Source organism: Chenopodium album, chromosome 13 (assembly GCF_948465745.1).
Source record: "Chenopodium album chromosome 13, dcCheAlbu1.1, whole genome shotgun sequence".
NCBI lineage: Eukaryota > Viridiplantae > Streptophyta > Magnoliopsida > Caryophyllales > Amaranthaceae > Chenopodium > Chenopodium album.
Genome location: NC_137846.1, coordinates 1,022,687 through 1,166,865, shown reverse-complemented (window position 1 = coordinate 1,166,865; position 144,179 = coordinate 1,022,687). Strand labels below are relative to the sequence as shown.

General features: G+C 33.2%; 10 protein-coding genes and 1 pseudogene across 11 annotated transcripts in view; 5 read left to right on the top strand and 6 right to left on the bottom strand.

The window, feature by feature from the left end:
* The first annotated feature begins 11,913 nt into the window (after positions 1 to 11,913).
* On the top strand, positions 11,914 to 13,142 carry LOC145574169 (uncharacterized). Its single transcript, XM_081631908.1, has one exon. The coding sequence runs from the start codon at positions 12,194 to 12,196 to the stop codon at positions 12,713 to 12,715; it is 522 nt and encodes a 173-aa protein (XP_081488034.1). The 5' UTR covers positions 11,914 to 12,193; the 3' UTR covers positions 12,716 to 13,142.
* Positions 13,143 to 39,494: 26,352 nt separating this feature from the next.
* LOC145575863 (serine/threonine-protein kinase UCNL pseudogene) lies at positions 39,495 to 41,037 on the top strand (annotated as a pseudogene).
* Positions 41,038 to 50,913: 9,876 nt separating this feature from the next.
* LOC145575862 (uncharacterized) lies at positions 50,914 to 53,484 on the bottom strand. The gene is made up of 2 exons (XM_081633653.1): positions 53,347 to 53,484; positions 50,914 to 52,046 (listed from the first exon to the last, which is right to left on the bottom strand). The coding sequence occupies exon 2, from the start codon at positions 52,033 to 52,035 to the stop codon at positions 51,208 to 51,210; it is 828 nt and encodes a 275-aa protein (XP_081489779.1). The 5' UTR covers positions 52,036 to 52,046; positions 53,347 to 53,484; the 3' UTR covers positions 50,914 to 51,207.
* A 1,340-nt stretch (positions 53,485 to 54,824) lies between these two features.
* LOC145574168 (oxygen-evolving enhancer protein 1, chloroplastic-like) lies at positions 54,825 to 57,042 on the bottom strand. Its single transcript, XM_081631907.1, has 2 exons — positions 56,726 to 57,042; positions 54,825 to 55,690 (listed from the first exon to the last, which is right to left on the bottom strand). Exons 1-2 carry the CDS (start codon positions 56,963 to 56,965, stop codon positions 54,935 to 54,937), a joined length of 996 nt encoding a protein of 331 aa, XP_081488033.1. The 5' UTR covers positions 56,966 to 57,042; the 3' UTR covers positions 54,825 to 54,934.
* Positions 57,043 to 62,868: 5,826 nt separating this feature from the next.
* Positions 62,869 to 68,673, top strand: LOC145575861 (uncharacterized). Its single transcript, XM_081633652.1, has 12 exons — positions 62,869 to 63,695; positions 64,872 to 65,074; positions 65,169 to 65,366; positions 65,739 to 65,810; positions 65,907 to 66,002; positions 66,086 to 66,165; positions 66,252 to 66,327; positions 66,445 to 66,655; positions 66,743 to 66,939; positions 67,043 to 67,145; positions 67,257 to 67,346; positions 67,628 to 68,673. Exons 1-12 carry the CDS (start codon positions 63,149 to 63,151, stop codon positions 68,374 to 68,376), a joined length of 2,622 nt encoding a protein of 873 aa, XP_081489778.1. The 5' UTR covers positions 62,869 to 63,148; the 3' UTR covers positions 68,377 to 68,673.
* A 3,702-nt stretch (positions 68,674 to 72,375) lies between these two features.
* Positions 72,376 to 73,780, bottom strand: LOC145575860 (uncharacterized). The gene has a single exon (XM_081633651.1). The coding sequence runs from the start codon at positions 73,687 to 73,689 to the stop codon at positions 72,595 to 72,597; it is 1,095 nt and encodes a 364-aa protein (XP_081489777.1). The 5' UTR covers positions 73,690 to 73,780; the 3' UTR covers positions 72,376 to 72,594.
* A 14,466-nt stretch (positions 73,781 to 88,246) lies between these two features.
* On the top strand, positions 88,247 to 93,940 carry LOC145574167 (transcription factor bHLH130-like). The gene is made up of 6 exons (XM_081631906.1): positions 88,247 to 89,398; positions 89,547 to 89,860; positions 89,946 to 90,116; positions 90,237 to 90,302; positions 90,413 to 90,481; positions 93,377 to 93,940. Exons 1-6 carry the CDS (start codon positions 88,732 to 88,734, stop codon positions 93,416 to 93,418), a joined length of 1,329 nt encoding a protein of 442 aa, XP_081488032.1. The 5' UTR covers positions 88,247 to 88,731; the 3' UTR covers positions 93,419 to 93,940.
* A 5,886-nt stretch (positions 93,941 to 99,826) lies between these two features.
* LOC145574165 (uncharacterized) lies at positions 99,827 to 107,172 on the bottom strand. The gene is made up of 18 exons (XM_081631904.1): positions 106,808 to 107,172; positions 106,491 to 106,587; positions 106,328 to 106,381; positions 106,187 to 106,239; positions 105,646 to 105,679; positions 104,856 to 104,946; positions 104,541 to 104,632; positions 103,959 to 104,033; positions 103,632 to 103,720; positions 103,005 to 103,134; positions 102,133 to 102,222; positions 101,748 to 101,813; positions 101,479 to 101,570; positions 101,166 to 101,231; positions 101,019 to 101,082; positions 100,799 to 100,887; positions 100,608 to 100,716; positions 99,827 to 100,292 (listed from the first exon to the last, which is right to left on the bottom strand). Exons 1-18 carry the CDS (start codon positions 106,864 to 106,866, stop codon positions 100,230 to 100,232), a joined length of 1,413 nt encoding a protein of 470 aa, XP_081488030.1. The 5' UTR covers positions 106,867 to 107,172; the 3' UTR covers positions 99,827 to 100,229.
* A 69-nt stretch (positions 107,173 to 107,241) lies between these two features.
* LOC145574166 (histone H3.2) lies at positions 107,242 to 107,925 on the bottom strand. Its single transcript, XM_081631905.1, has one exon. It carries the CDS (start codon positions 107,857 to 107,859, stop codon positions 107,449 to 107,451), a length of 411 nt encoding a protein of 136 aa, XP_081488031.1. The 5' UTR covers positions 107,860 to 107,925; the 3' UTR covers positions 107,242 to 107,448.
* Positions 107,926 to 110,737: 2,812 nt separating this feature from the next.
* LOC145575859 (uncharacterized) lies at positions 110,738 to 113,884 on the bottom strand. Its single transcript, XM_081633650.1, has 4 exons — positions 113,406 to 113,884; positions 112,208 to 112,491; positions 111,656 to 111,880; positions 110,738 to 111,562 (listed from the first exon to the last, which is right to left on the bottom strand). Exons 1-4 carry the CDS (start codon positions 113,836 to 113,838, stop codon positions 111,053 to 111,055), a joined length of 1,452 nt encoding a protein of 483 aa, XP_081489776.1. The 5' UTR covers positions 113,839 to 113,884; the 3' UTR covers positions 110,738 to 111,052.
* A 27,012-nt stretch (positions 113,885 to 140,896) lies between these two features.
* Positions 140,897 to 144,179, top strand: part of LOC145574164 (IRK-interacting protein-like) — a 3,615-nt gene continuing 332 nt past the window's right edge. The window contains exons 1-3 of one of the 2 annotated variants that reach the window (XM_081631903.1): positions 140,897 to 141,549; positions 142,839 to 143,133; positions 143,215 to 144,179. The exon at positions 143,215 to 144,179 is cut by the window's right edge and continues 332 nt beyond it. In XM_081631903.1, coding sequence (XP_081488029.1) covers positions 141,316 to 141,549; positions 142,839 to 143,133; positions 143,215 to 144,179 — 1,494 coding nt within the window. In that variant the 5' untranslated portion in view covers positions 140,897 to 141,315. Of the gene's footprint in view, positions 141,550 to 142,838 lie in introns of both variants that reach the window. The other variant, XM_081631901.1, reaches the window with a different exon arrangement.

Genomic DNA, 144,179 nt, shown 5'->3' with positions numbered 1-144,179 from the left:
AGATGGCCCTGCATAGTAATCAAATTCAACAAGATCAGAAGTTGAATTTATAGTATTCTTCTACATAGAAGTGTTTGCAAGTAACGAATCAGTTAAAAAAACGATATTATTTTTTAAAAAAGAAAATAAAAAATTGAAGTAAAATTAGTAAAGGAAAATGAAAAAAAATAATTTGATTACAAACCTAGAAAACGATTGAAGAACGCTCATAAACCCTTAAAATCAAAAAGGAATTAGAGAAAAAGAAGACAGAGAAAACTTGAGCAAAGGAGAGAGAAAACTTTCTGAAAATTAAGAAGAAAGGAAATAAGAAAATAAATAATTTCAATTATGGACGATTTATTTTTAATAATATCAATTAAGATATAACCGCTAAAGAAACCGCTGAAATGAAGGTAATCGCTCAAGGAGAAGCTCCTTAGGCAGAGGAAGAGAAGATAACAACTTCGACGATTTACTCGAAGAGTTCCTCCCGGATTCAACTGCGGAATCGGACGAGGAAGAAATGAGTGCTATTTATAATTCCTAACGTCTATTAACTATTAGTAAAACGGAAGCTGTTGACATTACCATTGTCCACGTGTCGCTTTCTTAATAAAAAAAAATTCCGCCTAAATGCAATAATGATGTCATCTTTCCTTTTTTTTTTTTTTTTGAAAAGCTATTATATTTAACATTTTTGAAATTTGCAATTTAAATATTGGAAGCTTCACATTACAACTAAAATCTATCAATTTATCGTAGGAAATTGAAACAATTTTAAATAGCACACTAATAAATTACCTCCTAGTTCCTACATTGAATTATGAATTAGGCAACGTTGAACAGATTAATATCATAATTTTGATTAAAATAAAAAAATTTAAAATTACAAAATATACGTAATTCTTATTTATATTCATGTATAATAGCGATTTATTTTTAAATTGTACCGATTAAAAATAGGTTTTATATAAACCGTACATTGCACGGGTCTAACCTAGTAATTATTTATAATTCCTAACATAATTTAATTTTGTATATCTTACATTGGAAATGCTAATCTAAATGAGAATGAGGATTGTGCTGTTGACTTATTTGGGAAATTTGGTGGGGGTTGTATTTTAATAGCATATAAAGATGCTATTGAAGATAAAGAATTAAAAAAGTCCTTTCATGGTTTTTCATGGATTTTAACCATGTTATGGGCACATTTTTACAAAGATGGTGATTTGTAATTCGTGATTGAAATTCTGAGAAATCACATTATTGATCTTAATTAGTGCATTGACAGTAATATGTAAAGATAGACTTAGTCAAGGTTTAACATGGTGATCCACAATAATAAGATACCGAAATTGTGCAGCATTTGGTGTTAACTCGGACTAAAGATAATATTTTGAAATAGAATAAATAAATGATAATCAGATGAATTCGTGAAAAAATTTGCTCATGTAATATTTTCATGTAATTTGTTAATTTATAAATGATAATAATATAATTTATTTCATATAACATAATTTTTTTTAAAAAAATAGTTATTGTTTTGCTCTAAAATTAGAGTAATCAAATAGCATAATATTTTGGGTTTTGTATGATATTTTGTAAACTTACCATCTTAATATTAGTATAATATTTGTTTAATTTTCTCTTATTGGATTATTGTTTTAAAATAAATACACAATTAAAAAAAAAAAAAAAAAAACTAGATAAAGTTTATGCGATACATGGTTTATTTGTATTTTTTAACCAAATATTTTATGTATTTATGAGATAAAGTTTATTATTTTACTAGGTTAAGTCCCGTGCAATACACGGTAATTTTTATAAATTAATATCAAATTTTTAATATAATTGGTTACTTTTTTTTTAAGGTTATTTTATAACAATACAACAATAAAAAAAAAAAACTAAAAACATTGTGGACCATCTTTGATCAAAATAAATGAAAGATATGTGAATATATATAATAAGTATAAATTGAATAATTTGATATTCTAAAATACTCTGCAATAAAATCGTCTAATAAATAATGAAAATTTTGATAAGTAGATATTGTATTCAAATATATAATTATATATAGTATCAATATGTTTGAGTGAGGGCAATAACTAATTTTTTGCGTTTATATTAATATAGTTTTGTGCCCGTGTGATTTTCAGGTTGTTTATTGAATTTTAAGATAAATTTTTATTTTATGTGTCAAATTTTAAAATATATATATATTGATACAAAACTAGTTAGGAATTGATATGCTTTTGTGAAGATTTGCTATCTAGTAGGCATGTAATGACTAATAATAATGTTGGTGGAAATGTTCGATTTAATTTAATTAATACATTAAAAAAAATAAAAAATTAGAAAAAAAAAATTAAATAAAAAAAAATGTTCAAAGCCCATTGGGTTGATCCGAACCCAAATTTAAGTCAATGGTTGAACATTTCTTGACTCGTAACCTGAAATGACCCAATCCGAGATGACTTATGACCCGACACTAATTAACAGGTCTACATAACAATAAAATTCTATTAGATTGTGAAGTATATTATTTTAACTGATTAATATATATTATAAATAGATGTTTTACGCTTAGAAAAATATTATGATATAAAAAATAAATTTTTATGATAATTTTTTATAGTTATAATCTAATATATTTTTTTTGAATAAAATTATAATTTAATTTGTACATCTGAAATATTTGTATTTTATCGAAAATAAAACTCTAAACTAACAACTTTATCCTAAATTCTATCCAAATAGAATTTTATACTAACTTTTTTTTTTTATCTTATGAAGTCTATTTAAATCTATCCAATGTGGCGCGACACTTGGCAAAAAGTTGGAACGCCAAATAGCGTTGTTTCGTGACCTAGCTAAAAGCTTAGCTTTATATATTAGTTACTAGTTTTGTGCCCGTGCAATGCCCGGGTTGTTTATTGAATTTTAAGATAAATTTTTAATCTATATATCAAATTTTAAAATATATTATTGATGCAAAATTAGTTAGAAATTGATGTGCTTTTGTGACGATTTGCTATCTAGTAGGCATGTAATGACTAATAATAATGTTGGTGGAAATGTTCGATTTAATACATTAAAAAAATAAAAAAATAAATTAAATAAAATAATGTTCAAAGGCCGTTGAGTTTATCCGAACCCAAAACTTTGGACAAGAGTTGAACATTTCTTGACTTGTAACCTGAAGTGAGCCAATCCGAGATGACTCATGACCTGACCCTAATTGACAGGTCTACATAGTAATAAAATTCTATTAGATTGTGAAGTATATTATTTTAACCGATTAATATATATTATAAATGGATGTTTTACGCTTTGAACTACTTCTTTCACTCCAAAAAATATCATGATATTAAAAATAAATTTATATGATAATTTTTTAGAATTATAATCTAATAATTTTTTGAATAAAATTATAATTCAATTTGTACATCTGAAATATAGGTATTTTATCAAAAATAAAATTCTAAACTAACAATTTTATCCTAAGTTTCTATCCAATTAGAATTATAAATTAACTTTTTATCTATGAATTTTATTCAAATCAATCCTACGTGGCGCAACCCTTGGTGAAAAGTTAGAATGCTAAGTGTCGCTGTCTCGTGACCTGGCTAAAATTTTAACTTTATATATTAGTTATTATATGATATGATTCGTTAAATGTAGAATATCATTTAATATTTTTATTTTAAAATAAATTATAAATTTCTTAATGTCAATAGATAATATTTTATATTTAATTTGTTCAAATGCTAAAATCTCATTCGCTAATTATTTTTACGTGTTAAAAGAAATCACAAATCTTTTATTTAATTTTATAATCAAAATTTATAATAATCGTTAAAATATTAGAATCTTACTTAGCGTATATTCTTTAGGGTCAAATGAAAAAGAGCTTATAATAAGAAAACTAATGTGTGGCCCGGGCGATGCCCCGGGTTGCTAGTTTGTATTTGTTTAATTTCCTAATCAAATTTGACTGTTTAGATAATTAGACGACTTGGTTTCGAGTTTAAGTCTTGATATAAACAATTTTTAGTTGTCAAACTCAATCATTACATAATGGAAACAAATAGTATAATAAGACACAAATTAACTTATCTAAGTTAACTATAATTTTATTAGATAAAAAATTACAATTAATAAGTGGCTAAGATGGTGAGACTCTTAACTTAAGACTTGTTGGTTTTGAGTTCAAGTCTTGGAACATATTCTGTTTTAGGGACGCTTTTTAATATATAAATATAGATTGAGAAGTAATTTTATACGTTCAAATAAAGTAATTTAATTTGCCTCCTTACATGTTTTATTAATGACAAAATTGTAAATATTGTAAAAAAATAAAAAAATAAAAAAATAAAAAAAAATCCTATGTCTTTCTTTCCTCCCGTGTTCCTGTTCATCACTTTTCTCCTTGCTCATCTACTTCTCATTTCTCTCTCTACTTCTCATTCCTCTTCCTCTCCTCCTCCATATTCATCTTTTGTCTCATTTCTCTCTCTCTCCTCCTGTGTTATTCTTCCTCTCTTTAAATTAAATCTGCATTATTCTCGTAAAAAATGTGCATTATTCTTGTAAAAAAATGTACAAATTTTAATTTTAAAAATGTTATGTGCACAATTAATAAAAGAAATGTGCAAATCTTTAGTACATCTTTTGTACTAAAAATGCATATTCTCTTAACTAAATGTGCATAATATTGTATATTGATAAGGAAGTTATGTCTATTTTTCTCTGTTTAAAAGATTGAGCGATGATTTTCTCCATCCATTTTTTACAAGTTGTAGGCAAAATTGGTATAAACCACCTTTTTTGAAAAATCAGTTTTTCTTTTTTTTTTTCTTTTTTTTTTAACTAAACCACCTTTTAAGTATCTAAGTTTTATTGTAACACCCGTATTTCAAATTTTGACGAAAAATTTAACTGAGACGTCAAAGGAATCCACAACTTGTGCTTTTCCCTCCTAAATTATTTATTTTTTCACTCTCAAAAACATTCTACCCTTCCCTCTATATAAATGCATGACTAAATTGAGTAAAACTCAAAAAAACCAAACCTAATTTTGCGCAAAAATTAAATTATAGTCTTTATTTATCTCAAACCCTAAGGTGAGGTAATTGGAGTGGATGGTTGAGATAGAAGGGAAGGTTTTGCTATGGTTGATGATTTGGAAGTGGATGGTTGAGATGCAATTCGTTAGATTTAAAATAGGGGTGGTGCAATAAAAAACTTAGGTACTTAAAAGGTGGTTTAGTAAAAAAAAAAAAAAGAAAAAAAAAGGTGATTTTTTCAAAAAAGTTGGACAAAAAAGGTGATTTTTGCTACTTCCCAACAACAACAACAAGAGCTTATTTCAAAGCAATTTGAGTTACAAGCAAAGCAGAATGAATATTTTGAAAACTCAATCCAACTGCTCGTTGCTCAAAATAAGAGGATAGAAAACTTAGGTACTTAAAAGGTGCAATAAAAAACTTAGGTACTTAAAAGGTGGTTTAGTAAAAAAAAAAAAAAAAAAGAAAAAAAAAGGTGAATTTTTTTTTTTTTTCCCTTCAAAATCACAACCATGGCCGGTGGTGAGACACCACCTTCGTCCCCTTTACCTATAATTGTGGGTAATGCAAAAATTCATGAAAATCATCTATATCGTCAATTTGATGATACTTGTTGGATTATAGATACCGGAGCTACTCATCATGTTACCGGCAATAAATCTTGGTTATTTGACACTCGTTATATTGAATGTCCTGTTGGATTGCCGAATGGTGAAAGTGTTTTTGCTACTTTGGAAGGATCGGTCAAATTATCCGATCAAATAACTATCTCTGGAGTCCTTTTTGTGCCACATCTTAATTGCAATTTACTTTCCGTTACACAACTCAGTGATCAATTAAATGTTGTTGTTCAATTTAACTCATATATGTGTGCCATACAGGACCGACTGAAGCAGCTGATTGGAACGGGAATTAGGCGAGATGGACTATATTATTTCCTTGGCAAGTCGAATATGGTGCAATGGGTGTCTGTGGTTGAAGCAATGTCAGATTTGGAGCTTTGGCATAGAAGAATGGGGCATCCTTCGGAGAAAATAGTTAAGTTACTTCCGCACATTAGCAATAAAAGTAGTTTAAATAAAGGTTGTGAAGTATGTTTTCGTGCTAAGCATCCTGAGACAAATTTCCCTTGAGTGAAAATAAAACATCTAGAATTTTTGAGAAAGTCCATTGTGATTTATGGGGTCCATATCGACATGTTTCTTCGTGTGGGGCTCGTTATTTTTTAACTATTGTTGATGATTATTCAAGAGCTGTGTGGATTTATTTGTTGATTGATAAAGCAGAAGTTTTTCAGATGTTTATGGCGTTTGTTGCTATGGTTGAAAGGCAATTTAATCAGACAATTAAAATTGTTCAGAGTAATAATGGAACCGAATTTAATTGCTTGATTGATTTTTTTATTGCTACTGGAATTATTTTCCAAACTTCTTGTGTGGGAACCCCTCAACAGAATGGGAGAGTTGAACGAAAACATAAACACATTCTTAATGTTGGGAGAGCCTTGAGATTTCAAGCAAAATTGCCTATTTATTTTTGGGGTGAATGTGTTTTGGCCGCCGCTCACTTAATTAACCGAACTCCAACCCCTATTCTTCAAAACAAAACTCCATTCGAAATTCTCTTTAATAAAACCCCTTCCTTTGATGCTATTCGTACCTTTGGATGCTTGTGTTTTTCTCATAATCAAAAGACTAAGGGGGATAAGTTTGCTAGTCGGAGTCGAAAGTGTGTATTTTTGGGGTATCCGTTTGGGAAGAAGGGATGGAGGTTATATGATCTTGAAACTAAAGAGTTCTTTGTGTCTCGTGATGTCAAATTTGTGGAAGAAATTTTTCCGTTTGGTTTTCCGAATGACATTAATATTGATGTGAGTATGCATGATATGTCGGTTGATGTTCATAGCGATTTTTCGGAAATTTTTGAGGATGTCGAAGCCTATGAATACAATGAGGCAGCCCACTCCGCAACCCCCTTGCGGAAAAATGTTGCTGGCCACAGGGGGGCCGCGGAGTCCACTGCCCAGCACAATGAACAGCAGCAGCAAGCCACTGCCGAGGCTGCTCAACAGCAGCAGCAAGCTGCCACTACCGAGGCTGCAGCACAACAGCAAGCTGCCACTGCCGAGGCTGTTGCCCAGCAGCAGCACCATGCTGCGTCACAGCAGCAGCAGCTTGCTGGGGCACCGCAGCACACTCCAGCCACACAGCAGCCTGATATGGGTCGCGGTTTTCGAGAAAAATACCGGTCAGTTAAGCTTCGTGATTTTGTCACTCACTCGGTCTTTGCCAATAGTCCATCTCCGTCTTCCAATCAGTCTTCAGGTACTCCTTATCCTTTAGCACACTATATACATTGTGACAAATTTTCTGTGAATTATCGGAAGTTTATTTCAGCCGTTGTTCAAACTAAAGATCCGACAACTTTCAAAGAAGCTATGCAATATGAAGGATGGCGTAAGTCAATGAATGAAGAAATTCGAGCTTTAGAGAACAATGGTACTTGGACTTTGGAGCCTCTTCCCCCGGGTAAAAAGGCTCTAGGAAGTCAATGGGTCTATAAAACCAAGTTTCTTGCTAATGGTGAAGTTGAGCGTCTAAAATCTCGTTTGGTGGTATATGGGAACCATCAGAAAGAAGGTGTAGATTATCATGAGACATTTGCTCCGGTTGCTAAGATGACCACGGTTTGTACTGTTCTTGCTATTGTGGCCGCCAAGAATTGGGAAATTCACCAAATGGACGTTCATAATGCGTTTCTTCATGGTGACTTGGATGAAGAAGTTTACATGAAATTACCACCCGGTTTTCAGAGTTCGGATCCTTCTTTGGTTTGCAGATTGAAAAAGTCTCTCTATGGTTTGAAGCAAGCACCTCTATGTTGGTTTGCTAAACTCACCAAAGCCTTAAAACAGTATGGTTTCAAACAATCTTACTCTGATTATTCTTTATTCACTCATACTACTCGTGATACTCAGATTACAGTTTTAGTGTATGTTGATGATTTGATTATTTCTGGGAACGATTCCGCTGCATTGACTGTTTTTAAGGCCTACTTATGTGACTGTTTCAAGATGAAGGATCTAGGTCCTTTGAAATATTTTTTGGGGATTGAAGTGGCTCGTAGCTCTGCAGGTTTATTCTTGTGTCAGCGAAAATATACTCTGGATATTATTTCTGAGACAGGCTTGTTAGGAGCAAAGCCTAGTGGTTTTCCCATGGAGCAAAATCACAAATTGGGATTGGCCACCGGCGAATTTCTTTCTGATCCAGAGTCCTATAGACGGCTTGTTGGTCGATTGATTTATCTTACTGTCACACGCTCTGACTTGGCGTATTCAGTTCATATTTTGACTCAGTTTATGCAGCAACCTCGTAGTGAACACTGGGATGCTGCAATGAGGGTAGTTCGATACTTGAAAGGGACTCATGGACAGGGTATTTTATTAAGCTCTGATTGTGATTTAACTCTGCAGGGTTGGTGTGATTCAGATTGGGCTGCTTGTCCTCTTACTCGACGTTCTTTATCTGGTTGGCTAGTTTTTCTTGGAAAATCTCCTATTTCATGGAAAACTAAGAAGCAACCAACAGTTTCTTTCTCTTCTTCGGAGGCCGAGTATAGGTCCATGTCTTCGTGCTCTAAAGAGCTAAAATGGGTGAAGGCTTTGTTATTGAGTCTTGGCGTGCAACATCCAAAGGCAATTAAGTTATTTTGTGATAATGAGGCAGCTCTGCACATTGCAAAGAATCCGGTTTTTCATGAACGTACAAAGTACATTGAGATCGATTGTCACTTTGTTCGTGATGCTATTACTGAGGGATGGCTATCTACTTCTCATGTCTCGACATCTTCACAGCTTGCTGACATTTTTACAAAGGCACTTGGGAAAGCACAATTTGATTATCTTCTCTCCAAGTTGGGCATTTTTGATCCCCATGCTCCAACTTAAGGGGGGTATTGGGATATTATCGTATATTAGGAGATTTGATAGAATATTTCCTTATATTTATCTTTTATATTTTAGTTAATTCCTGATATCTTTGTAACTCTATATATTTCCAATTATTTTCAATGAGAAGGCAAGCAATTCTATTCCAATTATTTTCTATTCCTCTCTAATTTATCATTTATACCAATTTTACCTAAGTTGTAGGATAACTCCTTCCTACGTTAAGACATTGTTTTACGTTGTGAATGGTACTCCTAGAATGTCTGCCACTACAATGAGTAGTTCGAGATTGCAATTCAACCGATGAACTCATCTAGTTCACGATAATCCCTGAAAATACTTAATTATTGAGTTTGCAAGTTGCTCATGACCATTATTGCTTTCTCATCTTTGAATTTAAAAGCTAGAATTTTAAATAAGTTTGATGGGGGAGAGAAAAAGAGAAATTAACGTTGTGAAGAGAGAGAAATTGACGTTGTGAAGAGAGATATCAAAAGTAAAAGTTTACGTACCTAAAATTTGAATTAAATGTGCATAACTTTTGATTTGCATAATTTTTTATACTGAATGCACATTTTGCGCATGTAGAATGTGAATTGTCATTTAAGATTTCTTCTAGTAGTAAGAGTCTGAATATGGTTTGACTGTTTGAGCATAGTCATTTAATTCTTTACATTGTGGGCAATTTTGTAATTTCAATGTTTTTTTCCGTTTAAAAATTAACCCGGGTTTGGAGTAGGAGTGGTGTCGTCATAGTTGAACTCATTGTATGAATGAAATTATATTGTATCAACTATTAATTAAGCAAAAAAAGTATGACTATAAATAATAATAAAGGTATAAGGTATAACTAAAACCAGCGGCAGTAATACTGAGCAAGCCCATCATGTTATTTCATGATTTTCTCAAGGGTCAAAAAACAAGCACGAAACTTCAAAATCATCACTCTTATTTTCGTTAAAAATAAATTAAATAAACATCTTTTCATCAGCATATGGACAACTCTATGACATAATATGGCATGTTTAAAATGTTACTAATTCATGTAAAATTTGGCCATGTAATAAAAATCGTACTCCCTACTAGGTACATAACCAAATTTAGTACAATAAAAAAAATAAGAACAACTATTTACAACTTGCATCACCCAAAAAGAAAAATATCTATCAAATTGAACGTATCAACTTGGTAAATTTAGTGGGTGTCAGTTCTCCTAATCTCATATATTATGAACTGCTCTAGAAAGGTCCTAGCAATTAGCAAAAAATCTTTAAATTAATTGAATTTAATCACAACCAATTGCAAATGAATTTCATGCATGTTGTCCAACAACATAACTAGGCCCACTAGTGCTAGACGTAAATAAGTTGTGTAATATGGTTGTACTCATTTTTTTACGTGGATCATCCATCTACACTCATATTACAGCTAAATATCCTCCCAAGTAAACATCATTTAACCCTAAGAGTGGTCATTTTCTTTTTGTCTAAAATAAAGTGTTTTGGTTTGATTTTTTTTTTTGGTGGCATGGTTTAGTCTGATTTTGTCTTCAGCCCTTTGGGTAAAATATTCAAGCGTGAAATATTCTCTATTTTAGTTGAGGCGTGCATTACCAATTGTATATGTTAATAATTCTTCATCGATTCATGTTCGAAACATGTAACTAATCATTTACGTTAGCCGAGCATGACATAAGTTACACAATGTAGCACATGTGGAGCACTTATCTCAACATACTCAAATACGTGTTATAATTTTTCTTAAATTAGCAACGAGCATGACATATGAATAATTACATACAACTTTGACTCTAAAAACTGTATTGTTTTGAAATATTGGTTAATATGGTAATAATATATGGCTTCTCTTACTTTTAATTATGTTTTTATAAATATCTTTTTTTCCTTAAATTTACATGAAGTCGAAATAAAAAAGCAAAGTAGAATAAACATTAGGGTTGTATGTACAAGTAGTGTTATGATTCCATATGAGGAATAAATAAATAACAAAGATCAATATGAAATGTAACATATAAAAAGATTATTTCCATATTATATTATTCTTTAGCTTTAAGGTGAAGATAACATTTACTTAGAGGTAAAAGGTAATACACTCAATAATGGAAACATAAAAATTATTTTAATGTATTGGGATGTAAAATGGGATCAAATACTCTATGTATGTTGACAAGTTGAAGGTGACTTCATTTCTGTATTTTGGTCGATCATGAAGTGTAACATCGTCATATATATGGATAATTACCAACAAAAAATTAAAAATATCAAATGGATGGGAAATAATCCATATGTCAAATTGCCACCCAATTTATTGTGTTGGATATTGGATTCCAGAGTGCACAACCCACGCCAAAGGAGCTTTTTTTTTTTTTTTGGTATTTTTTATAAAGAAAGAAAATATTGGTAGTAATGTAATTTTTTTATAAAATAAATAATTATAAAATAAGTTCCTCTATTGTGGTCCTCATCTTTTTAGCTATGTTGCCATCCATCCTTTTCATAAAAAGAAACCATAATTCTACTACTATTACTCTTCTTCCCTACTCAACAATAAATATTATCTTAATATTATTTTATACATCAAATTAAAATGTAGTATTATTATTAATAATTTTTATTATTAATAGGAGGCCAATCAAGTAGGTACAATGTGTTGGAAAATCATAACAATTCCAAATACAAATTTCCAAAAATACCCTTAACATAAGATACCTATTACTAAAAAGGGAAACCCCCACATGAAGGAAAAGCTTAATTATAATGAAGTCATATGATTATAATCGTCTATATAATGGCATAAAATGTGGTGCTCCGCTTTCCAATGAGCAAAATTATTAACATCAACTAATAATTTTATTTTATATTTTCCTTTTTCCATTATATTATTAATATTGATTAATAAATTTATTTTATATTTTCCTTTTTCTTTTCATTTCCTTTCCCATTTGCCGACCTTTTGATTATTTTACCCCTGACCCTTAACTCCACCCACAACATCATCCTTTAGAAATTCCATCCTCCATTTCTTCTTCTCTCTATCTTCTTTACCAAAAAAAAACTCAAAAAAAAAAAAAAAAAAAAAAAACACCCACCATTTCTCAATCTTCTCTCTCCAAAACCCAGAATTTTTTTTCTGCAAATAAATCATTCAATAAAAAATAAAACCCAGAAAAATTATGGCGCAGAAGAGAGAGAAAGATGAGACTTTGGAGCTGAAAGTACCAGCTGAAACACCCCTTTCTCTCTCTTGCCCAGATAATTGCAAAAAACTCACATCTACACCTTCATCTTCATCTTCAAACAATACCCGGCCCGATATGACCCGTGTAGATCCGGATCCAGCCCGACCCAGATCCAAACGAGGAGCAGAAAACGAAGAAGAAAACCATCAACCTCTGGTTGAAACGACGTCGTTTAAGGAAGATCGTCGAGTATCGACCACCACAACGACGACCACAACAACGACGACGACCGTGGAGGTGTCGGTAACGACGGTGAAAAAGGCGGTGAATCGGTGTTTGGGTTGCGGGAAACGGGTCGGGTTAACCGGGTTTCGATGTAGATGTGGAGATCTGTTTTGTGCAGAACACAGGTATTCAGATCGACATGATTGCAGTTATGATTATAAAACTGCAGGAAGAGAAGCGATTGCACGGGAAAATCCTGTTGTTAGAGCTGCTAAGATCTTAAAAGTTTAGTGGTCAAACTTTGAGTCAAAGGAGAGAGAAAATGGAAAAAAATGAAAATTTTTAGATGGGAGGCTTTGGTTGATTGATGATGGTGGATAAGTGGTGGGTGAGTGGGGTGGTTGGGGATGAGGGGTATTATTGTCATTATTGCAAGATGCGTTGTGACTTTTTTTTTTTTTTTTTTTTTTGTATTTTTATTATTTGTTTGTTTCTCTTTTTTACGGAGAAAAAAAAAAAAGAAAAAAAATAATTTAAAATTTAAGTAATTCTTCTATAGTGGTTATAATATACCCTTTAAGAGATTTAACCATGAACTAAAATGGGTTGAGTAGTACTACTTGTATTATTATTTGTTGTTACGAGTATGTTGTAATTTAAAAGAAAATTGTTGAGTGGCTAACTTGGTTATTATTATTCAATTATTCATCATTCTTTATTTGATTTGATTATTTACAAGTTTAATTATTCGATTTCGTAATTATTTATTTATTTACTCAATATCAACTTAAGCCTTACAAATTGATTGTAATTTTCCATTTCTTGTCCATATACTACGTACTCTTTTGGAAATGTTATTGAATGGTTTTGTGTGGATGAAATTGAAAATAGATTGATCGTGTATTCGTGTTGTATGGTAATAGGTTATCTCAAGATCGCCAATCGTCTCGAGATAACCTAAATTTTAATTTAAATTCGAAATTGCGACTGGATTCAATCATGGTAGGCTGGAGAATTATGTCAATGTGAATTTTCAATTGAATGTACATAACTTTTGCGTGTTTGATGTGTTGGTATTGCACGAGTTTGAGAGAGAGAGAAGACATTGACATTTTCATTTTGAATACTATTGTGGCGACCGTGTAATGAGGTCAATGAAGGGTATGAAGTAGATTCTCGAGCTAACAATTATTTTTGCCAACGACATTAGCAACACCGCGACACGAATCAAACTCGTCTTACCACTAGAATTTGGTATTAGAGGATTTATAGATTGGATGAACAAAAGACGAGATTGTGGAGTATGCACCATGAGTCCATGACTCCATTAGGTAGAAGGTTGAGATTCGAAGTATGTTGTGAGTATAAACACGAGTAGATGAACCAAACAAAGCCATTGAGATGTAGCTCGCAAGGGCACATAAAGAGAAACACCTACTTGATAGCAAATTATTGAATTTGCTAAATTTGATGAGTTAGATTGATCACAATTCACAAGTGCTAAATTCAAAGGTATGAGGATTTGTAAAATGGCACCTTAAATGTGCCTTGGTCGGATGGAAAGTTTATGGGTAGACATATCGAATTTAGCCCGTAAGTAGGATCTCCTCAACATACTTGACTAAAGATGCAAAAACTAACCATTTTGCAAGTAGTGAAAACACCATAATTGTAAGGAAGTTGTTGAGCTTTGACATAGTATCAATCTCAAAAGCAAGATTAAAAGATGATATGATGTGGTAAGGAGCAAAGGTTTCCATACTTTTCAAAAACATGACGTCGATTTAGTAATAAAAATGACACAATCAACATCTATCACATAGATTATTAATAGACTAACAAAAAGAGATGAACCGATGAAGTTCATATCGTTTGCTATACATGGAGTACGAAGTATAAAGTAACAAAGCGTCAATGCATTGCAAAGAACAATAAATCCATAAGCTATGTTAATTTGACATTATTCAAGTTATTATTACTCCGTCCATTGTTAATTTTTTTAAAAAGAATTATAGTAGATCAAAATCTAACACTTAAATCACAACAGATCAAATGAACAATTCTGATTGTATTACGTTCTTATTTTATGAGATGAAAATAAAACTCGATTCATTAGTTTATTTAAGGGTGTCTAACTCATAATAGGTATATATACATACTGTATTACACTAGTTGTATCCTTAATCATAAAATGAAATCTTCTTTAACACAAGACTACCGAGTTTTGAAGGAAAAAATGAAACCCAACAAAAGATTATTGAACGAGTTTTATGGAAGAATATGTAACGCAACATAATAGTGGGGTAGTTGGATGTCGAAAGGAACCAAAAAGATGAAGAATAAAAGGAATAAAAAATAAAATAAAAAATAAAGAAAAAAAAGCCAAAAAAATAGAAAAAAGAGGAAAAAGAAAACTGGATACTGCTCATCTAATACTATCACAATGAAGCAAAGGCAAAACCTTCATGCTAACTGTCGCAAAAGGCTCCATTTCCTCTCAAAATGGTCTGTTTAAAGCACTTATTTATTCATTTTTTGGGTGTCTCGTATCTTTATCGTATCTTATGTTTCCACAATTTTTTTTTAAAGTAATTATTTATATGTTATATATTTTTTTTTTGGTTAGTCTGTTTACTTTTTAACTATGACATTTAATATTAAACAATTTTTTTTTTTAAAATTCGCCGAACAAATATATTAATCATGGGACAAATAATTCGAGAGTACATGTGGGAAAACCTCCCTAGAACAATTATCCACCTAAACTTGTTCGACACTACTAGAAACGATGTTAACAAGATGATGGACAACATTATTCCCATCTCTTTTTACATGAGACCACATAAAAGAAATAAAGTTACAGCTTATAGAAAGAAGATCTTCAAGCACTGTGTCTAAGTCGGAGAAATAGATAGCCGCCTTGATATGCTTGTTAATCAAAACTTGGCAGTCCGATTCAAGAATGACATTGTCATAGCCAAACCTTCGAGCAAGGTGCACAGCAAAGAGGAGAGCTCTTCCTTCAGCTATTTTTGCTACCCATTGTGCCTTGACTCTCCTAGAAGCCGCAAGAAGCACAGTCCCATTATGCTCTCACGATTGCCAATTAAACAACCTTGTTATAATATCACACTTACACCTTGTTATATTAATGTCAACTAGCCTTTTGGCCCGTTCAACAAACGGGTTGTAGCTCATTTTATTTTTCTTGAAATGTGTTGCTTATTTGTGTTATATTTGTCGGTGATTTTTTATAATAATTTGCTTAATTTTCTTACTTATAATTTGCAAGTTAGGAATAAATAAAGATTTTAACATTAAATAATTTGTTATTTTAACTTTTACATTAAAAGGGGTATAGAGAGGAGTACAACTTTTTTTTATAGTGAAAATGGAACACTCCATTTTCTTTCTCAAATTTACAAGTTAGGAATGCATAAAAACTTTAGCATTCAATAACATTTTATTTTATCTTTTACTTTAAAAGAGAGTATAAAGAGGAAATATTAATGGATGTGTTATGTGGCATATGGGTGAATTATAATGACATGTGTCATGTAGGTGATTGTGGTTTGCCTTTTTAAATACTAAGTATAGATATAGATATAGATATAGATTTGATTAAACAACTTATAAATATGTCTAGTCAACATATAACACTTATTAAAAAAAAAAAAAAAAAAAGGAAAGATTACGTGTTGTGTCAACCGATTAATGTTAATTTTGGGTGCAGAAAATGTAACTCATCTTTATAATATTCCTTTGTTTACTATAAATATGAATGGTTGAATCATGAAGTGGTTTTCTTTACAAGTTATTTTAATAATCGAAAGAAACTCATCTACTTCACCATTCAAGAGATGATCTTCATTATATTTGCTAGCTCTATCATAATTATATACGGAGTATATTGTAGATTGTATGAGATTTATTTTTTTTTTTTTTTTTTTTTTTTTTTGAGAAATATGAGATTTAGTACTTTGTCAAGGCAATAGTGGCGTATTCAGAATTTCTGATGTGTGGATTCAAAATAGTGAAAAAAAAAAAAATTCTTCATTTTTTATTTATTTTTTTATTTTTAAGAAAAAAAGCCAAAATTTTATTAATTTAATACATAAGTTCAAAATCCGGAGTACAATGGGTCACTCAAAATTTAACACAATGAACGACTATCAGAAAAACGAAAAAATAAAAATAAAAAAAATCCACTATCTACACTAAGCAAAATTCTTATGTTATAATTATTATTTTTGTGATGTAAATTTAACTCTACAATTAATAATTGATACAGTTGTGTAAAACAATTTAAATTTAGTTTATTAGAACATTGACTAATTCAGACCCCTTAAAGTTACTCTAAAGTTGTTGCTAAACACGATATAATTATATACAGCATAAACTATATTGACTTCCTACCCTGTACATTCAAAATATAGACATCTTACAAGGTGCAATAACCCCTCAATACCTGCCTTGCAAGATCATTTGCTCCACTCCTTTTTTAGATCAAATGCAAATTGTATGCTGCTTCCCTATGGAGATTACAGTGACACGATCGGCGTCGGCGTCGGCGCGCTGACTCAGTGACGGACCTCCGGCCATACTGCCTGCTCTGATACCAAGTTGTCAAAGACCGATTTTCACACGATTGTATTATATTAATTAAACACGAATTAGGGGTAAGCTTGAGTAGTTTGATTGATGATTAAAAGTCAAAGGATTACAAGATAACAATAGCTTGAGGCTATTACTCTCTAAGTAGCTTTAGGCCACAACTCTCATGAGAATTCTACACAATTTCTGGATAAAACGGCTACTACTAACTAGTTTATCATTTATACTCAAGCACTAACATACCCTAAAACTAATACTAGTTGACTTACAAGGCTTAGGGAACATCACCCTTTTTGCCATGGTTACAAAAGTGGTGTCTCATCCTTTTCAAGCTTGTCTCTTTCCCAATTTGGCTTCCTTGACAATTGCTACTGCATCTCTTGCTCCTCTATTTCTGTTGCTTGCTCCTGCTGGTTACCGTTGAATTTGATTTGCTTGTGCTCTTGACCCAACTCACGAGTTTGACCCTTCTTGGACCTTCGGTGATAAACCTTAATGGGCTGGCCCAACTTTGGGTCTATCACATTACCCGCCGCCTCGAGATTCACCTTGTCCTCAAGGTGGAAAGTCGGAAAACGCTCAGCAATGGTGGTGCCGTCCTCCCAAGTAGCCTCAAAGTGCGGTAACCCCTGCCACTTAATTAAAACCTCAATCTTGCCTTCCAAACTGTCAGCAGATTTCCGAACATCCAAAACCTCTTCAGGGACCACCACTAACTCCATATCCTCTGTCAATTGCTCCGGGATGGTTGGGTGGACTGGAGTAGACCCGACCGCCCTCTTGAGTTGGGAGATGTGGAAGACGGGGTGGATTTTACAATTGGAAGGGAGGTCCAATCGATAAGCCACCTTGCCCACCTTACCAATGACCTTAAACGGCCCATAGAAGCGAGCTCCGAGCTTCTCATTAGGACGTCTGGCGAGAGATTTCTGGCGATACGGTTGTAATTTCAAAAACACCTCATCCCCTGTTTTGAATTCCTCATCACGCCTCTTTCTATCCGCATAATCTTTCATAGTCTGTTGAGCTTTCAGCAAGTTTACCCGCATATCATCGAGCATCCTGTCCCTCTCTTGTATCCACTCTTCCAATTGATCGACCGGAGTCTGACCATTTCCCACGCGCCACAACTTTGGCGGATCCCTCCCATACACCACCTTAAATGGCGTCATTTTGGTGGAAGTATGCGGAGAAGTATTGTATGCGAATTCCGCCCAATGAAGCCACTTCGCCCACTGCCGTGGCTGACCGACGATAAAGCACCGGAGATATGTCTCTAGCCCCTTGTTTACTATCTCCGTTTGGCCATCGAATTGTGGGGATACGCCGTACTCCGCCTCAATTGAGTTCCTTGGAGACGAAATAGCTCCCTCCAAAATATGCTCATAAACACCCTATCACGATCTGATACAATCGTCGCCGGAAACCCGTGCAATCGCACCACCTCACGCACAAAATGATCAGCCACCCTAAGTGCGTTGAACGGATGTTTTAAGCCAATAAAATGGCTGTATTTGGACAGTCTGTCCACAACCACCAACACCGCGTCAATCCCCTTTGACACCGGCAAACCCTCTACGAAATCGCCACCGGAATCGGCAGCGGCTGCAGTAAACCAAGGGGAGTGCGCTGCACCGCCTTATTCCTCTGACAAACATCGCACCGCCGCACATACTCCGCCACCACGCGGCGCATTCCCACCCAGAACCAGTCCGCGGCAAGGCGGAGGTACGTCTTGACCTCCCCTTCATGGCCGCCTGAAGCAGTATCGTGATACTCATGGAGGAGCAACGGAATGAATTTGGAGGATTTGGGTAAAACGATCCTCCCTTTGTACAGAACCTTCTGACCTTCTAAATAAAAACCAACTGGGCTATTCTCCCCTTTCTCAAGGCCCAAACGCAACTGGGCTAGCCAAGAGTCCAACTTCATCTCTTCTTCTAACTCCTTCCAGTTTACAGTTTGTGAATGTATCAATGTGCAAAACTGAATTTTTCCTTGATCCCTCCTCGAAAGTGCATCGGCCACTCGATTTGAAGCCCCGGGTCGATATTGTATTTCAAAATCAAATCCTACCAACTTCCGCATCCACTTTTGATACTCACCACCCACCTCTCGTTGTTGTGTGAGGTAACGGAGACTTTGTTGGTCGGTTCTCACCACAAAGTGTCTCCCTAGAAGATAATGCTTCCACCTTATAATAGCCAAACATATGGCCATAAGCTCTTTCTCATAGATGGATTTCTCCCTAGCTCTCACCCCAAGCAACTTGCTAAAGTAGGCTATGGGTTTCCCCTCTTGCATCATCACGGCTCCTACTCCAAACCCGGAAGCATCGGTTTCTACTACAAACTCCCTAGTAAAGTCGGGCATTGCTAGCACCGGAGCCTTGATCATGGCACTCTTAAGTGCCTCAAAGGCACGAGTAGCCTCCATATTCCACCCAAAACAATCCTTCTTGAGTTGTGATGTAAGAGGGCTCGCAATTTGTGCATAATTCGCCACAAATTTGCGATAATACCCCGTCAACCCAAGGAATCCCCTTAGCTCTCTCAAATTCTTGGGAGTTTCCCACTTCAATATAGCATTCACCTTCTCTCCATCCATTGCCACGCCCCTAGCCGAGATCACATGGCCAAGATAGGCCACCTCCTTTATCCCAAATTCACATTTTTTAAGGTTAGCATACAACTTATTTTCGGCTAGCCTCCCCAAACCACCTTCACATGCTCTTCATGCTCCTTCTCACTCTTACTATAAATCAAGATATCATCAAAAACCACCAACACAAACTTTCTCAAGAATGGCCGAAAGACATCATTCATTAAAGATTGAAAAGTAGCCGGAGCATTAGTTAAGCCAAAAGGCATAACCAAAAACTCATAGTGCCCTTCGTGAGTTCTAAAGGCGGTCTTATGAGTGTCTTCGGGTTTCACCCGAATTTGATGATAGCCGGATTTTAAATCCAACTTGGAGAAGATACTAGCACCATGTAGCTCATCAAGGAGCTCATCAATGACGGGGATCGGATATTTATCCGGCACCGTCTCCTTGTTCAAGGCGCGGTAATCCACACAAAACCGCCAAGAGCCATCCTTTTTCTTCACAAGTAGCACCGGGCTACTAAAAGGGCTCGTCGATGGCCTAATTATGCCGGCATCCATCATTTCTCTAATAAGCTTTTCAATTTCATCTTTTTGCACTTGAGGATATCTATAGGGCCTTACACTCACGGGGTTACTCCCTTTCTTCAATGTGATAGCATGTTCATGTCCTCGGTCGGGTGGAAGGCCGGAGGGCATCTCGAACACCCCCTTATACTCGCTCACCACCTCCCTCAAAAATGATGGGATTGCCTTCTCCTCATTCGGCCCCTCCTCCTTCTCAACTTGGCTTATCTCCACTAGTAACCCACCCTTGTTCTTGCAAATGGACCGAAACATAGCCTTGAGTGACACCCTTGTCTTCTCTAAAGTCGGATCACCAATCAATGTCACCGGAACACCGCCCACACTAAACTTCATGATGTGTGTTTTCCAATTGGTCGTCACCGTCCCCAACTTCTCAAGCCATTGCACCCCTAATATCACATCCGAATTGCCCAAGCCGAGGGGTAAAAATTCTTCCACTAAAATTATGCCTCCACTCAAAATAATTTTCACTCCCTTACACACTCCACTACCTCTCACTGTTTCCCCATTCCCTAATGACACATCAAATTCCCCTCCCTTCTCTAATGGTAATCCTAACTCCTCCACCAAACTAAGTGACACGAAATTGTGTGTAGCCCCGGGGTCAATCATGACAATCACCTCTCTTCCTTGTATTATCCCTCTAAGTTTCATGGTTTTGGGGTTAGTGAGTCCCACAACCGAACACAATGTCACTCCTACACTCTCCTCCGCCACTTCCTCTTCCTCGGTGTCCTCCTCTTCCAACAACGGCGAATCGGAAACCATCAACACACTCAGCTCCTTCCGCTTACACCTATGCCCAATTCCCCAACGCTCATCACAACGGAAGCACAACCCTTTTGCTCTTCGTTCTTGCAATTCACTCTCGGTTAGCCTTCGTGGTTCATTGCTCACTCTCGACACCCCACTACTGCTGGGTCGTGTAAAATTAACAGACCCTTGTGATTCACTTGGTCTGGGCCAAGATTTTGCTGCCAGCATTTGTTGGAAGCCCATAAGTAGAAATCAATCCTCCTCCCCCTCTACTGATCGTACCCCCTGAACTTGGGCCAGATGAGCTCGGCCCAGTTCTCCACGACCCAACTCCTCCTTTCCCCTTGCTGACCCGATTCCTTTCTTCTACCTTGCCCGCCAGATCCATGGCCCGTTCGAGTGTATCCGGATCCAGCAACCGGAGCTCCGCCTTAATTTCCTCTTTAAGGCCATTTATAAACTGACCCCTCATTATCTTTTCAGGGATATCCTCCAAAGGGAAAGCAAGCTTGATAAACTTCCTCCTATATTCTTCCACGGTGGTCGTCTGTTCGACCGCCAACCACAAAATAACAACACATGCTCAGGAAACTACAGGAAAGAAACAGCAACACACATAAATTAATAAATTATAGGAACCAGAAATACAAGAACAAGACATGTCGGAATATTGGAAAATGTTAATGATAACCGAATCAACCTGTAATTGGCGAACTGATTAGTTAAAGGATAATGCCAAATATATACAAAATAGACAAGATACGAACAAAATAAGCTAAATAAAAGGATGAGGGGACATTCTTCACAAGGGATATGTGAAATTTCTCACCAGGATACATTCCGCACCTCACCAAGAAAATAATGGAAAAACTTCTCTTCACATAAATTACTACCCACCAGGTTCCGCCTTTTGCATCAGCACAAAAGATTTCTCAACTTCCTACCACTGACTCACTGAACTTCCCAATTCTTTCTGAGGATACCGAACTCCAAAACCATATAAAAAAAAGGATTAGATATTGAACCATCTCCAGTGAAGGTGCCTCATGTGCAGGCGTGCAGCTTTCTCAATGGTACTACCACACTACAGTCAAAGGGAACCCATCTAATTCTTTTTTCAAGAGTAAAGCCAGAAGTCAAGAACCAAAGGGAGCTTATCCTGGTTACTCCATATAGGTAATAATCAACTAATCAAGGGCAGTGTTCCTCCAACAACACAGTGAAAAGTACAGGCTCCACAATAAACAAGAGATGCTCCACAGTTTGTCACTGTTGGCAAATCAATCATTGTGCGCAACACTATTAACCACAGGCTATGCCGTCAACCTCCTCCCAACCCCCACCCCCACGCACACATACACAAATCCCAGACAATATTTGTTATAGAGTTTGAGCAAATTTCAAGCCTACCTTCTCTGTTCTTAAGGGGACCACTTTTCTTGGTCCAACAGCTTATCCTCTATGCTAGCTGAGGACTTTGGGGTACACGTTATCCTTAAGTGGTTTTGTAGCACGAGTGTATGACAGCTGGTATGGGTTAAAACCTGCTCGGTGGCTTGGTGGTACAACATAGACCACGGCAGTATGGCACAACTGCACAAGTGTAGAACACCCTACACACATTATCTATTATTTATTTATTTTTCAGTATTGTAACCATGATGAATTAAAGCGGACAAGGCACAAACACATATACTACTCCCGGAAAAAAGAAAATTTCTTTCTTTAGCAGTAGCTAGCATAAAACCAAGCAAAACATACATCCTGAGATATAAACCTCCCTGTCACATTCAAAACACTTTACAAGAACTCCCATGAGATTGGAGGCAATCCAAGGAAGCAGCAGTAGTGAAATATTGAAACTTTTAGAGCACCGCATATTGGAAGTCATGTGCTTTCTCTAACACTTCAGTATTCATTAGCAAGTATATTCAGGGTAGCAATTATATGCTATCAGTCAAAAAGGCATCACATTGCACAAATAACAAAAAGTGTTTGCCATTGTCATTCTAGAACAAACTAAGCAAAAATCTGGCCATTATTATTAGATTACCCCTAAAAACACCAACTTAAATGTCAAGTAATTAACTTGAAATATAACCCAATAAAGTTCCCTATACTCATTTGTAAACATTGCCAACAAAAAGAACACACATACGCACACGCACACACCCATTCCCGGGCTTCTTATCAGACACTTCCCTGCAAGAAAACATGTATCTTTGGGGCCATAACAAGTAAAGTCAAAGATAACACATTTAGGGCTTCTTTATTGAATGCTAATGCTTTGCATATGTTGTGTATAAAAAGGAAAATAACTAGTGTGAAAAACCAACACAAACAAGTAGAATAATCGTTAAACTAGTATAAAGAGACTTAATTCATAATTATTCCCATATATTCCTCCAATTTTATGATGGTTGAACAACTAACCAATCTCCAAAGTCAATACATCACAACTACACCGAAATGTCGAAAATACCTGTGATTTTCACCTCTAACACCATTTCTACACAATCCGAAGTATTCTTGCTTGCTTCAAAACTTACAAAGCAATCCTCTACTTCTTCCCCCTCTTCCATTTCATCATCTCCATCCGTCGAGCCTTCTTCCTCAATTCCGCCATCATCTACGAGCATTTCATCGTCCAGTAAATTGAGAATAAATTAAGCCCTCAGACTGATTAAAATTAGTATCTGATGATCAATTCATTCAATACATTATTGAATCCCATAATTATGCTTCTCAATTTAGCAACCAAATATCAAAGTAGACTAGTATTTAAACAATAATTCAAAATTCCGAACCCTAAATTGAGTATACTGACAATGAACGAAACCCTAGATTGTGAAATTGATATTCAATTACTAAAATTTAAAATTAATTAAAAAGTAGCTAACCTCAGAAGCTGCTGCAATGGAGGAGAGAAAATCCGCCTAATATATATACTTTCCGGGTTTTTTTTTTATTAAAAGAAAAAAAATTTATGTACTCTCTCTATCCCCAAAACTTCGATCCTTTTGAGGTGATTTTGCGGTTATTAAGAAATTTAAATAAAAAGAAATAAAATTTACATGGGGTTGGTAAAAAAGTAGAGAGATAAAGTATTAAAAATATATGGAAAAAACAAAATTTTATATGAGAAAGCTAATTTTGCACAAATATTGGTGTATATTTTAATGCAAATGCGTCGATTATTTTGGAACTAAAATTAAGCCAAGAAGGATCGAAGTTTTGGGGACTGGGGGAGTAGCATTTTGGAGGATGATAGTGTATCTTTTAAATTGAACCTCGTATTGAAATTCACGAAATCAAGTTTGGTTCTCATGATATGGCTCATTAAAGGTTGCAACAACCTCAAGTCATCTAGAACACGAGCCCATGCCAGGCTTTGATTTGATCAAAGTCTACACTCTTATAGTTCATCTCTACATGTATAAATAATTTTTTAAAAAATTATATTCGATCATTCGATGACATGTTTATAAAGACTTAACATCAAATCTTGTAAACGGGGACTTTAAGAAGACGAGGATAACATTATGTTGTTTTTCTTGAGTCACCAATTCCTTCATTAGGACACACTCCTTGATTTGGCGCCTTTCTACATAGTAACAATTTAAGAGTATGAGGCTTTGACGTTTTGTCATCTTCCTCTGGTCATTTCAATTGCACAATTCTATTAATAAAATGGTTGTATATTGCTTTTTTTTTTTTTTGGTGCAAAAGAGGGGAAACCTCGTACAAAGGAAAAACAATTAAACAACTAAACGTGGTAAAGCCACTCCAATGATATCCTCACGGAGTAAGGAGATAATCTCCGATGGATATTGTTAATTCGCTGCAAAGTTGTCTTAGAACATGTGTTTGTAATTTGCATTTTGGATAGGAGTCAAAAGTTGGATAGGCCTGTTGGGCTGATAGTTGGGCCTACTGGGGATATGGTGGGAAAGAAGCAAGCTCAACTTCATATGGGCTGGTCCATACAAAATTTTGTTATCTAGATTTTTTTTTTGAGGAACTTTTTTTTTGTGAAGACAATATTGAGGAATATTACTACTCTATCCGTCCCTTTATTACATGTCTGTATTCCTTTTTTGGGTCATTAAAATTAAGGGCCTGCTCTCTTACGTTGAAATTCAGTTCAGTTCAGTTCAGCTCAATTCAGTTCAGTTCAGTTCACTAGTTCAGCTCCTAATTTCCTTCTCTTATAAAATATTCATTTCAGTTCATTTCAGTTCAGTTCAGTTCAGCTAAGTTCAGTTTAGTTCAGTTCAGCTGAGTTCAGTCAATGAGAACAGGCCCTAAGTGCCTGATTCTATTCATAGGTTGTACTTTTTTACAATATTATTCTCTTTTTGACGATTTGTCACCTTTTTTTTTTTTTTTTTTGTACCTTAACATCAATTCCCAATACTTTCTCTCTCCTAATTCCCAACCACTTTTTCTTTCTCTCTATCTCTCTCTAACCCCACATGCATATTTATACTCCCAATTATTAGTTTTAAGGAATCTTTAACTTTCTTAATTCCCGTGCAAAATGAGAAGTAGACATGTAATAAAGGGACGAAGGGAGTACTATATATTTTTCGAGGTTTTATAATATCCCAACAAGGCCTACAACTATTGAAAATAAATCAATATATATTTTTTTTAAGTTGACACGTTTTGACTTTTACACTATTCATAAATTATATTTTCATTAGATTTTATGATTAATAAGATTATCCGGGCACCAAAAAAGTACTCCGTATATATTTTTGACTTTCTGCAATTATATTATGATAAATGTAGACAAATGAATTTGTTAGGAAAACATGCATGATATATCTCATGAAATACGTATAACCAAGATATATTTTCGGCTTTTTACCACATATATTAGGTAACTGTGTTGATGAATTTGTTAGAAAAAAACAAGCATGATATATATATCTCATGAAATGCATTACTACATAGCGTAATTGCATTGTTCATAACAAATGCTACATTTAGAGTATTAGATTGTTATACTACAATGATTAAGACATCCTTAGCTTGCCTATGTTTAGAAACTGATTACATGCAATATAATTTACAACTCAAATAAAAATAATTGCAATGTCAATATCATACGTGTACTTGGAATAATATATATGACAATTATATTGCTTTTAAGGATAATGGGAAATATCCTTTGCATGTTTGCAATGATACTCATACTTGAATTCACAAATTGAAATGAGTACTTGAAGCCACTTTGTTTATCTGTAATTATTATCAAAACCTACAAATAAATTGGAAGGGGAAAATAAATAAAAAGAGCACTGAAAAAGTATAAAGCAATTGTGACCCACATACACTATACGGAGTAGTTCGTCTTTCAATCAACATTATCGATAAATTATTACCATTTAAAGCTTGGTCTAGTAATAAGATTTGCACCTCATAATCTTGTACTGTTAAAGGACAATATAATTTGGGATAAAATATATATAGATTGTAGTGCACCATCTTAACTTTGTGCTATTTTTGTACGATTGCATCCAACTAATACGAGTAGTTGATTTCTGTGCACTATAGAATTATTTTTGCATAAAAATCCACTATAAGAATGGTGTAACTAAAAGTGGTATGTTTTGAAGCATGATGCTATGCTATAGTTTAATAAGAATTGGATTCCCCAAATTGGAATGCCACGAAATGGATTATGGTCACTTCATATAGATACCAACTTTATTTACGTTCTTCCTTTCAAAGATACTATCATAAGTGTGCAATATTATAATTACAATTACGAGGTTTAATTTACAGGAAATTATCATTACACACGAAGAAAAGACCTTTCTTTAAAAAAAAAACTATCATTTGGAAAATTTTGTGAGTAATAAATGAAGTATGTAAAACCAACAATTTTGTAAAACAGATGGTATAGTCTTAATTCTTAAACATTTGAGCTAAATAAAGAAATAATCACACTATTTAGCTGAGCATGTTGTCTTATACGTACTCCTTATAAGTTATAACCATTTTTACAAAAAATTAATTCCAAACCCCAAAATCAACGGTATAGTTAGGTTGACTAATTTGCATCCTAGATAAAATTTAATATGAATTGACGGCTGATAAATACTTGAATGGCATTCCTAAATCCCCTCCTTAATTAATTAAATTTATTATTCATATATCATTTTCTATTTTCTAATATAAAAGGGTGGTGTACTTTCTTTTAACTTGCCGAAAATTTTGAGGAATCTCCGCATAAACCAAAACAAGTCATCCTCAACAAGTCAATCATATAAAAAATAAAATAATAATAATAATAAAAAAAAATTAAAAAAAAAAAACCACTCCTTCCAGCACTAATTTCAGTGATATACAAGTAATATAGCTATAATGGCATTAAATATTAGACTATGTTTTTCATTACGGAGTAATAAGTATTTTTTTCATCCCGATTTTTAATACGGTTTCCAATACACATATTCAATCAGATACATCAAGAAAATTATTCAAATTAATACATTAAAATTAAACTATCTTATATTACTATGAGATATACATAGCAATATCACGCATGACCTATTTGAGATTATAATGGATGAAAGAAGGAAAAAAACGCTTTTTTATAATTTTGTTTTAAGACTCAAATACCATGGAGAAATGTTTTGGGATGAATCAACTCAACCTGAATAAGAGTCGATTTTCATATGTATATGAGAGATAATCTATCAATTTAAAATCGACTCGATCCAAATTAGAGTTGGTGCTCATTTGTATCATTTAATAAAATTATCAAAGTAAATAATTAATTTAGCCAACATTAGTCAAAAAGTCTATTATCCTATGTTAAATTTACTTTATAATTCGAAAATAATTGTAGTCTTACGTACACTCATTCTAGGAGAATTAAATCTGTGGGCTCGTGCGTTAGCCCACTTAGTCACGCGTGTAGCTTAAGAAAGGACAAAGCTACTTTAATTTTATCTTTGTGATCGAGTGCCTTCACAACAGAAAGGATATAGGACTCTTACCTTTGCTATTTGGGAAGGTGACTTGACCTTATATTCATTTGGGGAGCCTAACTTATTAGGGTTATAACCCTTTTATGTCCATGCAAAGAGTCATCTAACCCTTTAATACATGTAGTATTCTCAACTAATCATTTACTAATAATCTCACTAATTGTATTAGTTGAAAGTTGAGGATTAGTTAGACCATGTAAAAAGTTAATCAAAACAATAGTATACATTATTGTTTGGGAGCTTGATTGTTTACTCAAGGTGATCAAGGAGTAATCTTTATTTTAGTCAAGTTTCATTGATTATGATCATGGATCCAAATCTTTCTATCTCGTCCCCCTTAAAAGCAAAGTAACATTTATTGTTGGGTATGAAAACTCATGTTACATTGATACTTGAAGTTTAAAGGGTTTTCATCATGTGAAAGAGAAACGCGTAATAGAGTTTAAAACTAATTTTAATCTTTAAATATTATCGGGTTGAGTTTGTCCTTTTACATAGTTTTTGTAATTGATAGTATGCTTTTTTTTTTTTCTTTGAAAAATGTTAATAACGGAGTTGATTGTAGATTTATAGCACCTTGAGGTATTAATATATGGATTGAAATCTAATCTAAATGGGTCACTTTTAAGCTAATGACCCCTATATGTTTATTATATGTATGTATAGTTTTCCACATTTTGAGTGATTAGATTAGATGGACTAACAACACTTTTGTAATTGAAAAACAAGGAGCTTTTTTTCATAGATGATATATCATGGCCGACAACCGCATCATTAAAGTATACATGGCTTTTTCTCTAAAGTGCTTAATGTCTTAAAACTTTGATATTTGGCTCCATTAACAATTTTTTATTCTTTTGTAAATAAACCTTTGACATTTTTATTTTTATCTTATTTATTTATTAAGGGATACACAAAAACTAAATGGTGGTTCTATTTAATTGCTCTATGATTCAATTAAATCTAAATTTGATGCCAAAAAATAGTAACCTTTACCAAAATTAAACAAGCTAAGCTTAATAGAGATCCCAATAAATAATAATAATAATAATAATAATAATAATAATAATAATAATAATAATAATAGTAAATATGATGAATATTATGAAACGGAGGTAGTATATCAGATTAATTAATTAATTAATCAACGTTTTTTGTGTGTGATTGGTCACATGGTGTACTGTGGCCGCTTGTAAAACAACAAAGTAATCCCTATAACACTGACCGAATACTCTCTCTAATACTGACCGAGTAACCTTTATAATACTGACTAGCTAGTATCGTTATAACACGAATGAAGTAATGCTTGTAATATTGATCAAGAAACCCCTATAATACTAATGAAGTAATCTCCATAATGATTGGCCACATGGTATGGCCAACCACATATAAAAGTTTGCGTTAATTAATTACTTGTAGTTCATTATAATTACTTAAAACTAAAAATTAATATAATAGTGGATTTATTTTCCACCTTCTATCTTGGCTCCCTCTTTATCTTAATTTTAAGCTTTAACATTAAATAAAATAGGTGGAAGCTTACATTTTCTCCCACCAAATGATGGCCGACAAGAACGCAATTTATGAAAGTTTTGAATTGGGTTAAAAAATAAATTTGTATATAGTGAAGTGAAGGGGACCTTAAGAAAGTGTACCTCGTGGGACTATCATGTCTCCAACTTATACTAAGCTCACTTAAGGCCCAAATTCAGTACACACAATGACCAAATGCGTATGTAATCACTTTTTTGTCGTACAATAATGTATAAACTTTTGTATAGCCTAAGAATTGAATATATGTTATTGCTATATGTATCTCTATAGTTTTAATAATGTACAATTTTAATAATTTTTATCGTTTGCGGGTTTATTTTTATAATTTTGTAGGTATAAGAGAAATGGACTAAACATACATTATTCGCATTGATAAACATAAAAGTTTAATTTTTCTATTTCTCGAATTCAAATTGGCTTATTTTTGAATAATTTAAGAAGTTTTTAAAATCGAGTTACACCTCAAAAAGAGAAAGAGAGAATGTGAAAGCATCATATAAGGGACATCGATCAATATGTATACACATCTAACACATGGAAAACAACATATAAGCATTGGCAAATTTGGGTTGGCAAATTAAACTTTTTGGCGCTACTTGCATTGTTTGATTAATGTTAATTAATTAGTTCAAAGATAATTATGATGGGGTTTAAATTATTACAATGTTATATATATTCTCTCATAATTTACACGCACGTAACTAAGAATAATATAAATCATGTTAATAATAAAACGATAAAAAGTTGGTTGCCAGAGTAAAAGTATAGTAGTAGTAGTAGAAAGAAAGAAGATCCGAATCGTACTAAAAAATCCATGGAGATGATCCAACACAGAAACATGTGGATCACCCTGTCAAGAATCCGTTAAGCATTGATTTCAACCGATTAAAGTGACAATTATTACAACATTGAATTATATATGACTTTTAATTATTACTACTCCATATAAAAATATTCCACCCGAGAGGTCACAAGTTAGTACAAACTTAAGACTTGAGTTAGGAATAGCTTCCTTTTCGATATCAGAGGATCCAACTAGAATCGATTCTCATCACTTGTCGTCTTTGTGGATCTCTAAATAAACAACAAAAAAAATAAATAAGTTAGTACAAATGTGGGCCTATATTTTCCCCGTTGAATTATGTACCAATATAAAAGTGTATCATAGCACAATATTGATCAATAGAGATTAACCGGCATGTTCGGCAAAATATAGCTGTTAAGGTAGTTGTTAGCTGAGAAGGTAGCTGTTAGCTGTGAAGGTAGTTGTTGGCTATGTAGGTAGCTTTTAGCTGTCAACAAGCTGTAGCTGTGAAGATAATAATTTAAGTATGAGTGTTCGGTAAAATAGCGGTTGACTAGCTGTTACATATAAAAATCAATATTTTGTAATTAAACTGTAGATTAAATTTTCAACAGCTACTTCTACTTTCAAAAGCTAATATTTCTAACTTTTCATAAAATCTACCTCCACCATTAAAAGCTACCCTAACCACTAATTTGCCAAACACTCACATTTTTTGTTAATTAGTGGCTTGACCAAATCAAACCACTAAAAGCTACCTAAAAGCTACTCAAACGCTAGCGCCAAACACGCTCATTGCAAATGATGATTTAATAACAATGAACATTGAAGACCGTGTACAAAATTGACTAGTAATAATACATTGATGTTTACTTGCTCGATCAATGTTCTTTTGTTGAGTCAAGAGTCCTACCTTCTAACGGTTTCAAATTCTATCATGTCAAAGTTTGTAGATAATTAAAATTAGATATATGTAAGTTAATACATGTCAAGTTATAGCTTTTATATATTTACGTGTTATTAGCAATAACTTGTCAACACCTAATATATATGATGTCCATAACTTTACCAGAAGAATAATGATGATGCTTAACTTGACACTTTAATCCCATTTATTCTCATGACATCAACTTAAACAAAATTCAACCCTTAGCTTGATGGAGTTAAGAAAACTATAGCTAAAATCAACATTAATATCTTTGGAGCGTACTAAATTACTGATTAATAACAATCTATATATGATCTAACCATGCATATTAAGGTTAAATTAGCCTTTTAATAATGAAGGATGGCTCTTAACTACTAATGTTATATATTTAATGTAATTTTAAGCCTTTCCAATAATCAAAGTTACTAAAACATCCTTGGCCCACATCCATGAATTTGAAGCTAACCATGTCAAAATGTGTTTATTTCACGTCAAGTTAGGTCATCTAGTACTGAGGGTTAATTACACGTCTAATTTGTTTTCTTTTTGGTTGGAAAATTAAGACCCTACAATTTACGAGTAATATATTGTCAAAACAATTTAATACTACTAGAAATTAAAAGTAATGGCTGAGAACAGTAAATGTTGATTTTAAAGGTAATTTATAAACTAAATTAAATGTAATTAAGTAGATTGTCACAATTTATACCACGTGGATGTAACTTGTGATGTACACGATGCAATGATAGTAACTCAAGGTGGATATATACTTGATGCATGATTATCATTTGATGGCCTTTTAAACTAAGAAATCTCAGCTTAGCTTTTGGTAGCTAGCTACTGATTGAAGTTCTCATCTTAACAACTTAGATACTCATAATTAATTATCAAGAAGTAGTGTAGTCGCAATTAGTTGAACCTTTTTACTTTCGTATGTATAATAAGTCGTATCTTGTATATGGTATAAATAATGTCACTTCTTTACTTATATGCTTATACATTAAGCGCATAAAGATTTATATACAGAATAAAACATGCATATACTATATAAATGTACCTTTCGAATACAACTAGTGATTCTATATAGATTGAAAGTCATGTTATAATCCACTTATACATTACATAGCAATTTATGTATGAGACTTTAAACGAAGAAGAAAGTATTATACCTTTCATTATCGTGGTCTCTCCTTGTTTTGATGCATTCATGCAACAAGATTAACGTAAGATATATGTCATCCGATCCATTATAATATGTATAATTGAGAATTATCATTTGTGATAACTCAAATTAAATATCTTAGGAGACACAAATATACTTACAAAGTACGTATATACTTGTTTGTGGTAGATACTGGTTAGAGTGTATGATTAAAAGTTGAAATTATAATAATACTCCTATTTAATTTCATAATTTCATCTTAATTAATTGAATCCATAAGAAGAGCACGTGACTGGCGCCTATAATAAATAATAAAAATGGTTGATGAACATTAAATTAAGGAATCATGTCACAAAAAATACAGACAATAAAAAAGGAAAGCTATGATAAAATACAACTAAATACTGTGACTAATGACTAGGGGCTGCTTTAGATGAAAGCTAAAAATATAATTAAAGTTTAAAGAACATTCTTAATTATAATTATTTTTTTCTATCTCATTAAGGCTCTTTGCTTTTTTAATCTACCATAATTCTCAAGTAATCATCTTTGTTGAAGTTTACCAGATTTATATAAATTATGATTTTAAAGCTAAGTTGGTAACACTTTAATTAACCTTGTGTTGGACCTCTTTATCATAATTTTCCTGCATTACCTTTAAATCTTATACTTTTGTTTTCAGATCTTTTGATGTTTTCAAAAGGAGAACTAGAGAAGAATAGCGTTAGGCAGGCCTTTATGACCAAGATTAAAAGCTAATAAGTGGGTATCCTCTTAATTAATTACGAAACACCTTATACAATTATACAGGACATACGTTAAAGGTGAGACTTTAAAAAAATCATATACTCATACGTACTACGAGTAATGGTTTGCTATGTGCATAACTATCGATTATACATTATAAGGTTTTTTTCAACAGCTTCACACCCAAATTAAAACATAACCCTATATATGTATAGCTAGAAGGATTTTACACGAATAGAATCTATCTTCTATTAACCTATACTAAAAGCGAACCTATAATGACACTTGGCACAATTTCATTATTTCCGTATTTAATTATTATTATATTTTATAATATTATTATATCCTTATTTTCTTATTATATTTTATTATATACTTATATTCTTATATATTATTATAATATAATATTTATGTATGATTCTATTGCATAATATTATTATTAAACTAATATAAGAAAATATATACATAGTAAATATATCAACCATATCGTTCACAAAATAGAAATAATGTGAAAAGACAGTATAAAATCTTTTCAAACTTCCAATATTAATTTTATACTCCAAAATACATACTATCTAAATATAGTTTAAATTTACCATTAAATATTACTTTTATGCATGATTGACAAAGTAATAAAAGAACATGGAAAAAACAAATTTACATGGAAAAATTAAATTTGCACAAATATTGTTGCAAATTGGAGGAAATTTTAGTAAAAAAATGATATTAATGGTACTTGAACAAAGCAAATGGGACTATCATTTTGAGATTTAAAATTAGTCATAAGTGACTATCAATAAGGGACGGAGGGAGTATGTACCTGTCACGACCTTATATATGAATCTAAAAGTTTAACTACAAAAATGTTGTATGGTATAAAAAAAAATTCAATATAAAAGAACAATCTTGTGACGATATCTTTAGATTCATTAGTTTATATATGTATTAAAGTATATGATTATAAGAATGGTTAACACTTACTAATTTAACTTTCAATATAATTCTTCATAATAAAAATAAAATAAAATAAAAATAAAATAAAAAATCCCATTACAAAAAGGTCTTATATAATAACCATGATTAATAATAATAATTCAATTGTATTCGTGCATTGACACGGGTCTTACACTAGTGGTGTTAGTATAATACAAAGTAAATAACAAACTTATTGACGTAGATTGATACAGAGATGCTGTGTTGTTCGAACCTCACCAACATGCAAAATAATATCAAGTTTTAATATTAAAATGACCTAATGTAATTGCTTGTTAACCAAGACTAATTACTATTATATCCGACCGATATTCATAATTCTAACTGTTTTCGTACTCTAAACTAATCCCACTAAAAACAATACGGAGTACAATTATACACTAATACCTAAATAATCCAGCCTAAACCACCACTTAGATTCTGCACTTTTTGGCATGGAGTTATATTTTTGCTATTTTAGGCAGTTGGAAAGGGGCTTCGATCTAATAATCAATTAGGTTTTATGTTTAATTTTTTTCATGCAACTATGTACTGTCCTTATAAATTATAACACTTGATACCGTATTTTTTTTTGGAAAAAAATTTAAAAAAACATCGTAAACTCTATTGATTAGTACTTCCTTTATTTCCATTTTTTTTTCTTCATACTAATTTGTTATTAGTTGATCTACTTTTTATTTTTCATGTGTGTTTGAATCGAAAGTGATAATTATATTATTCGTAATACTCTGTATATCAAAATTACAAAATCTTAATTTACTCTATCCAAATGAAATACATTCTACTACTACTACGTATATAGGATTAGAAAAATGTATAAACAAATCACATACTACGTATATTACTACTATAAGCTATTAAGGTACGGTCTAATGTTCTATGACAACTTAATTCATCAATTAACGTCAACAAATCAGTAAACAAATTAAAGTTTTTGCTGGATTTATACCTTAATTAGTTAAACTTTCTGTTTTTTTGCTACACTGACACCCCCAAAAGATGCCAATTATCTTCATTATTATTGCAGATCATGCATTATAAAATAAAATACTTTTGCATGGGGAAGAAAATTCAATTTATATTATCCTCTTCAATTATTTATCATCATAAAACCTAGGAATTAATTAAGAATAACAGAAAAAAAGTATTTAAATGTTAATATGAAGCTTTAAAAAAATGAGAAAATAGAGATAAGATAAGAGGGAGCAATGACATGGAAACAACATTCCAACCAAGCACTATATACATCTCCAAGGGGCACGTTCGTGTACCCCCTCGTACTCCCATAATCCCATGTGATTTAACCGTACATTCGTATTTTTTTAATTATAAAGCTATTATTTCCATTAATTATTCATCAATTAGATGCTTGTTACTAATAACCTATACTTATAAAAGGCGCTAAGTATTATCTATGTGTATGTTAAGCTAAATAATGAAACAATTTAAAATTAAAATCCTATACGTGGGTTCCCTCTAGGTTTTCTTCTTGGGAGGGTTTTTTGGTTCCCTCTAGGGTTTCTCCCTTGGGAGAGTTTTTCTAGCCTCCATTGCTAGATTTTTCTTCTTTTTTTGAAGGTTTTCCTTCAATCTTCTCCTTCTCTCTCTTTCTCTTCATCTCTTTTCTTCTGATCTCAATTGTAAATTTTTGTAGGGGCTTCCATCGGTATTTTTACCGGTGGTAAGCCCCAAAAAACTTTTTAATTGCTTTCAATAAAAGATCACATCTTTATGATGGAGTTTGATCTACTATTAGGTTTAATTTATTTGTTTGTTCGTCTGTCAAAGTTTGAAGATTTAGGGTTTCACAATCTCCAAAAGTGTCTAGAAGGCCATATGAGTTTTTTCACCCAAACAACTATTCATATGTGGATCTCAAGCCGAATTAGTGCTAACTCACAGATTGTATTGCTTCAGATGAAGATTTTTATAAAGGCGATCGTTGATCAAATCTGCAATGTAACTAGTTCTAAGGTGAATTGTATCTATATTGGAATTTTAGATTTCCTCGGAATTGTTTGTAAGTGTCGTTTGGCTATCTTTCATTAATGAAATCCTTTCTCTTCTTGTCAAAAAAAAAAATAAATAAATAAATAATGAAACAATTTGCAATCAAGTTATCACTCTATTCGAAATTCAATAATAATAATAATAATCTATATACATATATATACTAAAATAACAACCGCTGATGTCATCATTGCCTACGTGTAACTTTTTTATTTAATTTTTTCCCTCCAAAATGTAAGGAAGATGTCATTTTATTTTTTTTTTCTTTTTTAAGCTGTCCTATTAAACATCGCTTTAAAAATATATTTCATTTGAATTTTTAATTTTTAAATTTTAAATTTTGGATTTTCTACACATATTATGCTATTTAGTTATTTACGAGTTGTTAACAATAGTTAATAATATAATTTAATTGAAATTTCTTAATTAAAAATGAAAATTATGCACTTTCGGGAATTGTATATTCATATTTAATTAGAAATTAGTTAGGAAAAATGAGGAATTTATTTTCTTTCATTACGTGTCAAAAGTCTATGATTCAATTCTTATTTTAAAACCGTGTATCACACGGAGTTAATCTAGCAATAATAATAATAATCTCCAAAAGTGAGGTTATTCAGGGAAAGATCGTGGCTTTCCATGTCAGATTTAGGAAGCTCGACCAATGATCTATTTGTTGAGGTAGTATCCTATGTTAGGAAGCTATATATATACAGATTGGAGTACATACACTCTACGTATGTACGATTTTACAATAATAGTCGATAAACGAGTAATAATACTTACTTTGTATTAACTTAATTAGAAATGTAAAACATAATTTATTTCATGATAATATAATGGATTGAAAAAATTTATACCTTTTCTTGTTGGTAGGTCTAAAGGTATACTTCGTATATATAGATAATTATGTAAATTTTCCACCATTTTGTCTTATACTTTGCATTAATATTTTGGTAGCATTAATAAAGGTGGATAGGCCAATAGGGTATTAATAATAGAATTTAATCTCATAAATGCTTACACGTGTGACTTTATATAATCTTGTCGTTTTTCAGCACCATAGGACTATAATGTATTTGTTGGTAACTCTACATCCAACTCAGAACACGAGGACCGTACAAGGGGTTTTTATAGAATACTCCCAATCCTACATTATTTTGATTGATAATTTGATTATCTCATGTTGCTACATCAAATATTTCATTATCATTTTATTTTGATCAACTTATTACTCCGTATAACATTTTGTATCAGTTTTATTTGTAAATCTAAATTAATGGAGTTATTAGAAGTTTAGGACTATGTAATATGGATTTATTAGCCCTCGTTACAGATTTTAAAACAATAACAAGTATCCCGTAATTTCTAATTATAAAGTTAAGGTATTTTAAAATTACTCGATAGGATGGTAGTTACTCCGTATTAGTTAATACGGCCAAATATTAAATACAAGAAAGGAAACATGCACATTGGTTGTTTAAATTATATTGAGTAAACCTCTATCCATTTTGCCATATTTGGTTCAATGTAAAATAGATGCATGTGGCATGTCACATTAACTTTTATGTTAGACTTTTTAGTTTTTACCTTTTATGTCTCTTAAATGATATATATTGACAAAATACGTATGTACGTACAATACATATTTATGTTTAAAAAGATATTTTTGTTATGTAAACGGGTGGTTGACCCTAGTAATTAAAGTAGTGATATAATGCCCTGGATCATTGGGTATAGTAATATAAAATTAAAAGGAAAGTTAATTAATGAAATTGTTGAATATAATGTAAGTCATGAGTACCCAAGAAATTAAAAAAAGGGTATAAAGACTTATAAAAGTTTAATCGAGGTAACCTATAAATGAAAAATAATTATACAATACAAAGTACAGTATATATTATTAGCGTGTATACACTATTCATTGAATTATGTTATCTTTTTCGCCTTACCATATAAATATGTTACTTATTAAATTGTTATAGGGTATTTTTATTATTTAATCAACAAAATTGTATAGGTTAGGGTTATAAGTTCATTAATCTTCATTTTTCAAGTAAGGATTTGAGTTAGAGCATAGACAATTATAATTGATGAGATGAAAATTCTCTGTCTTAAGTTTTATTAACAATAACTTTTCCTTTTTTGGAGCCAGATTTTATCATCGTTTGAACATATACTTTTGAAATCTAAACTATAAAATTAATGACATTAATAGTTAAATAAAAGAAATAAGGAGTACTTTATCTTATTTATAAACCGTGGAAAAACAAACGATGCAGACATCTAGAGATAAAAGAAGCATGCAAATAGGGCGTCAAACAAGTGTTATCAAATTATGGGTGCACACGATGCACCCTCAACAGTCAACACCCCTCAAAAACCCCCATTAATAGTAATAAATAAGTTAATTAATTACCCACCAAACCCAAAACTAAACTACAGTAATTACATTACTCTCCTTTTTAACACATCACACATTGATGCTACATAGAGCTGTTCATGGGCGGGACGGCCCGCTAAGCCCGCCCAACTCGGCCCGCAAAAAGGCGGGCTTGGACAACCTTTTTTTAAAAAAATTGGATTTTTGGGCGGGCTAGGCCCGGCCCGTTAATATAAATGGGCGGGTATGGACAAGAAAATATGTGTCGTGGGTTAGCCCGTCCGGCCCGTTTATAATAATATTTTAATAATTTTATTTAGTTAGTGTTATATTTAATAATAAAAATAATACTTTGTGTGTTTAAGAAAATAAAATAATAAATACAAATAGACTATAATGAACTATAAGCGTTCATTTGTTACAATTATTTATTTTAATTTTATATTATGACATACTTTGTGTGTTTTTAATTTATATTATCATTATTTGTGAATAAAATAACTTAAGACAACTCAACCAAAATAATTTTAACACATGTAAATAATAATAAATAGATTAATTAGTGTTATAAAATATAAAAAAAATTTAAGGTCCGTTAGCCCACGGGCAAGCCCGGCCCGTTTAGTAAGCGTGCATGGACAAAGTATCAAGCCCGCATAAAAGGGCTCGGGCCGGGCTTGATACATGAAGCCCGTTGGACAAAAAAATAAGCATAAGCCCGGCCCGCTACCCACCCAAGCCCGCAAATGATCACCTCTAATGCTACATTATCATACTACTACAAATCAGACTCACATACAACACGACCACACTTAAATTAAGTAAATTAGAATTATTATTTTCTTTTTATTCAAAAAGTCTAACCCATACTATTTATATCTCTTCATCTTCTTCCTCCTCACATCTTTCAACTCATTTATTCTTCTTCTTTCTTCCTCTCTTTCTCTCTCTACTTTCTCTCTCCTCCTCCACCACCAACAATAAAAATGGAGCCCCACCCGAATAACAACAACAACCTTAACATTGACAATATACGTGCAATCAAAGTCCTCGGAAAAGGTGCAATGGGCACCGTTTTCTTAGCCCACGATACCGACTCCGACCCAGATGGAAATTACCCTTTTGCCCTTAAAGTCGTCGAGAAATCTCTCCTTAAAACTAAACACAACGACGCCGAACGTCGCGCAAGGTGGGAAATGACGGTTTTAGCCTCCATTAACCACCACCCTTTCCTCCCTACCTTACTGGGCTCATTCGAGGCCCATGATTTATTGGGCTGGGCCGTCCCTTTTTGCTCCGGCGGTGATTTGAATGTTCTCAGATATAACCAAAACGACGCCGTTTTCAGCTTCTCCGCGATTAAGTTTTATCTTGCGGAGATTGTCTGTGCGCTCGAACACCTTCATGGCATGGGGATTGCGTACCGTGATTTAAAGCCGGAGAATGTTCTCGTTCAAGGCTCAGGTCACGTGACTCTCACGGACTTTGATCTTTCTAGAAAGTTATCAATCCGAAAGAAGAAACTGCCCGCAGTCGGGTTTGGGCCATCCGATTCGGGGTTCACTGCTACTTTTCGGGAGTTCAAGCCACTCCCGCCAACACCGCCACCGCCGCAGAGACGGAATCATCTAACCCGTATTTTAACGTACGGGTCGGGTTTGGATTCGGGTCTACGAAAGGCAAAATCGGCCCGCGTTTCGCCGAGGAGAGCGAGTTTCGCTGGCGGGAAACGCTCAAACTCTTTTGTTGGCACGGAGGAGTACGTTTCGCCGGAGGTGGTGCGAGGAGAGGGACACGAGTTCGGGGTTGATTGGTGGGCCCTTGGAATTTTGGCGTACGAAATGTTATACGGAAGAACACCGTTTAAAGGGAAGAATAGGAAAGAAACGTTTCGAAACGTGCTCATGGTACGTCCCGAGTTCTTGGGCCAACGTACGTCGTTAATCGATCTAATTGATAAATTGCTTGAGAAAGACCCGAGTAAGAGGTTGGGACATTTTCGAGGGGCGGAGGAGATTAAAGAGCATGATTTTTTTAAAGGGTTGAGGTGGGACCTATTAACGGATGTCGAACGTCCACCGATTGTTCCGGTGGACTTCGACTTAACTAATGTTGCCACGTTCGATATAAGGGATTATTTTCTTAAGTCAAGGGCGCCACTGTCATTGGCGCCCTCGCCAGGGCGGTCTTTGTCATCATTGTCGGAAGAAAATATTTCACTAACGGAATTCTGATAAAAATTTGTCAGAGTTAGTTATTTTTTTTTGGGAAATTTTAGTGTACATAGAAGTAAAAAAAATAACAAGAGTAGGAATAGTTTAGGAAGTGTACTAATAGTTGTTAATAGATTAAGAAATGTATAGTAATTAATGTTTTTAACTGTCACGTGAGGCGCACATAATAAGTTGCTGAGTGTTGTTATTTTTTTCCTTTTCTCATGGAATATATGATTATGAGGCAACAAAAATCTGCCACTTTTGTTTGGCAATTTGATGAGAATAAGTGGTAAATTTTTTTTTTTTTTGGAACAAAATAGAGTAAAATAATTGTTGCTAATTATACTTTACTCTTCTTTTGAGATATTCCTCGTGTTGGTCATCATGAAGGTTTAGGACAAATTATAGCGTCCTTTGATAATAATTATGGGCATTTTTGGTGTTTCTTATGTATGGGAGTAACACTTTGAGGACATAATTGTTTACATTATCAAAAGAACCTAGCATTATAGTTTATAGACCTATCAAATAGAATTGATTAGAGAGTAAATTAAATTAATTCCAATTTCCATTTATATATAGATTATACTCCGTATTTAAAATGTAAATTTTGAAATACACATCATTAAACTCAAGCATTTCTAATCTTAATGATAATAGAATGATATCTATTGATTTTAATATGACGTAAAAGTCAATTTTAATATTTTGGATAGGGTAAAAATCTAACAGTTTGAAGAATTTATATGCTATATTTAGAGTAATCCAATAATTCCATACTTTTTCTAGTAAACACTTTCTTTGTAATGGTCTTTCATCATCCAAAATCACTATACACTCATATATATTTAACTGAATTTCAACAAGGTTGTGACTGAAAGGTAAATTTTTATTTATTTATTTTTTGATAAAAAAAAAGGTTTAATAAGCAACTTTGTAAACCTATTGGTTAATTTTACCTTTCATCAAGTCAATGTACCAACTTTAAGATTGTTCTAGTTAACTACTTAATTTACAAGGGCAATGCAAAGTCACCTTGCTTTGGGGGTTTTGATTCCCCTTTTACAGAAAGGAATAGCAAAGCATAATTATTCAAAATAGAAAAAGATATTCAAAGGTCATCATTTGAAGAAATGTACATGTTTTGTATTGTAGGAGTACTAATTACAAATATATGTTCAAGCTGGAAAAGCATCAATCAGGATATAAACTTGCTCTTGCAAGAAGGGTATCATCATTTTTTTTTTTTATAATTCATTATATTAGTATCATTGCCTTATAAAATAAAAATTTCAAATTATACATATTGTTTGAAATCACCCTAAATGAAAAGTGTTTTAACAAATTGAGAGTAATGAGTTCTATTACTCATCATGAATTTATGACACTAGTACAATACTTTCTCGTTCTGTTCTTTTTATTTTATTATTATTATTATTATTTTTTTATCTCACAAAAGTTTTCAAATAGAAACAACGAACAAATGAATAGTATTGTTAAAAAAAAAATTGAATAATGGAGCATATTATTTACCAAAAAGAAAATTAGTTACAATATTAGATTCAATGTTTAATAATTAACATTTTTAATTTGTCATCAACAAAAAATAAATACTTGTGAAATTTGACAAAAATAGACTAAGAAAAAATGACAAAAACTGCCAACTTTAGTTACTCATTTTTAGTTGCCACTTGCCAATTATTGCATAAAAGACTAGATCAAATGATATAAGATTGAAACAAAAAATGAGCCCACAAATCTAGCTTAGCTAGCCTCAACTCAAGAATTGAACTATGCTCTTGAGTCTTGACTCTTCATCACATGCCGCACTTTGGTAATCATTAGATATGTAGCTATTTTAATCCTTTCTTATATAATGTTAAGAACTTAAGATGCATAATCTTGAATTCTAAATGAATTAGTTAACCTATCAATTACTATAAGATACTTTCAACTGATTCATTATGACGGTCTTAATCTATTTATCATGTAGTGTGAATTATCTCTTGATTTGTTTCTTGATATGGAAAGATTATCAAGACCTTTGTTATTTCCATTTATTTGGTCACTATTCGATGAGTAATTATTGAATTTCCAATTTTTAAGGCTATATAACGAACATATTGTTGATATGGTGCAACCAATTGCGTAAACTTTCATACATTTCCAACATTGTAAGAACTAGATCAGACCATCCGGTTATAAGACTACTAGACATAATTTTGTCTCATACTTTGCTATATTTTACAAGAAACAATACAAATTCTAAAAGGTATATATATATTAGTATTTACTTCCTCTGTTTTTTTTTTTTTACTTAACCTGTTTCTTTTATCACGCTTACCAATGTAAAACTTTAACGATCAATAACTTTAATTCTGCATAAATAAAATTATAAAATTTATATATTATGATAGTACTAGTTGAGATGAATTCAAAAAGATGTCTCATGAATGTGTTTTTCCTTACATATTATTCACAATAGACGGTCAAAGGAGAGGTGGTGAATAGTGTAAAAGTCAAAACGGGTTAAGTAAAAAAGAATGGAGGAAGTACTTTATTTAAAAATACAAATGTTACAATTTTTTTCTTAGTTTATTCGAGGATAATTTAGAAAGTAGAAACATTATACAAATCTAGTCACATGTACTCCGTATGCTCTATTGCTACAAGAATGTTGCAAGCTTTTATAAAGTGGATTATACGGTAAAATACTCCTAGAATACGATGAAAGGTATCATGAATATGAGTGGCTGATTGATAATTATAGACTTAATTAATTATAGTCTTATAGAGTTATAGGTTGTTTGATTCTTATAATAGCATAGCCTAAAAATTTTTGTTTGAAGATTGTCAATATCGATCCCTCTAGATAATATGACTGTTGCAATAATAATGCAATGCAATAGTTTAATATTCCATTTGATTTGATTATTTTTTTGGAAAAAAATGCAATTACGTTTTGTACATTACTTACCTTTCTTCACAAATTTAATTTGTCTAGTGATCAATTAAGTTAATATAAGCTCTTTACACTTTGTAATGTATGATAGTTATAGCTTGTTAGCCTTTGTACCTCGAACTTATTAGTATGATTTTTAGCTTAATTAATAAAGTTAAATTCGAGACTGACAACATAAATTAATTAGGTATGTATTTAGGTCTTAGAGCTCGAGACTGATAGCCATATATGTTTTGAAAGCTAATATGTATGGAAACTTTGATTGAATTGTACGTACATTAGTCCCAACTAGATTGGTATTTGCATCATGTTATTCAAATTGTACATTTTTCAATAATAGCTTTATTCGAGTTAATGTTGTATTTATTACGTGGAAATAGCCATCTCCACATATATATTGCATAGAGATCAAATAGTGTCATCCAACCAAAAAATTATTACTACCCAAAATGTCACTTAATACTCCAAATTAAATTCTTGCTATTAAAAATTTATCACTTAGTTACGTTGATATGCGGCCTTTCAGTTTTTCACATATATACTTGCTCATTAATGTTAAAACTCAATAAACCCTATTATTTTGAGCTGCACTACTCTAGTTATGCTAAAATCTTCTCTATTTGCCCAGAAACTCAAAAGAACGAGACCTAACAATATACTCTGTATTACGTTACATAGAGATTTTGGCTCCCAATAGAAGAAAAATAAAGGCAAATTAAATAATTTGATACCATGAAACCTATCAAAAAATGGAGGACAAGCACTTTACATAAAAGTATAGTACATTAGTACACACGATTATTGAAAGCCTGAAATCGCACCCTATCGGTCTATGTGTTGTAGGTTCACTAGGTTGGCTGTGACTGTAACGCATTACAATTTTTTTGTTAGGATTTGAAACATTCGATGGCCAGAATTTTATGAGATTTTATCTTTTATTATCCAATAAAAGAATAAAAAATTTGTAAAAAAAGAAAAAAAAAATAATAATAATTATATGCCTCGTGCAAAACAAATTATTCTGTGTTGATAGGTGATGTGTTAGTGTGTTACCTAGCTTTTACGGCAAACTAAGTGCAAATATGTCCATTTCTTAGTTTAAGTATAAAGTACTACTCCCTATGTTAATTTATTTAATTTGTTTCAAGAAATTTGTCTTACCCTAAAATAAAAACAATTACTTTTGTTTTGTTTGCTGAAAATTGTCTTTAATTAATTAAATTATTTGCTCCCTTCAAAAAAAATTATTTGCTTGTTTTCATGTCCTCTCCTTCCTAGTTCTAACAATTCCCACTTTTGTACTTCTAGTTTCATAGAATCATAGACACCAAATTCGAGGGATTTTTCTTAATAGAAAAAAAATAATTTTTATACTTTAAGGTAGGGGAATGTATATTTATTGGTTTAGGTGTAATGGAGTTATGTGGTTTCCTATGTCATAAAATGATGCAAATGAGCACACTATATCAATGTCAAGATTTTCTATGTTTTCAATAATTTAAGTCAAATTTGGTTTTATTATTAGAAGTATTGTTTTTATTAAGAGGTGGCCAAGAACATGGTAATGTTCCCATTTCCATAGCAACATTCTAGTTACAATTAATTAAGACTGATATATATTTTGTTTTGTAGGATGATGTATCGATTCATATATGAAATATGTTAGAAATTAGGCTTGATTAAAATAATGACAAAATAACATATACAAAATGATTATAACATGGACGATAATTTGTTTAATTTGTGAGTTGTAAAATTGTGACACTAGGTCTCTACTGGTTGAGCTAACTAATCACCTTGCTAGTTGAAAACATTTGTTCTTTCTATTATGAAAGTTGAGCCAACTCTAGTTCACATTCAATTGACTCAACATTATTCGATCTCCACTTTAAAATTGATGTACTTTTTATTTTTTACAAAGTACTTCATGAGAAAAATATTGTTTTGATTTCTGATATTCATGTGATCGAAATTGCTCACTTACAACCAAAATAGTTGAATTGATTGGGCACATGGATCTACAAGTGGACTCAAGCTCGTGATTCACTATAACAACAAAATTATGTAATTATCGTGATCCTTAAAATTATGCACTATATCGTGAGCTTGATGATTTTCCAACTTTATCATTGGTATGTTCTACTTGTTACTTTCCGTATGACTCGTTTAAGATTGTGTACATTTAAAGCTCGTTACTTTTGTACCCCTCAGCCCCAACCTATATTGCATGCCTCAAAAAAATAATTTTCATACAAAAAAAGAAGGGATGGAAAATTAAATTAGGTGCATTAAATAAAAACTAAAATCTTTGCATGGAGGATTGTTAGAGAGAGCACGAATGGCTCCGAATTCACCAATAAAGCTAGGGCTAAAATAGAGTCATTTTCAAATCTATGAACCCTATATATCCTACCATCTATAATAAGATCACAACCCCAACAAATTAAAGGGTCCCATCAAATGATAGGGCTTAGTACAGTTGAAACAAGGACCATGGGTTCTAATCTAACTGTCCTGTTTCTCTTTTTGTTTGGGAGCTAGCTAACCATTATTATTTATGACTTAACCCACTATTTCATCAACTCTTTGTCATGCAATGGAGCCCCCCCTTGGCCATCTACTTCCTTAGCTTGTGGTGCCAACCACCACCAAGCCTAATACTATCCCATGTGCAATGTGCATTGCCAAAACTTCCATGCATCCATATCTAGCTTATACATATCCACACATTTCTCGTCTTCTGATCTTTAATCGGTACTTTTACAACTCTTATATGATTGGCAATGTCTGTTAATTTAAAATATATCTAATGCGTTTTAATCTAGGTATTTGTGGATTTTGTCACAAAGACTTACTACGAAGTTAGTTTACATGTATGCTTCGATCTCTATTAGTTGATGGACACCATCCTATAACTTTATTACTAAGCTAGTTGACATCTATTATACTAATTAAGTACGAGAACTATATATTATATAATCTGTACATGGTCATCAATGTATATACAAAGAAACAAAGCAACATCCACCTTAATGGATGAAATACAAACAAATCTCATTACATATATAAAAGTGCATAATCCCTTGATTAATGGGTGAGGAGTATCTATTCCTAGATTACACTACGTATTAGCTTGGCTTATTGTAATTTTATTATTATCTTAATTAATTGCACTCATTTAATCTCCCCTCATTAACTAAGCTTAATTTTTTGTCACGCCTCCTCTCCTTTGTTGTTTTGTTTAAGGCCTAGTTTATACTATAAAATTTCACGGACCTAGCTAGCTAAGTATTTCATACTATATATACATATTCCAAACAAAAGAAACGTAAGTTAAATAGTGATTGTTCCATTTGTCGGGCCAAAAATAGGCACCAATTTTGTCTAAATTCACACTATCATTTTTCTACCTCGTGACTCACATATAGGTGGAACCCAAAACTTGTTAGCTATATCATCAAGAAACCTAAATCTCTTTTGTCATTAGTTAAATTTTTATGTGTAACATTTTAGGTTCCATAATTATCTCGATCTCCTTATTTAATGGTTTGGTGCATTGTATCATTGTATGTACCTAAGTGAGGAAAGAAAACAGGAATATAATAGCTTGTCCTCGTTTTATGGGTGTATCTATCACATTGAAAGTCACTTATAGTGTTATGTGGTATGTCAATTATGAATTAGCCTTTTTTCAATCGGTTCAATTTATATGCTTAGTTGTTCAACAAATACGACATAAGGATGTCCTTCTAGTTACTCGATCTATGTAGATCCTTGTAATGTACATGTATGCTGACGTGTCATTGATAACTATTATGACATGGTAAATTAAGTAATATTTGATCACCAATGTATATACGAACACATGTCACCTTACTCACCTATGTATCGAGTGTATACTCATTAGATTATTACTGTATGATCTTTGCTGGAGTTTTTTTTTTTTTTTTACTTGTTGTCTGATGTTCAAATAATTAAGCTTGTCATATTGTATCAATTTTATTCTTCATGTAAGTCATGTGTTTGTCACTTTGTTGTTGTTGTTGATTTTGATTCCTTAATTAAGGAATAGTTGTGATGTTACTTTCTGCTTTTTTTTTTTTAGCACATGCTCGTGTAGGAGTTGTTTTTACTTTGGTGGGTGATATGTTAGTAAAATTTTACACAATACTTGCACATTAAATTTAGTAATAGGATGTTACTACTTGTAGCTTTATAATTAAGAATGCTTGATTGATAATAAACTCAAGTTTCAAATTAAGATGATCTTGGAAATATTGAGCTCAAAAAGGTTATTGAGACTAGCCTTAAGCTCAAATGTAAATATAAACGTAAACGTAAATGTGTCACATTTAAACTCGAGCACTTCTTATTGGCTTGTTAACACAAATACGAACAAAAAATTTCTTAGATATTTGGGGATTTTGTATTTTAATGTTGCATAAGCTCACATGAATTTGGCACATATCCAATGATAACTTATTTAAATTTCCTCTAAATATAATCTTAATTTTGACCTAATATTATTTACCTTGTAAACAATAACATAGACTAATACGAGTATATTACAATGTTATAGTTATCGTACTTGTAGCACAATACGAAAAATAATCTTTGGTAGGGTAGATTATTAACATATGATCGTAAGTTCCTAACTCGTTAATATGAATGTGACACAAAGAAACAACGAATCCATCTTGAACAGTACGGAGTATCAAATATATCAAGGGTCGTTCTGATGTATGAACAAAAACTTGAGATAAGCCAGTATATAGTTTTACTCCTGTTACACCATGCATGTCACAACTAAGCTATAATTTGTGGCCCATTTTTACTGTTTTTTTTTAATTTTGTTTACTTTATATATGTAAGGTCACTTTCGGTCATTTATAACCTTAACATTTTGTACAATTGTCTGTGATAAGTTAGGCAAAAAAAATAGGATTAAGATTAAAACATTAAACTTTAATCTGTTTCAAAGTAAGTAATGTTTGTTTACATGAAATTATGGGAACAATAAGCTGGGTTAAAATAACAGTACATATGTAGGTCCAATTTTATAAAGCTGGACCTCTTAGTAATATTGTCTAGCTGTTGTATTAATTAGCTTTGCTACTTTTTTTCTTAATTACATTTGGTTTAAACTTTAAACAAGAAACAGTATTAGTGTCAGAATTTGTCATCAACAACTGTATACATTTGTCAATATTATATTATACATACAAATTACAAACCCTTAATTTTTTTTTGGGTTATGGTGGTCCTTTGCTTTGTTGGTTTGCAATAATGTGATTTAATTCTTAATAAGCTCAACTAAATGCTGAATCAATTGAATACTTGTGCACCTTAGATAGGTGTAACAACACAGCCCAGAACCCCAATTACATACAATCCAATTTAAAAAAAGCCCTAAAACCAAAAAACACGAAAACTGCAATACACCCACCCACACCCAATAAATGTAACGTCACTTCCAAACTCAAAACTCTTCTTCTTCTATATGATTTTCTCTCTCCTCTTTTTCAATTTCTCTCTCCTCTATCTCATTTTCTCTCACTAAAAAACTGCAAAAACATCAATGGACATTAGAGAAGAGATGCAAAATCAAAACGATCATCCCTAAAAAAAGGCAATTTATGTAAATTTCACTTAATTTTGTTTGAATTTATATGATTATCACTTAATTTTGTTTGAATATTGTTCGATACTCTATTGTTTGAAATTTTTTATTTGGAATTGTCAAAAAAAATTAGTGAAATCAAACGGATACCTTATGTTCACATTTTGAAATGCATATGTTCATATATTGAATCCTTTTGTAAACTTTCTGAAATGCATATATTCACTTTCTAAATCCATATGTTCATATTTTTTAGGTATATGTTCACCTTCTGAAATGCTTAATTATGTTCATACGCATTCAAAAATGAACCAATGCATATGTTCATATTTTGAATGCATATGTTCATATTTTTAATACTTATGATGCATATGTTTCATAATCATATTTATTTTTTATTTCTTCAATTTTTTATGTTCATAATTAAATGCCTTATATTCATAATAATATATTATATGTTCATAATGTAAATATTCATATTAAATATTCTCATTAAGTTTGTTTATGCATATGTTCTCTTTCTTAATAGCATATGTTCATATTTTTTACGCATATTAGAATAACCTATGCATATGTTCATATTTTGCATGGTTATGTTCATTGATAAAAAAAATTGCAGAAAATCAGATGAAATTCATACACAGATGAAATTGATCAAAGCTAAAAAAATCAATTCATATGAATTCAAAAAATCAGATAAACAACTAATTCCATATTGTAAGGAACAAATTCAATCGTTAAATCGAAACAAAACGAGAAAAATAGAAAAAAAAACAGAGGAAAAAGGAATTAAAGAAGGAAGGAGAAAAAACAGAGTATAATTTGTGAATTCAAAGATTCATATAAACCTTAATCAATCTAAATTAAAGCACAAAATCGAAATTCATACAAAAATCCATACTTAATAGCTACTTTCGTGTTGTAAGAAACAAATTCAATCAAAAAAGTGTAAAAAAAGGGGAAAAATTAAAAAAACAGAGAAGAGAGAAAATAAAAAACGAAGGAGAAAAATAGAGGAGAAGAAAGCTAATGTTCACTTTCTGAAAAGCTAATGTTCATATTGTGCTGTTGTTACACCTATTTCTAGGTGCAGTAGTGTGCACCTAAGAATATGTGTACTTGTTGAGCCTCTATGTATTTAGCTATTAGGCTTTTTGGGCCAATGTTAGTTTAGGCCCTAATGTAGCTAATTAGGTTGTATATAAACCTCATTTAAATACAACTCAAGGAAAATCAATTCCTAACATGGCATCGGAGCTCTAAACCCTAAAAACTGAAATCCATAATCATAAGTTCATAACCACGATTTTTTTTTTTAAGAGGAAGCCACAATGACAAATGATGAAAACGGTATTCTATACACTTGTTATAAAAGTTGTTTTCATGAAACAATTGGACTGTAAACAATGGGTTACTGTAATGGGCCGAGGCCCAACTAATTGGCAACCTCACTCTTCATCCTTTTGAACTTCCACACCCAATTTACAACTCTTGCAAAAATTTATCGTATCAACAGTTCAACTTTTGCACTACCACAATTCCCTTCCGTTTCCTTGCCTACATTTTTGTTCTCTTTCCAGTTTCGTGCAACATAGAAATCGTATTCTACAGGACAAGCACTCTCTTATGAGTTTGCCAGTGAGTTGTACTAGTGGTTCGTAAATTCCGAATCACAATTTCTGAAAGGCCAGCAAAAACTTGACTACAGAATGCTAAATTTTGAAGTTCTAAAACAGGTTACAGTGATATGCCATTGAAGAACATAGGCATGTTCTAGTACACTGCTTGGAAGGCAACAAGGGAGCTTTCCTTTTAACTACTTTCCTTAAGTAAGGATTTTAACTTGTTTGATATAGTCGACGCAGCAATATCTTCTCTTCGTTTCTCAGCTTATCAGCCCCATATTTCTTTAAAACACTAAAGTTTAGCGCCTTCTTTCCTTCCTCCAGAGCTCGTTTCCTCGTAGCTGATAATAAAATTTCATTCTGCTGTGATTTATCACTCTTGGGATCCTCCTCCATGCTGTCAGTTCTCTCCTCGCACATGCTGGCACTATCATCCACTTGTACCTTGGAGGCGTCTTTCACTTCAGAGCTGGTTTTTGCGTCATCATCCTTTGATACTCCATTACTATCAATACTACTTCCCCACCATCTGTTACTGCACTCTGATAAGCCAGCTGATGGGAATCCATATTTGAACTCATCTAATGAAGTGCTGGTTTCTATTGCCAAACCAGAAGCAAGCATATGACTGGGCTGCCAAGTGGCCGCAGTCTTGCTTCCTTGCTTCTGTTGTGCATTGTTAACTTGCGACTTTGAAATCTCAGGAGTAGATTTAGGACTCTTATTATCCTTGGCAAGAGAGCTTGGGGTAGAAGTTGTGGTTGAAGGGGTTGTCACATTGCTCTTTGGCGAAACTCCTCTCAGTGCTTTATTTTTTTCTTTAGCGGCTTCCTTCTTTATGTCTTCAATGCTCTTTCCAGCAAGATACTTGCGGTGTGGCCATCTCTCAAGACCATTCTCATTGCAAATTTTCTTTAGAACACTCGAGGAGACACCAAGAATGTCAGCTGCCTCAGAGAGGGGCAAAGAGAATAACTTGGAGACATCTTCAAATGAGAGGGAATGTTCTATACTAGACTTCTGGTTCTGTCCAGAACTCATTATTGCAGTTCCTGCGAAGGTGAATATGTAGTAAATACAATAAGATATTACCCTTTGATGTTATATGCAGCAGGCAGCAGTCTCCAACTCAATATTTGGGCTAACAATATAAAAAAGCTAGCAGTTCATAGTTTATAAAATAACAATTAATCAATTCGATGCTATAGAGTCCATAAGAAGGATTATGAGGCAACATCGTAACTCATAAGAATGATCATGAGCCCATAAAAAGGTGAATTACTAGTGTGTGATATACTGAGAATTGCACACATGAGTTGTGACAAAAACGCTACCCTCAATCCTACTCAAAGTCTCAAACATTGATCAACATCCGCTAACCATGCTCATTAAGACAGGTGACAAGTCGAACAAAATACATTCAAAGTCTCACATGAATACATGATACATAATTCTATACCACAAGACGAGGTTCATCTCATACTTATAGAAAGCCAGAATAGAGTCTGCAAATGGAAATACTAACAGACAGATACACAGGCACAGATTACATCAACTACCTAATACTCAAAAGCATATTTCACTAGATGTGAACTCTGTAAACGGTTACATCCCAATTGTTAACGGTCTTATGAATCACACGAAAATGAATAATGTCACTATGTCAACATGAGCAAATATAACTTACACATAGAGAGAATCAACCAGACCATAACAATCCAATATTTCAACAGACAATCAATTCGAACATATTCCGATTACGGGGGTAACAAATACCAATTGGTGCATACAGCAATGACCTTTTTCACTTCTTAGCTAGCACAAGTAAGCTTTAAGCACAAAATTATCATAATTTTAGTGGAACCCCATTAATTTTGAAATTAAACGTACCAAGCTATGATCTTGAACTCTCTATTGTAAGCCTAATATAAGCAATTATAATTACGAGTATATGCAATGAAAACCCATAATTATGAACACCACTGGATTGCAATTATAGCATCATATTACAACAGAACTTAGAAATTAAACCTAAAATTACACCCTTTTCAGTAAAATTAGAACGGGGTTGTTTTTCCACTAAATTTAATTAAATTTGGGGAAAATTAATCATGTAACAGTCTTTGCAAAAACCCTAACTGTCAAAGAACAAAGTTTAATACTTTAAATAATTAGCAATTGAAAATAACAGCTACAATACAAGGATTTAATCATTCTACTTAAATCGAATTCTTGCAGAAATAAAACAAGATGAATTTCGAGATTGCTGACAAATTTTAAACAAAATTACCAAAATTTCACAACACAAATAAAACTGCATAAATCAGAAATTACACAAAATTTTAAGTTTACCTTAATTTTTGGAAACGAGTAGCTCAATATCTCCCGGTAATTTTGACTGAACAACAGCACTCTATTTGTTTGACTAGTAAAGAGTTTGCCGGTGTTCTATTTGGGCCGACCAAAACGTCCAAAAGTATAACATTACAAGTTTACAATTTCTTTATTTTTTATTTCTTTATTTTTTTGGTTAGTGATTAAATAAATTTTATCTAAAATTATTTTAACTAATTTTATCTCTATCTTTTTTGTGAATTTAATCTAAAAATTATCTTATTTGTTATTTGTGTTATTGTGTGTGATTTTGTTTACGACTGAAAAAACTTATGAACCTATTTTATTTGAACTAATTTTACAAAAATACAACAGCACAAGTGTAAAATACGAAGAAATAAACAAAACTTTGTATAAAGGTATACCAAGATTCACAAAAGATTATATTTAAAATGTTTGTAGAGGTGTCAATTTGGGTGTTCGAGTCGGGTTTGATGAGGTCGGGTCATATTCATTTCAAACTTGAGTCATGCTAAATTACTGTGTCTAAAATGTTACTTTTTATTGCCATAAGTATTTAATATTGTTTGGAACCATATATGAACACTCGTTTGTCACAATTCGTTGTGGCTTTGAATTAATGAAAGGAAGAGTATACATAAATGACTAAAATTGGTAGTTTAATTGCAAAGTGGACAATTTCAACTACCAAAATGGCCTCTTGGAGTTTCGTGTGGTCAATGGGAACTTGGGAAGCATCCTAACCTATTTTTTGTCCGGGTCCAAAAAAATCAAAAATTGCCTAAAATTGAAGGTTATAACCCATGTTTTCATGTGAATTTTGAGAAATTTTCCCAAAATTAAAGTGAATGCTTGAGGTGTCACCCGAAGTCATATAAGTTATTTTGGTACTATAACAAGTCTACCAATAGGCTTGCAAAGCCCCGAGAATGAGTTTGGTTACATTATGTGCTTAATTCGAAATTATGTATTGGTAGTCAAGCTCCAAGGGATGAATCTTCAACTTGACGTCCTGGGGTCCTACTAAGGTGTCGAGAACCCTTCATTGTGTTATCCGTCTTTTAAATGGTTTTTACCTTGGGAGAATTTTTGACTAACTATTAAGTTGTACATTTGCTTAGTGGAATTACAAAAAAAGAGTCCAAGTGTATGCATGTAGTGCATACTACTTCTTCTTTAATGATTCAGGATACCATATACTCTTCCGGATGATTTCTTATACTACCATAATAATCTTAAGGATATCCTTCCAAGTATTACTCAGTGCAGTTGGTGAGGCGTTCACCTTATAATCTTGAGGTTATGGGTTTGATCCCTATCAGGGCTGTCACGGCAGCCCTTGGGGGTTACATAGTAGACCGATTCTTGTTTATGCACATTAAAAGTCAAGTAGCACAAACAATTTATTGTTGATATAAATTTCAATATGAGATGTGAAAAGTTTGAGACATGAAATCTACAAAGAACTGATAATATACAAGAAGCAGGGTTATAAGTTTCTCCTTAATATAATAGAAGTCATAGAAATCCCTTACAAACTTACAACAAAAAGAGCTCAATAATCATACAGAAATTACCCTGCAATCTATTGCTCAAGTTGTGCATACCAAACTCCCTCAATCTTCACATCTTTGGGAACCTTAGCTCCCAAATCAGTGTCTGATGGCTGAAGACTCTGGAACACTCCGATAACCTCACCGGTCTCGGGCTTGCTTGAAGTCACACTCAAGGTAATTTTTCCTTTTGATGAAGCAGTGTTCTTGATGTTTTCCTTTTGGAGCTCTTCTTCGTCTCCTCTTCCTCCTGCAGGCAATGCCACGGCGTTGTCATATCCTGTGGATCCACCTCTGCCCTTTGGGTCTAGGAAGGATGATCCTCTGTATGATGGGACTAAGAACTCTCCAGTAAAGGCCTCGGGTTTTCCTGAGGCAACGAGCTGCTTGATGGTGAAGAGGAAAGGTACGCGCTCACCACCAGGAAGCTGGACTGTGACTGCAGCGTAGTCAATGCCATCTTTCTCCTCAAACTTGACAGTGCCATCGGGTGCAACCTCAAAGGGTCCCTCAATCTCATCAAGGGTGTAGGTTAGACGGGTCATGAGCTTGGTGTTTTGGAAGTCTGGTGGGGCGTTCTTGCTGATGCCTTCGGCCTTGACAGCGAATTTAGTAGGCTCGAGGCAGAACTTCTTGGCAGTGTACTTGCCTGGCTTGAAGGCAAAGGAGTCAACTCCACCTGCAATGGTTGGGCATTGGTTGGCTGTTCCGGTTCCTTTGACTTCGAGGTATGTCTTGCTTTGGATCTCATCATAGGTCAATCTCTTCGCTCCCTCGGCATTAGCCCCCTGAAACATGACACAAAAACAGTCACTTCCTTTACATAATCTAAGAAAAATGCTGAGACTTCAAAGCCAATATAGTCTGTTGACATTTTTTTATAAGTATAAAATAGGACTGCCCTTATATTCAGAACAAATGTGGCGAAGTATTCAATTTCAAGGCTCTATACATTTCTATGTGCCATACTATCTTTATTTTCTATCTTACAGTTGTCTGACAATAATCGAACAGACTCGTGATCATACCCGAACTTGACTAATGATTAAACAATATAGATAATGTACTGTAATGTAAATACATTCTTGCTATCTTAGTTATGTCTTACTAATCAAATATAAGAGCAAAATTATATAACCTGCACGTCTAAAAGCAAGAAAATGCTATCTTGAGTTGATTTTAAATTCGATTTGATCATAAATATGTTGTTCTACATTAGTGAGGCATAGTGCACGACTGCACGGCCTGGCCTTGCAGGTGCAGAAACGTTACATTCATGTATGGGACTTATAAAACCGGGGTGAACGCCCCCTCGTATCTGCAGCACAATCTACCAGTGTGCTTACAGAACAAATGCTTAAAGAAGTAATTTGACAGTTTTTAACAAGTTGAGTAGATCAACTAGTTTACCTTCTGTAGTACTATACAACATACATCTTTTGAATTCTTTAAATAGAAACTCTTTGAGTTTCGACATATTAATCTTTAGATTTATTTGATTGAAATGACAAAGTTCAAAAATTTTCCTAAGGCAGGTATTTGTAAACTTCTAATCAGTTCACATTTTCTGAGTCAGATCATACTATAAAGTTTCCTTTGCACTTTTTCTCAAGAACTTACTAGCTATATAAGCATAATCACCAAATTAATCACTATTACAATCAATTTAACATAAATCCTTGAGCCTAGCATAACAAACAAATTTAACAAAGTGCAAAAACATAACCTTAAACTTATAGGTTCCTGCAGAATCATGAATGTATAATGCAAACATACTAACAAATCAAATGGGAATCAAATAAGAATAAGAAAAGGCGGTATACCGAGGCGATAAGAGCTGAGGTAGCGAGAGCGAGGCCAGCAAGCTTGGTAGCATCAACACACTTGTTAGCCAAATCCTTAAGATCAGACTGAAGGGAAAGAGAGACTCTACCAGCACCAGAATCTACACCAAAAGCCTTACAAACATTTTGAGTAGACCTAAGTTGAAGGGTGTTTCTTGAAGAAACTACTTTGTTGGGTTGTTGTAAGAAGGTTGTTGATGCTTGTAATGAAGCTGCCATTTTTGCTCCAAATTCTCTTTCTCACTTGTCTGAAATTCAGGGTATCCAAGTTTCTGTAATATGACAGTTATTTTGGTGGCAGAGAATACAAAATATGTGTTGGATAAAGAGATAGGATATAAGAGATAAGAGATCATATCTTATTGGTTAGTTTTTAAGCTTGTTGGACCTACATTTTATTTTAATAAATCTATGTGTCATGGTTTTTGTTATTGATAAAGATATGTATCCAATCATAGCTTGTGTACCACACAGATCATATGAATTTGTGGGTATGAAATTTGAGGGACTACCTCTAATTATATTTTTAATTTGATAAACCTTTAAATTATAATTCGTGTGTTTTTTTTAAAATACACACATTGGCTCAAGTGGTAAGCAATTTGATGTTGCTTAAGGGAGGTCTCGGGTTCGAACCTCATATTTTAAAACAAAGTAAAGTATTTATAATAGCAATCTAGCTATCCAATAAATTGTTGAATTTTTTTTTTTTTTATTTTTTTATTTTTTTTTGACAAGAAGAAAAGAATTTCACTAATGAAAGATAGCCAAACGGACTTACAAACAATTCCGAGGAAATCTAAAATTCCAACACAAATACAATTCACCTTAAAACTAGTTACATCGTAGATTCGATCAACGCCTTTATAAAAATCTTTATCCGAAACAATACAATCTGTGAGTTAGCACTAATTCGGCTTGAGATCCACGGATGAATAGTTGTTTGGGTGAAAGAACTCATATGGCCTTCTAGAATACTTTTGGAGATTGTGAAACCCTAAATTTTCAATCTTTGGTAGACAAACAAACAAATAAATTAAACCTAATAGAATAAACACTACCATACATATGTGATCAACACTACCATACATATGTGATCCTTTATTGAGAAAGCAATTAAAAAGTTTTTTGGGGCTTACCACCGATAAAAACATCGATGGAAGCTCCTATAAAAATTTACAATTGAGACCAGAAGAAAAAAGATGGAAGAGAAAGAGAGAGAAGGAGAAGATTCAAGGAAAACCTTCAAAAAAGTATAGAAAATCTAGCAATGGAGGTTAAAAAAAAACCCTCTCAAGAGAGAAACTCTAGAGGGATCCAAAAAACCCTCCCAAGGAGAAAACCTAGAGGGAACTATTAACCGAATTAAAATATTTTCAGTTATGAATATTAAAGACAATTTCTTATGTTCACTAATCGCTGATTTAGCATGTTCAATTTTTTTTATTTATATATTTATTTTATTTTTTTTTTGGTGTTTGGAGAGCTACAAAGGCAAGTGATGAGATTCGATTTTAAGATTACTTAAAACCAGAAATAAAGCTTTAAGCACTTGAACTATCCCTCACTCTCTGACAGTGTTCAATCTAGTACGCAGTAAAAAACATTATTAAGGTAAAAATAAAAGAATAACGGTGGAAGTAAATGGCTCTGATCCTATTTTATTCACCTTAATAAATTCAAATAAAGGTAATTCAAAAAAAAAAATTATACTACTATTATGGATCTGCATAATTCATTGTCTTTAAAATGCTGAGTAGGCTTATGCTAGACTGTTACCATGGATCAACCTACAAATATGTTGGGCCAAACCTTTTTTCATGAGTTATCCAAATCTGTGCTCAACAATTCTTGGTGTGTAGTGTAGAAAAGTTGGTACAGTGTGGCCCAGCCCAAATTAATGCAGCATTTGGTTAGTTACTTGATTAGTTACTTTTTGTAAGGTAACCATCACAAGGTTAAATTTGTTTACAAGTTGGGAGACACAATCATATTTCGTGTACCATATAAGAAATCTATACGGCACAATTCTCCTTTTATTTTATGAAATTTATCTACATTTTAATAAAAAAAATATTATTAGGTGTAACAATGGATAAAATTATGGAGCTTAATAATAGGATAAAAAATAAAGAAACAACCTTTCAATTTATATATTACTCGTACTATAGATAGATAGGTTTGGCCCCTTGCTTATCACATGTGAAATACTAATTGTCTAGTTAGGATTTGGGATATAGTAGATTCTTGATTGAATTTAAGCTCTCTAAAGGCAATATTAATTATTATGGGTTGGTGACAATTATATCATATTAATTTCAACTTTAATTTGCTTAAAATTACTCTATCTAAATCTGAATTACTAATACTATTTGACCATATATACATGCTAGCGCACACATTTGACCATTAATATATGAAAATTTACATTAGTAAATTCATATTATATAAAGGTTGATACTAAAAAATAGTACTAAGTATAAGTTAATACTAACAATAACAACATTTAACATAATAGTATAGGATCAAAATATTATGTATCAAATTGTACATTGGTTATTCCGTAGTTAAATAAAGTACAAGTTTTAGTTTGGGATAAATTGCAAAGTCCAATTACACACACTCTCTTACAAAAATTGTTGTTACTCTATTAGATCGATGTATGTTACGTACGATAATGCACTCCGCACACATTAATATGTACAACAAATAGACATAGCTGTGAATATTTTGGCACAAGACATCTTAGACAATTGAGCAACAAAGTCCTAGATAGTTGTTTGGTGAGAACATTGCCAAATAGGGCTAATTTTTTTTTTTTTTTTTTTTTTTTTTTTTTTTTTTTTTTTTTTTTTTTTTTTTTAAGTAAAATTGCCAAATAGTTACACTTGATTATCTTGACAATGTCATCAAAATGTGTTTTTTTTTGTTGAAAATATTGTCACATGTTTACATGCAAGCAAGTTCATTTCTTGTACTTGTAACACTCTTTTCAACCCTATTGTATGTCGTTTAATTAATTTGGGGAAAAGCAACATGCATGTAGTGATGTAGTGACAACTTGCTTTTAGTAAACCTGGAAACTATTTTTTGATTGTGTCATCATAAGAATCTAATGTATTCTTGCATAAATATGTGTTTGATTGAGCTTTGTTTTCCACATTACGTAATTTCATAAGGGCTTTAATTACCAAATTCTGTTTAAAACCATTATCAATCAAAAATAATTTGACGTCAAAAGACATTGTTTCTCGACCGTCTTCCAATTTTGTTTAGATACGTACTAAAGAAATTCAATTAATATAAAACGTGATGAACTTACATTGCTCTAAGACTATATTTTTATAAAATACTATTGAGATAATATAACAACTAATTTTTGAACAAAATGAGTATAAAATTATGTTATTCGCGGTCTTTCAACATACTATACGAGTACTATCTTTCTTCCAATAGCATGTGCATGGGTTTGTAGAAGCACTTAGAACTTCCCTAATTAAGCTCATCTTTTTGTCACTTATTGGTGTTTCCATTTTTTCTATTGGGACTGCTATTATATTTAGAAATTGGGATCTTTGTTTTAGGTTCAAACAACAAAAAGAGACAATAATAATTTTTTTTTTTTAAAAAAAACTTTAGTCGTCATTGCTGCTTTTTACTACCTTTTCAAAGATGCATTTCTATTATGCTGCTTAATGATCAAAAAAATATTAGTATGTTAAAATTTAATCACTTTTGAAGAAAAGTTTTAACTACTAGAGCTCATTATTTGGTTAAAGCTAAATCATCATACGATTCATACTCCTTGTTTGCGGAATATAATTTTTTTATATGACTAGCTTAACTATTAATTGAGAAAATTATTACTCCCTATCAAATATTGAGTGTGGTCCAAATTTAGTAGGTCTATTATTTTGATGGAGTATTTGTGCACATTCTAGGAGTTTTCGGGAAAATTAAGCCATATTTTCTCTAAAATTATCTATTTAAATATTCCGGAGAATAATTGACATTGAAAGCATCTAGAATACATGGCTCGTGAATAGAATATTATGGATACAATAATGAGTGAGGAATTTCTAGAATCTTCCGGTCATTTCTTTTAAGATGATCTTCAACTATAAATAGGTAATGGGCACAGACATTCAATAAACACATTACTTTATTGATTTTATCAATGTCGATCTAAAGGGGTAAAAAGTAAAACTTGCCATTAGATAGGAATTTAAGAAATCATTTCTTTCAAGCAAAGAGAGAAGAAGATTGTGATATTTCTAGGATGTCAACTTCAGTAGTGCATGATTGAGGGAAGAGACACAACGATACAATAATAATGCTGGTAAGCTTCAAGTTTGAATTTAGTAATTACTATTCAAAAGTACCAAAGTACCAAAGTACCCTTGACATTTAACCAAAAGTATACTGGACGCAGTGGCGTATCCAGACATTCCAAAGAGTGGGTTCGGAATCGTTAAAAAATGAGCGAAAAATTTATTAATTAAGATTCGATACATAAGTTTAAATTTCGTCCTACGAATGGAATACACTTAGAAAAATGAAAGAAAACACAAAAACGTTATTTGAGTTTTCATACTTTATTAGCATGTCAATACACATCATCATCACTAACTCTAGAAATAAGTCTCTCTCGCGACAAGTAACTAAAGTATTATTCAAGCAGGTTTTCGGCACGTTAGTTTCATGAAAAACTCTGAACTCATGGTGAAAACAAAAAAATCCACAGTCTACATTAATATCAGGGAAAATTCATGTAATTGTTAATTTATCCATAAGCAAGGATTGAATTCTAACATTCTAGTTTTTAATATAGTACATCAATAATACAACAAAATCAAACAAGTATCAAACTAATTTAAAATCTCTAATTAATCTAACATTCTAAGTTCAAACTCTAAAAACTCAATATTACACCCCCAAAAAAAAAAAAAAAAACTTACGTAGTATATAAATTACAAGTATATATCAATTATCAATAAATTACAATAACCCAACAAGATCTAACTCCACAATCAATCATATCATCCAATTATATACTATACTGTACTTATCAAATTAGCAATTCGCAAAGTAGTATCAATTTAAAAACAGTGAACGTATGTACTGGGTTGATGGAAGGGTTTGGGAATTTGGGGGAAAATGGGGAGTAAGAGAGAGAAAGTTTGAGGGTAGGCCCAGTAGCCCTGATGGTATTGACTAAATGTTCCAACAAAAATAAAAGTGAGGTTTTGTGGAATGCCGGACTCGAAACGTTGATCTCTTACAATCTAATAGTTAGGATGCAATGTAAAAAAACCCACTGGGCTGCGCTTGGAAATCTTTAAAATGTATCAACAAAAATTACTTTTAAATTTTTTTTTCAGAAGATCAGTGGGTTCAATGAACCCATTTGAACCCATCCTGTATCCGCCCCTGACTGGACGTATGTTTATAATCTCTCGTGCTAACTAATAACACTATTTAAGAGTACCAAAATATCCTTGACATTGAACCAAAAGTTTACAGGATGTATGTCTATAATCTCTCGGCTAATTCTATTAAGCTCCATCTTTTCACTCTTCTGCTTTAAATATTGGGTGAGTTTGTTTCATCTCGAGTCTACCTACTCTGTACAATAAAATTAACACTATCAATTAAGATATTAAGAAAATATGATTTTCCTAACTAATATACCAATATCTAAGATATTTTAAATCAATATAAGAAATGAGATAAAATAGTGTCATCTACAAAAAAAAAAAAAATAATATATATATATATATATATATATATATATATATATTTATCCATTAAAATAATGAGTTGTACTTATTTTATCTTCAGGATATATATGTTTTCAAAAATAGAATAAACATTTTAAATATCAATGTTATACATCATATATATTTTTTTTATATAATTTTTTTCTTAAAAAAAATAGTCATATAGATAGCATTTCCTTATTTTACATGTCATTATATACTCATTAAGTTAGTAGATAAATTAGATAAAAGGATAAGATAAATTAACTAATAACTCTACTGTAATCAGTTGGTTATACTATAAATACCAAATAATGTGATGTATTGTAACATTCTACTGAAAATTTACTTTAGTTAATCAAAAAGCAACATTGATCCGTGATTCTTTTTCTCTTTCTTCTCTACACCACTTGCTGTGGCTCTTGTTTTTATTTTTTTCTTATAATTCTTCACAAGAAACCATTCTTAGCTTTCACGGGACTGCAATTGTCCCAATTGGGTGACTATTCTTTGGATTTTGGCTTGAATTTGTCGTCATATTTTGTTTTTATTCAATTAAGGTTTGAATCTTTTTATATAAATAAACACCTGGTATCTCATTTTGAAATTCAATATCTTAGTTTTGATTTTGATTTTTTAAAAAATGGGTTTTTGGTTAAAAAATCACGTTTTATTAGCATCTTTCTTGATTTTGTTACCTGGGTTTAGCTTTAGCTACGTAAAGCAGTGTGGTAATTCTATCACCAATTTATCAACAAAAACTTTAAGATATGAATTTTTAACATCAAAAAATGAGACTTGGAAGCGAGAAATTATGTCTCAGGATCATCATGATCATGATCATAATCATTTAACCCCAACTGATGAAGTTGCGTGGTCTAATTTGATTCCTAGGAAATTATTATTGAGGCAAGAAGATGAATTTAATTGGAATGTTTTGTATAAGAAAATTAAGTACTCTAAACATAATTTAAAGGGTAATTTTCTTAACGAAATTCCACTTCATAATGTGAGATTAGACCCTCAATCGTTTTATGGGAGAGCACAACAAACGAATTTGGAGTATTTGTTGCTGTTGAATGTCGATAGCTTGGTATGGAGTTTCAGAAAAACTGCTGGTTTGCCTACACCAGGAACTCCTTATGGTGGTTGGGAAGCACCTAATAGCGAGCTTCGAGGCCATTTTGTAGGTCAGTATATGATTTCATATTATCCTTCATTTGGAATCTGTTATTAATTATATGTATGATAAGTTGTTTTTACTAAACTAGTAGAGTCATTAATGATGACAATGATTCGATTTAACAATTTTTGAGTGATGAATGTGTATTGTTGACAGTGTGAGTACAGAGTTTTTTTTTTTTTTTTTTTTTAATTTATTTTTGACAAGGAGTACAGAGTAATTTGAATATGTTATATTATCATATACTAGTATTTTCTTTGTACGGAATTAATAGTCACGTTTATGTTATGAATGTGTCACCTTTTTGAAATTAGTAATGGTTATGTAAATAATTGAATGATGTGGAGGAATAGAAGAATTTAATTATTATAAAGGGCAATGTGTGTATATCATATCATTAATCATGTGAATTTATAATGATAATTTCGTTACTAATCATCCGGGGACATTTTCATGGACCCTAGTCAAAACAAAAGACAAGGGCCCTATACAATATAAAACGGTTATTTTTACGAGTGATTCATGAAATTATGACCCTTGTTAAGCATTACCACATTCTATATAATCGAGTTGAAATAGTATAAATAAGTTCCATACTTAACAGTATCGAACAAAACTTACTTCGAAATAACCAACTCTTATTATTATAAAGTAATTTCTTAATGCCAAATGAAATAGCCACATACTCCATTTAAAATATGCATAAAGCTTAACAATTTACCTTGAAAACTTGTTAGAAAGACTATATGATAAATGTCTTTATCTAAAAGTTTTTTTTACATTAAATAAATAAATAATTTATTAAACAGTGCATTTATCAAAATTTGATGAAGTTTTCGGATGAGTATTAGGGGGTGTTACATACCTTTCAATCATGATTAACAATATAAATTATTTGTCATGTAAATAGTTTGCCAAATTGCCATTACTCCAAATCAAGTTAAAGAGTATTACAAAAAAATATAACATGGGAGCTAAAAAAAAAAAAAGGCTGAAGTCAATTGAACTCATCTAGGGCCCTTTGGAGGTTAAATTTGACAAGTGGGCTGGACTAATCCATGAACACTTACTTACAAAATAAAGCAAATTCGTCATTAAATGTTTATTACTACCGCAATACATTTTAGATTGTTTTTTGAATTTTTAGGCCATTATATCTAAATTTTTGATATTCATGGTGAAGGTCATTACTTAAGTGCAACTGCGCATATGTGGGCAAGCACTCATAATGAGACTATAAGAGCAAATATGGGTGCATTAGTGTCTGCCCTTAAGGAGTGTCAAGATGCAATGAAAACAGGATATCTTTCGGCATTTCCAACTGAATTCTTTGACAGATATGAAGCTTTGCAATACGTTTGGGCACCGTACTACACTATTCACAAGGTACGGATTGCATGTTCTTATAGATTTATAAGATGATATAAATTCTTTCATTTAATCCCTCTTAACGATAGATAATTGTTTATATCATTGACAGGTTATGGCAGGGCTCTTGGATCAATACAACTTTGCTAATAACACTCAAGCCCTACAGATGGTCACGTCGATGGCCAATTACTTTTACCTTCGGGTTCAAAATGTCGTAAAGCAGTACACTATTGAACGGCATTATGATTCACAAAATGAAGAGACCGGTGGCATGAATGATGTCCTTTACAAGCTATACACCGTCACGGTTGGTTATTTTTTATTTTTTTTGCACAAGTTATTACTAGTGGTCAGACCTTGTAAGTAAACATATAGCAAAATTAAGCTTAACATGGTTTTTGATGTTTATTAAGGAGCGTTCTAATTAGAACAATACTGTGCCTTATAAACTTGCTTCGACTATAATTTGTTGATTATTTGTTGTGGCTGACATATACTCCTTACAAAGAGTGAGAAGGATACAAATGTTAAGCTAAGATAATTTAATTATTGAAAGTTAGTTTCTCATTACGTTTGCATATTACAGATTTTAAGTTGTTGTGAAGTTCTACAATCCATTTCTTCACTCACTTGTTGCTGCTCGGATCTTAACTCTTTAACTTTTTCGGGTTGTTTACAGGGTGATCAGAAGCACTTATTGTTGGCTCATCTGTTTGATAAACCATGCTTTTTAGGATTACTTGCAATGAAGGTACTAAATAATCTGTTAGAGGTTTTCTCTGTCTTGTGTGTATCTATTTATTGAATAGATTGCTCAACACTACTGTCCCTATTTTTTGTTGTGTAGGCTGATGATCTCTCTGGTTTTCATTCAAATACTCATATTCCGATTGTTGTTGGGGCTCAAAATCGATATGAAATCACCGGTGATGAACTATACAAGGTTAGTGGTTACGTGCATTGTAGTTGGTTGCTATATTATTGGCAGTGCTCGTTTCTAATATCAATAATTTATTGATCATTCAGGAAATGGGGACATTTTTTTTGGATGTTGTAAACTCTACCCATAGTTATGCAACTGGGGGAACTTCATATAGTGAGGCCTGGTATACATGCTAGCCCTTTTTCTTTAATAATTGCTTATTCATAAAATGGTGATTTCTTATTAGTAGTATTTGTCCTTTACCACCAGGCAAGACCCAATGAGGTTAGGTGACAGCTTAAATGTTGAGAATGAAGAGTCTTGTACGACTTATAATATGCTAAAGGTATTCTTTGTGTAATACGGTGCTCTTTAGCTTTTTGTGGACATCAATAGCAACTCAATGCTTTAATCAATTCAATGCTAATCATTCTAAAATTCTCTCTGGGAATTTGATTTTTAGGTTTCCCGTAATCTGTTTAGATGGACCAAACAAGTGATGTATGCAGATTACTATGAACGAGCACTCACAAATGGTGTGTTGGGTATTCAAAAAGGAACCGAGCCTGGTGTCATGATCTATATGCTTCCTCTAGGGCATGGAGTTTCCAAAGGAAAAAGTTTTCACGGTTGGGGTGATCAGTTCAATTCTTTCTGGTGCTGCTATGGAACAGGTACGAACTTTTAAAGTGCTTTTATTGTGAAATTTTGTACAAAAGGGTTAACTAATGTGATTTTCTTTGTGCCCATCTTTTGTGTAGGAATTGAGTCATTCTCTAAGTTAGGAGATTCCATATACTTTGAGGAGACGACGAATGTACCTGGGCTCTATGTTATTCAGTACATACCTAGCTCACTCGATTGGACTGCTGCACAAATCTCCCTAATCCAAGTTGTTGATGATGTTACTTCCTTGAATCAAAGCCTCAGAGTAAAACTCACAGTTTCTGCAAAAAAGGTATCATAATAATCTGAAAAAAAAAAAAAAAAAAATTCAACACTATGTAGTATCAACTTCTTAGCACTATGAAAGACATTCTAATTCAGATCCCATTATTCAGGCTTCAAAGACAGCTACTCTAAATTTGCGGATACCTTCATGGACATCATCGAGTGGTTCAAAAGCCTCACTCAATGGAAACAATTTGCCTTTGCCAAGTCCAGGTCTTAATATGTTATACCCTTAATCATTACCGATCATTTTTAATGGAGTAAATCAAAGAAAAGGAAACAGACTTTTTATTTCCTGCTCAAATGTTTTCTTCTGTTGGCCAGGTAGTTTTCTAAACATATCGAAGAGTTGGGTCAATGGCGATGAAATTACCCTGGAGTTTCCGCTAATACTTAGAACAGAGTTTCTTAAAGGTAATTCTTTACATATAATTAAGCTTTTGACATGCGCCCTCTTTCTGCATTTACAACATTTTTTTTCCGTCCTACAAAACCATATCTTTCATACTTTCGAGTAATAATTAGAGGTGAAAATATGAGACTGTGTTTTAAGCCGTATTTATTTATAATACTGATCAAAACTAGATTTTAAGTCGGAAAACTGGTCTGCTAAGAAACTTGTTCTTATGCATATTCACATATCAAAGGAAAATGATTAGTATTGTTTTGACTAATAGTTTTCAATGACATTTCAGATGATCGTCCTGAGTATGCCTCACTTCAAGCAATTTTATATGGACCTTACTTGCTGGTGGGTCTATCAAATGGTGACTATGACATTCAAACTGGATCAGTGAAATCTATTTCAGAATGGATAACCCCTATTCCAGCTGACTATGATTCCCATCTGGTTTCTTTCGCTAAAGAGAATGGAAACACGACATTTTTTGTCTCGATGCATAACCAAGCATTGACAATGCTAGGATCTCATCAAGCTATGAATGATTCTTATGTTCAGTCTACATTTAGGCTCATTTTGACAGACCCATCTGTGAGTCAAATAAAAAGTGCGGGATTAACAAGTCTTATTGGTAAGGTGGTCATGTTAGAGCCTTTTGATCTTCCAGGCTTAGTGGTCGCTCACCAAGGGGTAGGCAAAGTACTCACTATTACAGGGGCAACTCATAATAAGCAATCTGCTGAATTTTTAATAGAGAAGGGGTTGAATGGCAGAGTTGGAATGGTATCTTTGAAAACCAAAGAAGGTTGCTTTGTGTATGGTGATAGTAGCTCCAAAACTGATCTAAGTTTGAAGCTAAGTTGCGAAACTAGGACTTCAGATCCTTCATTTAGGGATGCAGTGAGCTTTGTGTGGAACAAAGGTCTCAAGAAGTACAGCCCTATCAGTTTTGTGGCTAAAGGGTTGAGAAGGAGTTATATTCTTGAACCATTGATGGAAATGAGGGATGAGTATTATAATGTTTATTTCAACATAACCATGTAGAAGTTTTCTTCATGTTTTGATTCAGAATTTAAAAAAATAGCAATTAAATAGCAAACTCCCAAATTCAAGGATTTTTTAATTACATCTTTTGTTAATGTTTAATAGTTAAATTTTCTTCAATATTTCAAGCAAGTTTGAGAAATTAAAGAAGCACTCTTATATACAATCACTCTAAACAAATTTGAAATTAAAGAAGATCTTTGAATTTATGCCTAAATTTTATTATTATTATTATTATTATTAATAATTTTTTTTTATTTTTTTTTATTTTTTTTTTAATTTTTTTTTATTTTTTGGGAAATGCCTAATTCTCTATTATCAAGCTCCTTGTTCTCTCTAATTCCTTGTGCTCAATAACCCCAAGTTTAAACAATAAGAGGTTGTTTAGCATAAGTGGTATAATTATATTTATGCTTCAATTTTTTTTATTAAAAAATAAATAAAAAGAAAATTGCATATTTATCTTCTCCAACAATATTACGCTATCTTGCAAGTTCCAAGTACTTGTGCAATTGAGCCATGCTATATTTTCCTAATACATAAACCTATTGTGGAGGACGAATGATGAAGAAGCAGAAGATGAATGCACTATCAAGTCATGACCTTCGTCCCCATGTAAGCTCTTCGTTCTTTGGCCAATCATAAGCAAACATGCTTGCTAAAACAATACTCTTGATTTTTATAGAATATAGTCAACTTGCAACATTATTCAAGCAAAATCTAGAGAACTCTCCTAAAATATCATCACTCTACCGCCATAATCCACCGACTCCAACAGCTATAAATAGTTGGAGTTTGGTTCATTTTTGATACATCCACAAAAACTGATCATTCCACATATATTGCCATACTACATAAAAACTTTCCTATTAAACCGACTTTCTTGCTCATATTTCCTCTATTCCTTTTTAATACTCTCTAGTGAATTCTTTATCTATGAGAGTTATATTATAATAGCTTTTTTTACTCTCATTTTAGTGGATTTATTTTTCAAGTGCTCGTTGGGTGATATTTTCTTATTAGTTTTTTCTTGCCGTTTTATACGTTGTCAATTTCTCGACTAACTACGTTTCCACTAGCGCTCTTACCCTTACAACACCAATGGGTACTCATGTAGTATATGCCATATGGGTAGTTCAACAATGAAATTTCTCCAATGTTAGAATTTAATTCAAGAAAAAGGCACAATGCGATAATTTTTCAAATGCTTGGTTATGTTGTGTGAAACTTATCCAATACAAATTTATTTCGCATTACAACATACCCTGTTCACGTAGGAAAATTAGCATCATCACACAAGATCACTGAGAGCCATCTAACTTTATATCATCAATTCAATTCAAATAAGGTTAATAAATTACAATATGGATTTCTTTTTTAAAAAAATACAATATTGGATAACATAATTCATTGAAAGACTAAAAAATGTTAAGTAGGATTTATAATAGGCTTTTATCATGGGTCAACCTACATTTATGATGGGCCATAGCCCCATACCCCAAATTGACACTACATCTAATTGGTTCTTTCAAAAATACATCTGAATGTTTATTTATTTATTTATTTTTCAGAAACATATATTTTGGAGTATGTGATTATCTTTATTCAAAAAAATAAAATAAAAAGTTACTTGTTTTTTTTTTAAGCAAACTTACTTGATTATCTTGATTACATAAGTTTTGAAAGGTAATTTTCACGAGTTTAAATTTTAGAATATATATAATTCCTTTCCTATTAAAGTTTAAAGTGTTAGTCCAAATTTTTGATTGAATTTAAAGTCTCTCAAGACAATATTAAGAGTTGGTGACAATAATATCAAATTAATTTGAATTATGCTTAAAGTTACTCTATTTAATTTAAATCTGAATAACTAGCACTATTTGACTAGATACAGATACTAACGCACATTTGACCATAAATATATGAAAATGTATACTAGTTTGGAATAAAATGCATAATCCAATTCAATCCATCCAATAATTTACTAGTACACACCCATACAAGAAGTGTTGGCATAAGCCATCTTAGACGAGGGCGTTTTGGGTTTTTTTTCATTTGATGTTTTTCTACGATATTACTTTTTATGTACTATTATGAATGTAGTGATACTTTTAACCATCATATTTTCTCACAAAATCCCTTTCACCTGACAATTTATTGGCCCACTTTCATGTGACAAGCTTTAACTTAATTTCAATAATGTCATCCTATACATTAGCAAACATATAGGTGTTATTCCCTTATAGTTATTCATCTTAGACAAGTCCTAGATAAGTGTTTGGTGATAAAATTGCCAAATAGGGCTAACTTTTAATGAAAATGGGTACATCTTTAAAAATGTCATCAAAATGTGGTGGTGTTGAAAATATGCTCACGTGTTTACATGCGAGCAAGTTCATTTCTACTAGTAGTAACACTTTTCAAGCCGGTTGTATGTGGTTTAATTAATTTGGGGAAAAGCAACATGCAATAAGAGGGAATTAATTTGAATTCCAGACTCAAAAATGTAATTTCCATTTAGAATTATAAGTATTGATGGCCTATGGATGCAACAATCATAAAATAAACTAAAGATATATTCTTTTCATCAATGAAAATAATAGTAAGTCTATTATTGTCCCCTTTGGATATACTTATTTCGAGTACGTTATTAGTGAAAAATTATACTATCAATATGATTAGAAATCGGAAGTATTTGCTACATTTGATTAATAATAAAGTAAATTAATAGAAGATTCAAAGGAAAGATTTCATAAAGTAAATTAATATACATGTGCATTTCACTTGGTATGTTTTATGTCAATAATTAATATAGCTAAGGTAGCAATTCAATTCATTTCATTTGCATTCATAGTTGCATGTGTAACAATATTAATTAAGGGCCTGTTTTGATTGACTGAACTGAACGGAAATGAATTGAACTGATTGAGGCTGAAATGAAGTGAACTGAATTGAACTAAACTGAACTAAAAATAAGCTGAAGTATTGGCGTATTGCTATCAATTCATTACATTCATAAACATTCTCATTACATTATTGTCCCTCAAACACTTTGGATAAACAAAATATCTTGTATATTAATAATACTTAATACATCAAAATCTATTAGGTAGTTCCTCCTACAAAGATTCTAATAATACTGCCCTCGTCACACTTACACACAATTTATCAATTATTTATAACGAGAAAAAGCAAACTACCTATAAGATATTGAGATGTTAACACGAATAAATTCAAATAAATATATGCTTATAGTATATTTTCAAGGATTTATAGACTAAGATAAGTAAGTACTTCTTCTGTCTCTTAATACAAAGTCTCTTTCTAGTATTTATTACTTACATAATAAAGAGAAAGAGGCTTTTAATTCTCAACTGCTATTTGTCGCTCCCATTTTACCAGGTAACGCTCCTTTTTTTTCTTGAAATTACCACTATGCCCTTTATGCAATATGGGTTATAAAAATGAACTTGTTCCCCATTTGGACACCATACATGAAACGGTACCCTTACTTCACGACATTGTTGTCCCGAGCTTCCCAAAATCGGTCCCCACGACCTTGCAACCAAATCGGTCCCCACGACCACCTAAAATTTCTATTTTCAAAAATCGTTAAATTTTCCGACGGGTCTTGGGTCATGGACGGCGAGTGGAACATACGTACGCCGGAGAATGCGTCGGATCATTCTGTAAGTATTTTTTTTTTTTATTTTCGGTAAGTAGGACATCCGCCTAAAATTTCCGGATGTACCATGGAACATCCGGAAATTTCAAGCGGAAGTTGGGATCCGCCTAAAAAATCCGGATGTTCCATGGTACATCCGGAAATTTCAGGCGGATGTACCTAGGCACATCCGGAAATTTTAGGCGGATGTACCTAGGGACATCCGGAAATTTTAGGCGGATGTCCCAATTTTTTTTTTTTTTTTTTTTTTTTTTTTTTTTTTTTAAAATTGTTAAGTACGTTTATCAACATATGTCTTGTGATTATTGTTGTGATTTAGTATTTGATAATTAATGTAATTTTGTTGTATTAATATGATTATTAGTAATATGTTTAATTATTATTATTATTAATATTATTATTATTATTATTAGGGGTAAAATTGGAATTTCAAGAAAAAAGGGGAGCGTTACCCGGTAAAATGGGAGCGACAAATAACAACCCCCAATTTAGAGACGGAGGAGTATTAAATAGCTTGGAGACATTTTTCACTCTCAACATCTTTTGCTGAGTGGTTTGCCGCAAAGACAAGTATTGTACACAAACGACGACGCTTCAAGGTGATCATATGGAGCTCCTGCTGGTATGGGCCCACAAAGTTGGTTATGACTCAAGTCCAAATGCCCAATGTATGAGGCTGAGGAAATGGACTTGGGTATTGGCCCACTAAACCGGTTATGAGACAAATCCAAAACCATAAAATATGACCTTGGCCCGAAAACATCCGGTATCCGACCCTCCAAGGCGATCCGGCTCAAGTTACATATACTCACACCCGAATTCAACAAACTCCTTGGTATTTGACCCGATATCATATTACCATCAAGGTTCAATGTTGCCAAAACCGGCATCTTATCGAACATATCGGGTATTTGACCCGATAACCGGTTAAGCGAAAGATCCAAATCCGAAAGGCGATAGATGTTAGATAATGAAACAGGAACAGGCCCACCAAGGATGTTACCACTCAACAAAGCCCGACTCATCATCGTAAGCTTACCCATTTCACTTGGTAATTCACCCGTTAACTTATTGTTTCTTAAGTCCAAGTGCATCAACCGAACCAAATTCACAATCGATGGAGGAATCGAACCAGTAAGACTATTATCGGCTAAATTAAGAACCGTAAGTTCCCTTAACCGACCTATATCACTCGGAATCCGACCCGTGATCCGGTTCCCAATTAGGTCAAGGGTCCGAAGATAAGGGAGCGAGGTGATACACTTAGGGATCTCACCCGAGATCCCTTTCCAATCAGCTATAGTAAGGCTACTAAGCCGGTTTAGGTTGCAAATAGCGGGGGAAATCGAACCGGTCATGAACCCGGTTCGATGAGCACGCTCAAAAATCGGGTCTTCTGATTCGCCACGTAAGTTGATGTCGGCAACACGATGAATATACGGGTCACAACTCACCCCATACCAACCGTGACAGCAATCCGGTCCGGTCCAAGAATTGAAGATACCCAAATACGGTTCATGAAGGGCAGCTTTGATAGACAAAAGTGCTGCCCGGTCTGATGGCGGGCAAGCGTTAATAACCGTAATAACGGTCATTAGAACTGCCCAATAACAAAACAGAGCTTTCATGTTTGTCTCTCACTCTACTAGTCTACTGTACTATGTATGAAAATGTGAAGTTGAGTGAAGCAAAGTAGTGAACTAGTGAAGTGAGTTAAGAATGCATAAAGGAAAGGTTTCCATATATATATATATATGGGAGAAGATGGAAGGTTACAGGAAATGACTGTTCTGCCCTTCAATCTAGAAAATATGAGGAAGAGATAAGGATAAAACCAAAAAAATAAAAATAATAAAATGGGATTTTCATTAAAAGAGAGAAAATATAATTGATATTAAAGGAAGGAGGAAAGGAGGTAGAAGGCGGTGAGGCCAAAACCCATGTGAAACTGTGAAAGGTGTTTAATGTTAGGTCCAGAGTTTCAGTGGTTTGGGTCCTGATGTCTTGCAGAATATTAGGGGCTGCCCTTAATTTCTGTAGGATTTTTTAAGAAAATAAAATTTTCTTTTTTAATGATAAATTCTAAGTCATGATAATATATTTTACAAGTGAATTCTGTGAACACAAATCTTTGTTCCAATCTAATCAAACAAATGTTTCTAGTCAAATAGAAGAATTTAATTTCACTAATGTGCAAAATCGAGCTCTATTCAAATTTATGTCTATAAAAATAACTACTTGTACTATTAGTAAGATTTGAATCTTACAACCTCCGATAACGTGTTATGAGTCGTATGACCATTAAGGATATCATACTTCATGTTTCGTAAAAGAGTAAAAATTACAATGCTCACTCAACTGTGCTAATAGAGTAATAGCTTGTACAGTCCATCAAACAGCTATATTAAAGATTATTTATTGACTGATCATTAAATGAAGTACAGTTGTGTATTAAATGGTACAGTATAACAAACATGTAAGACAATCAACCGGAAACATTCCAGTAAACATGTATAGAAGAACTCTGATAAACATTAAGTGAACATTAATCCCAAGTATAGTTCAATAAGCTTGATTTCGAGCTGATTTAGCAGAAGCCAGGGGCCAATATTGTACCTGTATAATGGTTACAATTATTTTCTTTAGTAAATGTATACATTTTTTTTTATTATTATTTCTCGCCTATAATATGAATATATAGACATTAGTTTTAGTATACTGTTAGTCTGTTACAAAGGAAACAAAATGTTATGGCAAATAATTGATAGAGAGATTCAATCCAGGATCTTCTCTATTATGCATTGAGACAAGGTCTTCCATGTGACTAATATGGGCTTCAATCTTTTTTATACTAAAGATTTAGGATGCCACAGGGTCTCAACCTACCTAAACATTATATACATAGCTCTATCCCCGGCCAGGCGGCCGAAACCATGTCATTTCACTTTGGCTTAATGGTGGCTCACAACCTTAGCTTGAGTTTTTTTGTGCATGTTGAATTGGAATGTGATGCCATTAATGTGGCAAACAAGATAGTAGGAAGAATTTCTTTGGAATAAATGCTCAAACATGCTTGTGTACCAAGCTTTAGTTTCAATTCCTTTCCATGTAATCATGGTTGTAGGGCTGGGAATACAATAACTCATTTTTAGACAAGATTTTTTAAAACTCCTACCCAAGGTAACATAACATAGGCTTCACAAGAATCACAACACCTTGACAAAACTCAATTAAATAACAATAAATCCCGATTTTACCCTAAAAAAAATAAAAAAGGCTTGATCTTGAACATGGCCATGTTATTTTCAATGGTATTAGCCTAAATTGGGAAACTAAATGAATAATTATGAAGAACAAAGGGCAATAAAGAATCACATGAATTCTAATCTAACACCAAAATACAAGGGCCTACTGCATTTATCTTCATGTTGTAAGATGAAATGTATAATTCTTAATTTTCCTTCTTAACAGTATAGTAACTGTTTTGAGAGTAGTCCCTTTACCATTAATTGCGAATCCTCCACATCTAATAGTGAAAAACAAATCCCTATTTTTTTCACATACAAAAATGTGATCTGTCGAGTCATTTCACTGTAAAAAAAAGATACATATGGCCCCATAAGGCCATAATCTATGGTTGTGAGACAATCATTCATGCAATCATATGTTCATGTCATTGGGATATCAAGCATATGAATAATTTAGATAATAAAGCAGATCTTGATTTGAACACAATTTTCAAAAGGGACTTTGAAAATGAGACTCGTGTAAATCTTACTGTACTTGAGCTATTTTATATGGTGTAAAAAGATCGAGACAAATTGTAAGTGTAGACACTATGATGTACACATAGTTTGATCCAAAGTTTACACGACACTGATATTTTAATGTGTTATATGAAAACTGCTAAGCTTAAATATATTTTCTCATGTACAAATAATAAATCTTTAGTAGCTTGTTGTATGGTTATTTTGTATTTCTGTTTAGGGAAGAACATGGAATGTGTCAATAAGGTTGAACATCCCTTCTTGAAGTCTGCTATTTCCACCGACCCAAATTGCTACTTAGATTGAATAGAAAATCCACTCAAGATGTGATGTTGAACCTTATTTGAAAGGCATATTACTAATAGTAACAAGCATATATATTAACTAGACATGGCCAACTCACATGGAAATCCTAATCGTCCAAAAATAGGGGAAATGAAAAATCCTCACATGGGAAACCCCTCTTCTATTGTTTCAATTACGGGAGAAGAAAAACTGTCGCAATTAACACAAATCTATTTCATCCACCCCCAAAAAAAAAAAAAATAACAAAGGTCATTTTGCTGAAACAAAACTTAGGATAATACTCTTAGCAAAAGTAAGCATAAAATATGAGGTTTTAATATGTCGTTAAAAAAACATTAACGTTCCTCACTTCCTCATCTTGTCATTGTGAATTACAAGCAAATAAAGCAATTCAGCCTCGTATTATCTACTGTAATATGTAGTATAACAAAGTACACATAATAATTAATCATATCACTATTATTCTTGTAACATAAACAATAATTCAAATCACCTCAACCCATCCTAAAAGACAATCTAACAAGCATATTGCATATAGTATGTTTTTTTCCCTAGCATAGTTCAGTCTCTTCAATTTACTTCAGGACGCATGTTTGACACTTCATTTCAGACCAAAATACGGATAAGATAGATATATCATATATGTTCTTCACAAGTACTCGAGTCCTACTAAGCGAACTAACATAGCTTCCCTCTAAAAACAAGGGTGAATCAACATAGCTTTCCTCCAATTTCCATCAATATAAGGATCTTCCAACAGTCTGATTTATGTGGGTTCAAACAGTCTATCTAATGTCATTACCAGGCCCATATTGCAGAATTAACAATATCATAGCTGGCGAGTCTAACATATTCTAAGGCCCAAATTTACAGAACTTTAATGTTGAAAACATACATAACAATCCATCAATTACTATGAACCCTTCAATGTAAAGACCACAAAATTTATGGGCTGCGCTGGAGTTACTGTACAGTTCCAAGGCCCAATGACTAGCACTATCTATTTGTCCTATTCCTATCCTAGCTCCTCAGTCCTCAGTTCCTCACATAGGTAGACACAAACACAATGTAAGCAAAATGTTTACACCTATGTACGGAGTACTAACAATGCAAAGTCTATGTTTTGGAAGGAACATTAGGAATACGCTCTAAGGGGCAAATTGGGCACATACAACTTTGTCTTACGTCTCCCTTTTTAAAGGTAATTTAAGGAAATATAATATAAGCAAGAAGATACTAAGAGACCGGAAATTGATTTTGGCACACCCTTAATTGATTTTGGTACACCCCTATGTAAGAAAAGCATAGAAAACTGTGCTCTCACATAGACGTGTGCCAAAATCAATTAAGGGTGTGCCAAAATCAATTTCCTAAGAGACCCTATGTACGAGGGGAGCACCTAGTAGTGTAAAACGTCCACTCAACCTATCAAAACAAAGAAAATCCAACATTCTTTTGTTACTTTACCATGGAGGTACAAAATGGACTATGTATAGTCATAGAATGAAGAGAATGGAGGAAGGGTACAAAATGGCCGAGGTATAGAATGAAGTGAATGGAGGAGGATCTTTGTGAAGAGATATACTCACAGTTCATGCAACCGACCTCACATCTTTGAAATCTCTGGGAATAAGGCAATAGCTTTTTGTCTTTTGAATTCTACGAAGTATATATTATAAGCACACAAGTTTAGGACCAAGAAACAGCAAATCCGAAGTACAACTCAACTGCCTTATATTCCAGAAATCCAGAGTGATAAGATTTCTTAACCAAAAAAAAAAAAAAACAAAAAAGAGTGATCAATCTTGATTAAATATCTCCCAATAACCAAGTAATAATTAGGACGTTGATTTTTTTTGATGTTTTTGCCCCCCCTTTAAAAGTAAAATCTCCTAAATTACGAAATATCCTCTCACGTATGGCATAATACATGTACGGTGCTGATTTACCAGACCTCGACGGCGGTTTAACATCTTTTGCATTAATATGATGGTCCTCTCATATAAGTCAGGTTCGCAATCAAACACTTCAAATCATGCCAAATATCCCATAAAATATCTTTATGTACCCCACTGTAATAATCAATTACTTATTTTAATACTTATTCCTTTCTTGATAATTACAAGTACTTACAAGTATACCATTTTGATACGCCCCTATTCCAAATATATTCATATACCTAGCTAATAATTAAATATGTTCACAATATAAGGAAACCACTTCATTTGATACTTCCACCATTCCTCTAATATTGTAACAATTACCATTTAATCAAGAATGTTTCACAAATATTACAACATTACTATATATGCACATATTTTTTCTCTATCTCTTTCCTTATTACATGAGTCTCTGTTTTAATTTTTCTCTATCTCTATCTTCATCTAAATTTTTGTGCCTTCCCCACTTATTGCAATATGAAGGGAACGGATGAAGTATTTTACATTGTATTTGCAAGTGTATACCAATTATAATAATTGGATGAAGGAAGTTTGGAGGAAAAGGATAGGGAAGGAAGGAAAGTCAAGGAGTCAATTTCCCTTGTTTGGATATGAATATGAAGAACAGAAGAAAACCATAACGAATTTGAAAGATCTATTTTCTTTTCTCCTTAATATACGAAAACATTTGAACATCAGAATGATTTGAAAATAAATGTAAAATCCCACCTTACTCTCCTTGAGTCCTCACGCCTTTTCTTTTCCTTCCATCTAAATCACCTTACATCTCCCGAATCCTCCCACCCATCCTTTCCATTACTATTGCTAAACAAACACGCTATGCAACTATTTAAGTAATTAGTTAGTACGTTACAAATTAAGAGCTAAGAAGATTAGCTTTCATAATGCTACATTAATCAACAAACATCTGTAACTTGGTCTATAAAATTCTCCAAATGTTGCATTGGCATCTTATAGAAAATAAAATTGCGCTCCTCAATTAATAGAGGAACATTTTGCTAATCTATTATGTTATTACAACTAGATGTTAACCCTTATTTTGTAATTGTATTTAGTAGGCTTATTACGTACTTAGCATAAGTTCTGTGACTAATTAAGACCCTAATACATCTAGGTTATACTTCCTCCGTTTTTAAATAGTTGCAACACACACTTTTTTCATGGCATTTAAGAAATGTGAAGTTCGCATGATATAATACACTTTAAACTAAGATGAGTGGTTATTAGTAGTGTAATTTAGTGGGTCATGTGCTTTAAGTAAGGGAAATAATATAATTTTTCCTTAAAATAACTTTTCATTTATAGTGTGTTAAGTATTGTGACATTTCCATTATAGGGAAGTGTTGCAAGTATTAAAAAAATGGAGAAAGTATATATATATAAACCAAGTTATTGTGCAATATTCCTTTTGAACCAAAAAAAACTCAATTCTTAACATGGTATTAGAGAATAAACCCTAATACATCAAAATTCTACAAATCTGTGGAAAGAATTGACAGAAAGAGCAAATAAAATGAATATACTTCATGTTCCAAATATAGAGAGTGAGGTTCAGAAAGAGGAAGTAAATAGCCTTACCTATCACTGTATTTGTCAAAGGTAGGCGAAGTGGGAAATTATCAACACTTTTGCTTTGGGGCATGATCTAATCAACAGAACAAAGAATCATTAGCATTAAATCAACCGCTCTAATTAAAAGAAGCAAGTAAAAAGAAATTGGGTACGAATTCCATCAAGGGACCACAAATCACTTACTTAAATAAGTCAATCATATATCATGTAAAGTGATTATGTAAATCTAACCCACAACTAAAGATATCAAAATCAGTAGTACTAACAAAGCGATCTTTCAGAACTCGAAAAGACATGAGCTATCACGTTTATGTGAGCTAGTTTTGAAGGTAACGGTCTCATAATAAGTTAAAGTGATACCCTTACAGAAACAAACGTACAATGGCTCTTAATATAAGAAGAATGTTATTGTAAGACAGTCTTATACTAGACTTTGTAAAGTAAAGTTACACTCAAGCTATTTAACTTTCTAATCCAAAAGATGATAATTTGAGAATTGATGATAGTATAGATTAGAAATTTAGGCATAGTAATTCCGTCCCTTTATAGTTTATATCATACTAAATGTCATATTTAGTAAGATTCCATCTTAAAGTTTAGTTTGTGTTTGATAAAGTTTTGCTTTCTGTCTCAACTTGATTACCATAAAGAGTTTCTTACATAAGTTGATTATGATATGATCCGCATTTAGAATAAGAATAACACAGCAGCTGGAACTGGAACCTACCCCAGATGCTTGCCCAAGAAATCTACAAGCTACAGTACTTTTTTAAACCATACATTCGTAGTTTCATACACGAAAATCTTATTCAGTAAAGTATGTCATAGTCATAGGATGTATTACATATCCTCTCAGAACAATAAATTATGATGATTGAAAATACAAGGAAAAAAAAAAAAGAAATAGATTGAAAAAATAATCAATTATGGATTTCATGGACAAGGGTATAATTGTTACCCACTACTTACCCATGTCATACCCCGAGACATTCTAAATAACTTACCCATGTCATACCCAGAGCCATTCTAAAAACTATATTTTATTTCAAAATTTGTACACATAATGCTTTAACACCAGTTGTTAAGGCCTTTTTGTATGACACTTCCATACAACCAGGTAACCAATCTACTCCACAGACCACCTTAATTAGCTTTGAGCTTGTGACCTAACTAATTAAATGTCCCCATTTACATAGATTAAGCTAGGCCAAGAGGAAGTTTACCTGGTGACCCATAATAAAGAGGGCTTTGGCATGGTGTATGCTTTAACCTAACTAATATTTAGTTGACCTAAGAAATAGGGCACGACACATCAATACAGTAACACGTGAAAGACAAGAACGACCTCCCAAATAGAACACTTCTTACAAACATGTACACTATATAATCATGCTTCGGCCTATCTAAGAACTGAATTTCTTTCTTTGTGAAATGAAAAGAAACATCATCAATAACTTTGTGCAAGAGTTGTACTATAATTCATTCTGAAAGGTACATTTTATGAGATACCACTATCAAATAAAAACATTATCCCTAACAGCAAAATAATGTACGTTGCGAGTACAATTTTAGTGGCGTGGGAAGCCATAAACCACAAAAGGCCAACGGTCTTGATTAGGACAAAAGGTGGGCAATGTAATGGTAGATGACCAGAAATACTACGTAATTTAAACTCCCTTGATTTCTCAGAAAACCTAAGTGCAAAGTATAATTATTGGAAAGCAATTACTTTCGCTTTCGCAAGATAATTTAAATAATTTCTTTTCTGATGAAAATATGGTTGAAAAATTAGCTTTTGAAAAATAATTATTGTTGGATTGTATCATGTGAGATTTGTTTGTTTACAACATCAGGAACATTTCGCCCTCAAAGAAGAGCTGAGCCGTGGAGGGGATCAAATAAAAATCCAACAAGTTTTGCTTGCAATTTAGTCAAAAAATAAAGGCACCATTTGTTTTGAAAGAAAACGTTTTTTGAGAAAATAATTTTTCATAGAAATTTTTAAAAGAAAACACGGGTACATATAAAAATAATTTTCCTTTATTTGTTTTTATAGAAGAAAATTATGGAGTATTATAGAGGACAAAATATAAAGGACTAGATAGAAGAAGATAGATTAGAGGTAAGAAAATTGATGATAGGAGTATGAAGAAAAATGGGGCATACCTTTCATCCATGGAAGAACTCTCCTAGGGGGCGTTTGGTTCACGAAATATAGGTATGAGGTATGGGTTTAGAATGACTAAAACCCATACCATATGTTTGGTTGACAAAAATATGAATTTCAAACCCATACCTCAAACCCATGAGGTATGGGGTTTAGAAACCTTGGGGGGAGGTGGGTTTGGCTCATTCCATTCCCTTAGGTATCAAATAAAAGGAGAGAATAGTGAGATATTCCATTCCAGAATTAAACCAAACACATGGTATTAAGTATCAAGTTCCAACCCGATACCACCTTAACCCCATTCCTGATTCCAACCCCATACCACTTTGTGAACCAAACGCCCCCCTATTTTTCACCTTTTACTAACCAAATAATGAAAAATAAGAAAATTATATTTATAAAAAATATTTTCCATCAAAACAAGTGAGGCCTAAGAGGCAAAAAAGATGGTCCAACTTCAAATGGATGAATTTTAACGTGTCTCTTATCGACCCTAACCCACAAGATCGGAACTATCAGATTCGTCCATACATTTCATTCCAATTCAAGCAAGGAGATGAGTTAGCACGGTTTCTCACTAAAGTCATTTCTGCAAAAGTAATGTCCTGAGGTTCATGGAAAAGGGGTTTGATAGCTTTTCAAGCTTGACACACTACTTCATCCTAAAGAGAGCAATTCCATACTTCCAGGATTCCAATCTTGATAGAGAGTATCAAATGACAGTGGAGCAAGTATGAATATGTAAGATTAAGCTAGCAATAAACTAAGCTTAATAGTATCCTTACATTACTATTTGTTACTAAATACAGACAAGATTCTTTAACCCCCAATGAAATGTGTAATCCAAAATAATGCAACATTATTTATAGGTCCAATATATTATATATGGCATAACTTTAAAATAAACGACTAGTTACATTAGCAGTGTCATTTGAGATGCAGCATTTTTTTTAGGATTTACCATCTTAAAAACTTAGCCTGCTTCATACTTCACTACAGATCCCATCTTCAGACATTCGGGGAGGGGGGAATTCACCAATGGTGCAAGTTTATCTTTCTATCATATTTTGTTCACCTGAATTTGAATACAAGCAGTAGAGGATTTCTACTAATGGGTTTACGATAGATATACTCCTGTTATTTTCCTTCAGTCACATGAAGTTGCTTTTCACCAAGCTATACCTTAGATTTACCTTTTTTTTCTTTTTTTAACGGTAAACTACGGGGAAGGCCCCCTATCACAGGAAAGGGGGCTATGAGAAATCGAACCCCCATCACATAGGGGGCTCATTCCTCATCTTAGATTTTACATTGAAAGCAGGTGCTACTTCATACTTCATAATAAGTCCTAAAGTTTCAAGAATTATAGTAGTACTAATTTTCAAAAGGTCACTCAGAAAAGTACAATCGATAAAACACTTGATCACTAGCACTAACACGGTAACTCCCAAGTGAAATGTTTCAAGCTAGATAAATTTCTAATGGATATGGTATATGCCTACTGAATAGTCCCTCCCATCCTAGAATAAATATTGCATCGTTTTGGACCAATGCTCCCTCCCATATCAATTGGGCGGTTACCCAATTTTATTCTATTTTGAGAGAAGTCCATTATAGCAAGGAAAAGGAGTAGCAGTAGTTCCATCCTACACTTCATCTTGCTTTGAAATGCTCACATAAGTATAGATCCAAATCTTATGGTTCAAATTGACCTTACCTTGCATAAATGTGAATGTAATAAATCCAGAAACAATTATTTCAACCCTCGGCACCTATCAAACAAAAAGGTCATCCAAGATAGGACAAAAACAAAGAAAAAAAAATCAGATATTACAATACTTTGATTCAAAAATCACCTACATAAGCAAAAATAAAATAATAAAGAATATTATAATACTTCATACAAAGTATATTTAGTTATTTACTAGACACGTCGAGTGATATGATGAATATAATAATCGGAACTTAAAAAAAAGAAAAAAATTTATCATTGGAGCAACAAATCACCAGCAATCAGCTACTCCATATTTCTATAATAAAATACTGTATAAATATGTACTTTGTATACATCTATAAACAGAAGGTGTACATTCAAACAGAAACATAAGCTAAAATAATTACAGCTGCTAAATGTTATTAGTGGTCAAACCCGTGTTTAATGCCGTGTCAATAACTTTGATTTGTCGCTTAGAGACATAATTAATTAAATTATGGGCACAACCCTACGCCATTAGCAGACTATTATGATTGACTAAGTATAGTATTAAAGTTCTGAATCTGATTGATTAACCATATAACTTTATTTTAACCAAAATCAAAGGAATCAGAAACTAATCTAGTTATAAATTAATCCTAGGCCAACATAGACAGTCAGCACTATGAAAATTGAAAATTGAAGAGGCTAAGCTAGCACGTGAGTCAGCACTTTTAAGATTTTTACTTACAGTGCCATTAAAGCAAAGTTAACAAGACTATTATTTTTACTATGATGCATCATGCTTGACCTGTTCAGATGATTTTAACTTCTAACGCACTAAAATGAAATACTTCCTTCGTTTTTTAATACATACAACAAGGTATATTACTATGAGACTTTGACATTTACGTAATTTCACCTATCCAATATATGAAGATATACACAACATGTAAGCAGTAAGATAATCTCTCTGAGGAATTAATTTTATTAAACCTTTTTTAATCTCTTGGTACCTCTAAAGGTCAAGACAAACAAAGAAAAATTCTAAACTAAGACTACTCAAGAAAGATTATGAGATTTATCATTATCCAATAAACATATAGTCAAACATCTTATTAAACATTAGATATCTACTTCGTATTATCTAATAATTCATCCTCCTAATCAATTGGCTACCTTCACAATGTTTAAAAGACATTACAAAAATTGTGCTTGATTGGTGAGGATGGTAACCTTGGGGATTTTGGGTGTACGGACTTGGTGTTTTCTTCTAATCATTTGCTCATGTTTAATCTGATTCAAGCATATTAAGTGCTCTCTCCGTCCATCAAAGAATACACACATGCTTTCCTTGGTTTCCAAGACACCAATCTTTAGTTAAGCATCACACAAAGTCGCAAATTAACATGTAAAACACCTTAAAATTAATCAAATAAGAACTTATTAGATGTTTTGCTTCGTATAAACATATAATTCACTTGAAATATACAGTCAAAGTTGATGAATTTCGACCTTGAAAAAGCTAGTGTGAACTTGATCATTTTGAGATAAAAAGAGTATTAAGTTTCAGACTATTTTTCAATTTATCAACATGGACTCCAATTATAAAACAAAAGTAGCCTTTCTCATCTTACTTGACCTATCTCCTACATAATCCTTGTCAAAGAAAAACTGAACTGGACAACAGCAAGAAAAATACGTGGGACCCCAGACAATAGCAGGTTTCAGCATTAAAATCTTAGGAAAAAATTAATTTAACAATTACAGTTGAATAAGAAGATGATTTCCCAACTATATAAGACTAAAATAATCCATTGCTTCTAGAGAATGTTTTAAAAAAAATGTTTGAAAATAATATAAATTGGACATACATTAAAGGGAATTTTCACAATTCTTAATGCCTTGAACAGGTTATTGTTACCAGAAATCGATTAAGACTTTGATAAAATCTTTATTTACAATCCCCTTGAAAACAAAAGTATAACAATTCCAATAAAAACAAAAACGTATAACTTGGCAATTACTTATAAGCCACACGAATTCACATTTCAATTTATAATACTATGATTATAATGTTAGCCTAACTATTTAAATTAAGTTTGCACTCTTAGAGAATATACCCCACATTTAATGAAAACACAATTCAACGTAGAAAAACTCTAACTTTTTAGGTTTCTATTAATTGTTTGATTAGATATAACTAGGTGTAGTGTTTAGACCATTGATATACACCAAAACAAACAAAAAAAGAAGAATCAAAATCCACAATAAATCCCCTTTGTTCCATATAAAATGAAACAAATTAAACATACAGAAATAAAATTGAAATTACAAAGATGAAAAGGTAAAGACCCAAAAAACTTAAGAGAAAAAAGAATGTCCATGGTATCAAATTATAGGCGAACAAAAAAATAATTTAAACAGTTTTTTTTTTCTATTTTATTTTTTTTATACTACGTATATGTATTTACCACGTATACCTTTCTTATGATATGGAACGAAAGGCCTAGCTCTTACGTCTAATGTTAGGGTTCATTACTATTTGTTCAACTATAAAAAACTAGTACTCCGTCCTTTCCTTAATTAGATGTCTAATTCTAAAATTACATGGGAAGTAAGCTACTTAGAGATTCCTTAAAACCCATTATTGGAAAGTACGAAGTGCATATTGGATTAGAGTGAGATAGAGAGAAAAAAATAAATAGTTGGTTATTATTAAAGAGATAGAAAGAGAAAGTGTTGGAAAATGATGTCAAAAGTACAAAATAAATAAAAGAAAACAAAAGGAGGGAATATTATCAAAAAAACACATTCTTAAAATAGAAATAGGCATCTAAATTTAATACCCCCAAAAAGAAAAGTATACATCTAATTAAAGGACGGAGAGAGTAATGTTTTAACAATTGATATATGAAGTACTACACAAAAATTAACAAGGTACCTTTACCATTACCCTTCATATAAAATAAACCAAGTCCAAAGGTCAACTTTTCTTACCAATTCAACACTTAGTAGATTCAAATTCTCAGCCAACTCAAGCTGGACATGATAAGCACAAGCAAACATACTTTTTCTTTATTATGTTTTGTTGAGGCCAACATTACTATGTAACTATATTAGTCATATAATATAACATTTATTTTATTAATGAACTTATACATGTTCGATCTATAATTCTATATGTAGAAGTAGTGCACATCACATAAACCACATAGACTGGATTCAAGGTTCATACAATATACAGTACTAATAGTGATTGAATATACTCACAGTTAAGGTGCAGTGCCTTTGCCAAGCAGAACTTTTGTCAACTTCTTGACTACGCTGCATGTCAGCTTACCACAAATCACCCCTCAGATATTTTATCCTGAATAGGGAAGCTTATATCCACATAGCAACATCCAAGAAGTTCACAAAAATCTGCAAAACATCAAAAAAAAAAAAAAGATAAACAAAAAAAAAACAACTTTCTTAGCTCTTTACATGTTAAATTTGTTTCAATATGTAATATAAACATTAAATTCTTCATTAATTTTACTCGTCCATATAGTTAAAAGTGTCCATGATCAAAGGTGTGCATGGGCGCTGGACTATGCATGTTTCAAACAAAAAACAAAAATGAACGGAAGGAGTATTTATATAAATCGTGTAGTCTATCAAGTCGTCAAATAATTGATAAGACAGCAAAAGAATCTGCCAAAGATCTCAATATCGTTTGCTGTGTCAATTGAACATGACTGTTCTCCAACAAAAAGGGAAACTACAGTCTCAGGCTTTTCCCAACAAAATTGCATATAATACAGCATTAGAGCTTAAACGCAAAGAAAAGCTATGAGATGGGGAAAATTGGACTTCAAACAAAGATAATGAATAGATTAATTTTCTTTTACCACTTTTTTAAAACAAGTTTTTTAAAGTATAAATGTCACTTTAATGATGAGTCACCTCCTCACCCCCTCTCCTTCTCCTCCCCAACCTCACAAGTCACAATTAAGAAACGCCTTTCATCAATCAATGTGGGGTATAAACACACACCAAAAATAAATAAATACTTCTTCCGTTTTCTTTTACTTGCAACACACCTTTTAGGCACGCAGTTTTAGGAGATGATTAGTGAGGGTGAACGAGCGATTTTATCAATATAATTTTTACACGAAGATTAGAATAGGGTTAAGCATCATTTGTAAAAATTATAATGAATAATTTATCCGTTTACATTACATAAACCCGACCTCAAAACACGCGCCACAAGGCTAAGAAACGGAGGAAGTATATAGTACTGCCTAAAAGCATCAAATTAACCAAACCAATACATGTGGTCCAACAAAGGATATAATAGTCAATTCATGCATAATATAGCCTCAACCTTCGTCTAGTTTAATTACTTCTTGCTAAAGGATGTGTTCCTTTTCCAATCCTATCCATAAAAATTATTTTTAAGGAAAACCAAGTAAAGACACATGGACAGTTCATAAAAATTAAACTAATAGATTGCTTAGTTACTATCTTGCCCTCATCAGTTCATCCTTTTTCGGATGCTCGCATCATGATGACGCAATAAAATAATCCAACAATAACAACTTCCCACGTCATAAAATAACCAATAATTAATAATTTAGAAGGGAACCTCTGTAATTGTGGAAGTGGATTGAGGGTGTTTTGGTCAGTTGACTATTAATGGAAAACTGCTAGAACACCCAAATCTAAAAGCAAATGCTACTCCTTATAGACAAAACAAAAAAAAATTGGTTTATGTCGACTATTTTCTCTGTCTTGATCATTTACACCAGCATCTACCCTCCCCTTCATAATAGTAATCATAATCTTCAGTGGTAGCAAAAGAGCTAAAGAAAGGTAGAGAAAGACAGAGTAATAGATTACTGCAGAAAAACAGATTTGCAGCTCAGAGAGAAAAGAGAGGTGGAAAGAAAAGGTGGGTTGGTGTTTTCTGCTTGTTATTCAGTAGCTTTTCATTGGGTTCACATGTAAAATTCCTTGCCCAAAGTGTTTTGTTTTCAGCCACAAATCTGTAGGTATAGATATGGTATGACTATGTGATCAGGTCGAATTGGGTTCTATTTTACCCTGTTTTCCTGTGTTTTTTGCATTTATATTTTTTTACCAAGGAGGGTATCTAGAACAAGGGAAAATTAAAGATAACTGAGGTCTGAATAAAGGGGGAGAGAGAGAGAGAGAGAGAGATGGATTCAGAGCAGCAGCAATACCAACATCATTTCCAAGATTTCCCAAGACAGTTTCACCAGCAAAAGCAACAAACCAACGGTCTCACTCGCTTCCGGTCAGCGCCGAGCTCATACTTCGCAAGTTTTCTTGATGCTGATACTGTCACTGTCACTGCCACTGCCACAGGTGATGTTAGTGGCGCGGTAGGAGGAGAGAGGCGGGACTTTCTGGCTGCTAGACCACTAAGTCCTGAAACAGAAAGCATCTTTGCCAGGTTCATGAACAGCATCGATGAAGAAGATAACTCATCACAAAAACTAAGCAACATACCTGAAAACGTCGCTGTGCAACCTGAGTTTACAGTGAGGGTTAAGCAAGAAACGGATATTCAACAACAGTTGCAGCACCAGCAGCAGCCGCAGCAGCAGGGTAATTACAACAATCAATCTCAGATGATGTATCATAGCCAATCAAAACCGCCTTTGTCAAATCACCACAATACAGCAGTCAGTTCAGCAATGCAAAACACATTTAGGGCAGCAGCTGCTAGTTCCATGGGAATAGATTCCGTACCCCATATGAAGACTGGATTTGGTGGGGGCATCAACAATAGTAATTCCGGCCTCACAAGGCATAGCAGCTCCCCGGCTGGATTTTTCGCCAACCTAAACATTGATACTACTGGTACTCTTCTGTTCCCTCTTGGTTATTGGTTTAACTATCAAAAAAAAAAAACTTAAACTTGACTGCCTTTCACACAGATCTGAAATTCAGTAAATTTTCAAGCGTTGCTTTTTTCAGCTTTTGTATTAAAGTAGATAGCATATGACAGGTTATGGCATGATGGGAGGAATGGGGAATTATGGAGGTAGTAATGTTCAAGTAAATTATTCATCGGGACAACCCTCTTCAACTTCGGAACTGGTGAATCAAAACTCAGATGTTGGGGCAAAAAGATTAAGGATGAATAGCCTAGATGAAACAAAATTCAGCAATTCACGCAACAACCCCAACGATGACAGCAACTATGACTTCCCCATGAATTCATGGGATGACTCAATTTTGTCAGAAAACTTCTCAGGCTTAGATAGAGTTGCAGATGAGGACATAAAGGTATTTCCTGAGCTAAATGCATCAGAAAATCAGGTATAAAATCTTCTCTCCTATGATTTTACCTCTTAATAAGAGTTTTTAGGATAGTTAATATATTATAAAATGGGTTATTTGTCAGAGTGGAGAAATTAAAAACAGACCTCCGCCATTGACTCATCATCTGAGTCTACCAAAGACATTACCAGAACTGTCAAATATGGAGAAATTCCTGCAGTTCCAAGACTCAACACCTCTCAGAATCAGGGCTAAGAGAGGATGCGCCACTCACCCAAGAAGCATTGCAGAGAGGGTGAGAACTGAATTTACTTTCAAAATTGGAATAGGGTTTTATTAATACTCCTATTTGATTATAGTTTTAGACATATCATTCAAGATTACATACAATGGTTTTGTCAATACTAATCTATAGGTAAGAAGAACTAGGATTAGTGAAAGGATGAGGAAGCTTCAAGATCTAGTTCCCAACATGGATAAGGTTAGTCCCTATGCAAAAATATATTTGTGTAAAGCACACTCCCTCTGAAGAGACAGTACTAGTTGATTGTATTTTTGACTCAACACAATCAAAATACTGTTTCCATGCAGCAAACAAACACAGCAGACATGCTAGATTTGGCTGTTGATTATATCAAAGACCTTCAGAAGCATGTTGAGGTAATGATCAATTTCAGACTTGTAAATGAATTCTAGAATACAAATGTAGAATTGCTTTATTTAGCAAAAATTAGGGAGGAAAATTTTCAATCTTGCCAAATTAAAAAGCTACAAATTATGGTCCCCTCTTAATATGTGAGCACTTTTCTTATCTATATTTTGCCCAATCATATGATTTAATTTTGGCTAATACTTGGTTTAAGAAGAGGGATTCACACTTGATAACTTTTCGGAATGGAGCAAATACAACTCAAATAGACTTCCTGCTCACAAGGAGCATAGATAGACAAAGTTGCATAAACTGTAAGGTTATCCCAGGGGAGAGTGTGGTCACCCAACACCGGCTATTGGTAATGACTATTCGTCTGAAAGAGAAGACGAAGAAAAAAGTTAGACAAGAAGAACCAAGGATAAGATGGTGGACCCTAAGGGATGCAAAAGCTAAGGTTTTTACAGAAAAGGTAATTGAAGAAGCGGATTGGGATGGAGAGGTGGATCCGGACATGACCTGGTTACGAATGAAGAACTGTTTCCTAAGAGTGGCCAAAGAGGTCTTAGGGGAAGTAAGGGGAAGAACTTCGGTACAGAGAGATACTTCGTGGTGGAATGAAGAGGTGAAAGCAGTAATTAAGCAAAAAAGGGAATGCTATCAAGCCTTAGGAAAATGTAGGAGTGATGAAACCTTTGCAGCGTATAAGGAGGCTAAGAGTAAGGCAAAGGCAGCTGTTCGCCAAGCAAAAGAAAAGGCATATCAGGAGGTTTATGAAAAGCTTGATTCCAAGGAGGGAGAAAGGATCATTTATAAGATGGCAAAGAGAAGACAAGAGGCAAGGAAGGATATTGGCATGGTGAAGTGTGTCAAAGATAAGAACCAAATGGTCCTAGTGCAAGAGGAGGGCATCAAGGACAGGTGGAAGGGGTACTTCGATGAATTATTTAATGGAAGTAATGGAGTTGTGATAGGAGATACCTCTATGAGTGATGAAGAAATCAACATGGAGTATGTGCGAAGGATTAGGAGAGTAGAGGTGGAGATTGCACTGAGGAAGATGAAACCTAAGAAGGCGGTTGGCCCTGATGGGGTACCGATAGAGGTGTGGAGGTGTTTGGGTAAGATTGGTATTGATTGGTTAACAAACCTTTTCAACAAGATATGGACGGCTACAAGGATCCCACAAGATTGGAGGAAGAGCACCTTGGTCCCGGTTTATAAAAACAAAGGAGACGCTCAAGATTGTTCTAACTATCGAGGAATTAAGCTTATGAGCCATACTATGAAGTTGTGGGAAAGGGTGATTGAACAAAGGTTGAGGGCATGCACAAGCATTTCAGATAACCAATTTGGTTTTATGCCTGGGAGATCTACTATGGAGGCAATCCATTTGATAAGACAAATGATGGAGTTTTATAGGGTAAAGAAGAAAGATCTTCATATGGTCTTTATTGATTTAGAGAAGGCATATGACAAGGTGCCAAGAGAGATACTTTGGTGGGCAATGTTGATGAAAGGTATCCCACGAAGGTATGTAGACCTAGTTAAGGATATGTATCGGGATGTGTCAACAAATGTGAGGACATGCGGAGGGTTGACAAAAGATTTCCCTATTACAATCGGATTGCATCAAGGGTCTGCATTAAGCCCTTTTCTTTTTGCAACGGTTCTAGACGAATTAACTAGACCAATTCAAGATGAGGTTCCATGGTGTATGCTGTTCGCAGATGATATCGTTTTGGTGGATGAGACTAAGGATGGGGTTAATGTCAAGTTGGAGCAATGGAGGCAAAGGTTGGAATCTAGAGGGTTTAAGCTAAGTCGGAGTAAGACTGAATATTTGGTATGTCGTTTTGGCACTCAGAGGGGGACAAGCAATGAAGTGGTGAGTTTGGATGGAAAGGATTTGACCATGAGTGAATGTTTTAAGTACCTAGGGTCGATCATCCAGAAGAATGGTGACATTGATCAAGACGTGACCCACAGGATTAAGTCAGGGTGGCTTAAATGGAGAGCGGCCACGGGAGTGCTATGCGACCGCAGCATTCCCTTAAAGTTGAAGGGAAAATTCTACAGGACTGCCATAAGACCAGTGTTGCTCTATGGTACAGAATGTTGGGCTTCTAAGAAAGAGCATATTAAAAAGATGGAGGTTACGGAAATGCGCATGTTAAGGTGGATGTGTGGAAACACTTTAAGAGATAGAATCAGAAATGAGGTTATTCGCAAGAAAGTAGGTGTGGCGGGCATTGTAGATAAATTAAGGGAAAATCGTCTGCGTTGGTTTGGACATGTAAGACGGAGACCCGAGGGTGCACCGGTGCGAAGAGTGGAAGAGTGGGACCATGGAGGGATTAAACGAGGAAGAGGGAGACCAAAGATGACTTGGTTGGAAGGAGTGAGGAAGGATATGAAGTGCATGGATTTACGTGAGGATGAAGTTTTGGATCGTAAGGGATGGAGGAGAAAGATTTATGTTGATGACTACACGGAATAATCAAATTTGGTTCATGTTAGCCGACCCCACTTTTGGGATTAAGGCTTTGATTGATTGATTGATTGATTGATTTTCATCTTCCCACATAACAGACCTCAAAAGATCCACCTTTCCTTCAAAAGCAATTTCTAAAAGTCTCTTAAAAGTTCTTTTGTACGATTTAAAGTTGATAAAAGTTGGCCAAAATGCATTTAATTTATGTCTTTTTAATTTCCCAACAATTACTCCCTATGTAAGTAACATGGAGCATGATGTTTATAGTGTATAGACCCTATCAACATTTCGTTAAGGCCCGTAAGGGTACTAAGGACATTCACTCCCTGTTAGGCCCCTAACATTTAGTTCGTTTATTATATGACTTTGTCTTGTCTCATAAGTTTTCATTTTTTGATAAATTAATCCCCAGAACCTCGCTGATAATCGAGCAAAGTGTACCTGCTCAAGATAGTTGATGCCAGCCAACAAACTATGAAAAGACTGCTCTGACAGTACAGAAGCTGCGGTGGAAAGACAACAGAAACCCATGGTGGGCTGATTCTCCTCTTTTTTCACTGAAATACAAGATCACAAATTAAAGTTAGGAAAAGAGAGAAAAGATGGACAATAGAGTATGCTTTACATAATCAGGGTATGGAAGGAAGGTAAAAAAAAGTACCACTATTGTCTCCAAGGTAAGATCTAGATCCATTTGATGCCAAAAGCAATTGTATAGGCAACAATCCACGTGTACACATATCATTATGTGTAGAAATTAGGCATGTAGTGATTATTATACTATTCCGAGAATGTGGGGAGAGATTCCTCACTGATGGTTAGCCGACTTTGTCCTGTAGTATCATCTGTCATATAAAATAGAAATCAGTTAGCTATCCAACGCATTGCATTTAATATAGTACATAACTGGTATCATGCAAACTTTTTTCCTGAGCTGTAAGTGTAACTTTGCAAATTGAAAGATAATATTTCTACATACAGAAATATGCAGCCCAAAAATATGATACTGAAAACAAGAAAAGAAACTTGCAAAAACTAGAGAAACAATGTAGTATTGGAACATTGGTGTTGAGATGTAAAATTTTTGTTTAGTAATTTTGGAAATATTACTCCAATTAACTAGGGTTGTAAATCCCGTAGTAAACAACTGCTCGTCCCTGTTTTACTTTTATTGGCTCTCAAATATGGGCCAACACTGTTTTACCATATGATCTTAGCTCACATCCCTTTGAAGAAAAATGGATTGCTATTATTTATTACTCAAAAGCCTCTTAATCTACATTTTAGTATCATACTTGTCATTAACTTTAAGTAATGGGCAAGTTTCCTTCCTAGAATCTCCCCACACACTAGATGGACATGAAGCACATGTCTCAATCACCACGATAACACTCAAGAATGACCTCCACTAAATGATGCCTCCTTGTAAGGCATGACAAAAAGAAATCACTCAAAGAACAAGTGTCTTATTTTCTTTTCCTGAAATGGAATCAGAGAAACTACTGACATCAGTGTTTAGCACAGAAATAATCTTGCACATTTCCAGTCATAAAGTTGCAAATAATACTTGTAGTTTGACAATGGATAAAGCATCTTGTCATATTCTCCAGAATGTTTATCTCCTCTAGACACGAGTAATAAAAGTAATACGAGTACTTCAATACATTAGTCTACCAAATAGTGTTACTCGTATTCCTTACCTTGCTTATTCTTAAAGGAAGCTTTAACCAAAAGAAGCTCACACTTCACAAAGTTTCTCACACATACTCAGTGACGTAACAGCCAATATTTATTTCCTCAAGCCGTTGTAGCAATAATTAATCGTAAATTGAGGTAGGATAGCAGAGGTATGGTGATGTAGCCAAATCAATTCACATGGGCCAAAACAATACGCTTATGCCGTCACTAAGAGACACACTGCTTTCAACTATTGATTACCTATTAACAGGGGTTTGCCAAGAGACCAAGTCTAATACGAAATATATGATACTATATATGCAAATGACTACCATCAAGGCTTGTACATAAAAGTTCATCTCTAAAGCACTCTGGAGTTGGTCAGTCTGACCCTTCCATGAATAATTACTTTTTTGGTCATGATAAAAGGGCACCATCACTCCCCTAATCCTTAGTTGAACTCTAACCATGGAGAAGAATGATAAATGGAAACTTTTTGTTTCGTTACCCTAGCAGGTTGTATGACAACAATAGTTGTAGAACACAGCGACTTTTCTACGTAAACAACCTAACGTGGGGACTATAGGATTAAAGTACCTTAATGTACCATTCTACAAAGAAAATTAAGATAAAGATGTTAGGCGGGCATTAAATGATCAAAATTTAATATCTTACAGAAGATCCTATGCCTATGGGCATATCCAAGAACCTGCATTAAAACCAAAGGCAAAATCACAATCTCATGATCACTAAAATGAATAATCTGGACACCATGGAATCTAAGAAACCTAACTTAATGCTAAAAATGATGCAAGATATTTATTATAAATCACTAAGAGGAGCCTGCCAGATTTGATTTAGCAAGTCTGATAATGCTTATCGTCGGTGATGTGCAAGTGACCCACAAAACAAAGAATAATAGAATATAAATTGCTATGTCCTTCGTTCCGCAGAGGGGATATGAGAATCAAAGTTTAAAAAAAAACAAAAATGGGTTTCAAATACAAATCAGTTGTTGAACTCTTTAATCTGAGGCTTTAACCATAAATGCATGTCTAATATGAAATAGGATTAGATCTTTACCCACCCAACCCCCCCCCCCCCAACACACACACACACACACACACCAAACAATTAGAATAAAACCTGGGGCTACCCTTTCCACAACTCACACTATTTGCATGAATTGGTAAATCCTTATGAAACTTTTGGTTGAAGTGAAGAAAGCCTCTTGGTAAAAATAATGTCACGGAACAATCTGAGCAGCATCTATCCTCCCTTCAACGGTTCCAGCCTATGGCAGTCTGGCAGGGGTGAATCCTACCCACTTAGACCCTTTCTTAAAATAGAAAAGAAAAGTAACAATTTGACAGCACAAAGTTTCTAGATTATTGAACCCCAAGCTTGTTAAATTTCTTCAAACACTTAACCCCTGACACTAGTATACTACACACAGCACAGCCCCTTCAGATGAAGGCACACATTATTATCCTACACCAATAAGATTTTAAGTTAATTGAAAGTTAAGGATCTCACATAACCAGACGCAGTAGATTTTTCTGATTCAGAAGTCTTGTCAAATTTCTGTTAAGAATATGTAATTTCAACCAAAAATCAGTAAGCGAGGATTGAGGAACCAAAACTCCCTTTTAACAGTGTGATAGCATCAGTATTCAGTGCTAATAAATGGACAGCTCCGGATAATCACGCTACATGACTGAAGTTTCAATTTTGTGAAGAGAATCATACTGTAGTATCTTAAACCAAAAGATTTACCAATGTTCCTTACTATATAGAGTAGCATGCATCTAAGAATTACATAGAAAAGATGTTTGGAAGCAGCTAAGATCTTTGACTGGTGAAGTACATAAACAACTAGTTCAGCTGTACAGATCCAATTAGTTGCAAACAAAAGTGATTAACACTTTTCACTACAGGTAAGAGCATACCAACTTCACATGACTAAATATGCTGGTTGAACCTTCATATTATCATATGTATTAAGTATAGCCTAGATACTGATTAATAAGTGCAATTAGCCATAAGAATATAGCTACATAGATCTTAAAAGAGAAAAAAAAAAAAAATGACAGACATCACAGTTATAAGACTTGAATATCGCTAAACCAAAAGGTACGTTTACTCATCATCTTCAAAACAGACGAAAGACAATGATTATATGCTAAATTGATCCAATTAGCCACAAAAGATTTTAAAAAAAAAAAAAAAAAAAAAAGAAAACATGACAATTTCTATATCTACTTCCCTCCCAAAGATTGATAAGTGACAAAATATCTACGGTCCCAACTTACGATTTAAAAAGAGTTGCAAACATTGAATGCATAACAAACAGCAAAACCACTCATTGCCTAAACAGTATTGCCTTGCAGCAAGGTTTCTTTGCCATGCCTTGGCATAGCCTTTAGCTAAATTGTTGACAAACCACAAACCAAATTAATGCCGGCATAATCAAATGGAAGTTACTTGCACCAGATTCATATTTGGTGGTGAGACTACATACCTCCACCTCACTCACATTAAAATATTTTTGAGTAAACAAGTAGGTGCTATATTTAGCAGGTTCCGAGAACTGCATATCAGGGTATCAGTGATATCATGCATATGAATGATAGGTGACAATAACAGAAAACTAAATCTTTCAGAGATTATTAAGAGAGAACTTGGCACAAATTCAGTAGATTTTATACTCTATAATTCTCCTTCTGATCTACACAAGAGGATAAATCTCAACTACACCAACCAAAAGGAAACATGAATGCCACTTTAAATACTGAACTATAATACTACCTCTTCTGGTAGGATATTATGCATTTACTTCTATATTTGACTGCACTATATATCGAACGACACTCACAAGAAGAATCATGTTTGTGCATCAAAACTCAAAAGTGTCAACCACGGCATTACACCACAGTAATAATATGTTAAGCAAATAGACAAAGCAGAAAGAAATCCAACAAGGAGCTGTGGTGGTCAGTCGCAATCTTAAATCCCTAGTGATGAACTAATTAATACATCTAGGAGTGGGAAGTTAGTCATCTAAGAAAAGCACCAGCATAGAAGTAATTAGTAGTGTGATGCATATATACTTCAGTTATTATATTTAAATTGGCAGAAACCCACACACAGAAAAAGAAGCAGCAAACAGCAATATAGCTTGAAAAGAGAGAAAATAAACTAAAGCCAGATTTCTCTTACCTCTTACCACAGTTAAATTCATCTTGATTTCTACCACTCTTCTTGACTCGGCAACCTTATTCAAAACCTAGAAAACCAGGAGGAAGACACTAATGAAATTCACTAGTTCAGACATAATAAGCACTACCAAAAGGCAGAAAACTTCACATCAGACTGGATAATAAATTCAAGCAGTAGTTCATTTGGCAGATGCGCACAAAATATTTCCATTGTTAGCAATTAAAACAACCCGAGGTACTTGGAACATCCACCCAATGCCAATTCTGAAAAAACTTATTAGAAAATTATTTCTACATATGGTTTCAAATTAATTAGTAGCACTACATCACTTTCTGTTCCTTTTCCATCCAAAATCAGAATTCGATATCCAAAAATATACAAACTACCACACATTACTGAACAAAGCTATAGATTTAACAACATGGATCAAAGAAAACAATCAAAACACGCCGATTTTTCCAACAAAACATTACTAATGGCAAACATTGCATAATTTGCATCCAATAGAACGCTATATAGCAAATTATTTCCATCTAAACACATTTAATCAATTGACAATGACAATAAACTTATAATCAGCTACAACAATCGACAATTGAATTTACAACAAGTAACTACACATAGATTGAAAAAAGTACACGCAATCCCGAAATTCGACATTTTCTCAGTATCATACAAGTAAATTCAAGCAGAATGAAAAATGACGGTAAAATCGTGAGAATATAATCGGATCATAAACATAAACCCTAAGCATGATTTAGTGCTTAATCGACTTCAATTTCAAATTGTTCATCATACAAGTCATCGATAAAACCCTAATTAAGGTAACATGTAACACGAAAATTCAAAATAAAGATGTAATGAAAGTTATTGAAGCATATAGATGAAGAGGAGAGAGAGAGGAAGATGAATATCAGTTCATACACTGACCTTGGCGGGAACTGGGGGAAAACAGCGAGACTGAACCGCCCAATTTACAGAGTTACAACTTGTACTAATTCGGTCCTGTTTACTTCACCTTAAAAAAATAAGTAAAAATAAGTTCAGTTCAGTAAAAATAATTTCAGTTTATTAAAAATCAGTAACTTTAAAGAAGAAATATAATAGAAATTCAGTAAAAATAATTTCAGTTTAACAAAAATAATTTCAGTTCAGCAAAAATAAGGTGAATAGAACGAGACCTAACTATATAATGCGTTACTTTTTTTTTTCTTTTTTTTTAAGAATATAATGCGTTACTTAGGGGTGATAACAAACCGAGTAGAGACCGAGCTTGGGGTAACTTGAGCTCGATTCAAAACTCTTTATTCGAGATTGGATCATAGGGTTAGGGTGATTCCCTTTTAAAAGAGGTAAGTAGTTAATTAGTTGATTTCCCTTTTTTGATATCGTTAATTTACCATTAATTTCTCTCATTTCATCTTTTTGTTGTCTACCAAACTTTAAAAAAAAAAGGAAAAAAAAAAAACAATAGCTTATTTACAAATTCCCATAATTATTTATTTTTCTCAATCAAACAAGCATGTATCCTAAACTATTTTCCATTTTCACGTTAACTTTAAATTCTGATATCATGATAAAAGATCCACTTACCTAGAAACTTAAGTTGATGGTTGAAGCCTAAAAATATACTTCGTATTTTATACTCTATTATAAATTGATGATTAATGTACAATCATACTGCCAGTATGACAATATAATTTTAATCAAAAAAAATACTGTATATAAATTCTATTTGATCTTTTTGCTACTGTTGAATAGACAACACCACTTGAACTCTCATAATTCCCTGTGTAAGCACATGCATCATGAACCTCAATAACCCCAACTCCCCAAGTTTAAACAATAAGAGTTTGTTTAGCAGAAGTCGTTTAATCATATAATTATGCTTCAATTTTTTTATTATAAATAAATAAAAAGAAAATTGAATCTTTTTCTTCTCCAACAATATTACACTATCCTGCAAGTTCCAACTACGTGTGCAATTGAACCATGTTATATTTTACTAATACATACATAAACCTATAACCATGTTATATTTATGTTACAACAAAGTTTTATTAGCTTGATACAATTCAAAATATACATGATGAATGACGTGGAGGACGAATGATGAAGAAGCACAAGATGAATTCAATCCCAAGTTATGAATCAAGTCTTGTATTTTGCACTTTCTTTGGCAATAGAAGCTGATAATTCTTCCCTGAGCTCCAACTGACTTCAACCCTTTAATGCCATGCTCATTTTGCACTTTCAAAGGAGGTGACTTTCGGAAATTCGAAAGCATCATGGCTGTTGATCATGGCAAGGATCTGCTGCTTGAGATCTTGACAGTCAGTCTTATATCATTTCCACAAGGTTCAATTGTTTCAAGGACCTTCATCCCCATGTAAGCTCTTCTTTCTTTGGCCAATCATAAGCAAAGATGCTTGCTAAAACCAAACAAATGCAGAAATATGAGAAAACTGAATAAAACAATTGTTGAAAAGTATATTGGGGCTCTCTAATGCTTTAGATGGCCCGAACCAAAGCACCATCTTTCACCCCCTTGGGTACTCATGTAGTCATATGCCATATGGGCAGTTCAACAATGAAATTTCTTCAATGTTAAAATTTTTCACGAGCTAAATGGATCCATTAATTCAAGAAAAAGGCACAATGCGACAATCATTCAAGTTCTTGGTTAATTAAGAAAGTAAACCATGACAGTCAGAGAAAATTAAAAAGCAAAGCACAAGAGAGCAGACCTTGGTGCCAGCTACAATGAAACCATTTTGTGGATGTGTAGCACAAGCAGAAACATCTTCTGACAGAGGAATAAAACCGTTTTGCCTGGAACTATTCACCATTTCCTCACTAAGCAGTAAACAGAAAGTGAATATCATAACATAGCCATAGAAACATTCAGGATTCACCCAAAGACAATCAGATTCTGTACCTGCAGTCCACATGGCAGGGAGAACTTGGATCAGGAAAGAAGTCTAGAAGGTGTAGTCCTTTATCTGATGCAGACCCAACTGCATATATCTGAACAAGGAGGGCATTGGATCAAAACCAATATAAAGAACTACTTATACAGAAAACGGTGAGCATGACATAGATTCATGAATCGTCAAATGCAAAGTTATCTCCAAATATATATCGAAAGAAAGTCTTACTGAATTTGTGGATAGCCAGGATGGTTTTATGAAGTACGATAAATTAGTTATGTCTGAGCCAGTCCTAAATTTCAAAATGAACAAAAAATAATGTCCATTAGAAGCAATTTTAATGTCACTGCAACTTGGATAGGGAGATATACTCACAACCAGGCTGGTGGAGGGCAATGGATATGTGTCACTTCTAATGTATGTAGGTCAAGAATGCCCGACCTGCAGAATTTCAAATCAATATGACTGAAATGAATAGAATATGCTATAGTAAGGTCAAAGTAAACTATTATTCAAGGTCAAGTTAAAAGATTCTTGAACAGAATCGAAGATTGACTTCTTTACCACAAAGCTAAACTAGGTAACTGTCGATAAAAAAATTATGAAGGACTTGAGTGATGTATATGACAATCAAAATTTGAAAAGTTTCTAATGCATCCAGAGACAGGATAACTATTTAAAAACCTACCATCCATCATCAAGGTGGAATGCCAAACGATAAGAAGAAGTGGGATCCAAATTGATCGAGTGTATATCCTTGGGAACAATATCCGATTGCGCCTGCGAATAAATATGAAACATGGCTGAGAGATCTAACAAGTGTCAACAAATATATTTCAGTTTTAGCAAAAGGATGTGCATCCATATTAACACAATTATTAGACATCTCCTTCGTGTAAATTGTTTTGCACAAGATTGAGAAAAACAAACAATTTAAGATGTACCCTCTTTGAATACCTTTAATGACTTGATTTTCTCTAGCAATGATGAGACCTTCACTGATGCCATAGGTGGATGATATGCCTATATTTGAACACAACAAACAGCATAAATTAAACTGCAATGATCAAAACACTGCTCTGTCTTGGCATAAAAACTAAAGCTGCCCCATGATAATCTGGAAATAACCAATTTAATCCACAAAAATCCCCTTTCATAATGTATCCCTATGACAGTACTTCACAATGACCTAGAGTATTATTCTAGGTAAAGTTTCGCCATACAATAAATGTGGTTCAATGAAAATTAAGACCCAGAATAATAGTGAGTCTGCAATGATTTACTAATGTCCACATTGCGAAAAAAAGTGAGGGGATAGGCATCAGAAGCTGTTTTTCTCAACCTCTTTATGACTCTGGAAAGCTGCTGATGTTCTTCCACCACGAAGATCCCACATATATATCATGCCCTGCTTACCAGCTCCATAAACAATCTGAAACCAGTAAACTAAAATCAGGTTATTGAAGGGACCACATGGAAGAAATAATGAACAGACAAAGTATACAACAACAGAATAGGTTCAGACTCTAAAAGACATCAGAAGCCACTTATACTAACAGCTACCAATGTGACATTTTATGACAATAAACTAGATCGACTACTAGTCTCTTTAAGTTCTCAATCCTAAAACTTCTTGATTTTACATATATAATAAGTAAATATTTTAAACTACGTATTACACACTTTATGCACTTTGATACTTGTATGGTATTAAGGTTGATTGTGTTATGACTCAAGTGCCTCAAAAGGTGTAAGTCATACTACTGATTACTGTACAACTGTATCATACTCCATAAGTAGATAATTATGAACCTAAATCCAATATAACAGCTTATTATAAAATTTTTGAATTTGACCCTTACCTAAAGAATAAATATAAACATAGAAGACAATTTCTTGTACCTAGTTCCTGGCACGGTTCCCTACCCCTACCCCCCCCCCCCCCCCCACCTCTCCAGTCCAATATGCAAGGTTTTCCCTTCTGACTTGTGGATATTCAAAAGGTACCAAAATAAGTGACATACTTAATTCTTCTGTAGGATACATCATTAGTCGTGTGCAGTTTTTTCAGAACGAGCCATTTTCAACATCAGCATAATGCCATAATAGTAAACAATCTAAAAAGTAAATATAAACTTGAGGATTTCATGTTTGAGGTGGATCACTAGGAACATAAATGATACAAACACAAGGGCCAGAAAATTCTGTACAGACCTGATTTTCGACATTCAATTGTATACTGTTCAGAGCATTGTGGGAATTGGTTGTCAGCTCAACAGATGGAAAACTACCTCTTCTTCTATCCCATATATTGATTGAACCATAGGTATCCGAAGCAAATACTCTGTCAATATCATAGAACACAATAGAAGCAATCAATCCAATACTTCAACCAGGATGAGATGGTTACATAAAAGAGAACATGTCGACCAGCAAAGTTGTTGGTCTGAGCCCTGTACAAAAATAAAGTTGCCTTATTCTGATCTGATAGTCACTAATTCTAGTTGCAGCAGTAGCAGCTTAAGTGTGCCTTAGACAATAAGAGAAATAAGACTATCAACACTAAACACCTTCCTGAAGCTACTTGTGGCAATAGATTCATAATTAGACAGTTTGACTCCCTAAATTGACATTTTAGTTAAATGGTGACCCCTAGCCTCACCCGAGAGGGGGGGGGGGAATCAAAAGGCCAACAAAGACAGGACACCAAACTAAACAAACAACCCGATACAATATCAATCGAGATAGGTTCTGGAGAGAGGACTAGACAGGGAAAAAGAAAATTTCCAACACATAATTTCTCTAAACATGTGTTAGAAATTAAGCCACACATCAACTCACCTGGAATCGTCTGATGTAAAAGCTACATCTGACAAACCTGTCGCGATATCAGAACCATGGATAGTGACAGAAGCCTTCTTTGTCAAAATCTGAATGAGTAGAAACACCAATATCATGGGTAGAACTTACACTAACATGGGACTTAAACTAAATACCAAGAATTTTTACAAAAACAGAAAGAAAGAAAGAATGAAATAAAGAAACGACATAACAAGACATCTTTAAAATGATATATTGCACAAACTATAATACAAAAAACATCTTTGAAATATTGGGATATTGGGAGCCTCAACAGAGAAAGGTAAGGGAAGAGCACTTAAATCTTACTTCAACAGGGTCGGAAGAGACATAACCAATGTCATAAATTAATACTTCACAGCTCTTCAGTGAGGTGCAAGCAACCTGAAGCCCCATTGCAAATTGCAATAGCAAATGTCAGATCCAAGGAAATAAAAATAAGCAGATAATAATGTATGTTAAGTTGTTAACTAACATTAAGTTATTTGGCAAAATGTCATGCAATGCTTTCCAATTATTATGTAGCATGTGTTCTGAGTTTTTGTGCCTAGGAAGTTAGGAGCATAGGTAGAAATCAGTTGAACCACAGCAAATGTCAGATCCAAGAAGAAATCAAGCAGAAAACAGAGTATACCAACATTACGTGAATTAGCAAAACAGTCTTGCAATGCTTTCCAACTAGAATGTAAGCACGTGTGTATGAGTTTTTTTGCTTAAAAGCATCGCTAGAAATCATAGGATATAAAGCAGTGAAACACAAAAATTACGCTTTTAATACAATAAGGCACAGCATAGAACAACTTTGGTTCATGTTGTATTCACCCAATGCATCCATCCAACACAAATTTGATAAAAACCAGAACAATGCATATATCGTGTATAAAAATCAACCTCATCTTGGTTAGCAGGATTCCATCGAACAGAATCAAGATGCCTACTTGTAGATATGTGCAAAAGATGCTTAGTTTCATCCTCCTTCCACCCTGCAGATAGATAATCAAGTTTCTGTATAAGGTAGTAAAAATGCACAACACATGAAGCACAGATGCAAGGGAGAGGGGAGACTCAATGTTCAAATAAACGATTTCAATTGAAAGATGACTACATGAGAGCTGAACCTGATAGTCTCTTACAGCATAAACTATAACCTCGTCATAGAAACATCTTGAGTTTAAGTCAACTGACCAATATATATCAGAAACTTACATGGTGAAGTCACATTACTTTGGCAGTAAAGAGATTCAAAGTCGTGCACCATCAAACAGCCAGATTTTGTCACCGAAGCTAAGTATATCCCCTATTGTACAGCAAATAATAAAATAGAAAACCACATAAATAAATAAATGAATAAAAAATAATAATAAAAAAATAAAATAAAATAAAGTGCCAATAACAAGAAATTATACTACCTCCAATTTTTATTAGTTGCAACTTTGGGTATTATTTGTGAGATATAAAATATTTCAAAGTTGAAACTAATAAAAATCGGAGGTAGTAACTAAAATCATGCAAAGTAAAAGATACTCTTAAAACTAAGTTTTAAGTACATAGCTCAGTTCTGGAAACAAAGGCCTATCACACAATAAGCATAGGCTAGTCTATCATATGCCTCTAACATCCAAACTTCAATAAGATAGCGTGAAAGGTACATACAAGGGCCTATCACACAATAGCATAGCTGCATAAGCTAGTCTAGTGTGATTTTATAAAATCCAAATTTCAATGAAACAGCTTGAATGATTCATGTTTCTTACTTTCTAAAAAAATGACTCTTAAGCTATGACACAATCAACTAGACCTTTGTGCTTTGGTTGATGAAACAGGTGCAATGGACCCCATTAGCAATGTTTCACGTAAGTTCTGTAACGATGAGAGAACAAGATGTTTCAAGTAACAAATAGAACTAAAGTATAGGATAATAATACTATTTTCAATCATACATCAATCTAGCCAGGATTTGGAAAACAACTTGAGATATGATATTGGTCCCTGTTACCTGATTATCAAACTCTAATGCAGATACACCATGCCTGCAAGGAAGTAAGGCATTCATTTGAACAAGGAAGAAACAAATTCATTTGAAAAATTGACAAGGCAAAAGTAGTTTTTGATGAACAAGGCACAGCAGGAGAGAAGAGATATAAAGATGACGAGTGGCAAATACATAGAAAATGATATCACAACGAGTGCTTGCATTGCAAATTTAGGCAGATAGCAGCAAAATTACGGCAGCAAGGCCAGCAACAGCCCAATATTAACTAAACAGAACTGTAGCGGTGAACATATAAGGTTCTATATCTATTCACTAATTCAGAAGGGAATATAATGATGAGGGATGCGAGAGAGAAATAATCCATCAAACCAGGTAGACTAAGTTGGAAAGAATAAACATACTCTATACTTGTATATGTTTTCTCATAGAATCAAATCAGACTCTACGCATCACAGAGCATGCCACGACTAATATACAGCAACAAGTCAAGTAGAACTTCAATACCAAATACTCTATACAACAATGTAAACAGAGATACACAAACCTTCTAGAGGACCCCTGATGATCCAAGCCAGCAAACGACATTACTCGATTCATCTGCATGAGATTAACCACAGTTCCAATCAAATATGAAGTTCCTTGTTGCCTTGGAAAAATATGATTAGACAAAGTCAAGAAAGCATACATGAGTTTGACAAGGACGTCCATCAATATGATACAGATGAGGAAACACGCCAATCTTTACACAACAAAAGAACACACATTAAGAAAAGCAATCTCTACAAAACCCAGTGAAAAACAAACCAAAACAGCAAACAGTTCATTATCTTTATACTATATTTTCCAACCTGAGAGTAAGATTGAACCAATAATCCACACATTTCGCGCTTGTATTTAGATTCAATACAGCCATTCAATTCAATTGCAGTTCTCTTCCAACGAGGCCTTCAGACACAACAAAATCAAACCAATTCCAGTAAATTTATCAATTATCGTCAACAAAATCAAACAAATTTCAGTGACTTTAGCATTTATCACCAGAAATATCAGGCTAATTCCAGTAAATATACAAGTTATCAACAAAAACAATCAAACTACTTCCCATGAATTTATCAATTTACACCAACAAAATCAACAAATTAAACAAAAAGTTGTGATAAATTACCTTCTAATTGGCTTAAGGTTTGTAGAAGAAGATTCAATTGGCACAACATATCGATCCATTTGTAGCTTTCCTCTCCCCGACTTCTGCTTCAACCTACTTCACTGCTTGTTAGGGTTTTACACCAAAAATGGTTTCTACTAAAGTGTCAGATCGTAATAGCGTAAATCGCTAACACTTTATTGTGTTTCCCGCCAAATTTTCACTTGCCGCTCACACTATTAGCAACCTGTTTTCATTTCTGAAAATTAATTAAAAAAAAATAAAAAACAGATCAATAAGGGAATATTACTCTGCGACGCACTGAATACTGCATACTGTGCACCAACAACACATAAAACGTTGATATTCTAAATTAACAGATCAACTCAATGTCCATTATTTTTGCAATTAGAAAATCAAAACAATTGAGAAATTAGGCGTAAATTCAGAAGAAATTGCTGATAAAACGCAGATTTCATTGATTAATAGATCTGAAGAACAGCCTTTACATTACATAACCAAAAGTACCAAAACACAAACCCTAATTTAAGCAATTAACCGTCCTTAATCACATCTAAACCACCATTAATTCCACTAATACAAAAAAAAAAAAAAAAAAAAAAAAAAAACATACGATTAATTAATTAATTAAAATAAAAACCCTAAGCACGCTCTCCACGAATCCTACGAGCGAGCTGAATATCCTTAGGCATAATCGTAACTCTCTTAGCATGAATCGCGCACAAATTAGTATCCTCAAACAATCCAACAAGGTACGCTTCAGCAGCTTCCTGAAGAGCAGCAACAGCAGAGCTTTGGAAACGAAGATCAGTTTTGAAATCTTGAGCGATTTCTCTCACTAATCGTTGAAATGGAAGTTTCCGGATGAGAAGCTCGGTACTCTTCTGGTACTTTCGGATCTCACGAAGCGCAACTGTTCCTGGACGGAATCTGTGAGGCTTCTTCACGCCGCCGGTTGCCGGAGCTGATTTGCGAGCTGCTTTTGTTGCGAGTTGCTTCCTTGGTGCTTTTCCTCCGGTTGATTTTCTCGCTGTTTGCTTTGTTCTCGCCATTGTTGATTGAATTCAAGCTTTTTTTTCTGAGTTTTGTGATTGAGAATTTGAGATTGATATTGGGTTTGTTTGATTGCAGTGAAATGAGAGGGGGTGGGTGGGGGATTTATATAGGGAGGTGAGGAAGCGGGAGTTTTTGAAATTTTTAGGGGAGAGAATTTGGGGAGATGAATGAGAAGCGTTGGATTAAAGATGGGTTTAATCGACGGTTGTGAGGGTGTTTTGTTGAGGGATATGGATTGCGATCCGTGTTTTTATTGAAGGACCAATGAGAATTTAGTCTTTTTCTTTTTTTATTTTTTTGAAGTTGTTGATAGAAGCCAGCTGGCTGTGAGATGTTATTAACTTGTTACTCCGTAGTTATTACTCGTTGGATACTTGGATGGACTTGGGAAAGAGTTTTTGACCTTGCATAGAATTTCACCCCTTAGGCCTTAACCAAAAAAAAATACTCGTATATGATTAGGGTGTTGTCCATTTTTGGAGTAAACATAAAAAACGGTGCCTAAACTTTGTCAAAAGTTTAATTTTGGTCCTTATACTTTCAAAAGTATGATTTTGGTCCCTTAATCACCAATGACTCATCAATTGTGGTGGCTAGTAAATTGAGGGTCAGTTCACATTTACTTAATTTCAGTTTAGTTCAGTTAAGTTCAGTTCAGCTCCAATCAGTTTAGTTCAGTTCAGCTTCTAATTTCCCTTTCTCATAAAATATTCATTTCAACTCAGTTCAGTTCAGCTCAGTAAATGTCAACAGACCCTGAGTTAGCAAAGTTTAAGGACATTGCCTTATTTTATTGCTGACTGGATTATAGTTTAAGGACTTCTAATGCTGACTGGACCAAAGTTTAGGGACTTTGCCTTTTTTTTTTTTTTTTTCAATTGCTACTAAATATGTTAATTAACCATATATACCCTTAATTAATCTAAACTATTATTTCCCTTCAAAAAAAATCTAATACTATTATTTTATTTCTCTATCTAATATTGAATTTATTTAATTTCACACATTAATTTTAATAACTTTATGTTTCTCTCTCCTCAACTTCTTACCTTCCCTATTTTTAAAGCTCCACCACCCTACATATCTAACCCACTTCCACCAGCACCACCCTCTCCCACCGGAACCTAAACCCCCACCAAAACCACCAAATTCCCCATTGTACTACTCCCACTAAAATCACCCAAAACCCAATCACTCCCTATGAAAACCGCCAAAACCCCCACCAACACCATCAACGAACCACTAACATTGCTGCCATAAAAAATGAAACACCAAAACCATCAATAACCCAACCGAAAACCATCAAAACCTCTATCACTCTCACCAAAACCATCACCACTCGCATTGAGATTGACCAATACCCCCACCACTCTCAGCGAAAACCACCTACACCGCCACCACTCTCACTGAAAACCACGCACCACCTCTAGATTTTCAAGCCTCTAACTTACCAATACATCCAGATCTATAACCTATAAAATTATAAGTATATATTATTATCCAAACTTCAAGGTGGTGGTCGTCTCGTGAACTTGACATGGGTTACTCCTTTATTTATTTTTTTCTTAAATTCAAAACTAATTGTTTTCGATTTGATTTTTTTTTCTTTTCGATTTGACTGGCTTTTCTAGATTTGTTGGAAATTTTGGTTTTTTTTTTATTAGTTTTAAAACAGTTGTGGTGTAATGATGGTGATGGTGATGGTTTATGTAGTGGCGGTGGATGTGGTGGTGGAGGTTACTATTGTGGTTTTATTTTTGGGGCAAAGCGAAGACCAAAGCGCGTCATTTTATTTTTGTGGTGTTTCATTACGCCACATGTCTTGCTGAGTCTCTAAACTTTTCCCTTAAAAAATATCTAATGTCAAGGTTCCTAAACTTTCACCACTCTTAATATAAAATGACATGTCATATGGGCAAAGTCCCTAAACTTTCCCCTTCATTTGACAATTCAGCAATTTAGTCCCTAAACTTTGCCTAGTCATCAATTTTTTCGCCGAAATAAGTGTTTAGTGGTGGTGGAGGGATCAAAATCAAACTTTTGAAAGTTGAGGGACCTCAATCAAACTTATACCAAAGTTTAGGGACCGTACTTGGTCTTTGCTCTCCATTTTTGCGATTTGAGTATAAAAAACAGAGTACTCCGTAGTAAAAAATACATAATGAGTTTAGTCAACTACATCAAACTAAATTCAAAATATTAATTGAGATTGAGGTGATGGAGTAGTGGCATCGCTCCCACCTCGTATCCTTGAGATCTAGGGATCAAGCATCATGGGATTCATTTAAGGGATTAAATTAGAGTTGACATAACACATCCCGTCCAAAAAAAAAGAGTTGATATAACAAAACAATATACAAGTAATATAAGTCGCGAGTTAACCCCCCCTCCCCACCCCCCCAAGACCACAATCATTGTGAATAGTGCTTAACTTATTAAAACTTAAAAGAAGTATAACTTTAATTTGACTCTCTCAGTGTGGAAATGTTCGTTAAGTGTTAACTACGTAAATACTAAATAGCACTAAATGTGAATCAACCTAATTAACTTGACCTCAAAATCAACCCAAATGATTTTTCAACCAAATACGACCCAATCTAATAACTTAGATGCTAAACAAGCACCGAATGTATATATTGTTACTTAGTTGTATCATTTACATAGTTAATTTGTTGCATGTGGTAAGTTTGAGATCCTCATGAATCGTATGTATAATTCAAAAAAAACTCGACCTCTTAAGTTAAATTTACAAGTAAAAATATAATGCTTGTAACATAATGTAAAAAACGTAATGATGTTCTTGTAACATAGAGCAAATATACGATTAAACAATGTTAAGTGTCAACAATCCCGTGTACAAAAGTCCATGCTTAATGTTAACAAATTAATCCAATTAAATTCACCAAAATGCCTCACTCTATCATTACATACACAAATTCACCAAAATGCATCACTAACACTCACACATCACTTTGCCACAATCACAGAAGACTGAACTTGAAATCCATCCAACACTCACCTGTATATACAAGCAGCAACATAATTTGCTGCTTCCACACTTTTTTCTAAATTATTTAGTCTTTTGGCACTATTTTATGATCTAACTAAGAACTAATTAAGGACTTGTCAAATTTCCAATCCCATCATATTGCACAAGCTTCATTCCATAGATAAATTTCAAGATACACATTACACCCAGTTGGCAGGCAGCGCGAAATCATGAAATCTGAAAGATTCTTCCCCTGCCGTATCTCTAGCCAATCCTATCTCAGTTCCACCACCATTAAGTCCAGCACCAGGGGAACCCGAGGGTGGTGAAGGAGGTTGTTCATGATCACCATCAGAATATCGAGGACTCTGAAGGCTGTTAGGCCAAACTGGCATAGCTAATGGAGCAGGACCACTTTGTGATCGTGGAGAATTAGAAGCAAATTGTGAGTCCTGCATCAAAACATGGAAAAGCAAGGGTGCTCGAGCATGGCGGTGTAAGGATAGCTTCTGGCTAAGGGAAACGGTATCAAAGCATTGGATAGCACTTGATGGAGAAACAATCCAAGGAAGGACTTTTTGGTTGTTTACTCGCGATATCACTAGAAGCTTAGAGTCTCTTGATGCTTCTTTATACAACTCACTCAGGCCTGATCTTGCAGAAGGGACATTTCCATCACCTTCTAGAATTGATGATATGTATATAAATCCCTACAAATGTTGTCCCAAATATGTTAGCATTTAGCAACACACTTCCAAAACTTTAGAAAGAAATGAGTCAATAGCATGTTTACGTTTACTTACCTCTACAGTGCGACTTACAGCAAAGCCGAGCTTTACATCACCCTCTTCTATGTCAACCTCAATTGGATACTCTAGGATGGGAGAGTACCAGAGACGAATTGCTCTGACTACTCCAATGTCGACTCCGTGGTAGTCCTCAAATCCATATAGGCTTGCATTGGCAAGATTTGGCAAATCTGACAATGATGAAGTGCTCACTGTGGAAGAAGCTGTTTCACCAGAAATCTGTTGCAAATGATGTTGAGATGGACGAATTATTAGACTTATTACGTTACTCGTATTCATTAGCTTTTACAACCAACAAGTAGGAATAAGTACCAAGATCTTAAAACAATGAATGATATTCGACTACTCAAAACACCAAAAAAAAAAAACATTTCAAATTTACAATTTGAACAGCAGTATTCAAGAAAACAATTCCAATCTGTCAACTCGTTTTACTCCAACAATGTAAAAGCAACATCAAGACTAGCTAAATCCGATCACATAAACATAACTAAGCAATCGGCTATATAATAACATACTGAACTGCATATTCGAGTAAAAATATACCTTCGTAAGTAAAGATTCGGTCTGAATGTTTGTTAAGGCTATTGGAACCCCTGATGCCTGAGCCGCGTTGAACCATGCATTAGCTCTAGCAATAGTATCCTCCACATCATTATAACGCCCACGTCCTTTTTCCGAAGCCTTTGGCAAGAACAGTATGGAGAAAAAACTGCTTGAATTTGGGACTCGTAGCATTGTCTGCATCTTCCGTTCCCATGGATAGGCTACATAACCATCCTCGATTTGAGTACTGTTTAACGTATGATGTAACCTGGAGTCCCTAGAAGCTGCGATTAGAGATCAAGATAACAAAATACCGAGGAGGAAGAAACGTGTATCAGATCATAATTACAGTTGAATTGAATTTTTTTTGCATTCTCAAATTGGGCCAAACATCTAAATTTGGTGTACTCGATAAACGTCCTTTTCAATTTCATAGGAAGTACAATCGTACATAACTACCTACTCTATCAACATTAAAGTTATTCCAATAATTATCAAGTGGACTCGATAAGAAGACACTCAAATTGAATGGAATATTTGACTTGTCAAAGTCGATCTAATTTCGAATTTTTTTACCTCAATTGTAATGAACACACTATGATGAACATCTTCAAATGTGATCTTGATGTACTGTATTTGTTTTAATGAAAATTTTCAGGGCTATATAACTAAGATTACATATAGTCAGATATGTCTTGCAAGTCATGCAAAGTCAAACGTTGCAATTAATTGGAACGGAGAAATGCAAACTCTTATGTTCCAAATATATACATCCTAAAAAATCACATAATTAAGTTCATATAAATATATAATTCCTGTTTTTTTATTGTTCTGCTAATTGCCTAATTGTTATCAGCTATGAATATAGTCATTCTTACTCATAAAGTTCATATATAATCAAACAAGTTGAGAATAATTAATAATCAAAATATGATCAATAATTAACAATTAAGCTTAAAATCTAGGACTGACAAAAACTTTAAACATGAATTCAATTATTTAATCATAGCAGCCAGCTAGACTTAAAAACCAATAAACCACAAATCAAAATCAACCTTCCTAAACATGTTCTCCAAGATCGTCCTTTGAAATAGCTTTTCGAGTAAAACAAGACAATCTTAGTCGGAGGACAGAGAGAATAAAATTATCGAGATACAAAGAAGTCAACGCAACAAAAAAAAATCTCCACATACATTACCTTGTAATTGTAAGCACTCAGTCTCAGAACGATCAATAAAAGCAACAGCATAATTAGGATCATCAATAGCTCTCAAAACATACTGTTGCTTCTTCTTCCTCCCTTCAGGAACAATACAACCAATCAACACAGCAGAGTCAAGCTCACCGCGTCGAACTCGAACTCGTACCGCAGTTTCCTTGCTCTTGAAGCACTTATGCAGTTGTTTCTGAACACCAGAGTTACCATCTTTAAACGGTGATCGTAGGATCAATTCACCAACATGAATCTCTTCAACGATGTCGCCGGTTTGGAGTAATCCCCCACTCCATTCGTCGGCTCTTGAAGTCCCTCTAATGCATTCGATTGCTAGTACTTTCGAGTTCGAGCCTGACCAACTACGTGATGTCGAAGTTGATGAGGATTTTGATGAACTTGTTCGATCAAACAACATTTTTTTTTTTTTTGCTTTTGTTTTAGTTTTGAGTTTTTGTTATGAAGAGAGGATCAAAGGAGAGAGAGAGTGAATGAGTAAAAGAATGGGGAGTTTTTTTAAGGAAGCTAAGAAGGTGTTGCGTGGGATTGACTTTTCAAAGTCTTTGAAGGTTATGGTCATCAAGAAAGGAGTTGAAGTTTAGGTGACATCAATAAATAACATCATATTTTTGTTTTTTTGTTTTTTTTTTTAAGAAAATTTATTGTAGATTCAAGATTTTAATGCAGCATTAATTATAAAATTAAGTCTTATGAAGTACTCGGACGAAGTAATTTTAAATGGATAGATAGGTTATATGATCACTTGTATGAGCCAATTATATGCATGGTGGTCTACCTTGATCACTTGTATGAGTAAAAAAAAAGCCGTAGTAGTAGATTTTGAGATTGTTAACTGAATTTCACTTATAGTAGGGAATATTCATGGTAAATTACTCATACAAATTCTTTTTTTTTTTTTTCTAAATGAACTGTTTTTAGTGTTTTAGGCATCTCTATGTGCCTTTTGAAATTGCCATTAACCTAATATTTCACCTTTCTTATCGGTAACGCCGTGAATTCTTTAGGTTCACATCATACCCACAATTTCAAATCAATGTAGTAAATTAATTCTAACCTTATACTTACCTTCTTATAATATCATTCCATCTCTTGAGACGTTTTCACACATCTATATTAATATACGCACGTAACACATCTATGCTAAATTAGCTTTGAAGGTGACATCAACAAATAGCAAAATATTTTCTCTTCAAAATAGAAACTACAAAGTCTACAAGTGTACTTCCTCCATTTCTTTATACTTGTAACATTGCCCTAAAATGGAAATGTCACAATACTTGCAACACAAATGGGCTCGTTTGGCATTGTTGTGGTTTTCTGTTTTTTGTTTTTTAAAATCACATGATACATGTCATAAAATGAATCAAAAATTATTCAAACTTATTAAAAACATGATAATTTTGAAAACTGACAACAGAAAAGTGAAAATACCTTTTTTCTTGTTTCCCGTTTTTGGTTTTTGTTTTCAAAAAAACAGAAAATTGAAAACCAAAAACAATGCCAAACTAGTTAGAAAGTTGTTTTGTTAAAAGTTGTATTACTTTCCTTATTTTAATCACATGTCCCACTAAATTGTACTCCTAACCATCTCTAACCCTCATTTTAATTGTATTAAATCACATGAGCCCCACTTTTCTTAAATACCGTGAAAAAGTGTATGTTGCATGTATAAAAAAACGGAGGAAGTATATTTTTAGAAAACGACTATTCTAACTCACATAATAAGAGAATTCAACTACTAATTTAAAATACACAATATGTGTGTATTTAATTAAGCTTAGCTATATAACATCCAAAACTTCTAGTTTTTTTCTACTTATTTGACTCAAACTTTTTTTTTTTATTGAAAAGAACATGTTCTAGAATTCTAGATCCGTCTTCAAAATATTGCAAGAAATTGTGAAAAGAACTTCACCTACGAGAAAGAGTAAACGATTGTTGAGTGTGAGAATGATAAACATAGCCCTTATAAGAAGTTAAAAAAGGAAATGTTAAAGATAAATTAACATTTATTACACCGATCTGCGCGTGATTTGGTGATGAATTCCCAACTTAATTCCATTTTAGAAAGTATATTTAATGATTATACATAACCCTATATTAGAGGTGATCATTTGCGGGCTTGGACGGGTAGCGGGCCGGGCTTATGCTTATTTTTTTGTCCAACGGGCTTTATGTAGCAAACCCGAACCCTTTTATGCGGGCTTGATACTTTGTCCATGCCCGCTTGTTAAACGGGCCGGGCTTGCCCGCGGGCTAACAAGCCTTAATTTTTGTTTTATTTTTTATAACACTAACTAATCTTTTTATTATTTACTTGTGCTAAAATTATTTTGGTATAGTTGTCTTATAATTTTTTGTTCACAAATGGTAATAGAAATTTTAAAAAAGGTTGAAATTATGACATATGTTATAAATATATGTAAGATAAAACTTATTTAATAAATGTTAATGATAAAATATAAAATTAAAATTAATAATTGTAATTAATAAAAGCTTATAGTTCAATATAGTCTCTTTGTATTTATTTTCAAAAATACACAAAGTATGTCATAACTAACTAACTAAATAAAATTATTAAAATAAGAATGTTATTATTATTATTATTATTATTATTATTATTATATATTAATAAACGGGCCGGACGGGCTAGCCCGCGATACATATTTCTTGTCCATACCCGCCCATTTATGTTAACAGGCCGGGCCTAGCCCGCTCAAATATCCAATTTTTTTCAAAAAGATTGTCCAAGCCCGCCCTTTTTGCGGGCCGGGTTGGGCGGGCTTAGCGGGCCATCCTGCCCATGAACAGCTCTACCCTATATATATAAATATTAAAAATTAATAAATAAAGGGGGCGACATGACAGAGACAAATTAAATATTGTTATGAAATATATAGAAATTAGAGGATTAAGAGAAGAAGGTAATAAGAGAAGTATTACTACTTTTATGTATTACTCTTGGTAATATTTTTGTGCATCATACAAGTGAAATTACATGGCTATTTATAGTAGTAAGAACCACTATTACATTGTGGGCTATAACCTTAGAGGGTGGCAATTAGGGTTGGCTACTACATTAAATGCAATGAAGAATTGGAGTGTGGACATTCACACCTTGACTAATTTAATTAACTCTTAACACTCCCCCTTGAATGTCCATACAGAATAGGGTATATGTTGCCTCGTTAAAACCTTGCTAGGTAAAACCCTTTAGGATAAAAGCCATAGCTAAGGGAAAAGAGTACAACAATACATTACTATATGCTTTAGTGTACTGCCTCATTAAAAACCTTGTCAGGAAAAACCCATTGGGATAAAAACCTGATCGAAGGGAAAAAGAGTGCAGTGCATATAATGCTCCCCCTGATTTTAACATAGTTTATGAAGACGACGCATCCCAATCTTGTGGACCAACCGCTCAACACTCTTCGAAGGTAGGGACTTTGTAAACAAGTCTGCAAGATTATCAGATGATTGGATCTGTTGGACATTTATCTTCCCTTCCTTCTGCAAATCGTGTGTAAAGAACAGTTTTGGGGATATATGTTTAGTCCTATCACCTTTAATATATCCTTCAGTTACTTGTGCGATACATGCAGTATTATCTTCATAAATGATGGTTGGACTTTCAGTTACTTCTTTCATCCCACATTCTTCTTGGATATTGCCGATCATTGACCTTAGCCATACACACTCACGTCCTGCTTCATAAAGGGCAATCAACTCAGCATGATTTGATGATGTCGCAGTTAAGGTTTGCTTTGTTGATTTCCAAGAAATTGCAGTTCCACCATAGGTGAACAGATATCCAGTTTGTGACTTGGCGTTTTGTGGGTCTGATAGATATCCAGCATCTGCATATCCGATGAGGGTGGCATCTTGCCTTGATTGATAAAACAAACCAAGATCTTTTGTTCCTCGTAGATATCGTAGTAAGTGTCTTACTCCTTTCCAGTGTCTCTTCGTTGGTGCGTTGCTAAACCTGGCTAACAAATTCACAGAAAAAGCTATGTCTGGTCTAGTATTGTTAGCTAGATACATTAGAGCCCCAATTGCACTTAGATATGGTACTTCAGGACCAAGGACATCCTCGTTTTCCTCTCGAGGTCTAAATGGATCATATTTCATAGTCAAAGACCGAACAATCATCGGGGTGTTTGTTGGGGTCGCTTTGTCCATGAAAAAACGTTTTAACACTCTTTCGGTGTAGTTAGACTGATGGACGAAAATACCATTATTTAAGTGCTCAATTTGCAATCCAAGGCAAAATTTAGTTTGTCCAAGGTCTTTCATCTCAAATTCTTTCATCAAGTATTTTGCAGTTCTTTCAAGTTCATTTGGGGTTCCAATGATATTCAAGTCATCAACATAAACTGCAACAATTGCAAACCCTGATTGTGATCTCTTAATGAAAACACAAGGACTGATTTGATTATTCTTGAACCCTTCTTTCATAAGGTATTCACTAAGACGATTATACCACATCCTCCCAGACTGTTTCAATCCATAAAGTGACCTTTTTAATTTTATGGAAAGTAAATGTCTAGGCTTGTGGTTTTCTGGTAATTTTAGTCCATCTGGGACTTTCATATAAATATCTGTATCGAGTGACCCATATAAATATGCGGTTACTACATCCATTAATCGCATCTTTAGTCCTTCTGAGACTGTCAAGCTTACCAAAAATCTTAACGTAGTTGCATCAACTACGGGAGAATATGTCTCCTCATAATCAATCCCAGGAATTTGAGAAAAACCTTGGGCTACAAGTCTTGCCTTGTATCTTACAATTTCATTTTTCTCATTTCGTTTTCTCACAAATACCCACTTGTATCCAACTGGCTTTACACCTTCTGGTGTAAGGGTTATTTTTCCAAACACTTCTCGTTTTTCGAGTGACTTTAACTCTGTCTGCATTGCCTCTTTCCATTTTGGCCAATCATGCCTGCAACGACATTCTTCCACTGTTCTTGGTTCACTATCATTTTCGTCAGATGCCATTTCAATTGCAATGGAATATGCAAATATTTCATTTACGATAACATCATTTCTATTCCAATAATTCCTGGTAGAAACAAAATTTATTGAAGTTTCATTGTTATCGATGTTATGGTCATCTTGTTCATCCCCTTTCGGATTATCATCTTTTTCTCTATTCTTATCTGTACTTTGTCTTTCTTGACCTTCTGTAAGGGGAATATTGTCGATCTCATCAGGTCTTTTTAATTTTCTTGGTTTAGAGTCTTTTGAACCAAGTGGTCTTCCACGCTTTCGGCGTGCTAGAGATTCATTTTCAATGATCTTATCACCAGAAGGAATTTCAATTCGTGCAGGGGCATTTTCAGCTGGTATATGTGATTTTGTCACTTTCTTTGCATCTATAAATGCATCAGGCAGCTGATTTGCAATGCTTTGTAAATGAACAATTTTCTGAACTTCTTGTTCACACATATTTGTTCGTGGATCAAACATTGACAATTGTGTTGCATTCCAAATGATTTCTATTTCTTTCTTTCGTGGGTCCACTTTCTCTCCCCCTAAGGCTGGGAATACTGTCTCATTGAAATGACAGTCGGCAAATCTGGCCGTAAATAAATCACCGGTCATTGGTTCAAGATATTTAATTATGGAGGGTGATTCAAACCCAACATAAATTCCCAGCCTTCTTTGTGGACCCATCTTTGTTCGTTGGGGTGGAGCAATAGGAACATACACCGCACAACCAAAAATTTTTAGATGTGAGATATTAGGTTCTCGACCAAAAACTAATTGTAGTGGTGAGAACTTATGATAAGCAGTTGGTCTCAACCTAATTAGAGTTGCCGCATGTATTATGGCATGACCCCAAGCAGATGAAGGCAATTTTGATCTCATCAATAATGGCCTTGCAATCAATTGTAGTCTCTTAATTAATGACTCAGCAAGTCCATTTTGTGTATGAACATGAGCTACAGGATGTTCTACAACAATTCCAATCGACATACAATAATCATTAAATGTTTGGGATGTAAATTCCCCTGCATTGTCAAGCCTTATTCCTTTTATTGTATGGTCTGGAAATTGTGCTCTTAGTTTAATAATTTGAGCAAGGAGTTTTGCAAAAGCAACATTTCTACTGGATAAGAGACTTACATGTGACCATCGAGTTGAGGCATCAATTAATACCATAAAATATCGGAATGGTCCACATGCAGGATTAATTGGTCCACAAATGTCTCCTTGAATCCTCTCTAAAAATGTTGGAGATTCAGTAGCAATTTTGTTCATAGATGGTCTTATTATTAATTTGCCAAGTGAACATGCAGAGCATGTTAATTCATCTGATCGAGGGATTTTAACATTCCTAATTGAATGTCCTACTGAATTTGCTATAATCTTGTGCATCATTCCTGTACCAGGATGACCCAAACGATCATGCCATAAATTTAGCAGATTCTTATTATCTAACTTCTGGTTAGATATCAAATTTATTTCAACTGGTCGTATATCTATATGATATAACCCTGAAGAATATGCTGGCAATTTCTCATACACATGTTTCTTGCCATGTTTTTCTGCCGTGAGGCATAAATATTCTTTTTGATCCACTATCATTGTTTCTAAATGAAAACCATTTTGACGCACATCTTTAAAACTTATAAGATTTCTTCGAGATTTACTCGAATATAAAGCGTCAATAATGATTAATTTTGTTCCATTTGGGAGTATTATGCAAGCTTTTCCAGAACCTTCTATTAGCTTGGCTGACCCAGAAATGGTATTAACATTTGCTTGAAATAATTTTAACTTTAAAAAATATTTTCTATCCTTCAGAATAGTGTGTGTTGTTCCACTGTCCAAAAGGCATTGAAATTTGGAACCAACTTCGGGCAGATCCATATCTTCATAAAATAATAAGTATAAGATTAGTTTAAGATAATTAAACTGGACGTACTTTATTAATAATGAATAATTAAGAGTACATAACTTGAACATGAAAAAAAACATATAAGAAAAGTACATAATGAAAACATAATACATATCATAGTAATTGATGAATTATCTAAACATGATTATTCTCTCCAAAGATAAATTCACCACTAGCTTCACCATTGTCTATGTGGAAATCAGACACATCAAGGCTAATTCCAGGGACATTTTCTTCATTAACATAATTTGTTTCGGCATGTTTTTCTTTCCCTTTAATGGAAGCCTGGTATAGTTCTACCAGATGTTTGGCCGTACGACAAGTACGTCCCCAATGTCCAGTCATGCCACATCTATAACATGTGTCTTTTCCTTTTGTGGTGGCTTGATTTTTGTTTCCTTGTTGATGCCCCCTTTGAGTGTTGTTTCTAGGGGGAAATTGGCCTCTACCACGGCCATAACCACGTCCACGGCCACGTCCGCGGAAATTTCCACGACCTCTGCCACGGTTATTATATTTTCCACGTCCACCTCTATGAGCAACATTTGTCTCGGGTGGATTTGAGCTTTCTACAGCATTTGTTTCATTGAATGCTTGAGACCCAGTTGGTCTTAGGTTGTGATTCTTCAACAGAAGATCATTATTCTTTTCAGCAACCAATAATGTAGAAATAAGCTCAGAATATTTTGCAAAGCCTCTTTCACGGTATTGCTGTTGCAATACAATGTTGTTAGCATGGAATGTAGAGAGTGTTTTCTCTATCATTTGTACTTCAGTGACTGGTTGATCACAATATCTCAATATTGATACGATTTTATATAATGATGAATTATAATCACTGACAGATTTAAAGTCCTGAAATCTCAGGTTTGTCCACTCAAATTGTGCTGAAGGAAGGAGTACCCTTTTATGGTGGTCATATCTTCCTTTCAAGCTATCCCATAGTTCTCTGGGATTTTCCACCATTAAATACTCAGTTTTCAAACTGTTATGTAAATGATGCCTTAAGAGAACTATAGCTTTTGCTTTCTCTTGATCAGTTGGAACTTTAACTTGAGCAGGGGCATCTTTTTCGTTTCCTGGGATGGTAATTTCTTTGATTGTATGTTCCAATCCCTGAGCCTTCAAATTCATTTGGGCATCAACTGTCCATTCAAGATAATTATGTCCAGACAAGTCTAATACGTCAAATTGTCTTTTCATCAAGTCTCCCATTTTAACTACAATCAAATAGGTAATTATTATTAAGCCAATTAAGCAAGTGATAATTAAAGTAATCAAATTGTAATCATAATAATAATCCATTTAAAACATATTTGCTTCTCCCCCTTGGGTTATTATTATGATTTACATAAAGTTAAGCTAAAATTAAACATGATAATTACGTTAGTTAAACAATGACAACAACAATAATAACAATAACAATGATAATAATAACAATAACAATAAATACTACTACTATCACTACATCACCGACAACGACAACAACAATAATAATAATAATAATAATAATAATAATAATAATAATATTAATGACATACATTAATGATAAGACAAAAGAAATATTTATTATAACAAAATGCACTTATAATCTACCTAGAAGACAAAAAAAAACTTGAAGTACTACGGAGATTACATGCATGAATTCTCTTTGTCGAAAAACCGAGCGCTACTTATGTAAAATGATGAAAATCATCATTGCCATTAATAAAACTACTAGGGCCATAATTAAAACTAAATATAGTTTTAATTTCCTTAAATCTTCTTCGAAAGTAAAGGGGTGTGGTGGTTGTCGGTTGTCGACGGGGAACATGGTGTATGACCGGTGTAAATGGTGTATGACCGGTGTAAATGCAGCCTTTATATTTATTTACACCGGTGTAAATAAATATAAAGGCTGCATTTACACCGGTCATACACCATTTACACCGGTCATACACCATGTTCCCCGTCGACAACCGACAACCACCACACCCCTTTACTTTCGAAGAAGATTTAAGGAAATTAAAACTATATTTAGTTTTAATTATGGCCCTAGTAGTTTTATTAATGGCAATGATGATTTTCATCATTTTACATAAGTAGCGCTCGGTTTTTCGACAAAGAGAATTCATGCATGTAATCTCCGTAGTACTTCAAGTTTTTTTTTGTCTTCTAGGTAGATTATAAGTGCATTTTGTTATAATAAATATTTCTTTTGTCTTATCATTAATGTATGTCATTAATATTATTATTATTATTATTATTATTATTATTATTATTATTGTTGTTGTCGTTGTCGGTGATGTAGTGATAGTAGTAGTATTTATTGTTATTGTTATTATTATCATTGTTATTGTTATTATTGTTGTTGTCATTGTTTAACTAACGTAATTATCATGTTTAATTTTAGCTTAACTTTATGTAAATCATAATAATAACCCAAGGGGGAGAAGCAAATATGTTTTAAATGGATTATTATTATGATTACAATTTGATTACTTTAATTATCACTTGCTTAATTGGCTTAATAATAATTACCTATTTGATTGTAGTTAAAATGGGAGACTTGATGAAAAGACAATTTGACGTATTAGACTTGTCTGGACATAATTATCTTGAATGGACAGTTGATGCCCAAATGAATTTGAAGGCTCAGGGATTGGAACATACAATCAAAGAAATTACCATCCCAGGAAACGAAAAAGATGCCCCTGCTCAAGTTAAAGTTCCAACTGATCAAGAGAAAGCAAAAGCTATAGTTCTCTTAAGGCATCATTTACATAACAGTTTGAAAACTGAGTATTTAATGGTGGAAAATCCCAGAGAACTATGGGATAGCTTGAAAGGAAGATATGACCACCATAAAAGGGTACTCCTTCCTTCAGCACAATTTGAGTGGACAAACCTGAGATTTCAGGACTTTAAATCTGTCAGTGATTATAATTCATCATTATATAAAATCGTATCAATATTGAGATATTGTGATCAACCAGTCACTGAAGTACAAATGATAGAGAAAACACTCTCTACATTCCATGCTAACAACATTGTATTGCAACAGCAATACCGTGAAAGAGGCTTTGCAAAATATTCTGAGCTTATTTCTACATTATTGGTTGCTGAAAAGAATAATGATCTTCTGTTGAAGAATCACAACCTAAGACCAACTGGGTCTCAAGCATTCAATGAAACAAATGCTGTAGAAAGCTCAAATCCACCCGAGACAAATGTTGCTCATAGAGGTGGACGTGGAAAATATAATAACCGTGGCAGAGGTCGTGGAAATTTCCGCGGACGTGGCCGTGGACGTGGTTATGGCCGTGGTAGAGGCCAATTTCCCCCTAGAAACAACACTCAAAGGGGGCATCAACAAGGAAACAAAAATCAAGCCACCACAAAAGGAAAAGACACATGTTATAGATGTGGCATGACTGGACATTGGGGACGTACTTGTCGTACGGCCAAACATCTGGTAGAACTATACCAGGCTTCCATTAAAGGGAAAGAAAAACATGCCGAAACAAATTATGTTAATGAAGAAAATGTCCCTGGAATTAGCCTTGATGTGTCTGATTTCCACATAGACAATGGTGAAGCTAGTGGTGAATTTATCTTTGGAGAGAATAATCATGTTTAGATAATTCATCAATTACTATGATATGTATTATGTTTTCATTATGTACTTTTCTTATATGTTTTTTTTCATGTTCAAGTTATGTACTCTTAATTATTCATTATTAATAAAGTACGTCCAGTTTAATTATCTTAAACTAATCTTATACTTATTATTTTATGAAGATATGGATCTGCCCGAAGTTGGTTCCAAATTTCAATGCCTTTTGGACAGTGGAACAACACACACTATTCTGAAGGATAGAAAATATTTTTTAAAGTTAAAATTATTTCAAGCAAATGTTAATACCATTTCTGGGTCAGCCAAGCTAATAGAAGGTTCTGGAAAAGCTTGCATAATACTCCCAAATGGAACAAAATTAATCATTATTGACGCTTTATATTCGAGTAAATCTCGAAGAAATCTTATAAGTTTTAAAGATGTGCGTCAAAATGGTTTTCATTTAGAAACAATGATAGTGGATCAAAAAGAATATTTATGCCTCACGGCAGAAAAACATGGCAAGAAACATGTGTATGAGAAATTGCCAGCATATTCTTCAGGGTTATATCATATAGATATACGACCAGTTGAAATAAATTTGATATCTAACCAGAAGTTAGATAATAAGAATCTGCTAAATTTATGGCATGATCGTTTGGGTCATCCTGGTACAGGAATGATGCACAAGATTATAGCAAATTCAGTAGGACATTCAATTAGGAATGTTAAAATCCCTCGATCAGATGAATTAACATGCTCTGCATGTTCACTTGGCAAATTAATAATAAGACCATCTATGAACAAAATTGCTACTGAATCTCCAACATTTTTAGAGAGGATTCAAGGAGACATTTGTGGACCAATTAATCCTGCATGTGGACCATTCCGATATTTTATGGTATTAATTGATGCCTCAACTCGATGGTCACATGTAAGTCTCTTATCCAGTAGAAATGTTGCTTTTGCAAAACTCCTTGCTCAAATTATTAAACTAAGAGCACAATTTCCAGACCATACAATAAAAGGAATAAGGCTTGACAATGCAGGGGAATTTACATCCCAAACATTTAATGATTATTGTATGTCGATTGGAATTGTTGTAGAACATCCTGTAGCTCATGTTCATACACAAAATGGACTTGCTGAGTCATTAATTAAGAGACTACAATTGATTGCAAGGCCATTATTGATGAGATCAAAATTGCCTTCATCTGCTTGGGGTCATGCCATAATACATGCGGCAACTCTAATTAGGTTGAGACCAACTGCTTATCATAAGTTCTCACCACTACAATTAGTTTTTGGTCGAGAACCTAATATCTCACATCTAAAAATTTTTGGTTGTGCGGTGTATGTTCCTATTGCTCCACCCCAACGAACAAAGATGGGTCCACAAAGAAGGCTGGGAATTTATGTTGGGTTTGAATCACCCTCCATAATTAAATATCTTGAACCAATGACCGGTGATTTATTTACGGCCAGATTTGCCGACTGTCATTTCAATGAGACAGTATTCCCAGCCTTAGGGGGAGAGAAAGTGGACCCACGAAAGAAAGAAATAGAAATCATTTGGAATGCAACACAATTGTCAATGTTTGATCCACGAACAAATATGTGTGAACAAGAAGTTCAGAAAATTGTTCATTTACAAAGCATTGCAAATCAGCTGCCTGATGCATTTATAGATGCAAAGAAAGTGACAAAATCACATATACCAGCTGAAAATGCCCCTGCACGAATTGAAATTCCTTCTGGTGATAAGATCATTGAAAATGAATCTCTAGCACGCCGAAAGCGTGGAAGACCACTTGGTTCAAAAGACTCTAAACCAAGAAAATTAAAAAGACCTGATGAGATCGACAATATTCCCCTTACAGAAGGTCAAGAAAGACAAAGTACAGATAAGAATAGAGAAAAAGATGATAATCCGAAAGAGGATGAACAAGATGACCATAACATCGATAACAATGAAACTTCAATAAATTTTGTTTCTACCAGGAATTATTGGAATAGAAATGATGTTATCGTAAATGAAATATTTGCATATTCCATTGCAATTGAAATGGCATCTGACGAAAATGATAGTGAACCAAGAACAGTGGAAGAATGTCGTTGCAGGCATGATTGGCCAAAATGGAAAGAGGCAATGCAGACAGAGTTAAAGTCACTCGAAAAACGAGAAGTGTTTGGAAAAATAACCCTTACACCAGAAGGTGTAAAGCCAGTTGGATACAAGTGGGTATTTGTGAGAAAACGAAATGAGAAAAATGAAATTGTAAGATACAAGGCAAGACTTGTAGCCCAAGGTTTTTCTCAAATTCCTGGGATTGATTATGAGGAGACATATTCTCCCGTAGTTGATGCAACTACGTTAAGATTTTTGGTAAGCTTGACAGTCTCAGAAGGACTAAAGATGCGATTAATGGATGTAGTAACCGCATATTTATATGGGTCACTCGATACAGATATTTATATGAAAGTCCCAGATGGACTAAAATTACCAGAAAACCACAAGCCTAGACATTTACTTTCCATAAAATTAAAAAGGTCACTTTATGGATTGAAACAGTCTGGGAGGATGTGGTATAATCGTCTTAGTGAATACCTTATGAAAGAAGGGTTCAAGAATAATCAAATCAGTCCTTGTGTTTTCATTAAGAGATCACAATCAGGGTTTGCAATTGTTGCAGTTTATGTTGATGACTTGAATATCATTGGAACCCCAAATGAACTTGAAAGAACTGCAAAATACTTGATGAAAGAATTTGAGATGAAAGACCTTGGACAAACTAAATTTTGCCTTGGATTGCAAATTGAGCACTTAAATAATGGTATTTTCGTCCATCAGTCTAACTACACCGAAAGAGTGTTAAAACGTTTTTTCATGGACAAAGCGACCCCAACAAACACCCCGATGATTGTTCGGTCTTTGACTATGAAATATGATCCATTTAGACCTCGAGAGGAAAACGAGGATGTCCTTGGTCCTGAAGTACCATATCTAAGTGCAATTGGGGCTCTAATGTATCTAGCTAACAATACTAGACCAGACATAGCTTTTTCTGTGAATTTGTTAGCCAGGTTTAGCAACGCACCAACGAAGAGACACTGGAAAGGAGTAAGACACTTACTACGATATCTACGAGGAACAAAAGATCTTGGTTTGTTTTATCAATCAAGGCAAGATGCCACCCTCATCGGATATGCAGATGCTGGATATCTATCAGACCCACAAAACGCCAAGTCACAAACTGGATATCTGTTCACCTATGGTGGAACTGCAATTTCTTGGAAATCAACAAAGCAAACCTTAACTGCGACATCATCAAATCATGCTGAGTTGATTGCCCTTTATGAAGCAGGACGTGAGTGTGTATGGCTAAGGTCAATGATCGGCAATATCCAAGAAGAATGTGGGATGAAAGAAGTAACTGAAAGTCCAACCATCATTTATGAAGATAATACTGCATGTATCGCACAAGTAACTGAAGGATATATTAAAGGTGATAGGACTAAACATATATCCCCAAAACTGTTCTTTACACACGATTTGCAGAAGGAAGGGAAGATAAATGTCCAACAGATCCAATCATCTGATAATCTTGCAGACTTGTTTACAAAGTCCCTACCTTCGAAGAGTGTTGAGCGGTTGGTCCACAAGATTGGGATGCGTCGTCTTCATAAACTATGTTAAAATCAGGGGGAGCATTATATGCACTGCACTCTTTTTCCCTTCGATCAGGTTTTTATCCCAATGGGTTTTTCCTGACAAGGTTTTTAATGAGGCAGTACACTAAAGCATATAGTAATGTATTGTTGTACTCTTTTCCCTTAGCTATGGCTTTTATCCTAAAGGGTTTTACCTAGCAAGGTTTTAACGAGGCAACATATACCCTATTCTGTATGGACATTCAAGGGGGAGTGTTAAGAGTTAATTAAATTAGTCAAGGTGTGAATGTCCACACTCCAATTCTTCATTGCATTTAATGTAGTAGCCAACCCTAATTGCCACCCTCTAAGGTTATAGCCCACAATGTAATAGTGGTTCTTACTACTATAAATAGCCATGTAATTTCACTTGTATGATGCACAAAAATATTACCAAGAGTAATACATAAAAGTAGTAATACTTCTCTTATTACCTTCTTCTCTTAATCCTCTAATTTCTATATATTTCATAACACTACTTCGTATATAAACTTTATTTGTTATTGGACTTTTCTTATCAAGTCATCTTCCATTAATATAACGAAGTTAGTTGACTAAAATATTTGTTGATGATTCCTTGGAGCTTGGAAGTTAAAATACATTAGCCGCCTTTTTAAACCTACATGAGTACATGACTATTCGAGGGTCAACAAATGTCATGTTGGTACACACTTAGACTAGTATGTAATTATATTTGGTGACTAGACTTTACTGTAAGCATACCATAGTTCCAAGGAAATTTCACAAATGTTCATACATGGCATACGGAATTACGGAGTATGTTACGTAAAATGATAAAATATTACTCCGTATAAAAATAGGTGTATAGTGTATTGATTCTCGTACTATGTTACTCCGTATTTTTTAATTTTCATAGTTTTACTTAAGATTCCAATTTATGTATTGAATATTGTAAAAACACTTAGCATTTGTTTGTTAGGGGATGGGGAACTAGACTCACAATTAACAGTATATAGTAATATACATGCTAATAAGTACGCCAAAGAACAAGTATATATATATATATATATATATATATATATATTTCTAAATAATAATATGACCTTAGTTACTCTTTTAAGTACATAATTCTACCTAACTTGTCGAGTTACTACTAAATAAGAACACATTCTTCTGCTTTTCAAAAAAAAAAAAAACACATTCTTCTTTGTTATGGCATAGAACTAGTATAGTACCCGTGCAAATGCACGGTATAATAAGTTCATATGTATCATTTACTTATAAAAATAATATAATTATTAATAATAATGATGAAGTAGAAATCAAAAGTTACGCTCTAACATATATAGCTCCTAGAAATATCATAGCATGATTTAACGCTAGTATTTAGATAATTATTCTACTATTATTTTACCTATTAAATTATTTATAGATTTAAAATTAAGGATGGGGAGTGGGTATAAAAATGCGAGTCTCGCACCGCACCCGCCCCAGTTGGACCGATCGGTGGATTGGATGTCATATCCGTCTATTACCCGTCTACCCGTCAGTTACCCACCTGCTCGCCCAATTACTTGTCAACTTAATTATTACTATCACTAATTTTTTATGTAATTCATTTTGTATCTATAATGATGGACTACTTTTAAATAATTTGACTACTTATTACTTATATTATATATTATCTATAATTATGTATTTACAACAATTTAGATAGCATAAATAATGACATATTTTATAATTATCAAACAAATGTTTGTTAGGTTAGCAAATAACAGGCGGCCAGAGTGACAAGTGTCATTTATTCATCTAAGCAGCCTTTGTTTTAGTATAGTTACTAGATTAGTCTCGTGCGATGCACGATTTAATCAAATAAAATTTTCTAAATTTAATAATTTTTTCATACCAAAATCAAAACAAAATTATTATTAAAACATGAAACATAAAATATAAAAAATAATAATAATAAAGTTCATTGAAAAAATGAATGATGAAATAGTATCCGAGGAAGACAAATTAAATTATTATTGTTAAATAGAATTGACCAATTTTCAAATTTTGATACTAATAATAATGTAATTGACCAGAATTTTTAATAAAATAAAATAAAATAAAAAAAAACACAAAACGATGACATTATTTATAGTTTTGGAGGGAAAATATTTAATGACAACATGACATGTGTTTTATTTTAAAATAGTATGATGTCAACGGTTGCTACTTTAGTATTAATTATAGATACATGGATAGATTATCATTCCAAGTTACTACATATATATGTGCTATCACCAAGGATTTTGCGCTTTAGGTACCGTCCACTCTTCATCATCAGAATTTGATACTAATATTGGACATCATACCTACATGATTGGTTAAAATGAGTTAAATTTCTTTTAGTGTATAAAAAAAATTCAAACAAGTACCACCTAGTAGTCGGTAATGTTACTTATAGCAAAGCTCGCTTATAGGGTTCTATATCTTAAGGCCTCAACGTTAACGCAACAATGAGAATCGAACCCCTAACCTCCCAAGGGGGAGGCCGAATCACCTTTCAAAACAGGCATGATTCTAAGAATTATATGGAGCTTTACAAAAGAAAAGATACTTACTACATCCATCGCTTCTGTGAGGCTACTGCATCTTTGGATCCACTATGAGTTCGTCTTCTGTTAGTTTTCGAACCTACACCAGCAGACATCTTGTTTGGCATTGGAGAAGCTGCTGAAGAATGAGTTTGATTCAATGATTTCTCCTTAAGAGGACTCACTGGTCTGGATTTCGGGACCTGAAGTGAAAGCTTTGTAGAAGGCAATGGGGCTTTTGCAAGTGACAGTTTCTGGTTTATCTTTGACACTATCTCACTTGAAGAAGAGCTGCTTTGGAGAGGGTTGTTTGTGGAGGCCTTTACTACTACTCGACTTTCAACAGTACTAGAGGCATTCTGCTTCCTCTCAGAGGTGCAGTCCGAATCAGAAGATAAAGGACTATCCATATCATAAAGCAGATTATCTGACATTGTAGGTAGCTGTTTCTTATCCAAGCTCGGCCCAGAGAATGACCGCCTTTTGGCTCTTGTTAAGTTCACCACCTGTAACAATGTAAAGCTTTAGTATTGTTGAATATTGATGCTCCTTCCATTCGAGTTGTAGACTTAATATTGCTTTAGCTCACAAAGATTAAGTAGGAAATAAAAACTTATAGCAGGCATTCATCAGAGTAATCAGAATTTGGCAACTTAATAGAGAAAAAGAGTTTAACTGATTAAAGTTGTTTCAGCAAAGAGTTCTTACCTTCTGTTCCAGAACAATCAAGTCCTTTTTCAACTTAGTAATAATTGTGCATTTTCGACGAATAACCTCTTCAAGTTCTTCAATTCTCTGTCGAGAAAAGGAATGTGTCATTACTCAGCCATCCTTGATTCACAAATCAAAGAAAAACAGAAACAATTAGTAAGGCATATCTTACTTTAGAAGTGACAACATCTTTTGAACGAATAAAAGAAGAAAGCTCCTTTATAGCTGCATCCTTCTCTTCACATTCCCTCTTAAGATTATAAGTATCTTGCTCTATCGCTAAGTTATTCAGCTGAAAACCACACCCAACATCAACATTCAGTGTAAGTTTTGCTCAAGGCAAAAATAAATAAACAAGTTATCCTTTGCTCAAAACAGATGCATATATATCAAAATATAGAAACTACAAAAACCATGGTTAATTCATTACTTGTAAATCTGCCACTGAAGTGACACTTGAAGCCCAATCAGACAAATCAGACATACGACGTTCCTCCTGTTCTGCTTCATTAGAAATAGAGAGTCTATTTTTAAACATCTCGTCACCACTAGCAGCTTTCACAAGCGAGTTTCCCTGGTACATTACAAGCATGTCAAATTCAGCTTCAAACATGTCTGAAGAACACAAAATTCTGTTTCCTTAACCTATCATTTTCTTTGTTTGTGTGTGTATATAGTGCATGAAGTGATCTACCACTAGGAAGTACTTTGTAAGAAAACAGGAAAATGATAGTCTCACTGAAACATCATTAAACTCAGCTCGGCGTTGATCACAGAACCAGCAGTCTGTGCACATAGACTCAGATTTGCTGGCCAAAGATGATCTTCTAGACGAGAAATCAGTTATCTTGGATGCTGAAAAATCAACTATTGCTTGAGGCTGATCTTTCATAGAATTCATTTGCTCACACAAATCATCAAGCTTTTGCTGCATGCTCATCAATATATCATCCTGCAAGGGAATAAAGACACTGATCAGTAAACTCCACATAAATTTATCATTAACACTCAAAACTCAAAAAATGCACTCCTTGTTACACTTCAATCACAGATTCAGTCACATTTACTGATTCAAAATAAAGAATGCAGCTAAATAATTCGGCATGTCATAATAGTAAACCAAAAACTCGGGTATCACATAACACCATGCTTGATCATGTAATTCACGGACTCGCAGTCACTAAATCAATTGTAAACCCAAAACTCGGGTATTAAGAGTATAAGTCAATCTCATTCGCGTAAATTGGCTCACAAACATGCTAAAAGAGATCCAAATCACGAAAATTTAAGCAAAATCTGTATAATTCAATCTCATTTGGGTAAATTGGCTCACAATGTATAGTTCTCCAATGACAAAAGAAGCCAACAAAGCGGGTCTACAAACAATTGTACTTGTTAAAGCTACCAACTTTTAAACATCAATATCATCATCATCATCTTTATCATCCAATTAATCACTTTTCACTTTCAATTAATTTTAACTTTACAAATTCCAAAACACCTACATAATCTTTACAGAAGTCAATAATTATCCCTAAGACCCACCAATTTTTTTTTTTTTACCAAACTCTGAATCAAAAACCCCACATAAAAAACAATCATAAATTCATTACAAATTCAAAAAATCAAATGTGATAAAAGAGAAAAGGGAGAATTTTTACAAACCCTGAGTTGAACACATTTTCTGAGTTGAAAAATCTGGCGATTCTTCTCACATTTAGCAGCAGCAACAGCAACAACAGCAACAATAAGAACACGATGAATTGGGCTAAAGAGTTCCCACCCCACGGCTTCCTCTAGGCTTAAGCCGCCGCCAATGGCTTGCGCCGAGGTAGCTTCATCGGCTCCAACGAGCCGACCTTGAAGAGAAACCCAAGCCAAAGTCTTCTTCTTTGTTGAGCCGGCTCGAATTGGGCTACTCGGCTTGGAGAATTGGCTTGAGAGACGCCGATTGTTGAGTGTTGAAGAGGATGTTGGAGAGAAAGACACCAAATGAGCCGGCTTGAAAGCCGCCTCTGTTTCGGCTTTGGCTGCTTCCATGTATTGAAGCTAAAATGAGGTTGAATTGAATTTGAATGAAGGAATGAATTAATGTTGTTGTAATAATTGGAGGATAGGGAGAGATTTTGTAACGTTGAGTTATGAAACGAAATTGAAATGAGAAAGATGGCATAGATTTTTGTTGAATGTTTTTTTTTTTTGGATTTATTGGTTTGGGAGGGAAGGTTTGAAAATGTGGGCCGTGGAGTAGTGGAGGTTGCGGATTAATGTTCGAGGGTTGGACGGGTGCACGGGTAGACCTGATGAATGGGCGGACCGAATCGAGTCTTAGAAGAAAAAAAAAAAAAGTCTATTTCTCGGGCTAGGCCGGGTTGGGCTTAAAAAATTCCTGTCAAAATTCGCCAAAAATAACCGGGTCGTTGAGGTTTCATAGGCCTGACTATGAAAATGAATTAAAATAGCATAAAAATACATTTCCAAGCCCATATAAAAAAAAAAAACGGGTTGAGCCTCGGGCCAAAAAAAACTGCTCAAAACCCGCCAAAATTCAAATCAGGTCGGGTCAGTTTGATCAGTTCTTTGCACGAGTCATCCGTTACTATTGTAGACTCGTAGTATAGCCTTCAATTTGGTTGTATTATGTTTACGTTTTATTTGATAGGTTCAAAATTTGAAATATTTGGTTGTCAATATATATAAACCACAGTGTATCAAATTTGATGGGTTATCGATTAAGCCACAGTGTAGTATCAAATGTGTAAATTATCAAAGGTATAATCTTATACTTAAGACATGTTCTAATTTATTGAACTGAAATGAGCTGAAATGAATTGTTTATGAGATAAGAAAATTAGAAACTGAACTAACATTAAGCTAAAGAAAACAAACCCTTAGAGAGTCTATTTCCATTAAGACCATTACCAAATAATTAAGAACAATTTAAGAAGAGGTTTGTTTCCCTTAGTAGGGATCTTATCTCAAATTAGGTTAACATTGCATAAAATAGATCAACATATTATCATACCTATATTATTAGAGATATATGATTATATGGAAGCTAAAGGTACATCAATATTTAGATAAGATGCCACCATTTAGGCTATATTCAGATCAAAGTATTTAAGTTGGTACTTGCTTATTTCAAAAGGTATCATATCATTTTTTTTTAATTTTTTTTTTTGGTCAACTACAGACGCGGGTAGAAAAAAAAAATCTGAGAGAGGTGGAATAGATCTGATAATAAAAAGTCTACTCTGTGAGAAAAAACCATAAACAAGCCCATAACATCTACATAGTCTAGTGTCCTAACCGAAAAGGTAAAAAAAAAAAAATATTTTATAATCATTCAACTATAATTTTATTTAAAAAAAAGTATCAAGTTATGTCACTTACCTTTTACATATTCACAAGTAGTAAAACATGTCTACGTAAATGTTAAGAAAAATCTTTACGAGATTTGATTTAATCTAAAACCAATGAAAAATAAAAATAATAATGAATAATAAATAAAAACAAAATCCAAACCTTACTATTTCAATTAGTTTTGTATTCATGCTCATTTACATGAGTGTAAACAGCACTAAAATACCACACGATATCAACATTTAGTTTGTAATGCTTTTATCAATAAATTTGACACACCTTATAATAATCACACTTTATGCTGAAATAAAGAGTAGATTTTCGCTTAACAAACTTCTTTTGTTTATAGATAATATTTATCTCTTCTGGCACATTTAGAAATAATTTCATGTAATTTATTAATTTATGTAGTTTAACGTAATTTGTTAATTTATGGATAGTTTTATTATATATTTGTTTTTATGTTATTTGAACCCATTTAAATAAATATGTTAGATTTGTCACTGCATCCAATGAACACATCGGACCACATGATTTACCTCTCACGAACAAGTGCACAAGCCCCAATTATACCTGTATACGGTAGACAAACAGGGAAAAAAAAACAATTTCACCTGAATACTTTCTACAACACATCTTTGATATGGTCCTAAAAGGACTTAATTACACAGCCATAACAAGTTTTTATGTTTGAGTAAAAGAGGATGGTATCTGTAAAATACACATCTTACAAAAGAAGACTGATAATACAATCACAACCACTAAGAATAGTCTAACAAAGCAATAAAAAGTTTAAAATATTAAATAAGCCCGAGGGAGCATGCCAAATGAAACAAGAAAGGACTAATTGACATTTACATGACATGGCTCGGCTACAATAAAAAAATTTCTAGCCAAAGAAAAGAAAAAATACATCAATATTAAGGTAAGATGTCATAATTTAGACTCGATTCAATTCAACGTAATTAAATTAATATTTGCTTATTTCGAAAATTATCATAACTCATTAAATCAAATATGTGTTTTTTTTAATTATTATTTTTTATTGTTAAATACCTTTAATTTTGTAATTTAAAAAAAAATATATATATATAAAAAAAAATCAAATTTGTAAAGTTGATATTAACAAGAATCTAATGACGATATGATACTGAATATATTATTTGATAATATTTTATGTTACATATTAGTAGTGCACAAATAAGATCAAAGTTTGATCAATTATGAAAATCAAATTAGATTAAGGCAATAAAAAATAGTGGTGATCATTTTAGTGATTTAATTTATGTGTCTAACCTATTCATTGTAGTGTTTAAAATTTTAAACCAATAAAGACACATGGCATCTCCTTCGTCCATACTTTTTTATTTTTATTTTTATTATTTTTATTTATTTTATTTTATTTTTATATAGAAAAATTAAATATGACTCTCCTTTTAATACACTACTAATACAATTGGCCTTGTAGGGATTGAGTTTATGCTCCTGAAAGTTGTGTTTTTATTAGCAAGACTAAAATTTCATATACACCCGTGTGCATAGTATTGTTGCTCATTTAAAATGAGCAAGAGATCATACTTAATTAAGTGTACCTACTTTTGCGTGCATGTACTCATGTATCCGTGTACTAATAATAATATACTTCGTATCTATCTTCAAGTATCCTCACTTTGCAATATCCAAACCATATATCTTTAGGAATTAAGGTATGATTTTAACTAAGTGAGTCAAGCCTTGTATGGAATTGCAAGACAACAATATTTTTTTTGACGGATTACATTTTAATTTTGCTTTAACAAATCAAGTGACCCAATTAACTGCAGCTTTATGTGTATTGTTAATAAGCATCAAACATATAAGATGAACAATGTAAAGATGCAAGCCTAACAAGACTGTGGTAGATGGGCCAAGCTTGTGCAAGCCTAACAGGACTATGGTAGATGGGCCGCAAGTTTCATGGGTCATTTGAGCTACAAAGGCTATGCTTTGAGATGAGACAATATGTGTTACGTAGCAGCAAGTTTTTATTTATTTATTTATTTATTTATTTATTGATGACACTTAAAGATTTGTGGCATTGTGCACTAGCCATTAGAAGAATAGGAGATAAATGTGCTAATTATTTAATTTACACTCTTGGGCCAATTGCCCGATTTGGGCAGTGGCAATGTGGCATGGCACAATACATTATTGACTTATGGTGTATTTCTGCCGAATTTTTAGTAGTCTGTAAAATTAGAAATTATTCATATAATCGATTAGGCTCTATATTCTCTTCAACTCATTTTTTTTTTTTTTAATATGAATATATGATGCCTGAACTTGTTTTATTTTTAAATAGTTATTTTGTTTGAAGTAAACTTGTTTATGTATGAAATTGTACAGTCTTAGTCTCTTAGAAAAGGAAAAAAAAACAACTATTTTAAACTTTTCTTACCATATACTGTAGTAATTAGTAATAACTTACCTGAAATTATAGAGTTGGAAACAACTTTACTATGAGAGTTTTTTTAATATGAAATATATGATGCATGAACTTATTTTATTTTTAAAGAGTTATTTTGTTTGAAGTAAACTTGTTCATGTATGAAATTGTCTTAGTCTCTTAGAAAAGGAAAAAAAAAACACCTATTTTAAACTTTTCTTACCATATACTGTAGTAAATTAGTAATAACTTACATGAAATTATAGAGTTGAAACAACTTTACTATGAGAGTATGAGTATACTCATTTTAAGGAAGTCAACTAATTTAAGAACATGCTTAAATTGAGGGAAATGTATTACTATGGTAATAATAGTAAAAAAAAACTAAGCAAAATGAAACTGAATATAGGAAATGTAGTAATGGTGTGATTGTAAAGAAAATTATGTAGTGATGGTGTGGTATGAGGTAAAAAAAAGAGGAACTAATACCCTCCTTTTGGGGTTAATAGTTACATTAGGGGGAGGGTGGCCGGGTAATTATGAACCTCATTATGAGGGTTCCATCTCTCTCTTTTTTTCTTCATGTGCAATTATTTTATTTTATTTGTAAACACCTTATCTCCTACAATACCTCCTCTAATTACTTGTGGTTTTTCAAATTTGACTTTTATTACTCCCTTATTATATTACCCCAATTCGAACATGAGTGGTAAATTTTAGTATAGTAATAATAGTACTTAGAACGGGCAAATTTTATCAAGTGTATAAAATTTTCTTCGATGGTTAACGCCTGAATAATCTCGTCTACAACACAAAATTTTCCTTCGTACTTATGTAGTACTCAAAATATACGAAGTATATGGAGCTCCAAACACGCCATAAAATGGAGAACAAAGTTGATCAAAGAGAATTTTGAGCATCAAAAAATTAAAAGAAAAGTTTGGAATCTTCTTTTTTCAGAGCGAACAATCACAATAAGACAAGCTGCAAAAACACTATACGAGGAAAACCAAGAGGAATAACATCTCCCTTATCTTTTCACACTAAATGTCAAGCAATACTATCAATGCAATTTTTAATTAAGAATTGCCACTATTTATTTTTCAGTATAAAATTACTTCTTCATATAATTTGTTGGATCCTGTTATATGTCTTTGTTTTACATGTAAAAGAAATGTGGACGGCCAAATCTGAAAAAATTGAAAATGACAATTCATTTATATCCATTTTTTTTTTTTTGATCAAATATAAATAATAATACTAATAAAGTAATAATGCAGAAAAATAGCACGATAAACCAATAGTTGAGGGAATAAGGGCTTGTTCACATTTACTAAATTGAGCTGAACTGAACTGATTGGAGCTGAACTGAACTGATTGGAATTGAGCTGAACTGAACTGAATTGAATAGAGTTGAAATGAATATTTTATGAGAGAAAGAAATTAGGAGCTGAAGTGAACTGAACTGAACTGATTAGAGCTGAAGTGAACTGAACTGATTAGAGCCGAAGTGAAGTGAACTGAAATTAAGATGAAGTGAACAGGCCTTAAATATGTGCTTTTAATTGACATATTTCTCTTAAACGATATGCATGGAGAAGAACACATGCACTCCGCATGATAATTTGTACTACTCCATGATAAATCAATAGTTTTTCTCCCATTAAAAAAAAAATATACAAGTACGGAGTATATATATATATTTGAAGGGGATATTACATTGTACTCCGTATATATCAGTACATGTATATGGAGAAAAAAGTTTTTTTTTTTGCATGCATAAAGTGATTTTTTTTTTTTTTTTTTTTTTTGGGTATTTGCTTAAGTTTAATTAATTACAAGGATCTCTACTTTGGTATCATGTGATTATTCATTACACTAAGGACCTGTTCTGATTGATTGAATTGAACTTATTGGAGCTGAGTTGAAGTAAACTGAATATTTTATGAGAGAAGGAAATTAAAAACTGAACTGAACTAAACTTATTAGAGCTGAATTGAAAATAATCTGAAGAGAACAAGCTCTAAAGCATGATTAATTATGCCATGTATCTTCTCTAAACTCAACAGTACACCTAAATACCTAATATATTGTTTGCATGTGGTATAGCCAAAGTGATAAATCCATCCAAAAGGGGAGTGGTTATGTCATGAGTGTTGAAATTTGAGAAGATTATGAAAGTTGTTAGTGATAATTGTTGTCATTGTCTCATACAAGTATCCTAAGTTGTTTTTTGACAAATTGACATACTACTAATCTAATAGATTTCTCGATCTTTTTTAATACTCGTATATGCATGTTTATAGGTTAATAGTAATGTTATGCAAAAAAAAAAAAAAAAAAATGATAAGAAAAACATTTCATGATCTTAATTAGGCTATAATCTTTCACCGTATAGCTAAAAAGCCATTTATTTTAGAAAAAATAAATTTAGTTCAGTTTATTTAAGCGACCATGTTACTTGTTTCATCGCTTGTTTTTGAATTAGTCAACTTGAACATAGCTTGTGTTACTTCGTTTTGATTTGCTTCATTTTGATTGAAAAGTAAAAAGTGGATTAGTTTCACTACTGATTAAAAGTATTTTTGCAGTTAACGTGGTCATTTTCTAAACAAGATTAGTTAAAAAAGAATTGAAGGAAAGGCCTTTTGCATGTGGAGGTTGACAAACAGATCTGGAAGCTTTTTATGGGGTGGTTGATTCACAAACTTGATTAACATTTATAATAATTAATTAATGAACTCTTTTTATTAACAAAAGTAGCTATGTATTAGAGGCAACAAAACAACAAATTATATAAACAAACCTATTTAGCCCTACATGCAATTCCATTAAACATTCTATATAATATACATAATCACTATCTTATACACAAGTAACACAACCATATTATATGTCTATATCTCACATGACCTGTTCTTTGGACAAATTACAAAGGGTCCATTTTTTTTAATATATAATATATATTTTTTTTTGATATTTTTTTGTTTGTTTGTTTGTTTTTTTTTTAATTTTTATTTTTTAGGATTGAATAATCAAAATTTTATTTCTCAATTATACATTCATTCTCCGTATTATAGAAAGTACTTTGACAACTTGACCATGTCAGACCACACTAAGATCTTAGGATTAAGCAAATTACTGAGATGTTATATGAGAGATAAAATATATATTAATGTTAATTGTCCAACTTTGATTTGACATTAAACTACCGTACCGACTTCCTTATATTTCATCCTAAAGTCTTTTTCCTACGTCTTTTCATATTTGTTGTTATAATTAACTACAGTAAAAAATGGACATTCTAGTAAATTACTGAATAAAAAAAACAAGTTGTTATCAATGAATTTATGGGCTAAAATATAAGCTACGGAGTATTTTATTTTATCACTAAAGCAATCAAACACTGTCCCCTACAAATCTACATTGCATCATGTTTGTGTAATTGTGTGCAATGGCAATTTGGAATTTTAGCTCCACCCGTGAATCATGTACTTCTTTGTTCTTTCTCAATGATCAACTATATGGCATATGCTTTTGATTTTGGTCCTAGAGGACTACCACCATGTGTACATCTTAGGTTGTACGAGTATTTCATAACCGCAACCTTTTTTCTTAGGTACATACAGATACATACCAAATACCTGTATAAATATAAAGTACTTGATTCGTTCAATATGAACTAAGGTTCTGTTTTAATTTATTAAACTAAGTTGAACTGAAATAAATTATTTATGAGAGAAGGAAATTAGGAACTGAATTGAACAGATTAAAGCTGAACTGATCTGAAATTAAGTTGAACAGAACAGGCCCCATGTACACCGTGTCATTTAAGACTATTCACAATTTCTAGCTACAAAATAATAGTTTACACAAATTTTAGGAATCTATGCATAGGACTATCTACTGTGCACATTAATGCATCAAGTACAAAATGAGAAACATTAGTTAAGTGATTTATTATAGACAATATCATTAAACAAGTAGATTAGAGGTTTTATAAGTTAATAATTAACAATATGAGGTGGCATAATTATACAAATAAGCATGATAAAGTTTTACAATTAAGCAATCATAACAAAAGTAGTGCCATCTCCATGTTTTGTGGTCACACATTCTCAATAATAAATAATTATACCCTTATACAGTATACACCATTACATATTTACAACCCCTTCAAAAAATAAAAATTAAAAAATAATAAGAATATTCAAAGTCTAATTACTTAAAAGAACCAAGGGCATTTTAGTAAAAATAAACCTTATCTTCCTCAAATGGAGTAAATTCCACTCTTCAACCTGCTTTCCTTCACATGCACACCCTTTTAAGTGAAACATATACTACAAACACACAATTTCACTCCTCAAAACCTCAAATAGTTCTCTCTCTTTCTCTCCATGTTTCTTCTTCACTAGCTTTATAATCTTTCCATCCCAAAAAACCCACCAAAAAAAAAACCTTAAATTTTTATCTTCCAATTCCAAATCCCAAAAAAAGTCCCTTAAAAAACAGGGGACTCTGTTTCAAATTCAGGGTACACCTGTTTTTATGTCAATTTAATTGTTATTTATACGCAAGAATTAAATTTTTTTTGGGATTATTCATAATTTAAATTAATGGCAGAAGTAAAAACAGGAGTAAATAATAATGGTGATATTAGTAGGGAAGAAATACAAGCCGCCATTGCTAAAGCTGTAGAACTGAGAGCACTACATGCTGCTTTAATGCAGGGGAATAGTCCTTCTCATCTCAGATATCGTTCTTCTACTTCTCCTCATCATCTTCATCATCCTTCTCATTCTCGTCCTTCTTCTCAGTTTTCTGGTCATGATTACCCTGTTTTTACTCCTGTAAGTCTTCTTTTACTCCTTGGAAATTTACGCGTTTTGTTATCTTATTAATAGTCGTGTTGATAGTGTAATTTGAACTAGTTATACGACAACTATGACTTGAGAGTGATGGTGAAGTAATTTTTTTTTTTTGAGGGGTGAATTGATTGTTTGGTATAGCATCATTATCTTATTAAATTTTAGAACATACTCTTTACTTTTCTTGTTTGGATGAAAATTATTTGTGGTTCTTGTTTTGAGAGGGACTTCCTTGAATTTGTTTCTAGCAATAATTGTTTACCATGTCTTGGCAATTTTGTTATTTATTTAATTATTTATTTTTATTACATTATATGAATATGAATGAATTTAAAAAAAAAAAAAAAAAAAAATCTATGTACTACTACTACAAGTGATCTAGTATAATCAATTTGACTTTTTCCAATAATGGGGTTGCCTACTAATATGACTATGACAATTCTATTGATTATCTGTTGGCAATTGATTGCTTACATTCCCTTTCTTTTTCTAGCATTACCCTTTTTTTTAAAAATAATAATTTAAGGGGTTGGTGATTTTCATTATTAATGTCAACATTCTTTCCACAAGTACCAAATCCTAAATGAAATAAAATCAAACTTGTACTTTTGAATTACTTAACATGAATTTTCATTTTATTTTTCAACTTCGATTTTAACCAAAATTTGACTTTTTCATAATTAAAGTACTCGTGAATGCACTTCAACCAAATTTGTTTGACTAAAAGTAAGTAGACATAGATTATTGATCGAAGCAAATCAATAATCCCAATAGTAATTACTACTCAATTGGTCGGTAAAAAGATTTTTCACTCCCCTAACCATAAAAAGACTTCACTTATTGATTTACGTAATACGTGAATAGGTGCCCGTGGTACAAACTATTCTTCTTATGGAGTATGATGTACATCATGTAGCACGTTAAATTTAACTTTTACGGCCATAAATTTATCATAAAATATATTACTCCTTACATTTTTACATTTGTCTTAGATAGTTTTACTGGCCAGAGGACTAGAGGAGTGAAAATTCTGGTGGACAGTTAGACAAGGTTAATGTGGCATATTAATTTAGAGTTAAGAGAGTTAAATTTCTAAATCTTTCTATTAGTATTATAGTCATAGAAATTAGTGATGCTTAGAGTAAAATCCAAGTTATGCTTCACTTCCTTATAATTCAAGGGAAAGAGTATTTGATGCTGAATCATATACATTATACCATGTTGATAGAATAAACATTAAGATGCTTATAATATTTATGATATCTTGACAGAGTTATGAAGATGAAAATTTACCAGGGTATGGTCATGTGCAAATAGCAAACCAAACGATTAGCGAAAATTGGGATGAAATTAGAGATAATCAAAATGCGCTCCCTCCTGGATTAGTAAACTTGGACAACAACAACAACAACAACCACATTTGCCCTGCAGATGATTGTAAATCGGTGGCTAGCTCGTGCACGAATAACCTTACCTTCCTACAAAATTCACCAGGGACTGAAGTCCTGAAGTCGAGGAGAAGAAACAGTTTAGGAGACCTGAAATCAGTATCTTCCTGCAACAACTGTAAGCCTGCAACTATTAGCAGCATTGATTATAATGATAACAAGAGTAGCAAGTACTCTAACATGGTGGTGCCACTAACAGATTCTCATGCTACTATGACTGCTGCTCCACATAAGAAGTCGCGAGGTATGATCCTGTCATGGCTGTTCAAGAGGAAGCAAAAGAACGAAAACAGTTCACCAGTACGGACTGATGATCAGTCTGAAGAAGTCTCACAAGTTCTTAAGGATTTCGGAAGTGGTGCATCAATTGAAACTTTGAAAAAGGAGCTGATTGATGCAAACCAGAAGAAGGAGGCAGCCTTAATGGAGGTTTCAGAGATGAGATCTTCGTTTGGAGACTTGAGAAAGAAGCTCGAGAACTTAGAGTCTTACTGCGAGGAGCTGAAGAAGGCTCTTAGACAGGCAGTATCGAAAAGAGAGAAAACGAGTGATGGGAAGAGTAATGAGGACAGTGAGATGCCTGTGAGCGAGGAGGTTATGGTGGAAGGATTTTTACAGATTGTTTCAGAAGCAAGATTATCAGTAAAACAGTTCTGCAAGACTCTGATTGAGCAAATAGACGAGACTGATGAACAACTTACTGAGAATTTGAACGCGATCCTAAAACCATATAAACTATCAGTAAATTCAAGGTACTCAAAGGCGGTTTTCTATCATCTAGAGGCGATTATAAATCAAGCATTCTATCAGGATTTTGAGAACTGTGTGTTTCAGAAAAATGGCATGCCGAAACTGCTGGATCCTCAGCAACAACGGCAAGCACAGTTTCAATCGTTTGCTTCGTTAAGAAACTTGAGTTGGAACGAGGTCTTAAAGAAAGGAACCAAGTATTACAGTGAGGAATTTAGTAAGTTCTGTGACCAGAAAATGAGCTGCATAATTATGACCCTGAATTGGACTAGACCTTGGTCTGAAACATTGCTTCAGTCATTTTTCGTAGCAGCAAAATGTATATGGTTGCTTCATTTGCTCGCGTTCTCCTTCTCTCCACCATTAACTATCTTAAGGGTGGAAGAAAATAGATCATTTGATCCTCACTATATG

Coding starts and splice junctions, on each gene's coding strand:
- LOC145574169 (XM_081631908.1), top strand. CDS start 12,194: ATGGCGCAGAAGAGAGAGAAAGATGAGACTTTGGAGCTGAAAGTACCA.
- LOC145575862 (XM_081633653.1), bottom strand. CDS start 52,035: ATGAGTTCTGGACAGAACCAGAAGTCTAGTATAGAACATTCCCTCTCA.
- LOC145574168 (XM_081631907.1), bottom strand. CDS start 56,965: ATGGCAGCTTCATTACAAGCATCAACAACCTTCTTACAACAACCCAAC. Junction 55,691..56,725: donor CCTCAGCTCTTATCGCCTCG/GTATACCGCCTT, acceptor GTCATGTTTCAG/GGGGCTAATGCCGAGGGAGC.
- LOC145575861 (XM_081633652.1), top strand. CDS start 63,149: ATGGGTTTTTGGTTAAAAAATCACGTTTTATTAGCATCTTTCTTGATT. Junction 66,003..66,085: donor CCGGTGATGAACTATACAAG/GTTAGTGGTTAC, acceptor TTGATCATTCAG/GAAATGGGGACATTTTTTTT. Junction 66,166..66,251: donor ACTTCATATAGTGAGGCCTG/GTATACATGCTA, acceptor CTTTACCACCAG/GCAAGACCCAATGAGGTTAG.
- LOC145575860 (XM_081633651.1), bottom strand. CDS start 73,689: ATGAAAGCTCTGTTTTGTTATTGGGCAGTTCTAATGACCGTTATTACG.
- LOC145574167 (XM_081631906.1), top strand. CDS start 88,732: ATGGATTCAGAGCAGCAGCAATACCAACATCATTTCCAAGATTTCCCA. Junction 89,399..89,546: donor CCTAAACATTGATACTACTG/GTACTCTTCTGT, acceptor AGCATATGACAG/GTTATGGCATGATGGGAGGA. Junction 89,861..89,945: donor TAAATGCATCAGAAAATCAG/GTATAAAATCTT, acceptor GTTATTTGTCAG/AGTGGAGAAATTAAAAACAG.
- LOC145574165 (XM_081631904.1), bottom strand. CDS start 106,866: ATGGATCGATATGTTGTGCCAATTGAATCTTCTTCTACAAACCTTAAG. Junction 106,382..106,490: donor TGGTTCAATCTTACTCTCAG/GTTGGAAAATAT, acceptor TGTTGTGTAAAG/ATTGGCGTGTTTCCTCATCT. Junction 100,293..100,607: donor TCATTGTAGCTGGCACCAAG/GTCTGCTCTCTT, acceptor GTTTGGTTTTAG/CAAGCATCTTTGCTTATGAT.
- LOC145574166 (XM_081631905.1), bottom strand. CDS start 107,859: ATGGCGAGAACAAAGCAAACAGCGAGAAAATCAACCGGAGGAAAAGCA.
- LOC145575859 (XM_081633650.1), bottom strand. CDS start 113,838: ATGTTGTTTGATCGAACAAGTTCATCAAAATCCTCATCAACTTCGACA. Junction 111,881..112,207: donor CCGAATCTTTACTTACGAAG/GTATATTTTTAC, acceptor CATTTGCAACAG/ATTTCTGGTGAAACAGCTTC. Junction 111,563..111,655: donor CTGTAAGTCGCACTGTAGAG/GTAAGTAAACGT, acceptor CAACATTTGTAG/GGATTTATATACATATCATC.